Source organism: Carassius gibelio, chromosome A5, assembly GCF_023724105.1.
Source record: "Carassius gibelio isolate Cgi1373 ecotype wild population from Czech Republic chromosome A5, carGib1.2-hapl.c, whole genome shotgun sequence".
NCBI classification, from domain to species: domain Eukaryota; kingdom Metazoa; phylum Chordata; class Actinopteri; order Cypriniformes; family Cyprinidae; genus Carassius; species Carassius gibelio.
Window position 1 is genome coordinate 6,752,421 of NC_068375.1, and position 144,179 is coordinate 6,896,599.

General features: G+C 37.5%; 9 protein-coding genes and 1 long non-coding RNA gene across 13 annotated transcripts in view; 4 read left to right on the forward strand and 6 right to left on the reverse strand.

Moving 5' to 3' along the window:
- The first annotated feature begins 2,127 nt into the window (after positions 1-2,127).
- Positions 2,128-5,667, forward strand: LOC127990381 (RILP-like protein 2). 2 transcript variants are annotated; one of them, XM_052591495.1, is made up of 4 exons: positions 2,128-2,665; positions 3,610-3,758; positions 4,217-4,336; positions 4,921-5,667. In XM_052591495.1, exons 1-4 carry the CDS (start codon positions 2,375-2,377, stop codon positions 4,940-4,942), a joined length of 582 nt encoding a protein of 193 aa, XP_052447455.1. In that variant the 5' UTR covers positions 2,128-2,374; the 3' UTR covers positions 4,943-5,667. The 2 variants fall into 2 exon arrangements, with proteins under 2 accessions (XP_052447455.1, XP_052447454.1); XM_052591494.1 differs by having other exon boundaries at positions 2,138-2,665; positions 3,607-3,758.
- A 556-nt stretch (positions 5,668-6,223) lies between these two features.
- On the reverse strand, positions 6,224-10,782 carry LOC127990317 (N-lysine methyltransferase KMT5A-A). Its single transcript, XM_052591490.1, has 8 exons — positions 10,667-10,782; positions 10,350-10,426; positions 8,339-8,447; positions 8,116-8,251; positions 7,876-7,966; positions 7,584-7,643; positions 7,312-7,502; positions 6,224-7,119 (listed from the first exon to the last, which is right to left on the reverse strand). Exons 1-8 carry the CDS (start codon positions 10,674-10,676, stop codon positions 6,909-6,911), a joined length of 885 nt encoding a protein of 294 aa, XP_052447450.1. The 5' UTR covers positions 10,677-10,782; the 3' UTR covers positions 6,224-6,908.
- Positions 10,783-11,732: 950 nt separating this feature from the next.
- On the reverse strand, positions 11,733-18,124 carry LOC127988211 (ADP-ribosylation factor-like protein 6-interacting protein 4). Its single transcript, XM_052590844.1, has 4 exons — positions 16,983-18,124; positions 16,722-16,843; positions 14,702-14,823; positions 11,733-12,325 (listed from the first exon to the last, which is right to left on the reverse strand). Exons 1-4 carry the CDS (start codon positions 17,158-17,160, stop codon positions 12,166-12,168), a joined length of 582 nt encoding a protein of 193 aa, XP_052446804.1. The 5' UTR covers positions 17,161-18,124; the 3' UTR covers positions 11,733-12,165.
- Positions 18,125-20,800: 2,676 nt separating this feature from the next.
- Positions 20,801-27,651, reverse strand: LOC127990259 (bifunctional methylenetetrahydrofolate dehydrogenase/cyclohydrolase, mitochondrial). Its single transcript, XM_052591485.1, has 8 exons — positions 27,499-27,651; positions 25,884-26,068; positions 24,153-24,275; positions 23,754-23,906; positions 23,005-23,112; positions 22,801-22,893; positions 22,560-22,685; positions 20,801-21,519 (listed from the first exon to the last, which is right to left on the reverse strand). The coding sequence occupies exons 1-8, from the start codon at positions 27,576-27,578 to the stop codon at positions 21,371-21,373; spliced, it is 1,017 nt and encodes a 338-aa protein (XP_052447445.1). The 5' UTR covers positions 27,579-27,651; the 3' UTR covers positions 20,801-21,370.
- Positions 27,652-27,955: 304 nt separating this feature from the next.
- LOC127990349 (MOB kinase activator 1A) lies at positions 27,956-31,462 on the forward strand. The gene is made up of 6 exons (XM_052591492.1): positions 27,956-28,155; positions 28,515-28,681; positions 29,320-29,413; positions 29,916-30,049; positions 30,127-30,290; positions 30,398-31,462. The coding sequence occupies exons 1-6, from the start codon at positions 28,142-28,144 to the stop codon at positions 30,473-30,475; spliced, it is 651 nt and encodes a 216-aa protein (XP_052447452.1). The 5' UTR covers positions 27,956-28,141; the 3' UTR covers positions 30,476-31,462.
- On the reverse strand, positions 31,233-33,351 carry LOC127990435 (uncharacterized). The gene is made up of 3 exons (XR_008163538.1): positions 33,153-33,351; positions 32,750-32,852; positions 31,233-32,654 (listed from the first exon to the last, which is right to left on the reverse strand). It is a non-coding gene; the product is annotated as an uncharacterized LOC127990435 (long non-coding RNA).
- LOC127990291 (translation initiation factor eIF-2B subunit alpha) lies at positions 33,347-39,632 on the forward strand. 2 transcript variants are annotated; one of them, XM_052591488.1, is made up of 8 exons: positions 33,347-33,486; positions 34,221-34,459; positions 34,541-34,657; positions 34,743-34,855; positions 37,777-37,845; positions 38,317-38,392; positions 39,144-39,269; positions 39,343-39,632. In XM_052591488.1, the coding sequence occupies exons 1-8, from the start codon at positions 33,474-33,476 to the stop codon at positions 39,496-39,498; spliced, it is 909 nt and encodes a 302-aa protein (XP_052447448.1). In that variant the 5' UTR covers positions 33,347-33,473; the 3' UTR covers positions 39,499-39,632. The 2 variants fall into 2 exon arrangements, with proteins under 2 accessions (XP_052447448.1, XP_052447449.1); XM_052591489.1 differs by lacking the exon at positions 33,347-33,486 and adding an exon at positions 33,510-33,660.
- Positions 39,633-39,914: 282 nt separating this feature from the next.
- On the reverse strand, positions 39,915-95,783 carry LOC127988221 (uncharacterized). The gene is made up of 42 exons (XM_052590853.1): positions 95,643-95,783; positions 89,830-90,118; positions 89,646-89,745; positions 85,351-85,436; positions 84,979-85,063; positions 84,300-84,474; positions 84,055-84,219; positions 83,792-83,938; positions 83,626-83,688; positions 82,914-83,028; positions 81,944-82,080; positions 81,781-81,846; positions 81,557-81,692; positions 81,164-81,277; positions 80,581-80,753; positions 80,246-80,388; positions 80,023-80,132; positions 71,409-71,541; positions 71,073-71,189; positions 66,731-66,830; positions 65,793-65,939; positions 65,510-65,572; positions 64,755-64,876; positions 64,499-64,665; positions 63,168-63,255; positions 60,588-60,650; positions 59,673-60,325; positions 59,441-59,544; positions 57,701-57,844; positions 51,839-52,000; positions 51,660-51,752; positions 51,366-51,515; positions 50,955-51,088; positions 45,855-46,048; positions 44,631-44,875; positions 43,461-43,532; positions 43,083-43,354; positions 42,825-42,946; positions 41,335-41,561; positions 40,872-41,029; positions 40,516-40,619; positions 39,915-40,425 (listed from the first exon to the last, which is right to left on the reverse strand). The coding sequence occupies exons 1-42, from the start codon at positions 95,781-95,783 to the stop codon at positions 40,136-40,138; spliced, it is 6,369 nt and encodes a 2,122-aa protein (XP_052446813.1). The 3' UTR covers positions 39,915-40,135.
- Positions 95,784-96,995: 1,212 nt separating this feature from the next.
- LOC127989997 (vacuolar protein sorting-associated protein 33A) lies at positions 96,996-105,906 on the reverse strand. The gene is made up of 13 exons (XM_052591465.1): positions 105,753-105,906; positions 105,478-105,543; positions 105,120-105,247; positions 104,811-104,994; positions 102,797-102,913; positions 102,525-102,699; positions 102,232-102,425; positions 101,876-102,002; positions 100,800-100,867; positions 100,046-100,183; positions 99,760-99,897; positions 98,818-98,986; positions 96,996-98,084 (listed from the first exon to the last, which is right to left on the reverse strand). Exons 1-13 carry the CDS (start codon positions 105,852-105,854, stop codon positions 97,891-97,893), a joined length of 1,800 nt encoding a protein of 599 aa, XP_052447425.1. The 5' UTR covers positions 105,855-105,906; the 3' UTR covers positions 96,996-97,890.
- Positions 105,907-128,404: 22,498 nt separating this feature from the next.
- The window catches only part of LOC127990153 (MAP kinase-activated protein kinase 5), a 17,138-nt gene continuing 1,363 nt past the window's right edge, over positions 128,405-144,179 (forward strand). Inside the window, exons 1-11 of one of the 2 annotated variants that reach the window (XM_052591478.1) lie at positions 128,405-129,104; positions 134,353-134,426; positions 135,108-135,183; positions 137,510-137,601; positions 138,611-138,623; positions 140,659-140,748; positions 141,165-141,260; positions 141,680-141,760; positions 142,121-142,308; positions 142,743-142,863; positions 144,056-144,179. The exon at positions 144,056-144,179 is cut by the window's right edge and continues 7 nt beyond it. In XM_052591478.1, the coding sequence (XP_052447438.1) occupies positions 129,069-129,104; positions 134,353-134,426; positions 135,108-135,183; positions 137,510-137,601; positions 138,611-138,623; positions 140,659-140,748; positions 141,165-141,260; positions 141,680-141,760; positions 142,121-142,308; positions 142,743-142,863; positions 144,056-144,179 (991 nt within the window). In that variant the 5' untranslated portion in view covers positions 128,405-129,068. Of the gene's footprint in view, positions 129,105-134,352; positions 134,427-135,107; positions 135,184-137,279; positions 137,378-137,509; positions 137,619-138,610; positions 138,624-140,658; positions 140,749-141,164; positions 141,261-141,679; positions 141,761-142,120; positions 142,309-142,742; positions 142,864-144,055 lie in introns of both variants that reach the window. The other variant, XM_052591477.1, reaches the window with a different exon arrangement.

Consider the following 144,179-nt stretch of genomic DNA (forward strand, 5'->3'; position numbering starts at 1 on the left):
ATTTAGATGTATCTCAGAGGGGACGTGCATTTAAACTGCAGATACACTTGTATAAATAGACCTAATGTATATATATATATATATATTTTTTTTTTTTTTTTACATAAAACCTTGAATACTGATATTTGAAATAATTTAAAACATTAAGAAGAAAAAAAAGTCGAAATGTGAAATTAAAACCACCAGTAGGTGACAGTAAGTGAATGTTATTGATTGAGTCATTGAGATTCAACCGATTCATTCAAATGACTGATTCATTCAGAGACAAAGCACTTGACTGTGTTAATGAGTGAATCACTGAATCATTTATTCAGCCGATTCGTTCAAATAGCTGATCCATTTAATAAAGTAAACGCCATCCATTGCTCAGAGTGCAGTGCTGCGATCTGTTTAGAACTATTTTTGTTGCCAAAATTGAGCAAAAACAAGCAATATTAAGTAATCTATTACTCTGTGTGTGATTTTGCAATATAGCCAACTTATTAAAATCAGATTGCACATCATTACATTTACAACAACTCTTACTGTATTAACGCAGATGATGCTGCATGTATCGCACACCCCTGACTCTTGTTTGCACACGAGCAAAGATGTTTTTAGAAATCTAACTTGCAAATACTAGACCACTGATTCATCAAACCTTCATCGAAGTATTTTTGCTTTGTTACATAACACCACTGGGCACAGGTCATGATTTCAAAGACATTTACAGCAAGATCAAAGCATAAAGGATGAATTAGTCATCTAACCTTAAATTGAGAGAATGTGTCTGTGTCCCAAACATTGCTAAATGACTAATCAATATTCTGGAGACAAATAGCAAATGGATAAACAGTGCATCCTTTGGTGGATTTTTATATTATTATAAGCAGGCTGGAATTGTGCAATCTTTGTGAATGTGATGGATTCAAGTGCAATAGATGGTCACATAACTAGAGCCTAATGCATAATTTTTATGTAAAATTGGGCAGATATGGTTGCATGAAGCAGGACATCCACCTAGTAGCTACTGAACTACAATGTTCATCCATGTACAATGCTCAGCAATCAACAAACAACCACAGCAATCCAACAACAAGAATGAATAAACTATGCAATAGCACATGCAAAAAAAAAAGACAGCTAAGGATATTCTTACCAACAAATAATGTGATTGAATCAGATGAGAGCTGTCAGCTGACACCAGAGGAAATGAACATCTACTGCCACACAGTGGACTTACACAGGTGTGACACATCAAGAACTTTCTGAAATACTCTCTGAAATAATCTGAAAAATGTGGTCAATTCAGTTATTATCATATGTTAACATCTGTAATGTGGAACAGCTTATTCAGGACAGTACTAAATAAAACGAATGCAGCTTTTTATTTTATGACAAACAGATGTTTTGACATTAATTCTGTTAAATAATTCAGTTTTACATTCTATTTTATCATTTTCAGAAATATGAATAAAAGAAATATCATGTGTTTTTTATTCTTCAACCAGAGCTGGGTTGATTACTTACAAATTGTAGTCTGTTGCTGAATCCAAATTACATAACAAAAAATATAGTCAGTAATGTAATCCATTACATTACATTACACATATAATCAGAGTGTTTTTTTTTATTTATTTTAGAACTAACTCATTTATCACACAGATTTAAATTGGATTATCTTATATCATGTCGATATAAAAATGCAAAGAGTAAGAAAATATACTATTCCATGACAACATGAATTTCATTAAAAAATAACTTTATCAAGGTTTCCCAAACTGGGGTTCATGAAGGAACTATGGGTGGGTTTGTGAGTTTAATGAAGAGTTAATAATTAATTAAATCATAAAGATTAAAAAATAAAATCTATCAAAATAAAACCCTTTCTAACAAATGTAAGTTATTTGTCTACCTGCATGTCATGTGACCATTAACTGTGAACATGCAAATGTGACAATTAATCATAAAATATATATATATTTATTTTAAGATCTCAGGGGTACTTTAAATAAATATATTATGGCTGACAAAAAAAAAATTGTGAATCCCTGCATTATATTTGAATAAGACATAACGTGAATTTGTGCATTTTAATGTGTTTGAAAGACAAAAGCCTTTTAAAGAAAAGCAATACATGGTTAAATAGTAAACTGAGTGATCATTCTCGGTCTCGTGTGGTGAAAGGTGACACTTGACCATAATCTGTTCTCGCAGCTGCTCAGCCATTGGCTGCTTCACACGTCAATCAAAAGCTCAAAGTTGCAGTAAAGTAGAGGATCCAGTTTGGAGGAGGAAGTTGTCGGGTAATTTGTGAATGCATTGGGACAGGTGATCTTGGACAGATTCATCTTTTCTGTTTGTTATTTTGACAGTGAGTTCGTCTTGGTGCAGAATGGAGGGCCGACACGACAGTTCACCCATGCAGGCTTTCGAGAAGGACGTTTTGGAAATGACTTGTGAAGATGTTTATGACATTTCTTACGTGATCGGCAGAGATTTATTAAAAGTCAACACAGGGAGCCGGGAGTTCTCGGATTTACAGTTCAAAATCGTCCGCGTGCTGGAGATGTTTGAGACCATGGTGAACAAATACAACCTGTCCCTGGAGGAGCTGAGGATGGAGCTGGAGAACATGAAGCGACAAGCGGAGAGAGTTGTAGCAGAGGGTTCGAGCGGTAACACGGTGAGTGCCGGGGTCATGTGGAGTTCACCGTCTATACGTCACACTCGGTTCCATTCATTCCATTCAAAGGAATATTTCCGGTTAAACTCAGTCGACAGCATTTATAATGATGATTATCACCAAAAAAATATTTGTACTCATCCTTCCTTTAATTTAAAAAAGGAGGTTATAACGAGGCACCGACTTAAACTTAAAACAGTAGTTCACCCAAAAATGAAAATGTACTCCTTTGGTCATCCAAGATTAGGATGAGTTTGTTTCTTCATCAGTTCTGTAGAAATGTAGCATTGCTTCAGTGTCCCATCAATGGATGCTCTGCACTGCAGTGAAAGGGTGCCGTCAGAATGAGAGTCCAAACAGCTGATAAAAACACCACAATAATCTACAGCACTCCAGTCCGTCAGTTAACATCATTTTGGGGTGAACATCTCATTTAAAAGCTCAAATTTGAAACTTGAAAACACTTACAATAATTGGTATTTAATTCTGTATTACTTGAGCTGTAAAGCTGGTTTAAAAAAAATCATTTTTTGCAGTCGTTTATGGTTTATTATTGTGCCGTCTGTGACTGTACTACTGAAACGGAGTATTTTAAAGTTTAAGTATGGGCCTTATTTACTTCTTACACACTAAACTCGTCACTATAACTCATATATTTGCTTTTTATATGTAAAGAAAAGAAGGGGTGAGTGGTAATCATTATGTCACAAATGCTGTCAATATATTCCTTTGCCAAACTATGTATATTGCATAAGAGATGCATCAGTTAAAGTAGACACGCAAATCAAAATTGACGTACTGATGTATTAATGCATGTGAATGGTCTCTGGATATTTGACTTATTTAAAAGCTTGACAGCAAAAGGTTTCTTGCCATAAAGAGTCGCCGTCTATTTCCAGTTTGTGCACACACTTATATATACAAATTGTATTCTTTTATAGCAGACTGTTGGGCCAAATCAACTAGTGGTGGATTCAAAAGACCCAAACCGACCACGATTCACCATGCAGGAGTTAAAGGAGGTTCTGCAAGAGAGAAACAAACTCAAAGCCCAGCTGCTGGTGGCCCAAGAGGAGCTGCAGCTCTACAAGAGGTCAAACCGGCTTGCAGGGGGAACTTATGTCACCGCTGTGTTTCTGTGTTATTTCATTATACAGCACGCAGTGGGAAAATTGTGAATAACACCGAGGTCTACTCACTTTGTCAAACCTTTTAAAAGAGACACAAGAGAAGATATTTTGAAAATTGTGTCGGTGTCCAATGAGTCCAGTGATCTTCAGAATATCATTTTGTGTGTTCTGCAGAAGAAAACATGTTATGTATATGGCTAGGGTTTATTAGGTGAGCTATGCCTGTAATGCTACTGTCAACTAGCATGAACTAATTTACAGGGAAGTTATAAACAATACTTATAAACTATGCGTTACACATTTTTGACTTGTGTGCTGGTTTGCCCTGATCTCAAGCAAATAAGACAATATTGAGTGAAAAGACGTCATGCAGTGATGAAGTTGATATGCGTGGTCAGATTAGCGTCTGCTGTGTTTGCAGTGGGGTCCTGGGATCAGAGCAGAAGATGGTGGAAGTGAACCTGGAGACCCTTCCTCAGTCAGAAGCTGCACCGTCCAGCGGTACAGAGGAGAACCGAGAGAAGAGCACCATCCAGAAACTGTGAGTGCTTGCCACTGGTTCGGTCTTTGCCTGAGCTTTGTGCATTTCCACATCAGTCCTTATACTGGTGTTTATTCAGCCGTTTTAATTGTAATAATCTTAAAATCAACTAAGTTTCAGTTCAAATATTCAGTTATGATGTTTAGAAATTACATCATATTTAAGACTGCTATAATGTGTTTTAGCGTCCAGTGAGCAAGCTAAAAATGGCTGTGGTCAAGAAAATCTCCTCACCGAAGATGTAATAAAAGATATTTAGTTACTGGATTGAATTGAACTTTTTAAACTTGCTACAGTGTATTCCACTGGTATTAATAAATACGAGCAAAACAGACCACAGAAAATGGCATTTTCCTTTTGTGTTCCCTGTTCGTATCATCAATTGGTCATTCATTAGTAATAATTAGTATGTCATGCAGAGTTAAGCCACGCCACCTTTTTTTTTTTTTCCTACAAACGTGTTGCTCTGAAGAATGCTGTTTTAGGTTTTGTATAGCTCTTTGCGACACCGACCGTATTTTTGGACTCATTGTGTTTGCTGTCATCTTGCTGACAACCTCCAAACCCTTTCCTCTCTTTTTCAGATTCTCATTTCGACAAAAATAGTGGCCAGGGTTTGGCACAAACTACAACACATCTGAGACAAACAAAGCCCCTTCTGCCTGGCTGAGGAGAGATGGGAAGAAGGGATCTCACTATTTTTTTAACAATGCTGACCCACTTGTGGCTGGAAGTCGTCTTACTCAGTGTTTTTAAATTGTGTATTTTTTTTTAACGCTGTGGTTGTGTTTGTTACCGAATGTGAAGCCAAACATGAATGACTAGATGTCAGAAAGTCAAATGTCCCTCTGAACACGAGCTCTAGTAGCTAACATACGTTTGCCGACTATTTGAAGCATACTACATTGTCATTATTATTCTTCCATTATCACACTATCTTTTACTGAAATATTATATGACATTACTAGAATCAATTGTACATCAGTCATTTTTCTAATAGCACAAAGACACATTTAGCTATTTTGGTGACAGTACTAAACCTAATTAAATCTGCTGAAATGCATTGATTTTGCCGTATATATGCCATACCCGGCTATTTGGGTGCTAACTGAATAAGAAAACCTCTTCAGTCTGTATCTGTAGCAATGGCTGACAAGATTTTGGACAATACTATCTATCCATATGATTTTGCAACTTTTAGTTCTAATTTTAATAAACAAGGGAACATTAGGAGGGTCAAAATTGAGGAACTTCCACCAAAACACGAAAAAGTCTGCTGTACGAGGGAATGTCTAGTGCACTGAATCTAATGTGAAGTGATGGATTGTGGGTCATATGAAGGTTAAAAATTCACTTTATTGGCGCGCAGTATTAGCTGTAATGAAGTAGATGGACAAATCAGTACCAGGTATTAGGAAACGCTGTTCTGAGTACATGGGCCTAACTGGATTTAACAGAGTCGCATAACATAAAATGCATGAGATTGAATCGTTTAAATATTTGGCCCTCTTACACAAGTTATCTTTAATTTTTCTTGTTGGATCTGAAAATCTAAATCTTTCAGTCAATTATTGATTTTTGATATCTTGTATTACTTCTTCCTTGTTTGTTGAATTGTGTATATATAAAGGTTTTCTGAGACAGCGTTCTGATCTGGTGTGTTTATTTCCCCATATTGGTTTATATTGTATGTTTCCTATATAATGTTATGTTTGAAATGCAATAGAAGTCTTGTATAAGGTCCAGTAATATTAATTTGCTATATAAATGTTTACAGAACCCAGTTTTCTAGTATTTCCTTGTAGTATAAGTTGCTATATCTCTCACTTAGCCATAGGTTCTTCTGATTGGAATTAAAGGTGTTGTCCTGTTTTTGAGAAGTTAGGCTTTGAAGATCAATTAATTTCTTTATTTCCATTATAAATGTATTTGTGATTAAAAGAACCGGTCTAAAAACAACCATTATGCAAAGTTTTTTGCACTCCATTTTAAAAAATATATAAAGGCTTAACGTTTATATCATGTGCTTCTGTAAAGCTGCAAATCCTTATAAAATATAAAAAGGTTAAAAGACAAAAAGGATTTCAAAATGAACAATATCATAAAAACACTTATTTTTACATATACAAAAATGTACAGCAACTAAACTTGTAACTTGCTCACCTTTATGTTACTCCAAACACTTAAACTTTCTTTCTTGTGAAAGATATTTAACCATTTACTCCTTTCCACTGATTGAACAAAAACAGCTGAAACATACTTTAAAATATCTTCCGTTCTTCAGAGGAAAAGAGAGTCCTGAAGTTTGGAGTGTTATGAGGGTGAGAACATTTTCATTAAAATCAACATTTTACAATAGATTACACAATTAGCTCGAGGTTCATATCATTCAGCCTCAACCCAAGATGTAAAATACACTTAAAAACCAATAAGTTACAGCTACTGTGGGTCTTTCATTTCATGGTACCATCTGTAATACTGAACTACTTAGGCGACTCAACACATTGTACGTTAACATTATACCACTTCCCTTTAGATTCTATCAGCAGAAAACTACGAAACGGAGAGTGAATTAGTGCTTTAGCCAAGGGTGAGCAGCGATGGCTTCTTTACTGCGGTCACCGTAATCGTACAGCAGCTCCTCGTCTACTCGGATGTCTCTGGAAGCCAGGAAGATGAGGCGAGGAGTGCCATTCATCTCGTGCAGTTTGGTCCGGAGGTTGCCAGTCTTACTGTGGTTGATCAGCCGGCCCAGACGCTCGCTTTCTTTGGTAGCATCCACGCTAGAAAAGTAAAAACTTTATGTTTCGGTCTCTTATTTTCGCTCCATTCCAAATAGAGATTTAACAAACCCAACTGAAGAGTCCAGCTCGGTTCATGTGGATTACAGCGTTCACTTGATTAAAGCATATCAATGCCCAAAGTGAGATTCAAAAGCTTCACAACAGGAGATAAAAGCACACCAAAATACTCACCAGTAGGTTTTGTCGTGGTGGCGGAAATAGTACATGTAGCATCCAGTGGCTGGGTCTTGAGCATACAGCGTTTCTCTTGCCTTTGCATCAGCAATCTCCAACAAATCCCCATGATACTCCACCACAAACTGGTCTTTCTGAAACGCCCGGACTGCAAAAACACCTCTTCCTTTCCCTTCTATACTTCTCACCTGATTTTAAAAATAGCAGAAGCTTCAACTAAGGTATGAACGGTTAAGTTAAAATGTAGAGCGATTGCTTAAAAAGCTCACCTTGAGCCCCTCTTCAACATTGTTTTTGATGAGATCGTCAAAGTGCCGCTGCTTTTCACACTGTTTCAACACAACCGGTCCACATTTAGCTCTGGATTTATTAATGATTTGACAATGGTAGCATAAATGTATGTTAATTTATTCATCAACTGTAAATTGGTATCAGAAAATCTCTCACCAGAGACAAGTCAGACATTTTCTTACCAGAAGATCCACACAATAAACTCTAACCTGCATTTAGAAAATTACCATTTAAATAAAAAACCTTCAGATTCTGGAAAGGTTTACCAACCTTCAACTCATCTTTGCTTTTCCTGAAACTTCGTCTAACAGGAAAATAATCTGTGACCTTTCGATTGGTTTCAAACAGTTTATCTTTCAATCTGAAATTAGAGAAACACATGGTAAGACCGGTGAAAAGGATGCATATAAACCTTCCTTCACTTATAAAACAGCAAACACACCCATAACATCTCCCTTAAATCAGACCGTTAAACCATACCATTTCTTAGGCATTTTAAAGTTCACATACTTTCCACCATTGATCCTTTGCCCAGATTTTGTTTGAGTCCTTGTCCCAGACCCTTTCTGGGGCACAGCAGTGGTCCGCTCACCAGCTCCACAGATAGGGTGTCCTCCTTTGGGTGACTTCAGCTCTGCATCCTTGACTGACCAAAGAAAGAAGAGAACAGGAAGTAAAACCAATGAAACACAATGGTAAATGATTATTTGGTGAATAAGATCTGAACAGATACCTTCACTCCATGTGCTCGGGCCTGATACAGAATTGTCCTCTAAAGGTTTATTTTGGAGCGGCTTGCTGAGATTCAGAAAACTTTGTATAGTTGGCTGCCCTTCGCATGCCTGAGACACAAATAGAGATATTACATCAGTGCATTTATGAGAAAGACGACTACGTGCACTACATCGTTGAGGAATAACCAGAGGCTCAGCTCGGACCAGACAAATATAAACTCTTTCTGGGTCATTCCTGGTGTTACATTTTGGCTCCATAAGTGTGATTTTTATGTTTTTTGGCATTCTACCAAAATAGTGAAATGTTTAACTATTAAGAATGGATATTGGTCAAGTTCGGAGATGCAAAAAATAATAATTATGGGTAGATTGTTCAGAGACTGACCATGAAAATATTCCACCCTGTTAGGGACATATAGTTACCACAACATGTTAATAATGTAAACGTTAAACAATAATGTGATTTTCTTAGATAGTATATGTCCCTTATGCCATCTTATTTTTTTATTTTAAAAGCAATAAAACAATTATTGATGAATAGAATGTCTTCATTATTAAGAATAGGTACTTTGTGCCAATTTTTGCCAATAGGGTTGTAAATAATAATAAAAATTGCTCAAAAACATATATATATACTGTTAGTGCTCCTCGCCTCACAAAATAAGACAAAAGAATGCCAAACATTTAATGTTGCTATAAAAATTATTATTAAAAGTGACTTGTCTTACAGGGTGGAACACCAGTGTTAACGGGTTTGTTAATGGTGGACAAGCTTTCCGTCATTGTCCTGCATGGTTTCCCATCTTTAATGTGTGGAACTGCACCTATATAATATTGCTTCAAAACAATACCAAAAAAAAACCTAAAATAAATAATCCAGATTTCCTTTGGGGGAGGGACACAAAAAATAGCTATGTGGTTCCTTATCACAATCAATCATGGTGGCATAATGATTATCTGTTCAGATGGCTAGAGAAATAATTACAAATTAGAGGACAGATGTAATTAATTATTTTTATTTGATTAAAAATAAAGGTGTTATAAATCATTTGGATTAACTAGATTAAACAACCACAAAAACCATCACAAGAAGGAAGAGTAATGGACAGTGATGCCATTTTTTGTGTTTTTTATTATGATGATAATTATGATGGAAAAAATGGATACTGCTTTAATTGGATGAAATATTGTAATTTTCCATGCTCAGCCTAGTATGTGGTCTTTTTTTTTTCTTTTCAAGATAGAGTTCTGTACCTGTGACCTGGGAGTTTAAGGGTTCTTGTTATATTTGCTATATACACTAAATGCTATTTATTTTTTTTAAATTTCCACCCTGTTATGAAGTTAGCCATTGCTCATTGAGTGATCAAAATTTAGATAGCTAACCTTTTACAGATTAACAGAACTTTTATAACTAGGTCAGATTTGTTTAAAAAAAAAAAAAAAAAAAATAGGACAAACATTCTCCATAATATAGCCTAACAGAGTGGAACAAGCAGGTTTTTTTATTTAAAAAACTAAAAAAAAAAAAAAAAGTTAGGAGTGAGAGTTGGAGATTACCTCAGTTTGTACAGATGAATTCCAGTGGGGAATAAAAATTATGTCATTTCTATAAAATGGTCTCAGTGAAATTGCAGTCGGTTTCGAAAGGTAAGAAATTATGTAACAGGGTGGAAAGTGACTTCAGGGACTTATTTATTTTATATGATTTATATGTATGATTAGAGTCAGTTTAACCTAGTCTCTAACATAATTAAAACAAATTGAGTTTTTTTTTTTTTACGGTTTATATTTCTTGTGATAGTTGATTACTTTGCACATTAGGACATAATAAAATAGAATTTATATCAATGAAAAGGTGTGTAAATTACAAAATAGTATTTATAATTTCTATTATCCCCGTTTAAGTGATAAGGAATCTTTTAAAAACATGTGACTAATTTTATAGAAAATATGATTAAATAAATAACCGGGACATAAAAGTCACTGTAGGAATGGCTCTTCTCCTACCGTGGACTTTCCGTGCTGGTTCTCTTTGGCTTCTTCAACTTTCTCGTTTATCCTGCCGTCTCCAGGTCTTCGATTGCCTAATGGGAAGACGAAAAAGGTTTACTTCTCAAAATATGCGGTTGCATGCTGCAACATTCGACCTGCAAAATGTAAGTTATGCGCTGCATCCCTACTTGTTGCAGAAAACTCGAGTATATAACGATGCAGCATTTTGAAACTACATCTCAATCATATATATTTTTCCCGCAACCAAACAAGTTCGCCAAACTGGTGCACGTCTGTGAGTGAAACGCCAATTTGCAAGCTTATTCTTTTACCTTTTCCCATCTTGGTTCAGATTTGCCACTACAAACGAAGCGGGTTGTAAACACTACAGCATGCTGAGATAAATAACTGTTCGCTTGGGTTTTTAAAAATCATTCGCAGCGTTCATTGGTCAAGCTCTTGAAGAGCAGGATTGTGATTGGTTTACTGAACGCGGAACCAGGAACTACTTGTGACGTACTTTCGACATGACATATTCGCTGTTTGCTAGTTATGTAGTAAAATACTGTTTATATTCGTGTATGTATTCAAAGAGAAAAAAAGAGAGACTGTTTCATAAAAGAAATCACACTCTTTTAGTTTTACTGTTTTTATTATATTCATATTAATGTTTTAATGAATTACAAATAATATGATTAGTATGAAACATTTTTATAAGCATCTAGTGACTATGTTAATATTTCCCAATCATCCAGTTACAGTATTGACATTAAATTTGATGAAATCTGAATATTGATTAAAAGGAATTAATAGAGCATATTAAAAATGTGACTATAAGACATGCAACAACAGACTAACAACAACTGAATAAGAGAAACATCTAAAACTGTACATAAAACCTTTTTCTGTCTGTTCTCTAAACAGTTTAATTAACTTTAATTGTCTTAATTTATGTTCTGCGTCTATATTTAGCTCTTCTTTACTCCACAGACTGATCCTTCCTTCTTTTTCTGATTTGACATTTACTGAGCAACCAAAACTTATCTACTTTGAATGTCAATGCTATTTAGTGCAATAACATATTGGAGGCAATATTTATTGTGTAATGTATTTAAATCAGTTCCTGCTAATGCTCATGTTTCATATTTCCAGCAAATTATTAATTACATAGTAGGCATTTACATACATATACGTAACACTTACCCAGCGCAAACTGACAATATATATTACAGACGTAAACAATACATTTACAGATCCTTAAAATGAATCCTGCATGCTCCGACAGACACACTGCATTGGCTCAGTAATAAACGAATGCACTTATATATATTCAAAATTTACTGAATACAGTTTTGATGCAATCCTCTCCTATTTTGAAGAAAGTAAACCAACATAATGTGTAAGAAAGAGATTTTATTGATGTTGCAGCAGTCCTCTGTAATACCATCAGTGGATATTTAAGAGAAGCTGAGCTTCAGTGCTAATGAACACAATCAGATTACAAATGACCGTATTTACAAATAAATTAGCCATTTTCTACATTAATGAGATCAAACTCTTCCTGCTTTGACTAGGAAGAATGTAAAAACTGTGTTAAAGTGAATGGGGTTAATAAGCCACCAGGATGTACTCACTCCTGAGCAATATCTGAGAGCAAAAGGTTGTTCTGGAATCACATTTAGTCACCGGAGAGGAATGTAAAAAAAAAAAGCAAGAAGTTAAGAAATAGTTGCATTCTTGTAGAAATGTCTGCATTTAAGAAGTTGTCTAAAAATGCACACCTCGTTACCTATTGATGCCCACTCTCTTCTGGAAGGCATCGCCGTCTCCTTTAGTGAACTGCTGTGTGAGAAACAAGAAGAAAATGAGGACCACTTGAAATGCTTCTCCTATTCACAGAACGCTTCTGAAAGACTTGCACCTTGTTGATTTCCTTGTGTCGCTCCTTGCTGACAATTTCTTTCAAGATTTCCCCATCACCTCTTATAAGCCTGAATGAAAGTTCATCAGGTTAATGTTTGATTGTCTTGTGGATGAAGCAGGCTGATGGGAACGTACCAGGTTCGGCCCGTCTCTGGCGGATGAAGTTCTGCCTGGCCTTATAGTCTTCCTTCGTCATTGGATGACTACAGCGAGTCAGGAAGGACGTTTCATCTCCAGCCAGAGATGTATAGTAACGAAGTAGAACTACTTCACTACTGTTCTTAAGTACTAAAAGGCGGTATCTGTACTTTACTGGAGTATTATTTTTTCTCCTACTTCCACTTTTACTTCGGTACATATTTTCGCTGAGTTTAATACTTTTACTCCGATATTTTTTTTATGTGCTGCATCGTTACTCGTTACAATTATAATAATGTTACGAATCATTCCATTACAAACCACTGCCAGAACTGTAGATGGCAGATTTGATGAAGCTGGCACATCATTGAGCGAATCAAGCGAGACTGCGCGTGCTGACTGAACTGCTGTGAAGAGAGAGATGAACACCGAGCCGAGCCAGATAATGACTCGTTCACGAGTCAAGAACCGGTTGCATCCGTTTTCGGATGACCAGTAACGTTAGTTCTTTCTGACAGTTCGATTCAATAAACCAGTTAAAGAAAACAGTTCACCGATTCTTTTGCGCTCGATGCAATGGCGTCATTGGCGTTGACTGCACATGGGCTCATAACATTAACACAGAATCAGTTCAGAATCAATCACCAAAAGAATCAGTTCGGTTCCAGACGCTCTGTGTGTCGGTTTGCTTCACGCTAAATCACACATGCAAGCATCATCAGCTCCTCGGTTCACGAATCGGACGCGTCTGACAGAAACGGTTCTTGACTCGTGAACGAGTCATTATCTGGCTCAGCTCGATGTTCACCTTCAGTTCTCTCTTCACAGCAGTTCAGTCAGTGCACTGTTTGAGTCAATGAATAACTCCGGGATATTGGTTTGTTTAAACTCAGAGGGAGTGTCAGACACATTAAACAAGTTAACAGCTTAATTCATCTGTGGATTAATGCGTATTGGAGACGCGAACCGTTTAAAACGATTCAGTTTGATTTGGTGAACTCGTTCAAAAAGATCCGGTTAAATCGAATGATTCGTTCGCGAACCAGATATCACAAACTGCTTTGTTTTTAACTGTCTTACAACAGACACGGAAGAGAAGACAATGCTGAATAAAGTCGTAGTTTTTGCTATTTTTGGACCAAAATGTATTTTCGATGCTTCAAAAAATTCTAAATGACCCTCTGATGTCTTACAACATGAGGGTAAGTTATTAATGACATAATTTTGCAAATTGGGCTAACTAACCCTAGTAACCGTTTTTTTGTTTACAAGAAGTTACAGTCAAAGGAATTGTGATTGTCCTTTAGGTTAATCATTTGAAATAGTAAAAACAATATGTTCAAACTTTTGACTACTTTCTTTAATAGCTACATAACACAATACTTGTACTTTTACTTTCAGTACTTGAGTAGTAAATTTTAAAATAGACTACTTGCAATACTTAAGTACAAAAAATGTTGAATACTTTAGTACTTCTACTTAAGTGTGGTGCTTAAAGAGCACTTCTACTTCTACTCAAGTCACTTTTTTGATAGAGCACTTGTACTTTTACTCAAGTATGGGTCTCTAGTACTTTATACATCTCTGTCTCCAGCAAACCAATTCTGTTAGATATTAAATGTGGTGTTCAAAACCCTATAACACTTGTGGTGTTCTCGGTCAAAAATGACCGGCCCATAAAAAAAAGCTTATAAATCACTCATTATACCATATTTTCACCCAATCTTGGATTCAATCTTTTTGTCAACTTGTTCTCTTTCAATTAGGACTGGTTTTATATTTCTGTTTGCCTCTGATTAATCGTGGGCCTCATTTATCTGAGAGTAGGCATCTCATTTTTTGAGTAAATTTTTTTTATTTATGAGTAAATTTGGAAATATGAAAAAAAAAATATGAAAAAAATGGCTACTGTTGATCACACTAGTCTACTCTAATGTTTCACCAGGAATTTTGTTTTGAAACTTTTGTTTTGTAAAAAATATGGCACATAGTCACACTTGTGGTGTTCCCGGTCAAAAATGACCGGCCTATAAAAAATAGCTTATAAATCACTCATTATACCATATTTTCACCCAATCTTGGATTCAATCTTTTTGTCAACTTGTTCTCTTTCAATTAGGACTGGTTTTATATTTCTGTTTGCATCTGATTAATCGTGGGCCTCATTTATCTGAGAGAAGGCATGGTCAAAAATGGTCACAGTGGCCGACCATTGAAAGTGAATGGGAGAGACTGAAAATAACTGAACAATTTAGTTTTCAGGAGCATGTTCATTATTTTGGAATTATTTTCTATCACTGGAAGACAGCTCCTCATCAGTTGTTTCAAGCTCCGTAGCCAATTCAGTGGTGCCTTCCTCTTCAGAAACATCTTCACTGCATGATGCATCCTGCATTTCCTCCTCCTCACTAGTTTCTGAGTCAAAAATCTGATGAATAACATCATGTGCAGAGAGCTGCTTTGCCATTGTGCTGCCACAAATGAATGACAAGCAAGTGGCTGTGAGGCATTTATATATGCCTGTGCTATCGCATGATGTATATTTGTAAATATTGTCTAGTTCTGTGTGAGATCCTCACAGTTCCAAAACAAAATTTCATAATATTTTGTCTGGAAGCTGTGATGAAACAAGAACATGAAAGAAAGATTCTTTTGAAGCTGGGTCACTGCAGTCACGGCCAGTTCGTGTGTGTGTGTGTGTGTGTGTGTGTGTGTGTGTGTGTGTGTGTGTGTGTGGGTGGGTGGGTGTGTGTGTGTGGTAATGTCAGATGTATAAATGTATATTAGATGCAGGTTAGGGTAGGATCAAATTTCTCTCTGTGGAAAAGAATGTGTGTAATACTCAAAGTTTGTGTGTTTTAACGTGTGTGTCTGGGTAAAGTGTAGGGATGCACGATAATATCGGCACAATATCGGTATCGGCCGATAAAAGCTTAAAATGACCATTATCGGTATCGGCCGATATGAATATTTCTGCCGATGAGCCAAACCGATATTCTCCAAGTGAAATAATTGACCTGTTTTTCAGATGTGAATGTCTGTCTACATTTGTAAAATAATAAATTTATGGTAGAATCAGTACAGAAGAGATACATGGATTTCTCTTCAGTAAAATTAAAGTTTAAATATATCAGTATATATTTGTATATATATCGATATCGGTATCGGCATCGGCCAAAATTATTTTGAAAATATCGGCATATCGAATATCGGCCAAAATCCAATATCGTGCATCCCTAGTAAAGTGTGTATAAATGTATCGATACATGCACAGGTCCAAGGGCTCGATGTTTGCAAGCACAAATGCTCATATGTGTACATGAAAATAATGAACATGCTCCTGAAAACTAAATTGTTCAGTTATTTTCAGTCTCTCCCATTCACTTTCAATGGTCGGCCATTGTGACCATTTTTGACCATGCCTTCTCTCAGATAAATGAGGCCCACGATTAATCAGATGCAAACAGAAATATAAAACCAGTCCTAATTGAAAGAGAACAAGTTGACAAAAAGATTGAATCCAAGATTGGGTGAAAATATAGTATAATGAGTGATTTATAAGCTATTTTTTATAGGCCGGTCATTTTTGACCGGGAACACCACAAGTGTGACTATGTGCCATATTTTTTACAAAACAAAAGTTTCAAAACAAAATTCCTGGTGAAACATTAGAGTAGACTAGTGTGATCAACAGTAGCCATTTTTTTTTTTTCATATTTCCAAATTTACTCATAATTTTTTTTTTTTTACTCAAAAAATGAGGTGCCTACTCTCAGATAAATGAGGCCCACGATTAATCAGAGGCAAACAGAAATATAAAACCAGTCCTAATTGAAAGAGAACAAGTTGACAAAAAGATTGAATCCAAGATTGGGTGAAAATATGGTATAATGAGTGATTTATAAGCTTTTTTATATAGGCCGGTCATTTTTGACCGGGAACACCACAAGTGTAACAAGGTGACAAAATCCACACAAAAAAGTAAGAAAATTTCCAAAAAACATTTGAGATTTAGTTATACCCTTTGGGAACAAAGTCACTAAGTTTCAGTCCAAAGTGATAACATTAACTATTATTTTCGGAAAAAAGAAAATCTTCTCCGGGTCAAATTGACCCGAACACCACATGAGGGTTAAGCTAAATATTGAATGTATTCATGTGCAGTGCACACACCGGGGCCGTGTTCTTGAGCTTCTTCACACTGCCAGGTCTTCAGGTGCGTTGGAGGATTTTCATCAGCGGTTGAAACCGAAGCTGCTGCTCTTTCAGCTTTCAACACTAGCTTCTTTTGCCCTTTCTTTTCCCTTTTCTCTCATTTTTCTTTTAGCGCTTCAGTTTCTTTACTTCCTGCTGTTTCTTTTTCTTGGCGTTTTTTTCTCTGGATGGGGAAGCAGAGCTGAAAGACGATGAAGAGCTGGATGGGCTTCTCCTCTTCTTCTTTTTCCTCTCTAATGTCGGATCAGAAGTTGGGAGACTTCTATTATATGTACATTCTGTGCAGCACCAATACTGTATATCCTGCCATTTGTATATCTGTATAGACGATGCCTTCTGTGGTTTATTGAAGGTTCGTACTCTTTCTCTTACCAGAGGAATGTTCATGTCTCTTCTGAGGCCTCGGACTGGATCTCCTGGCGCTTGATGAAGACAAGCTTCTGGATTTGCTCTTAGATCTGCTCCCAGCATCACTTCCTCCCATGAGGAATAATCCACTTTGAGGAAGGTAGTTCTGATCATGTACCATTTTAAAACAGTATGACCTCATTTAATACACACATGCAATTATCAAAGTAACAAGTCTGGTTTTTACCGCTACTTAAAAAAAAGAAAACATTTCATCGCAACTTTTTCCACATAAGTCAGATTTTTTTCTTCATGCAGATAGAGTATGGATTCTTAGATAAAGTAACTTTTATTAAGCAGCTTTTATATTTGATCAAGAGAAAGTTTGGGATCAGAAGGATTTTTTATTTGTTTTAAAGAAGTCTCTTCTGCTCATCAAGGCATTTCTTTGACCAAAAATACAGAAAAAAAATTAATATTGTAAAATATTATTATAATTGAACCTTGTTTTCTGTTTGAATATATATTTAAATATAATTTATTCCTGTGATCAAAGTCTTCAGTGTCACATGATCCTTCAGAAATCATTCTAATATGCTGATTTAATATCAATGTGTTGCCTAATACTTCTTATTAAAACCTTTGATACGTTTTTCAAGATTTTTTTGATGAATTAAGTTAAAAAAGAACAGCATTTCTTTTATATAGAAATCTACTCTAACATTATAAGTCATGAGACACTGAAGACTGGAGTCATGATGCTAAAAATCCAGCTTTGAAGTATATTAAATTCAGCCTTGAGGAGAAAACACTTCATCATCAGTCGATAATGTACTCGTTCCTGAGATGTGGGGCGGAGCAAACCGTGTAACCACGCGTCTATCAGTAGACACGCCCCAAACGCATCTCCGCCCAGTTCTGTTCTAAGCTACCCTTCACATTATTAAATATACGATCATTCCTGCCAAAGGAAAATTAAAGCTCAGTGCCCGGTTGCATGAAACTCCTTAAGTGAGGGTTTCCCTGAGGGAGAAAATAATCCCTGAGGTAAGGGATTTCATTAAGAGCGTTGCAAGAAACCTCTTAACTGTCACCCTTACCTAAGTGTTTATACTAAGCGTTTCACAGCAGTTTCTGACAACATACGGCAAAGATCGCCGCGGTTGCTATAGTTACTACCTCTTAACAGTAAACAGAACATAGCGAACCACAAAGCCAAACCTTTGCTAAAATCACACTTGTATTAATGTATTTTTGCTATGGAGAGTACAAACATAACAGAAAACAAAAAAACTTAAACCAAACTGGACATAGGACGAAAAGGCAATTATTGTTTTTGTAAGTGGTTATAATAATAATAATAATAATAATACTTTTCAGCCTTTCATCAACCATTCATCGTCTCCAAGGGGATTATTACGATCATTAAAAACACGCCTTGGTATTTCCTCTTCGATTAACACTAAATCAGCCATCGTATTTTGAGTTTAAGTTGACTTAAGGGAGCTGTTTGGGTCCCTTCATTTATTAAGGTGAAATGGTCACTAAGGACTTTGTTGCAACGCTTAAGGGAACACTTAGATAATTAAGGGGAAAAACGTAATAACAGCCTTAAGTTCCTTATGGAAACCCTTAGGGTTTTTTCTTGCAACCCAAGTTTCACTAAGAGTACCCTTAACCTTATATCTAAGGGATTTCTTAGCTTAAGGAGTTTCATGCAACCGGGCACTGGGCTCGTATTCATAAAGATTCTAAGAATCCTCTCAGAAAACTCTTAATTTAGCTTAAAAACTTTTACGTAGGAGTCTTAGCTTAAGAGCGATTCGGGATCGTTCTGAGAGCAACTCTGAGTAAGGAGAAGACAAAAACTTTCATCTTAGTGAGGAGGCGGGGTTGACCCTGTTGCTATGTATGACACAATCTTTTGAAGACTGTGATTTATTGCTTGATTTTAAGTGAGTGATTTTAAGTATAGGTCTATTCTAATTCTCACTTTTAATTTACATGTGTAATTTTTTCTATTTGACCGTTCTCTATCTCACACACATACATTATATGTGTATATAAATCCTTTTTTTATTTACCATGCTTGTAATTTCAGATAAGGTATTTGATTGGCTTAGAATTATAAAAATTGTTCCACTCTTTCTAATTTCAGTGATTGCTGTCCTATTTAAGTGGCGGTTTGAAAATTGTTTTTAATGTATCAAACATGAAATCAAAACCAAGAAGGGCGAGAAAGCCCAACTGGACAGAGGAACAGTCTTAACCGTTAGCCCAGTTAGTGGATGAACACAAGGCCATTCTTAAAGGAAAATTTGGGCCGGGTGTCACAGCAAGGGACAAGAAGCAGACATGGGAGCGTATAGCACAAACTATTAACGGTTCATTCCCCCTGCTTGTGCGCACCTAAGCCTGCTATATTCATAAATTCTTTGAGCCTACAAGGTGGGAATGTCTAGTGGAAATGAAATGAACTGTGACACAATAAGATGTTCTGAAAGTGCTGTAATTGTTTGTGTGATCACTCTGCTTACAGAAGGTTGTGACAGACCCAAATCATCACTATTGCATTGTTGCATTTTCCCAGTTGCCAAATATCGTAATGTAGTGATTACTTTAATTTATATATTAAATGATAAATTATTATATAATCTATACCGTCTTATTAACTTACTGTCATCCATTGTCTGCAACACATTTCTTCTGCCTCTTCGTCTCTCTGCCATTTTCTCCTCTGCTAAAGAAACTCTTAAGCCTCTTAAAAGTCCTCGTCTGTGCTCCTAACAAGTTTGACCTTAAGACCTCTTTTAAAGGTTAAGATGCTTTCTGAATTACTTTTTTCTTTACTAGGATTTTTTCTTTCATTTTAAGAGTAAACGCCCACATTTCTAAGAATTTTCTTAAGATTGTGTCACTAGGAGCTACTTTTTGCATTAAGATTCTTTATGAATACGGGCCCAGTATTCTAAGACCTCGATTAACTGCTTCAGGTGTTTGATCAGAGTCCGAGCTGCAGGCGCGCGGAGTGCTACATCTCTTCCGAGTTTTCGCTTATCTGATATCAAATGACGCCAGCACATGCTTCATCGACTCATTGGATTAAAATTTAAAATTAAAATTTAAAATTTACTCGTTCACTAATCAAGAATGTTTTTTTTTCTGCTTTGTAAGTACTTTAAATCAGGAGAAAGCTGTACTTGTGAACTCTACAGCCACATGACAACAGCATGCCGGAAATCCGTTTTCACCGCTTTTCAAAATAAAAGACAATGTTAAATAAATACATACAAATATAAGTAAATATATAAACCGATGTTTTAAATAACTATATTATATATTGAGTGATATGCTTTACATTTACATGTATGCGAATGTGTTTGTTTATCCAAAGTGACATACAATGCATTCTCCTGGGAATCAAACCGGCTGCAAATACCATGCTCTACTATTTGAACTAAAGGAAAAATACCAATAAAATCCTTATTCATAAAATAAATAATAATTTGTGCTGTCAAACGAGTAATCGCATCCAAACTAAACGTTTTTAATAATTTATAAAGTGTGTGCGCGCTGTGTATATTTATTATGTATATATAAATGCACACACATGCATGTATACATTTCAGAAATTTTTCAAATATATTAAATAAATTTGTTATTTAAATTATCTAAATATAGACATGTAAATATTTTCTAAATACATACTGTAATGTATGTGTATTCATATATACATAAATACACAGAACACATTATGTAAAGAAAACTTTTTTTTTAATTTGATTAAATTCATGTAGAGATTTGAATATAAACAGACTCATAGGATTTAAATAAAACAGCTGTTCACATATGATCCATTTATTGTAGTGCTTGAAAGCCATTACGTTAGTTTGCAAAACAATTCTGACTTCAATACCGGTCACTGGAACATACAGCTACCAAAGCACCACATTGGCTAGATTTAGCCAAATTACCTCTCCTTTTCTAAGAGGCTCTGTATGTTCCCATCCGTTGCTCCTTTATCATCACTCTTTGCATCCTCAAAAGGCTGGATCAAGTTGGAATAATAATAACAATAAATTGACTGCATTTTATGTAGAGCATTGCTTAAGTGTTTTCTTGTTAATAAATATGCTTCAGAAATGTCTGGCAATCTCCTCTTATAATACTTATACAGAGAGCTCAAAATCAAAGCTGTAACAGTGTAAACAGAAGTGGAAGTGTTTAAAGCTTTGGCCGGGTAACTGCAAAACATACACTAAATAATATAGGTTTTGTTTAAGATCTGAATGAAAAGGCACATTCATTTTCTCAAACCTTTAAATATATTTAACTAGACTATAATGGGATGCAAAAATAGCCATTATAAATATAGATTTCAACCAGGAGCCCCTAAAAATGAAGTGGTGATGTTATGAGGACGCTGCCATCCGAATTTGCTGAGGGGGCGTTAAAACGATGTTTTTCGCCGCCTTAATGGTGTTTTTCATTAGCATGGCTACGGTCATAGGTCCGACGCCGCCTGGAACTGGAGTGATGTAGCTGGCCTTCTTCCGAACACCTGTCAAAAAACTTTGATGTTAGCTCAAAGCCTTGTCTGAAAAGCTGAAATCACTTTGAAAATCCTGAAGTTTGAACATTTCTCTGCGAAGAATATAGCAGATAGTTTTCGCGTGGTTCTTGCTAGCATGATTTTGAACATCTCTAATATGTTTCTAGCATGCACTGGCACATTACTAGCATGTTTAAACGTGTTGCTGACTTGATTTAACACATTGCTCACGTTGCTAGAATTTTTCTCGCATGTGATTAAATATTGTTAGTTTTTTAACATTAACACATTGCTAACATGATTTAGCACATTACTAGCATGTTGCTAACATTAGCTCATTGCCGTAATGTTGCTAACATGATGTAATATAGTATATAATATAATAGGTTTCTAAATTTGAGACATTAGTCTTACCATGTTTCTAACATTAGCTCATTGCTAACTTGTTTGTAGCATGGTTTAACACATTGCTAGCTGATTTCTAACATTAATTAGAACATTGCTAAAAGGTTTTAGCATATTGCTAGCATGTTTCTAGATTTAACAAGTTGTTAGCATGTTTCTTACATTAACACACTGTTAACAAGTTTATGGCACGACCTAACACATGAGCATGGGGCTAAAATTGATTAGCACATTGCTAGCATGTTTTAACACATTGCAATCATGTTTCTAACCAGATTTAACATGTTAATAATAATGTTAGTAATGTTAGCAACATGTTTCGGCACACGCTAACATGATTTTCAATGTTTCTAGCAGGTTTTAACACACAGCTAGAAGGTTTTAGCATGCAACACTCAACATAACTCGAAGGGAGATTTTAAAACAATGTTCTTAAAATTCCTTAATTTAAAGCTGAAGTAAACAGCTACTTAAAGACAGACTCTCATGACACTGTTCAGGCTGAACTAAAACCAGATTATCTTTAAAAATTATACACAATATTATAAACTATATAGGCTACAGTCAATAAAGTGCAAGTACACAGAAGATTTTCAGAAAGGTTTTAATTAAATGAATCACACTTTTAGTTCCTTCCTTCTCACCTTCAAAGTCCACGTCACCAACAAGTCTATTTTTCCCAGTCAAGGGGTCCAATATTCTGTTGATGCCAACATCTATAACAGCGGCACCCTCCTTTATCATGTCAGCAGTGATGAGGTTGGGAATACCTGAAGAGAGTTAATAGTGTTTGTGAATCTTGGTCCCTGTGAGCAGCACCCAATAATAATAATAACAACAACAGGCACAGCCGTAAACAAGCAATTAGCAAATAGAAATGTAAACCTGCAGCAGCAACGATAATGTCCGCGATCTGTGTGTGCTGACGGAGCTGTTCTTTGGGAGTGTAACGGTGGGAGATGGTCACCGTAGCATCACCTAAAGACGAAAGAGGCAGGATGCTTTACACTAATTGCTTTGTAGGACCAAAGCTCATCAGAAGTGCACACAAATACTTTCGCTGTGCCTCTCTTCTCCACACGGACTCACCTCCTGGCCTTTCATGTCTGCCGTCTGTGTGCAGCAGCATTGCAATGGGCATCCCAACATTTTTGGAGCGACCAGCCACCACCACATTCTTACCCAGGGTCTGTATGCCTACGAGAAAAGACTGGCTCGGTCAGCATCATCTGACATGAGATCAATACGAATACAACCAGATGGTTGTTGTCTGTGTTAGACTTGCCACCACTATGCCAGTGTGTTACTATGAAGTTGCTAAAGTGGTGTAGATCAGGGGTTCACAAACTTTTTTCAGCCAAACCTGTAAACGTAAACTATTCACTTGAAACACTCCCTGAGATTTCAAGGCAATAATTTTCATTAATAGAACATATTTGCATATTAACAGTTCTTTTATGTTGATTGATGAAGTAAATGTTCCCGTAAATGCTTGCTTTTTTAATTATATATATATATATATATATATATATATATACACACCACATTTCACACTTTGTTTTTTCGGTTATTCAAGTGCATCATCCATGCATTTAAAGTGTACTTTTTCTTTTCGGAATTTTCAGTGTGAATGCAATACTCAAAAAAAATAGAATAGTGGATAAGTATGCAATTTAGAATTTAGGATGCACCTCTCTTATTTTCATTGTTAGGTTTTAAATTAAATGACTCATGTAAAACATTTAAAAAAATAACTATTTTAAGCTACAAGTTACCAATATTGAGGTATTAAATTCTTCAGCTTGAGACATCATTAGTATTAATACAGGGTTTCTCACCGGTGCGTTTGATAATCTCCCAAACCCCCCATGGAGTGGCAGGCAGCATCGTTGACTGATCCAGACACATGCGGCCAACATTGACCACATGGAAACCATCAACATCTTTCCCTGGACACACGGCATTGCACACGCGTCGCTCATCGATGTGATCTGTGTACGAGAGGGAACAGCATCGTTTTGTTACCACTCAATATGTCCAAAGTCTTGTTCTCATTTCTCTGTTTTTCTTTTGTTTGGTTGTGGTCCCTTTAAGAATCACAAGTTTCAGTAAAGAAGTTATGCCCAATCCAATGCCTTTAAGCCTAATGCAATTAGCACTGACGATGTAAAATGTCCAATAAGCACCAACTAAAGGGACTCTAGATCAGCACAGCTATGGCTCTTCTGTTAACCCACCAGGAAGAGGGAGCTGTACCAAAAGACCGTCTACTCTGTGGTCAGAGTTGAGTTTCTCGATGAGGTCAAGCAGCTCCTCTTCACAGATACTAGAAGGTTTCAGGATGGTCTCGCTACTGATACCTACAGAGAATAAGAGAGAACTGTGAACCAACAGAATGTTGCATTAAAGGGCAAAACACTGAAGAAGAAAAAATTAATTTATACAAAGTATTTATGCCAATAGGCCCCAAAGAGTTGCTTGTGTGAGTGGAGTAGAGCCAGATTGTGAGATCCTGTATCAGATCCTGTATCCTGCATCATATGAACACCCAAAATAGATTTACATACTGTATACGGCCAACTGTGAACGGTGACACCCATCGCTTACATTACTACAGCAATACTGAGGATAACTAGACTCATGGCTGCTTTTCATTGACTATCCAGTCCAATTCATCCATGTCACAATTAAAAAAATTAAAATGTTAGTTTTGTAAAGAAATTAATATGTAAGCATAATGGCTACAAAAAAAAGCCTTAAAGGCGTAGTTCACCCACGAGGTATATGGTTTCATCATTTACTCACCCTCATGTTGTTTCAAAACCTGTAAGACTTGTCAAAACATGAATGAGGAATGTTATGGACGTTTTTAGTTTTGTTAATTTTCCATTGATTGCATTAATCTCATTTAGGTATCTTTTTAACATACAATGATCAAGGTAGTATTTACAGTCCATAGGGACACGGAGTTCTTTCTGTAACCTGTGCACGTAACTGCTTTAGGCTGAAAAACTACTTCTAAAGAGGATCCATGTACCAGGAACAATTAGTTCTGAGACAGTCTGTACCTGGGAGAGGTGCATGACATGTGCATGAGTTATGAGGTGATGTGCACTGAGCAACATGATTGGCTCAGAGGTCCTAACCTGTACTTCAATGCATCTTTTTATATACTATGAAAAGTTGACAAGTCAACAGAAGGACTGAAATCTCTACGGTTTCATAAAAAATATCAGCATTTTTGTTTTGAAGATGAACAAAAGTCTTTGATCATGAGTTTGCAAAGGCATGAGAATGAAGGAAAAAAAAAATGACCGAATTTTCCATTTTGGGTAAACAGACTCATTAATCCTTTACTAAAAAAAAAAAAAAAAAAAAAAAAAAAAAAAAAAAAAAAAAAAGTTAAAGGGGACAACGAATGTCTATTTTCCACAAGTTGGTAGTCTTTAGGGTGTTCATGAAATATATATAACACACTTTGGTTAAAATTATTCAATGGTCATGGAAAACACCCTTTTACCTTGTCAACAACAGCTCTGTTCACAGCGAGCAGTTTCGGTGCATGTCTCTTTAAATGATAATGAGCTACCTCTAACCCCGCCCCTCTCTTCTGTGGGGCGTGTCACAGTGAGCCATGAATTGATGTCTTGGACTCCATATATGGCTCAGAGTTGGTCTTATTTAAAGAGCGAGCCATCTATATAAAAACCGGCTGCAGATTGAAACCGCTTGCTAGAGGAGTTTCAGACTTAGACAGCCCATAACAAACTGGCTGTGTTTACTTTTCAGATTTTCTGAGCTGGAAGACACGCCAGAAACCTAACTTCAATGCAAAAAAAAAACAAAAAAAACAAGACCATTTCATCTGATGTCCCCATTCAGAATTCAGAAGCACAAAGGCTTTTCTGTCTAAACACTATTTTACAACAGATTTTAAATGGGATGACTCCCATCTGGTGCTGTCTTACCCACTTCTGCTGCTGCGCGGGTCTTATTGAGGACGTACGAGTGACTAGCTGGATTGTCCCCCACTAACAGCACACTCAGGTGAGGCCGCCGGTTTCCAGCAGAGACCCACTCCTCCACGTCCTCACGCGCCTCGTTGCGGATCTGCCGTGCCAGCTTCCTGCCGGAGATGATCACAGCCTCTGGTCTAAAAAATACAAACCTTGAGGATTAGAGGGCAAAAATTCAACTTCAAATGCTATGGCTAACTTTGACCCCTAATAAGTGTGGAAAACTAGGTTTCCTGTCAAAGAACCAAGATACCTAGAAGTGACAGTGGGAGTCATAGCTGCTGTCTGAAGATAAGCTCTGTGCTGGTGTGATAGACTACAGTCTAAATGAAGACATAACTACGATAACAGTAACAGACCACTTTGAGGAACGTCAGAGCATTCTCATTTTCACCCCTTATTTGGAAGAGGCTTTGGAGAAAATTGTTTTCTAAATTATTCATGTAAATGTAGGAATATAGGTCGTATGGCAACAAAAACATCCATTTTAAAGAGCATTGTCAGCTCAGACTTCTTACACAAGGATAATATAAGTCCATGCAAATTTAGTGTGAACATTTTTTACCATTAATTTACAAAGTGTTCATATGCCTCCCTTTACTGATGTGATCATTTTTTAGTTTAGTTATGATGATCACGTGTGTTTATTTTCAGATGCAAGGCTGTAAAAAGCATTACAAGTTGTGTCATTCTTATATATATATAATATTTCTACTACGAAGACAAGCAAAGGTTATGGGTTCGAATCCCGGAGAATGCATGAACTGATCAAATGCATGCAATCGATTGCATTGTCCATTGACACAAAAAGTTTGTTTCGCGTGGTTTATTTTTTCTTAATCTTGAGGTAACAAGACAACAAACATAAATACACACATACACATAAATGCATGCATGTATGTAAACTGAAAAAAGGAAAGAAACATATCAGTTTACATAGCCTAAATGCATGCATGTATATATGCATTACTATTATTATTATATATGCTTGTATGTAAACTAATGTTTCTTTCCTTTTTGAAACTTTATTTTACACCGAAAAAAAAACTTTTAATTAAATTCTGCTTAGTCTACGCGGTTTAATTGAAGACGTCTCGGTCATGTGCAGAAAATTTAGTCAGCACCGCTAAATGAATCTTACTAAACCATTTAGCACGCGGGGCATAAATGAAAACGAGCATGTACTAAATTTGAGCAATCACGCATCACGATCACCACAAATCATGAGAGAGGAACCCCAACCCCAGGAGCACCGAGTTCAGCAGAGAGAGCGAGCCGAGTCCGCTGTGCACGCGCTTGATCACATTACATCAGCCGCGCAGTGAACAGAGCGATCCAACCGGCGTTTATTACATAACTGAAACCCGAGAGAGGAAGTCACAGATACATGCAGTTATAACTCAGGCAACGCAGGCCAATAGTGAGACTACTGCAACAGTATTATCACAGTAAAGAGTCACTGTTCCGCCGTGTGTTAAATGACCTCCGGTTTACCGCGAGCGGATCAGAACGCGGTTACATTCGTAGCTCGCGCTCATTCTGTCACAAACGAGACTCGAAAACTTACCTTGAAGATGACAGATGAAAACTACACGCCTGATGGTGAGAATGCCGGATTAGTTTCCGCAGCGCCCGGAGTGTAGCCATGGGTGCGTGATATAAATAATACTAAATAAATAAAAATAATAATAATAATAAATTGAAACCGGTTAAATCGCACGTGTGGGACTCAAAACAGACCGGCTCGGGATAAGGCAGAAAGGTGTGCACACTATCGGTTTATAACCCCGTGCGCTCGTGCGTCACCGTATGATTCGCGAGCGGAAACTACCGCCCTCGACCGCGCGCGCATGCTCCGTGTAACTACGCGGTTTAAGCAGACAGGAGGCTATTTTTGACTCCTAGTTTCACTTAGAATTGTTTAGAAAGTACCGAACAACTGTAACAGTACTCGGTCCGTATAAACGAGGAGGTCTGCACGCGAGCACGCGGTTTATTTCTATGCTTGCACCGCGGCACCCGTTGGGAACCAATCGTAGACATTTCCTGAGTCTCTACTTCTACGCCTACTGATATCTTCGGTCTGTAAAACCTGGAACTGTGAACAGTGCTTTTAAATGTTGTGTAACTGCCTTTGGGAATCAACTTTATAGTACTAATCATCCGTGTTGCCTTCTAAAAGTTGTTTCCGAAGAAGAAAAGAACCGGATATGAGTTTCTTATTGTAAGTATTTTAGTCGATGCAACCGTTTATTAACCTTTTCTTCCTCGCCATTATCGCGTGTTACAGATCTATCAGCAAGCAGTTGTTTATTCCCAGAAGAATGAATCATATAGAAGCACATCCAGCTAGAAATAAAGAGAATAACATCGGCTCGCGCTAATAACACTCAACTTTCAGCATTTCCGGTTTACTGTCTCTGTTCCTGTATTGAGCATGAAAACTTCAACTCGGGGTGTTTTGCATTTGACATCTTTGTATTTATGTTATTTTTTAAGTTCTTCCCCTCTGTTGATATGTCTGTGGCCGGTCGGTTTAACCAGGTTTTTCCTGTAGACTGACACACTGTGTCTTGATTGCAGTGGAAGCCGTTCATCAAAGACATTCAAGCCCAAGAAGAACATCCCAGAAGGCTCTCATCAGTACGAGCTGCTGAAGCATGCAGAGGCCACGTTAGGAAGCGGAAACCTCCGAGCTGCCGTGATGCTGCCCGAGGGAGAAGACCTCAACGAATGGATCGCTGTCAATTGTCAGTTTTCTATTGAACACTTCCAATTTACAGTTATATGTGGAAACACAATACATGCATCTCCATGCAGGCATATATCTAGATGTGCATGTTTACGTGAATGCTTCGATTAAAATTAGGTGATTTGTGCATTAACAACACATTAAGAAAGTTTTATTCCACTTATGTTCATGTATATGACATTGACCCAGAATAATGATTATGTTGACCCTCTTTGACATTCCTGAGAGACCATCCAGATAAACCAAAACATGAACTGAATTAAGTGAGGCAAGTGTTTAACACGATGTGAAGAACCTGTGAGACCTGCAGTGGTGTCAGACCAGAAGAACTGAGCGCTTGATCGTTTCAGGCTCACAACCCACAAGAATCCGCTTCAGAACCAGACCTTTTCAGCACAATCTCAGGAGCTCGATAGACACCGTTAATAATGCTCTTTATTTTAGATGCAATCGGTTATTTAAAATAATTATCAGTGTTTTGGTGTCAGTAGCTTGAGCTTTTGATGGTACATTGAAATTAGAAAAAACAAGACAAATGAATCCGTTGTTACACATTTTATCTCTAATATACACTTCACTGTGTTTGGCTGTGGGAGTATTTATGATCGTTGATGAATTCTTATGCATTTATTTCAGCTGTGGACTTTTTCAACCAGATCAACATGCTGTACGGCACGATCACAGAGTTCTGCACAGAAACCAGCTGCTCTGTCATGTCTGCAGGGCCCAGGTGAAGTAAAACAGATCTACACTGCTTTAGGATTTTCCCTTACGCTTTGTGCTGTGCTAAAAATCCTTTACCCATTTTGGTGTTTCTAGTAAAAAATGACCCGCTATTTAAAAATGTCTCATGCTATATTATCATCAGATATTGGATTCAGTGCTAACTCGATTGTCTTTCAATATGCACGATTCATTTCTCTCTTTGGAAGTGATTGAGCATCTGCCTGATTGATCTGAGCTTATGCACCTTAGTTTTCGATTGATAAATTGCAGAAATGATCCAGAAATAATGCTTTTGATGGGTGCATAAACTTAGATGAATGAATTGGACAATCAGTCAATTCCAACAACAAAACAAAACAAAGCAAAAAGAAAAAAAGAAAATCTTCTCTAGATGATTTTTGAAACTGAAAAGCCTGAAAAAGTTGTTGCATACATGTTAATATACTGTTATTATAAAAGCTGGCTATTCTGTCAGAAAACAATCCGTTTTCTCCATAAATGAACAGATATGAATATCACTGGGCAGACGGCACCAACATCAAAAAACCGGTCAAGTGTTCAGCTCCCAAGTACATTGATTACCTGATGACCTGGGTCCAGGATCAGCTGGACGATGAGACGCTCTTCCCGTCTAAGATCGGTTCGTTTGATTCTGTTTGAGATCAATTATGATGCAGGGTCTGTTATTGAAATGAATGAACTTGTTTCTCCTTCCAGGTGTTCCTTTCCCGAAGAACTTCATGTCAGTGGCGAAGACTATCCTAAAGCGTCTGTTTAGGGTTTATGCTCATATTTATCATCAACATTTTGACTCGGTCATACATCTTCAGGAGGAAGCTCATCTGAACACCTCCTTCAAGCATTTTATCTTCTTTGTACAGGTCAGTGCATTAATAACACGCATGCATGGGTCATGAGGGACGCTTTCTAAAGAGTTTAAGCAGTGCTTTTCTTGAACTGATGGCAATTTTTGATTTTTTTTTTCTAGGAGTTCAATCTGATTGATCGCAGAGAGCTGGCGCCCCTGCAGGACCTCATCGAGAAGCTAGGCAGCAAGGATAGATAGAGACTGATATGAACACCATATTGGTCAGCCTTAATGCATTTTGTCGAGAGCCTTTCTTTGTTCCTGTCTGAATGTGCTGTTTGTGCACACTGATTGTCTTTCATCATCTCAGCTCGTAGAAGTCTGGAAACTCTTGATTTTCTCTCATGTTTCTTCTGTTGTCAGTATTACACTGTAGCCTTTATTTCACCCCTTTGTGACGGATTGGGATAGAAAGCAAATATCAGAGTGTTTATGGAAGTTAAAATAAAACCAGCAGTTTTAATCAGTGCTTTTAAAATGGAATAAGATGTGTTTGGGGAAGGGATCAATGTTACTTTTACTTTATTGTTGTTGTTTTGTACAAGTTTGAAGGCAAATGTTATTTGTGATTTTTTTTTTCTTTTCTTTTTTTCTGTGTGATTGCATATTCATCAGTGAAAATTATTGTTACGAGGCGTTTGTCAGTTGTAGGTAAACCCCAAGAGCTTTATATTCAGACTTTTAAGCAGTATTTCATGCCTTATCAAAGCATCTGGTTCATTTTATTTTTCCTTTTTTATTTCTAGTCACAATAATGACTTTTCTAGCATGTACACAATCATTTTCGTAAGCATTTCGTCTTGTTAATATTTAGTTTATAGCCAATCAATGTTTTTAAGTTGATGATTTATAAAGGGAAAAGGTGGAACTTTTATTTTGAAATTTAAACATTCCTCACCCGGAAGCTCGTTTTTTTTTTTTTTTTTTTTTTTTGCTGAGATTCTTGGTGAAAATAAAATAGTATAGATATAGATAAATAATGTAAATATAATTTTTTTAAGGATACATGGGGATGAATATGAGTAAAAGCAATGCAATAAAGAGAGTCTCGATCGAAGGAAACATTGGTATGTGTGGATTTTCTCTCTATTTTTACACATTATTCATGTTTATACTGGTTATAAAATGTTAATGTGATCTTCCTCATTTAAAGATTTCTATTTCTAATAAATGCTGTTGTTTGGAGTTTCTGTTCTTCAAATAATCCTGAAAAAAAAACTCAACTTCCACATAAATATGAAGCAGCCCAACACTAATAATAATCAGAAATGATTCTTGAGCAGTAACTCATCATATTAGAATGATTTCTGAAGATCATGTGATGTATTCTAACATATATTCACATAGAAAACAGCTATTTTCAATTGTAATAACATTGCACAGTATTACTGTATTTGTGCTCAAATAATTACAGCCTTAGCAGAACAGACTTCTTTGGAAAACAGTAAAAAAAAATTAACATTTCTCCAAATTGAAAAGCAAAAAAAGTTAGCTTGGAATAGACGTATAGCGCACTTAGGTGTCTGTTCTGGAAAACCATGATAAATGGTAGTTACACACTAAACACTGCATGTTTCACTGTTAAACCCCAAAAACTTCTTACCAAAATCCTTGATTTCACTTCCTGTTCGGCTAAAAGCGATAGCATAGATCTAAATAGTGAAAATACTGAGATCTTTTTTTAATCTAGATCATTAAAACAGCTGGGAAATCACAGAAATATCGCCTTATGCACAAGATATATATTGTGAAACACGATCCAGGAGAAAACATCTCCACAGCTTGCACATCCTTTGAGATTCGATGAATGTCTGAGCGTCAAAAATGAATGAACATTGGAGTCTGTGGAATAAATATCATACCTTATTAATAGATTTCTCTTTAGGTGTGAACTGAAATAGAAATCTGAGCTGCTGATCTGACTGCCACTGACCTCTGCTGTTAATAAAGAGAATAAAAACAGAGTGATCCTCTTGAGATTTCATTCATGAAAACACTGCAAAAAGTCAAGAATGCCATTAGGTTTTAAGCTAAATGCAAACAATAAAAAAAAGGCCTGCACAAGTAAACACGTGAAACCAAGACTGATCTTGAAATCCAGGACGTCTTGATGGATTTGTTTCATCTTTTGTCTTCTCCAGTTGTTAACTGATGGACTGGAGTGTTGTGGATTATTGTGATGTTATTATCAGCTGTTTGGACTCTCATTCTGACGGCACCCATTCACTGCAGAATATCCACTGATGAGACACTGATGCAATGCTACAACACCTGTGTAATAAAAATCTAATCTTTAAATTAGTTCTGTCTTCTGTCCATGATGTTCCTGAGAGGTTCAGATCTGCAGATGTTTCATCCCCTGATCTCCACTACTCACCTGGACACAGAAAGTGGCTTGAAAAGAGACATTGCAGTATAGTTTTAAAGAATGTTTGTTATAGATACAGTTATATGAGAATATTAACCCTTTACCTGTCTGGATACAGATTTGTAATGATGACTAGCTAGTTCTTGACCTCACTCGATGTGAATTCGCTAGGAACATCAAAGAGTCCAGGGATGTTGAAAGAGTGAACTGAAAGAACAAAACAGAAAAAAAGAAAACATTTTAATGAAGATAATCTTATAAATTAGTGTCAAACTACACTGCATAAAATTGAAGGTAGCTGAGGTTCCCGTTGGACTGACTTCTGCCACAATGACCAGAATATTAACCCCTTCGTCTGCTCTTTAGTGATCGTGGTTATAGGTTTTCACAGACATCTCATATTCACTTTCAGAACTCTCCATTCAAATACTTTTTTTTTTACACATAAGAAACAAGTCGAACAAAATTTGATACTTTTTTTTAATAAATTTTAAAAACATGGTCAACCTGATTTACAAACCAGAGGCCATAGTTGCTTTTCCTTTCCCTCATAATCGCTGTATAAATGATTTCCCTCTTTCTTCTGTGCTTTCACTGAAGTGCTTGCGAACCAACTAAACAAGTGCACACTTCCTGTCATTTAGCTATTTTGTATTTCATATATATCTATCTAATGCCTTTTTTTTTTACAGTTTCACATTATTAGTAGCTAAGGCTAATAAACCAAGAACTTCTCCATGCTATTGTGCTCTAGTCCCGCAGGTGGCGCTAAACACATCCTCGTCAATACTGACGAAGAAGAAGAAGAAGATCGCGCTGAGCAGCAGCATGGAAGAAACAGGTGAGTTTCCAGAAAGACACAACACAAAACAAACAGCTGTGCTCTTCTGATCATCCTCCAGATGAGGAGAATCATTAGGGCAGATCCTTCTACTTCGATCAGTTATATGACGGGCTGCACTGTGAGCACAGATGCATTATGGGAGCCCTTCAGAGAAACTAACTGATGTTTTCTGTAAGCTACATTTCCATCAGTTCAGTTATTAACGTTAATATATCCATTTTTCTTTTAATACTTGACCGTAGTAGTTAATTATTTAGTAATAGTTTTAATAACGACATAAAATGCGTTTAAATTATTAATTAAGCTCTAGATTATGAAACATTGGTCGCACTTTACAGTAAGCTCTCATTTCTTATCATTAGTGGATGCATTCGCTGATATAAACTAACAATGAGCAATATATAATGTATTTCAGTTCAGTTTTTACAGCTTCTGTTAATCGGAGTGAATAGAAATCTACTTGTTCGTCTTATTTCACACAATGTTAAAAGATACAACTTTTGATTTTAAGGATGGGTAAATGTTGAAATTAACGTGAGCTGCTATTTGTAACTGTGTAAACGACTGTAATAAACTTACGCGAACACATTTACAGAGAGAAAGGTATTTATTTGATGGGACTTGAATGTTGTTTACCTGCAGGCTCCTGGACGAGCACTAAATCTTTCTATGTGTTGATGTTTTCTGGGCGAGCACTAAATCTGTCTGTGTGTTGATGTTTTTGCTTTCAGAGCTGGTGGGATATTTCCGAGCGCAGATCAGAGACGACCCGGACGTGGCTTCAGCGGTGGCTGCTATCCGATCGCTGCTGGAGTTCCTCAAGAGGGACCCGAGTGAGACCATCCTCGGCCTGCGAGAGAACATGACACAGGCCATCCGGAGACTGGAGGAGACGGATTCATCGGTGGCCGTGTCGTCTGGAGGAGAGCTGTTCCTGCGCTTCATCAGTCTGACCTCGCTGGAGCACCCGGTCTGTCTCTGCTCTTCAATCACTGCTATCACTCTTATCTTCTGTTCTGCTGACGTCGCTCTGTCGCTCTCTCTTTCACAGGATCTCTCGCAGTGTAAGAATCTGATGATAGAGCGAGGTGAGCTCTTCTTGAAGAAAATATCGCTGTCCAGGGGCAAAGTGGGTAAGCTGTGCCACACCTTCATCAAAGATGGAGCAGTAAGTGCAGTGCCAGAGCCATCGGGGCATGTCCTTTTGTCATTACTTTGGAAACGCTCGACTAATGTCTTCCTTCCGTCTGCAGAAAATCCTCACACACTCATCGTCCCGAGTGGTTTTAAAGGTTCTGGAGAACGCAGCAGCTGATAACAAACGTTTCACAGTATACGTCACCGAATCGCAGCCGGACTCAGCGGGGTGAGTCTTCAGTGCACTGCTCCAGTGACTCTTCCGCCCTACAAAGACAACAAGCAGTAAAACGGCTTCATAGTGTTTGGATTAAATTATTATTTTTCGCTTTGCATACCTTTAAAAAAAAACAGGCATCATTGCAGTGCTACTCAGCCGAAGCACAATACACACTCAGTTATGACGAAATGCTCATTGAGTTCTTAGACAGTAAATTAGATCCATGCATTCGTTCTTAAAGGGACAGCAGCATAATAAACCGTTGAGATTTTTTTCATCAAGAGCTATTAAACACAAAACCCTAAAATGGAATTAAATCTATGCAACCCGAAATTTGATTCGAAATCAAGAATCAATTTATAATTGAATCGAATCACAAGGTACCAAAAGATTCCCACCCTAGTTGCCTAAGCTTGCTGTGAAAATATATGTGCAGTCGTACATTGTTTAAAGGTGCTGGTCTTATAATTGGAAAATCATCAAAAAGTTGATTTATTTCTCTAATGACATTCAAAAAGTAAAACTTGTATATTATGTTCATTCATTACACATAGACTGATATATTTCAAATGTTTATTTTAATTTTGATGATTATAACTGACAACTAAAGAAAATCTCAAATTCAGTATCTCAGAAAATTAGAATATTACTTAAAATACAAAGAAAGGATTTTTAGAAATCTTGGCCAACAGAAAAGTATCAAATACTTAGTTGGGCTCCTTTTATCTGAATGACTGCAGCAATGCGGCGTGGCATGGAGTGGATCAGTCTGTAACACTGCTCAGGTGTTATGAGAGACCAGGTTACTCTGATAGTGGCCTTCAGCTCTTCTGCATTGTTGGGTCGGGCATATCGCATCTTCCTCTTCACAATACCCCATAGTTAAGGTCAGGCAAGTTTGCTGGCCAATTAAGAACAGGGATACCATGGTCCTTAAACCAGGTACTGGAAGCTTTGCCACTGTGTGCAGGTGCCAAGTCCTGTTGGAAAATTAAATCTGCATCTCCATAATTGGTCAGCAGCAGGAAGCATGAAGTGCTCTAAAACTTCCTGGTATATGACTGTGTTGATCTGTGACCTCAGAAAACACAGTGGGCCAACACCAGCAGATGACATGGCACCCAAAACCATCACTGACTGTGAAAACTTTACACTGGATCTCAAGCAACGTGGACTGTGTGCCTCTCCTCTCTTCCTCCAGACTCTGGGACCCTGATTTCCAAAGGAAATGCTAAATTTACTTTAATCAGAGAACATAACTGTGGACCACTCAGCAGCAGTCCAGTACTTTTTGAAGCGAGACGCTTCTGACACTGTCTGTTATTCAAGAGTGGCTTGACACAAGGAATGCGAAGCTGAAACCCATGTCTTGCATACGTCTGTGTGTAGTGGTTCTTGAAGCACTGACTCCAGCTGCAGTCCACTCTTTGTGAATCTCCACCACATTTTTGAATGGGTTTTGTTTCACAATCCTCTCCAGGGTGCGGTTATATCCCTATTGCTTGTACACTTTTTTTTTTTCTACCACATCTTTTCCTTCCCTTCGCCTTAGGGGTGCACCGAAATTTCGGTCGTCGAAAATTTCAGCCGAAAATGGCATTATCGGTTTCGGGCCGAAATAAAAAATCCAGCCAAAAATGTCACCCGAAAATGAATGTCAACTGCGCCCCTCCCATCCGTGCGCTAGCGCTTGGGTTTGCAACTATACTAGACCCGCGCTTTAAAGAACATTATTTCGACGAAGAGAAAAAGCAGCGAGTGCCTGAAATGAAACAAAAAGAGCTGACGTAGATTGAAACATCTGGTGAAGGAAGAGACTCGACGGGGAGCACACCGCAAACGGTGCCCGAGAAACGGTCACGTACAAGTGAGGAGGTGTTCACTCCCTCACTTTCTGAGATGTTTGACAAAATTTTACAGGAAAGCACCCCAATTCATAGCAGTGTTGAAACAAGCAGCCGCACAGCAAATAGAGATGTATCTAGCTGAACAACCCATTGCCAGAAGCAACAATCCTCTGGACTACTGGCGCGCAAACAAAGACCGCTTTCCATTGCTTGCACAGATTGCACGCAGGTATTTATCTGCCCCAAGCACCAGCACAGACAGTGAGAGACTATTCAGTGCAGCATCTCATGTTCTTAATGAGAAGAGGAACCGTCTTTCTTGTCAAAAATATTATATTATTATATAATATTAATATTAGTTATGTAACTAAGTTTTAATAAAAGTTTGATGATTATTCTATTGGTTTGTGATTTTTCATTTCAGATCCATAAAAAATTAAGCAAAACGTTTTTAAAAGAAGCCATTTTCGGCTTCAGTTTCGGTTTTCGGCCAAGTGCATCATAAATTTTCGTTTTCGGCCCAGAATTTTCATTTCGGTGCATCACTACTTCGCCTCTCTGTTAATGTGCTTGGACACAGAGCTCTGTGAACAGCCAGCCTCTTTTGCAATGATCTTTTGTGTCTTGCCCTCCTTGTGCAAGGTGTCAATGGTCATCTTTTGGACAACTGTCAAGTCAGCAGTCTTCCCCATGATTGTGTAGCCTACAGAACTAGACTGAGAGACCATTTAAAGGCCTTTGCAGGTGTTTTGAGATAATTACCTGATTAGAGTGTGACACCAGGTGTCTTCAATATTGAACCTTTTCATAATATTCTAATTTTCTGAGATACTGAATTTGGGATTTTCCTTAGTTGTCAGTTATAATCATCAAAATTAAAATTAAATAAACATTTTAAATTTATCAGTCTGTGTGTGATGAATGAACATAATATACAAGTTTCACTTTTTGAATGGAATTGGTGAAATAAATCAACTTTTTGATGATATTCTAATTATATGACCAGCACCTGTGTATAGTACTTATTTTTTTATGTTACAGTCTTTAATTAATTAATGTTTTCTTTCCCCTTTTGCCTCTCAGTAAACTTATGGCTCAAAAGTTGCGCAAACTCAACATCCCCGTCATGGTGGTGCTTGATGCTGCAGTCGGGTGAGTGTTGTGTTTCGTTACATCACTAACCCTTTTAATTGCTTTAATTCTTGTCTTACTCAAATCAGTTTTCAGATTCAGTAGATGTTCGTTCCAAAACATTATTAATCAGAAATACCAGCGATATAAATATTTGGTTACACTTTAGAAAAGGGAACACATTCACTATTACCTAAGAGTTTTTCCTTAATAAACTCCTATTAGCTGCTTATTAATAGTTAGTAAGGAGTAAGGTGGATTAAGTGTTCATGCAGAATAAGGCATTATTATGTGCTTTAGAAGTAGTATATATGTTAGTAATATGCATGCAAATAAGTAACTAGTTAATAGTGTGGATTTATCCTTAAAATGATGAAGTGTTAGCACACATTTCTGTTCTCACGATGGACGACTTTATTAAGGTGAGCTTCGACCCCAAACATTAGATATGGTATTGAAGTGATTGAAGTGCTTCTGTTGTGTGATGTTCAGGTACATCATGGAGAAGGTCGACCTGGTGATTGTGGGCGCTGAGGGCGTTGTGGAAAGTGGAGGTGTTATAAACAAGGTCTGAAACACACACACTTTTGCATTCTTGATGTTTGCCGTTGTATCTAGTTGTAATAGCCACCATATTTTCAACAGCTGAAGAATCACAGTACACGAAGACATTTGTTTTGAATTAAACGTTTTCTGAAATGTTATGTTTGAATATGCAAATGAAGCAATTAAATGTTTTAATTATGATAATATGGTATCGTTTGCACACATTTCAAGAATCCAAATCCAAAAAGAAAGTTTTAAATAATCTTAGCGAGTTTTCATAAATCAGATTTTAATTTTCACTTTCATTTTGTTGACATAATAGTGTTTTTACAGAGATATTCCTTAAATTAGAAAACACTCCTGACCGCTGGGGAAAAAAGGAAATAAAATGTTTATAAATCAGGAGAAAGATATATAAACAAACCCCTCTGCAGAAAAAAACCTTTTAGATTATAGATTGGAATAAAACTGTGAAGTGCGTTATGTTTAAGTGTCAAGTAAAAAAACGAAAAAAAAAAAAACGAAAATGGCCTTTAAAGATATGAATTGTACTTGAAATCCACAGACAACTAGATAAAGTGTAATAAAATAAACACTCAGAATTTTGTTTCCACTAGTCTGAAAAGAAGACCAACATTTTTTTAATTGACCAGTGCCTAGAAAAAACCAATGGTGTTGCTTGCAGTGTCTTGCCTTAAAACAAAATGCATTTAGCTGTTACTATAGCATTTTTTTTATAAACTAGTGAAGTTATTGCACTTGTTTCCTTGTAGATTGGTACCTATCAGATGGCCGTGTGCTCCAAGGTGCACAACAAACCATTTTATGTGGTGGCAGAAAGTTTCAAGTTTGTGCGGCTCTACCCTCTGAACCAGCAAGACGTACCCGACAGATTCAAGGTAAGCTAGTTAAAACACTTTTCCACATATTCATAATAGATGCATATGATCGCTCTTGTTTCTTGTGTTTCAGTATACAGCAGATATCCTGAAGACAGTGAAGGATCTGAACCAAGAGCACCCCATGATCGACTACACCCCTCCGTCCCTCATCACGTTACTCTTCACGGACCTCGGGGTGCTGACGCCCTCTGCTGTCAGCGACGAGCTCATCAAACTCTACCTATGATCATCGTGATGATGACCGCTCTTCATAAAGCATTTCTATCATTGCCTAAGTGTATGCACCTGAGAGATCCTGTATTTGAAGAGTATGCCACAATCCTGAAGTTAAGATTAAATTATCTGTTTAGTGGACAATCATTTTCATGAGTCTGTCTTTAGACACACAAAAAAAGCATTTAAAGAATTGCTCATATTTACAAGTCAGTAATGAATACTGACTGTTCAGAAACGTATGAATATTAATAATATAGGCAGAGACCATTTTAAGCAGGTTAGGTTCAGTTTCAGAGGTATTCTGCACTAATGCGTTTACATTTCTCAGGCATTACAAAATATAACAATACTCCTAAACTTCATTGAGTAGATTCTTTATTCAGTTAGAAATGACAAATGATCAAAATACAGCTTTTATGAGCAGCATCAACCTGCAGTCACATTTAATAAGCTTTACAACATAACTATTTAACATCTCTACAAAAACTACAGTTTCACAGTGCATTAAATATCAACACTAAACTCCTAATAATTACTCCATTAGAACAAAATATCTTCCATCAGACTTGCAGTTACTCTTAACAAATCTAAGAAGCGTACCACAGCTCAATGACTATCGGTCACAATAAGGTGTGTTAATAATACTGCTACAGCTGTGGCATTTCAGAGGCTCTCTTGAGCAGTTTGCCAACAGATGGACATAAGAGAGCCACATCTTCCAAAGCATTTTTGGAGAGCATAGCGATATCCACGTAGTTTGTGGCTATGGCAGTGTCACGGTTTTTCTGTTGCACTAAAAAGTGGTCGCCAAAAGCTGCTCCAGCAGAGAGACGCTGAAAGACATTTCTTCCTCTCTTGTCCAGGCACAGATTAACCTTGCCAATTAATATCAGGTACATTCCAGTGGCAATGTCTCCTTTTCTGTAGATAAATTCTCCTAAAAAAATAACATCAAAACGTGATCAGAGTTCTTCAGTGAAGCTGGGCTGTGAGTTTGGACAGATCTCAGATGAAAACAAATGCTCACCAACAGGGAAACAGCGGAAGAGGATTCTGGTGGAAAGTTCCCTTACGACAGGTTCTCTTAGGTGCGAGAATAAATGATGCTTCTTTAAATGCTGCATGCAGATTCTAAATCAGAAACAAATGGCTTTTTCATGTTATATGTTGTGTCGGATAATATAGAGAGTCAATAATTATTTTTACTAGAGTGAAACATTTTAATAAAACTTTGAATAGAAAAGGACAATGTTATTTAAAATGGGAAGAAATGGCTGATACGGTACCATAGATGTATTGTGCACCCCTACTACATTCATCGTAATTATTAAAACAGACACAACTAAAAACATGCTGCCCAAAAACCTAGGTAGGCTTATTTACCTTGACACAATGTCCATTTTCAAACAGCGGGGGACACCTTTGAACAAAACCTCTGCGCATGTGCCTTTAGTGCGGTTCCACTGATAACTGTAGAACTGCATCACTCGATTTTGTAATATAGATGGGACTTTCTCATGCATCATGTGTTCCTGGATAGTCTGGAACAGATAACGAGGTTATTAAGAAATAAATCGTTCTAAAAAAATCTAAAACTCTTCAAAAACAGGGGTTCTCAACTCCTATAGAGTTTGGCTCTAACCATGAAAAACACGCCTGAACAAGCTCTTCAAGGACTTCAGGATTACTAGAACGTTACTGGCAGGTGAGCTTGATCAAAGTTGGAGATAAACTTTGAAGGAAAATGTCCTTCGAGAGCTAGAGTTGAGAACATCTTCTGTACAATATCATGCACTTATTAACACTGTAGCACTGTCGCTCTCAAAGATGCAGTGTTTACAGTTACCTGCAGTTTTTCCTCGAAAGCTTCCTGCAATGTCATCTTGTTTGTTTGTGCAGCGACGAGAAGTCCCATTTTATAAATCACTTGAATTTTAGACAGAATCATTATCGTGACACATGCGATCATTTCTCCAAAGTTTGATGCCGTTATATCACCATAGCCTGTTGTTGTGTAGATCTGTAATATCAAGTAGGTAGCGTATCTATACAATTCAGTGAAGTCATGGATCTCTGCAAAGGAAAAACAAAAAATAGTGCAGGCAGACTGTAAAACTTGGGCTACAATAACAACGAAACTAAATTCACTGCAGAAACTTGAGTCAGTTTGAAGCTTTTCTCACTGTTTATGCAATAATATATGAGAGACCATGAATATACCCTAAACTAAAAGGCACGTTCTCACTTTTCACACTCAAGGCATCCAAGAACTGCTGTTTGCACACACGTTATAAAGATGTCAAAAGTGTCCTGCAGCATCTTGTGGTATAATGAATAAGAGACACTGCCGGTAATATTGGAAGGCATCACTTTACAGACAATATACTTTTGGACAAGTTATAAATCATAAAGATATGAATACTTTAGCCAATAACAAGCTAGAAAACGTAACTCAAACATGTAATATTGTAACCTAATGTTAACTAGTTGATGCATGTAATAAATTCACTGATCAGCCACAATATTAAAACCACTGACAGATAATAACGGAAATCATTTCAATGGTGCTTGTCAAGAGGTGCAATATTTAAGACTATGAGGCAGCAAGTGAACAGTCAATTCTTGAATTTCATATGATGGAATCAGGAAATTTTGCCAAAAGGGGCAAATAGTGATATTTAGATGATTGGGGCAGGGCATCCTTAAAATGGCAAATCTTGTGAGGTGTTCCCACAATGCAGTGGTTAGCTGTCAAGCTCTGATAAGGGACACCGTGGAAAGACAGGGTTGGGTCAGTGTGTTGGAGGAGGACCTAGGGACCACAGAGGTGTGTGGAGCTGCCATCTTGGAACAGGCAATAGCGGGGGAACTATGTGCGGATACCGTCACTTCTGAAACCTTGTGAGCAGACACCGCTGCCTCTGGGGAACTGTGAGTGGACACCGCTGCTTCGGGAGCTTTGTAAGCGGACATCGTCACCTCGGGGAGCTGTGAGCTGACACAGCAACTTCTGGAGTTTCTTTAGATGGTGCTACACTTATTAAAGAAGGCTGTGTGGCCAACACAAGTCAGAAACACTACAGCACTACAGGCCAGTATACTGAATTAGTTCTTATATTTTTATTTACTTTTTTGACTGTCTACTTATATTAGTCAAGGTTTTTCCATGTCGTAATGTTGTTTTATAAGCATTTTCCACATTCAAATTCAGACTGAAATGATCAAGCTTATTAAAAAGAAATGGATATTTTGAGTTCAGCATGTTTTAAACTTTGATTCCTCATGACTCAACTCCTATGTTGTCAAACTGTCCTATTTCTTTTGTTTATTCCCTACCTGTTTCTGAAATCCATGACATTATTCCTTGACTCTCAACGAATGAAACGCAGAGTACTGCTGCACAGTGGATAAAGAGGAAGGTGTGGACGAAGTACTTGATCATCCTAATCAACAGAAGACTGAAAACACACACAAAAAAAGAAAGAAAGGGTGAATGTGAGTTTTACAAATTAAAAATTACTAAAAGGTAATTTTTTAAATACATATACATTAAGCTGATGGACAAAAATCATGAAAAAAAAAACTAAAACAAACTTGTTTGTTAATGATTGTTCTTCTTTCCACATAAACAGTAAGAGTGAAATAATGCGTGGCAAGTGAGCAATCCGGACATAAATAATCATAGGCAGGAATTTTGTCGGTTCCTCTTTCATCTTGTGAAAAATGATAAGGCCATACGGAAATGAAAAGACCATATCAAAGACAAATCCCACTTTCCTCTTCATGTAGTTACGGGATGTTGATCTGTATTCTGAAATAAAGGTTCCACTGTCATCATAATAACAAATTCGAAACTTCAGGAAGATCTGAAAGAAAGGTGGAAGAATTAAGTGTCATGAGGTCTGTTTGTGTTATGATAAGGGAATAATCTTGAGTTGAATGGACAGTAAATCAATGATTATTTTTACTCACCTCAATTATTTGAAGTAACTCAACAAACATTGTGAGCATGAATAAATAATAGTCAACATCAAACACAGTGGGCTGCAGGGAGAAAGAGGAAAGAGATGAGATGAGACCCTTTTTATATTTGGTGTTTGTGCCAGTACCTGATATTTAACTTCTTCTAAAGTACTGTAATGGATTTTAATACAGACTGTTTAATTGTCTTACAGTACTGTCCTAAAGTTTGAAGAGTTTCGTATAAGGGTTTCTCTTTTAGTGTAAAGGCCTGTTCATACCAAGAACTATAACTATATTAGCATCCACACCAGCAAACGAGATTGTCTGTTTATTCCAAATGAGCGCTTGTCTGATGACGCTCTCGAGCTGGTTATAGCAGGATTGATTCTGATTGGCTGTCAGTGCTTTTATCAATCATCAGCTGAAAAAAAGCTGTGGTATGGACTCTGCTATTCTTTAATATTGAGAATGATTTTTAGCACTATACCTTTATCATTATCTTTGTTATCGGTCTGAACATGTCTTTAGTCTATAGGATTTATTTGCCTGTTTCAGCCACCACCTGAAAATTTGCAGTTAAAAGGCCAATTCACACTACCACAACAAACTCTTAACAAAACATGGCAAATGATCAATGAACTATTATACTTCATACTTAGAGTAAAAGGTTTTTTCTTATCCCTAACCTTAAAGTCGTTCTTAAGGCCGGTTCACACCAAGAACAAAACCTATAAAATATATTACACCTTTAACATATGTTATATTAACATAATTGCAGTGCATGCTTTAAAGTAGGAATGATTTTGATTTTGTCAATGTTATCATTCATCAGCTAAAAAAAATTGTTCTGAAAGTGATCTAATTGAATGAACAATGAGATTGTTCCTCTGTGTCATCATTGTTTCAGCTGCTGTGGACGTTTTTCTTTTTTTTTACTTTATGTTCATAGTTATAGTTCTGTGTGAACAAGACTTAAGAATTAGTCGTAGTCGGCCTATTAGTGATGTGCAGCTCTTTTAAAATGGACAGGAAAAACACTGACTTGAATCACTGTCCATCAGATAGTGGCACCAAAAGGTATTTGGAAACTTTTGAACACTTGTGACACATTTTTACATATATTTCATTTGCGTTACCTCTAAGAAAACTGATAAAAAGCACAAGAGATACCATACACACCATGAATGTTATGGACCAGAAAAAAATGGTGATCAGCAGACAGGATGTGTATTGATAGATCACTCGAAAATTGCTCTCAGGATCAATGGTTTTGTTGTGAATTCTTCTCATGTTGTTGAAAATCTTCGAGAAGAATTGGATAAGCACTGATGAGATGAATGTACATAGTCTAGTGCCCAAAGAACGTGAACGGAGTTCAGCTCTGTGCTCTTCCTCAGCCATGTTTTCTCTATAAAGTTTTACAGCTGTAAGAGATAGAAACGTCATTTTACACATGTTCATCAGATTAAAATGCAGTCAAGAGAAAGGTGGCAGATGGATAAGAATTGCAGGTGTGTGAAGAACAACACACTATACAGTTTTTGGCCATGATTTTGCCACCTGAGACAAATTTACAGAAACCGCATACAGCCGCATATACAATAGACAGTTTGTCACATGCCTGTTTATCCTTTAAATATATATATATATTTTCCCCCTACTGGAATGTCACAGCATACTCAATTAAATTAAGTATATTTTTTCCCACTAAAATTTGTGAGTCAAGTCTGCAAGCAACACTCACTCGGCACCAAAATGTAATCATGGTCAAGTGGACACAATGCAACAGACAAAACTTAACACAGATACAAGCATGTTATATTGTCTATTAAGTGATGTTTCTGCTCCTTTTGCTTCTGGCTCTGGATGAACTGTTATAGTACATTGACTCAAGTGCCCATCTCCTAGAGATTTGTTTTATACACTGCCAGATTATTAGAGATTCTATGATAAACTGCCAAATGGGAAAGAGTGGTAACCAGCGTGTCATTTTTCCAGAGTTTACTCTACATAAAAGCAATATTTAGCCTAAAAAATATTTTTGAGCAAAGCATAAATAAAGAAAACTGTTATTAATTGATTTAATAATTCATTACAGAAATTTCTATGACTTTTCCAATCCTTCAGGTTTCGCAAAACAAATTTACTTTTCAAGTTAATCAAGATTATGATGCATTATATTAGATTCTTTGTTAACTTAATAAACAGTTTCTTTCTTATTTCACATCTAAGAGTTTTACTGTTGGTAGAAGTTATCTAAACCAGTTGGTATGATGAAAGACGAATACTGTGCTATTTAATGTGAGTAGTAAAGACATTTCTGGTAGACTGAATGTTATGTTATATATTGTTTGCCTGATCTTACATAAATTAAATGCATCAGTTCAACATCAAACAACTTACATCCAGTCCGAAGGAAAGTATCTCCTGCAGAGCCAGGTTTTTTAAATGTGTTTATCTGAAGATCTCCTTTGTGTAACTGGTATTTCATCTCATCAGCTGCACTTAGCATTTGCTTGAAAATGCTAGGGTAATACATCAGTGCGTCATCAAGGCTTTTCTTGGATAACACATACAATTCACAGTTTGTTGCAGCTCTGACAAAAAAACGGAAAAAACACATACAGGAAAAAACACGTACAGCATATGTTATTATGCATTATGAACTGCCTTGAACTGTCATTTTGCATTATTGACACACTGTTTTCCTATTGAATGTTGTTCAGTTGCTTTGACGCAATGTATTTAGTTTAAAGCGTTATATAAATAAAGGTGACTTGACATAAATAAATAAATAAATATTTCATGATACTTATAGTTTATGTTCATTGTTGGTTTAGCATCCTTAAGGCTAGCGTTTCATTAGCTGATTTTAATATAATAATACCTTTTATTTTATAAAGTGCCTTTAAAGCAGCTGGACACAAAATAAGCGGTACATTGCATGATAAATAAAATAATAAAATGAACATCAACAAGCAAATGTAAGGCATATATGCAGGTCATCGATTCATCGGTTAAATTCAGGCATATAACATGAAACCTTTTTACACTAAATGCTTGGCGCCAGACTGGCTGGACTTAAATGATGTACGATACCCGTGCGAGCCTCAAAGGAGACACGAAACCCCCAACATTCCACACACACAAAAAGAAACCTTTCTTGAAGTTCCTTACCTTCGTCATTTTATTAATAATATGTATTTTGGAATATGTTTGTGCGTATAATGGTTAATCCTTGTTATGCGAGGATTATAATTTTACTATCTTATAAATTGGAAATGTTTCTCCTCATTTTAAGGTTCTCAAATAGTCTTGTTTCTGTAACCCCACTCCTGACCAGGTCGTAAAACCTTATGATCCCACTGGGAAACAGGACAGGAAAGCTAACTCTTACAAAAGAAAGGTAAAATGTACTCAAATGTAGTCTAAATGTATATAGTATTGTTTTTCGGTGCATTAGATGTTTCCCATATAAATTGGGACTACCTGCAGTTTTATCATGTGTTAATCAAATCGTTAAATGTGTGTAATTCTGCATTTGAATGTAACTTCGTGTTTCTATCAGTTATATATGAACTGTTTGGTGTTTTTGGAATTGTCATGTTGTGACCCAACTATCCACCAGTATAAAAGGTGTGTAAAAATTTATTAATCTTGAATTACGAACTTGCTAGAATATCACTGCTGAGATCTGACAAGCCTAAGTTATTAGGGTGGGTGTTTCCACAGAGACAAAGGAACTTTTTCCCGCTTCAGATCGCGGACGTTCATTGGTGGTTCACGCGAAAAGAGGCGTGAACCATTTCAAGCCATAAGAGGCCCCCCCGGAAGGTCCAGCTCTCTCTCTTACGTTCTCTTCCCTCTGCTAACCTCCCGCTTGTCCCTCTGCGCAGCCTTGGGCCGCGCTCCTATCGCCGTCCCCCTCAGCACAGGGGCTGAGAGGACAGCCATTCTCATGGCTCCTTCGGAAGCTTTCGTTTTCGTTGTTTTCTTTTCTTTACTAAGTTTATTCGCCTATTCGCCTCTCCACGCGAGGAAGATAAATTCTGAAACACTGCCTTGTTAAACCTTTCAAATACCGCGCGATTCCGCAGCAACCCGGAAGATGAACGAACACTCCTTGGCACAAAGGACCACGCTGCTCCAGCTCACACCAAGCTCCAGCGCAGCTCACACGCGCGTCGCCGGTCTGGCGTCACACAGAGAGACTCTGCAAGTATCATTTTCTATGGAGATTTAAATGCTGCTTAAAGTGTTTCTATGATTTGAGTCGTTGTTGGCTTCCAAAAGTTCACTGTCTGTGAGTTTGCATGACTGAGCTCATTCTGTGACCATGCTCTATCTCACCTCTCTTTCATCACTTATCTCTCATTCATTCTCTCTCTCTCTCTCTCTCTCTCTCTCTCTTTCTCTCCCTTATTTGGATTCCGTTATGTCTTGTACAAAGTTTACTGTCTGTATTGTCGTACGCATATTTAATCTGTGTGATTTGTAGTTTGATGTATTATTAGTTCAATTATTAAAAACCCATACATTCATGATTGCCTCCAAACCGCTCACATTACGAGTCAATGAAGTGTCTGATTTTTAGCTACAAGCTTTACTTTGAGACTAAATTTATCATAATGATAGGATAATGTTTTCATGGCCAGAGAATATTTTTCCTTGAATTATAAGAAGTGATAACTTTATTGAAAATTGATAAGTTAATCTTACGGCCGTTTGCTGGACAAACCACTGTTTGATTTGCAGTAATTTACAGTAAGAGATATCACAATAATTGATATGAAGAATGGAATATTGACATATTAATGAGTAAATTACCGTGCCCTGTAATGAGTTCTTGATAAATGCAATTGAGCTATTTTTCATAATCAATAATATTAATGTAACTGTCATATGAGATATATATTAATCACATTCCTGATTAATTATTCAATTTCCCTATATATCATTTGAGTTAATTATTATGTACAACCCAGTGCGGCTACACAAATACCAACTTGGGAAAAAAATATCTACAGTTGTGCTTTACAAATGTCACAGATCTGAGCTACCCTAAAGCCTGTGTTTTACTTTCTGTGTGCGTGAGGGTCTGTGTGATGTAAAAATCATCATCGTAGGGTTTATGCGAGGCTTTTTGCGAACATCCAAGTGAACCCCCCCCCCCACCACCTTTTTTAATAACGTAGGCTACAAAAGCACCAACTGTGTATGCATTCAAGCCAACCACTAAAAATATAATTACAGTACTTATGTATTTTTGGGGATTATCTGTACTTTACTTGAGTTTTTATATTTCAGGCAACTTTTACTTTGACCTTTTACTCTACATTTCCTAATTAAAATGTGTACTTTTACTCCAAGACATTTCCCTTAAGTATATTCGTTACTTACTAGAAAATATTCAGAAGAACAGACTGCAGGAAAGCAGGTTTGATGAATCAGTGGTCTAGCATTTGCAAGTAAGACTCATAAAAACACCTTTGCTCATGTGCAAACAACCGCAGATGATTTCATTTCTACTCAAGTCGAGTCAGGAGGGTGCGATAAACATAGTCTGCGTTAATACAGTAAGTGTTGTTGGAATGATGTGCAATCTGATGATACCAAGTGATGTTATCAAAATTCCAGGCATTCTAAATTGTAGACAGCAAAAATTATTCTGTATGCTTTTTTAAATTTATATAATTTAATTTAAGGCCTAGTTAACTTAATCTATATCACAAATAGATTAAGACACGTTCAGTAAGACACACACGTTCAGTAAAGCAATAAGTGACTTACATTTTAGTTGCTAAATTTTTCCGACAAAAGTAGTGTTTTGCATCTCTGAACAATGGACGGTGTTATTGAATGAATCAGATTTTTTGAATGAATCGGTTGAATAAATGATTCAGTGATTCACTCATTAACACAGTCAAGTGCTTTGTTTCTGAATAAATCAGTCATTTGAATGAATCGGTTGAATCTCAATGACTCACTCATTAACATTCACTTACTGTCACCTACTGGCGGTTTTAATTTCACATTTAGACTATTTTTGTTTTCATGTTTTAAATTATTTCAAGTATCAGTATTCAACATTTTATGCTAAAAACAAAACATTAAGGCTATTTATGCATATGTAACTGCATGTTAAATTCATCCATGTCCTTGCTGAAATACATTAAACTGTAGGCTAAATGCTATTTCAGATGCATATTCCAGAAATGTTTTCTTATGTTGGAATGAAAGACACTAAGTACCGGATGAAGTGCTTCTTATTCTTACCCAATAATACAAAAGGGAAGGAATAGTTAAAACTAAACACAATCTTGCTAATCAAGCTGTGTGTATGTACATTGTTATATACAGGTGCTTCTCAATAAATTTGAATGTCGAGGAAAAGTTCATTTCAGTAATTAAACTCAAATTGTCAAACTCATATAGTATTAATTAAATTCAATGCACACAGACTGAAGTAGTTTAAGTCTTTGGTTCTTTTAATTGTGATGATTTTGGCTCACATTTAACAAAAACCCACCAATTCACAAAATCTCAACAAATTAGAATATGATGACATGCCAATCAGCTCATCAACTCAAAACACCTGCAAAGGTTTCCTGAGCTTTCAAAATGGTCTCTGACAATCATTGACACCTTTCACAAGGAGTATAAGTCACAAAAATGAATTGCCAATAAGCTGGCTGTTTACAGAGTGCTGTATCCAAGCATATTAACAGAAAGTTGAGTGGAACGAAAAAAAAGTGAGGAAACAAAACAAAAAGCAAAACCAACCGAGAGAACCACAGCCTTATGAGGACTGTCAAGCAAACTGGATTCTAGAATTCTAGAAAACTTCACAAGTAATGGACTGAGGCTGGGGTCAAAGCATCAAGAGCCACCACACTCAGACCAGACCTGAACGCCAGAGAGAATCTATGGGCTACTGTCAAGAAGAAAATGATAATGATGAAATTATTATTGAAAATGATGACACAAAATTATCACCTTCATGCCACACAGAATTGAGGCAGTAATTAAAGCAAAAGGAGCCCCTACCAAGTATTGAGTACATGAACAGTTAATGAACATACACCCAGAAGGCCAACAATCAACTAAATTATTATTTTTTATTGGTTTTAATTCGTATTCTAATTTGGTGAGATTCCAAATAAGGGAGGTTTTTGTTAAACATGAGCCAAATTAAAAGTACCAAAGGCTTAGACTACTTCAGTCTGTGTGCACTGAATTTATTTAATACACGTGTTTCACAATTTGAGTTGAATTACTGAAATAAATTAACTTTTCCCCGACTTTCTAATTTATTGAGAAGCACCTGTATTCTCTTGCAGTTGTTGATGGACCCCTGTGGCTTTTCGAGTGACTTATTCTTAAATTGTTAAACCATTGTCCTGCTTACATCATATAAAACTTTTTCTCTCAGGAAATGCAAAGGCATGTAAAAAAAAAAAAAAAAAAAAAAAAAAAAAAAAATACTAATAAAGAAATACTAACCTTACTGTGGCAGCTCTTGGCTCTCCCAACAGCAAACTTTTCTCACCAAAATACTGTCCAGCTTTTAGTTTGAAAAGAACTGCCGTATTATCCTTTGATAAAACCTCCACTTCTCCCTTGTGGATAAAATACATCTAGGAAAAAAAAAGAGTAATTTTGAAATATAATCATAGTCTGAAGCCCCTAAAGAGAAGTCAAAACATGACTTCTATAGCTCTGACTGATTCTAAATTGTATAACTGCATGGGTGGAGCAAGATCATAATGTAAGTGTCTGTGTAATTCACTACCTGAACATAAACATTAAAATGCTGTTACCCTTTTAGGCTTAAAAAGGGACATACAAAATTTCAAATATAAATTGAAAGTTTTCTGATGCACAATATCTTTCCAATGTTCTTGTAATAATAACCTCTGATCCATAGTCATTTTTCTTATATATGAAATCATTGGCTCTGAACAGGGATTGGGAAATTCTTCTGGCTAATAAGCGAATGAAGCATCCATCGGTTTTTAACTCCTGCAGACACTCCTTTGTTAACATCGTCTCAAACAATGGTCCCTGCAAACAATGCCATGTAAGACATTAACATATTCAGCAATTTCAACATGCATTTAAATCCATAAAATAAAATTAAAATAGCAGCATGTGACTTTTGTCTACTGTGCAAGATCAAGCAAATGAAGTTGTCATTCATGTTATTACACTGAGTTTCCCTGCTTTGGTGATTGCCACAGGAGACAAAGGATGTGTCTCAGACTCTAGTGATTTCTTGATCTGGATATTAAGACCAAACACCTAGGAAAAGAGATGACAAATTGACTTAATTAAGGTGCCATTCTACAGTCATGTTTACAATAGTAATAGTAAAGAGTATTTTTTACCTTTCCTATGAAATCAGCATAAAGAACTGTTGATATATCACCAACTAGTGAAGATGGCAAATACTCATTCAGTTTATCCTGGTCAAATCCTTTTGTGAGTTTCCATCGGAATACATAAAATCTTACTACACTGTCATATAAAGCCCCAGATATTTTGTGGCTCTAAAAAAAGAAAGATAAGAAAATAGCAAATAGTTTCATAAACTGAACACAAATTTGTGATCGCCTCAGTCCCTTTTAAATTTCATATGAAAATGTTGGAAGACTTCGATCGGCTCCTCATCTTTCAGCACATTCTTTTTCAAACCACAGATGAGAAACGGAACATGAGTGTGTTTATCGATAGATTGTTAAAATTAGATTATAATATTTTTTGTCATAAATCCACTTTACAAAATATCATGGGGGAGCAATAATCGGTTCTCCATCTACTTCAGCTAAAGTTTTCACTGTGTTCACCCCTCATAACACCACAACTGTTTACTCCAGTGAAAATGAAGCACATATGAACACATACTTTATAAACGGATGATGATGCCATTTTCATTTGAAAATTTAGCTTTCAATATAATACATATTCCAGTTAGGGATGTGCAACAGTGATCGAGTACTCGACCGTGTCAGCGATGAGAACACAAACTGTGCAACGCCAAGCTATCAGAAAAAATCTACAAGTGCAATATGCTAGTATCTAACATTTGTATATTAAATGTCTGGCGATAACAGAGCGGCAACTCAGACGAGCATTGCATCATTTGCCATAAGACCTAAATGCAACGCAGGCAGAACCGAGATGACACAGCTAATCGCTGAAACGGTGGTGAAAGATTTGCTTCCCATTAGTTTCGTCGATGGAGAAGGATTTAAAGTTTTCCTTTACTGTCGTGGAAGGTAAATGAGAATCAGTTTACAAAGCTAAGCATACTTGTCCAGTGGTACCTGGCTGAAACATCTGTTCCAGCAGAGCTAATTGTTTTCTACCGCCGGCCTAGTTGTGCAGACTCCGCACTCGGATCTCACCTGAGCACGTAGACTGACTCATCTTTTTGAAATTATTATTTTTTTGATGTCTGTTTGAATGTTTTAAGTTTCACTGCTCGTGATGAATTTGATATATATTTTTTTTCATTAATATTATTATTTTAGTTTTGAGCTTTAGCAACCATAGTTAAAATATCTAGGCAATTTGGTCTCCTATGTTATACCTTATCGCAGTTGTTTGGTTATACTTTGTTGAACTTTTTAATTTATCTTTTAAAAGTTTTTATTTTTTGTTATATCAAATGCAACGCTGGATTAAAATATGCTGCTAAAGTTATACTGGAAGACAATGTTTTGTAAAAAAATTAAAAAATAAAATGCAGTCAATAAAGTATAAAAGAAAAATTATCTTTGTGTGTTCATTTTTAAATCACAGACAAATAATGATATAGTCTTTATAAAATAAAAATACATTGGATATATTTGTAGCTTAATTAGACTATAGGCTATTTCAGAAACATATCCATAGAGACAATAAAAATATATTTTTTTTTTTCATAGTTTTTATCTTAAATATATTTAAAATTGTATTCAGTTATTTAGCAATAATCATCAGTGATTTTTATGCTGTTAAATTATGCTTTTTTTATCAGAAAGTGCAAATTGAATACAAAATATTGCTGAAATATTAGAAGAAATTAAAAAAAAAATAACAGTGACACTAACGTAGTATAAGAATGTGAATGTATTGTACTTTCATGTTTTTAAAGCACAATCGGAGTTACACTTTCAGTCAAGTTCAAATCTGCATTGCCAATTTCTTTTTTCAGATGAAAGTTGTAATAGCTAGCCTACATCTGATTAATTAACATTGACATTTATTACACGCTGAAAGCACTGAGTAAAATCTGTCCTTGCCCATCTTTCAGCACGCTGTCATGAAAACACATCGGCGGGAGCTCGCGCCCTCTCTCTCTTTCTCTGTGTAATGCATAACTTGGAATCCTGTAATCCTGCAGATACAAGTTGTAATGTTACATCTGCTATGTTTCTCAGTTATCTGAATTATCATAGGATGTCGTAGAATTAGCTTCAGGTTTTCATGTCATATTTTGAACATTAATTTTCATAATCTTGAGATTTTTCAATTATATCCATTATGTCCATGCCCCTGCACAAGTACCACCCCCAATTAATAATTTTTTACACTTATCGATGCTCAAAATGAGAAATTTCCCAAAATGCCCATCCCTAATTCCAGTGCATGTGACAAAGAGGTTTGCATACTTGAGCTAAGGAAAGAGGGTTGTTCTAGAAATGCAAACAGTACAATTTTGTGTTTGTACAGTAAACAGGTTGTGTGTTTGAGATCATGAAGACCTGAATTTGGCTTATTCAGTGCTCAAATGTTTTATCTATCTATGCAATACAGTGGAATATTGCAATATATTTAGTATACAACCCCTATTAATCAGACATTTTTTATCTTATATATAGGCCTTTTTTTTATTAGATGGATTTCTTAAAGATTTTATAACACAAGGTGTTCTAAGTATATTGGTGTAATGGTTGCTGAAAAATTAGGCTTTGCCATATGAAGGAGAAAAACAACAACAGGTTCAACAGGTGGATCGTCACTGTAATTCGTCACCAAAATCAACATTAGTGGGACAGGATTGTTTTGCTTCCCACCTGTGTCATGTAGAACTACCATCTCTGGCAGAGACCCTTACACCATGTGCATCATGTGTATAGGTCCAAAGCACGCTTAAATGTCTTGACTTATTTGCTTGTAAACAATAAGATGCATTTCTGTAGCCCTGACTGATTTTGGCAATCCCTGAAATGGGCCATACTTATATTAACTGAGAAGTTGAAGAATAGGCTATAGTGCTCATTCAAGAACATGCATTTAATGTTTGGACAAAGCAAGAACACTTATGCATATGCAGATTCAGTCTGAATTTACTAAGTAAACTATTTGCTAAAATAACCACAACATTAAGTTTGTTCACCCAAAAATGAAAAATATGTCATTATTAACTCACCCTCACATCGTTCCAAACCAGTAAAACCTCCATTTATCTTCGGAACACAGTTTAAGATATTTTAGATTTAGTCCGAGAGCTTTCTGTCCCTCCATTGAAACTGTGTGTACGGTATACTGTCCATGTCCAGAAAGGTAAGAAAAACATCATCAAAGTAGTCCATGTGACATCAGAGGGTCAGTTAGAATTTTTTGAAGCATCGAAAATACATTTTGGTCCAAAAATAGCAAAAACTATGACTTTATTCAGCATTGTCTTCTCTTCTGTGTCTGTTGTGAGAGAGTTCAAAACAAAGCAGTTTGTGATAATATATATATTATCAGTTTCCACTGTCTTCATCTGTAAGTCGCTTTGGATAAAAGCGTCTGCTAAATGAATCAATGTAAATGTAAATGTAATATCTGGTTCGCGAACGCGTCATTCAATGTAAACTAATCTTCTTGAACCAGTTCACCAAATTGAACTGAATCGTTTTCAACGGTTCGCATCTGCAATAAGCATTAATCCACAAATGTGGCTGACACTCCCTCTGAGTTCAAACAAACCAATATCCCGGAGTAATTCATTTTCTCAAACAGTACACTGACTGAACTGCTGTGAAGAGAGAACTGAAGATGAACACCGAGCCGAGCCAGATAACGAATGAAAGATTGACTCGTTCTCGAGTCAAGAACCGTTTCTGTCAGATGTGTCCGATTCAAGAACCGAGGAGCTGATGATACTGTGCATGTATGATTCAGCGTGAAACAGGGCATCTGAACCGAACTGGTTCTTTTGGTGATTGATTCTGAACTGATTCTGTGCTAATGTTATGAGCGCGGGTAAACCGAAGGCTTGAATCAAGGGCAATCATCGCCAAAGACGTCATTACGTCGATCGCAAAAGAACCAGCGAACCGTTTTCTTCAACCGGTTTATTGAATCGAACTGTCCGAAAGAACTACTGGTCATCCGAAAACTGATGCAACCGGATCTTGACTCGTGAACGAGTCAGTCTGTTGTTCGTTATCTGGCTCGGCTCGGTGTTCATCTTCAGTTCTCTCTTCACAGCAGTTCAGTCAGTGTACTGTTTGAGTTAATGAATTACTCCGGGATATTGGTTTGTTTGAACTCAGAGGGAGTGTTAGCCACATTAAAAAAGTTAACAGCTTCAGTCATTTATGGATTAATGCGTATTGGAGACGCAGACCGATTAAAATGATTCAGTTCGATTTGGTGAACTGGTTCAAAAAGATCCGGTTACATCGAATGATTTGTTCGCGAACCAGATATGAACTGCTTTGTTTTGAACTCTCTCACAACAGACACGGAAGAGAAGACAATGCTGCCTAAAGTCGTAGTTTTTGCTATTTTTTTACCAAAATGTATTTTCGATGCTTCAAAATATTTTAACTGACCCTCTGATGTCACATGGACTACTTTGAAGATGTTTTTCTTACCTTTCTGGACATGAACAGAAAATCGCTTATTATATACAAAATGTATATAATAAGCGAGTACACCATGAATCCATTTTCCAAACCGTGTTTTTAGCCTGTCCTGAATCACTAGGGTGCACCTATAATAAGTGTTTATATTCTGATTATTTTAGATTGCTTCGGGGGTACCGCGGCGGAGTAACCCAGTACTTTTGTGATTCTTCATAGACATAAAACAGAGAGAAGTAGTTCCGGCTACGATGTTTTTCCGCAAGACGCAAGCAGTTCTGTTAATTAACCGCTAGAGCGTCAAAAGTTACCGACTGCAGCTTTAAGGAATTCAAGGGGAGGGGCTTACCGATAGGTACATTCATTCTGAGCCTTCAGGCCACTACAGGGAGACAGCAACAGACACGACTGTTCTGAGTCTCCTCTTCAGAGACAGTAACAGATATGACACGTTCTGAGGAAACAGATACCATATTTTCCGGACTATAAGTCACAGTTCTTTTCATAGTTTGGCTGGTCCTGGGACTTATAGTCAGGTGCGACTTATTTATTAAAATTAATTTGACATGAACCAAGAGAAAACATTATTATCTACAGCCATAAGAGGGCATCCTATGATGCTCATTGCTCATTGTAGCCCGCAATGAGCAGCATAGACGGTAATGTATTCTCTTGGTTCTTGGTTCTAAATAAATGCGACTTATAGTCTAGTGTGACTTATATATGTTTTTTTCCTCATCATGATGTATTTTTGGACTGATGCAACTTATACTTAGGTGCGACTTATAGTCCAAAAAACATATGGTACTCTACATTCAGAATTTTTTTCCAGCGAGATAACAACAAATGCACTCTGAATGGAACATATATGTTCGCTTCAAACTAGAATCATGGCGTTATATACTGTGATGTCCACTTCACAGGGTACGTACGTTTTTGAATAGAACAAATGTATGAAGTGATAAAAGAAACATACAAAATGTGCATAGCAGGAAGGCGTGAGGACTGGAATTTAGAAGCACTAATTTATGGTATTCATTCAGTAGTTGTTAACTACTCTTGTCTATCTTTTGTTAATTAAATGTATTTTATTATACTTGTGTCTTCCTTGTGTTGATACAGTAAGAGGTTCTACAAGTTAGATATCCCACCAATTTTTCTTATCTGATGTACTCATAAGTTCACCTAAATTGACATGTGATCCAAAAATGGGTATCCATCACTTCAACATTTCACCTCAAAAAGGGCCAAAGTGATTCTCATAGTGAAACACCCTAAACTATTATCAAAGAACCCAGTTCTACGTTAAATAACTCATCGATATAAGTAAGATGCATTTCTTTTAAGTATTTCAAAATGTGTTTAATGTTTATCTCTAATAAACAGATTCTGTGTGAAAATAACTACCTTCAAGAACAGTTTGATGCTCTCAGTTTTCTCTGTGTAAGCAGCTTTCATGGCATCTCTGTTCGCCAGCATAGCAGTAACGGTGCCTGATAACCAGCCAGTAAACAACATCGCAGCAATCATGATGAAAGTCATTCCAATTTTCTGAAAATGTGGTTTACACACAAATAAAAGTTAGTGCCGAGATGCATAACGCAAGCAAATAGTCTCTATACATGCATAGGACATAAAATGTGTAATTTATGGGAAAATAGGGTTTGTTTTGTAAGTTAAAAAGAAATTACATAAAACTATATATCTCAATTTACTGTAAGTTACAGGTGAATCTCAATAAATTTGAATTTTGTGGAAAAGTTCAGTAATTCAACTCAAATTGTGAAACTGAGACTGAAGTCTTTGGTTCTTTTAATTTTGATTTTGGCTCACAATAAACAAAAAAACACCAATTCAACAAATTAGAATACTTCATAAGACCAAAAAAAGGTTTTTGGTGAATTGTTGGCCTTCTGGAAAGTATGTTCATTTAATGTACATGTCCTCAATACTTGGTAGGGGCTCCTTTTGCTTTAATTACTGCCTCAATTCGGCATGGCATGGAGGTGATCAGTTTGTGGCACTGCTGAGGTGGTCTGGAAGCCAAGGTTTCTTTGACAGTGGTCTTCAGCTCATCTGCATTGTTTGGTCTCTTGTTTCTCATCTTCCTCTTGACAATAGCCCATAGATTCTCTCTGGGTTTCAGGTCTGGTGAGTTTGCTGTACAGTCAAGCACACCAACACCATATTTAACCAACATTTGGTACCTTTGGCAGTGTGGGCAGGTGCCAAATCCTGCTGGAAAATGAAATCAGCATCTTCAAAAAGTTGGTCAGAAGAAGGAAGCATGAAGTGCTCCAACATTTTTTGGTAAACGGGTGCAGTGACTTTGGTTTTTAAAAAAGCACAATAGACCAACACCAACAGATGACATTGCACCCCAAATCATTGCAGACTGTGGAGACTTAAAACTGGACTTCAAGCAACTTGGGCTATGAGCTTCTCCACCCTTCCTACAGACTCTAGGACAGGCCTATTCAAATTTTGCCCTGGAGGGCCAATGCGGTTCAGAGTTTTGCTCCAACCCTAGTCAAACACACCTGAGCATGCTAATCAATGTTTTTGGGATCATTAGAAAATCACAGACAGGTGACTTTGATCAGGGTTGGAGCCAAACTCCAAATAAAATTCAAAACTTGCTCTCATCTGAAAAGAGGACTCTCGACCATTGGGCAACAGTCCAGTTATTCTTCTCCTTAGCCCAGGTACCAGGTAAACTTTTTCCTTCCACTCAACTTTCTGTTAACATGCTTTGATACAGCACTCTGTGAACAGCCAGCTTCTTTGGCAATGAATGTCTGTGGCATATTCTAATTTGTTGAGATTGGGTTTTGTTAAATGTGAGCCAAAATCATCACAATTAAAAGAACCAAAGACTTCAGTCTGTGCGCATTGAATTTATTTAATACACGAATTTCACAATGTGAGTTGAATTACTGAAATAAATGAACTTTTCCATGACATTCTAATATATTGAGATGCACCTGTAGAATATTGCAAATCCTATCAAGAAAATGTCATGGCCCAATTTCATCAGAAAACCGAAGGAAAAAAATAGAAAAAGTATAAATTATTTTCACCATCCCCTATTCTAATTATAATAAAGAAAAAGCATAAACAAGATTTATATAAATTAATCTAAAATACCATTGCCATAAGAGACGGATAGATGTCCCCAAATCCAACAGCACATATTGTTGTGGTTGCAAAGTACATGCTGATTAAATACAACTGCTGGAAAGTAACAGTGGCTGAAAAAAAACAAAATCTATTATTTTTTTTTTTAATCACATATAAAGGTTTATTTTTAATCTATTAGATATATGAAAATAAGGATAAAACATATTCAGTGGTCAAAGCTCTGAAGAATAATACGTACCAAAATCGACATCAAAGGATTTGTCCACATGTACAACCCAGGACAATGGTGTACAATTGTGCTTTGTCAACGGTAGAAAATAATCACTGGCATTTCCATGAAGGTCTGCTACAGGGCATGCACTTGCAAAGGTAATACAAGTGGCAAAGTGCACAGAAAAAGCGGAATACAGCAACAACATCAAAACAGTAATGCTGTTCCTTTCAGCGTCAATGCCAGCTTGCAAGAATTTAAATACAAAGGGAATGCGATATAACTGAAAAATATGTGGAATCCTTAAGTATGCATAAAGATGTAATGTTTCGTTATTGGCATAAAATCCATTCTCACTGAATGGTGAAATCACAATCCATCCCACAAGTTCCCAAGGAAAGCAAGTTATGAAATCCACAAGGAACCCGGTTTTGACATAATGATGTGCTGTTTCCAAGGTGTCAACTTTGAGATCATTATCTTCATAGAAAGCAACATGCATGCGAAGATAAATGTCCATCCAACAAAACAATCCAAGTATGTAACAAACAATCCACAGCTCCATTCTGAAGTGTAAAAATGCAATAAGAAATGAGGTAATGATGCTGACAGCAACTGCTAACATGCTCCGGAAAAATTCCCATCTCACATAAAATGCACTGCTGGGCAAAACGGCATTCCTGCAAAAAAAAAAAAAAATGTAAAAAAATAAGTAAACAAATCACATTTTCCAATGGGGAATCACTGTGTTCTGGGACACGTAAAAAATTGGGGTGGTCAATTAATTTATAATTCAATATGCTAAAGCTTCCAATTATTGAAACTACTGTATTACATTTTATTTGGTTTTTTCATTTCGTATGTGAGGTCATTATTTTCAGAGAGACATCTTTAACAGTATCAGTAGAATTAAAAAAACACTGTCAGTAGCACTGCATTTACCTCATTAAGAAAGTTGATGGGCATGATGATGAGAAGAAATATGTTATTCGACCCATTAAAGTCCTATGGAAACAATAACAAGAATGCACACTGAAATGTTCATTCACATTACTTATTAAAGGGTAAGTCCACCTAATAATCAAAATTATGTCATTAATAACTTACCCTCATGTCGTTCTAAACCCGTGAGACCTCCGTTCATCTTCAGAACACAGTTTAAGATATTTTAGATTTAGTCCGAGAGCTCTCAGTCCATCCATTGAAACTGTGTGCACGGTATACTGTACATGTCCAGAAAGGAAAAAAAAAATATCATCAAAGTAGTCCATGTGACATCAGAGCGTCAGTTAGAATTTTTTGAAGCATTGAAAATACATTTTGGTCCAAAAATAGAAAAAACGACGACTTTATTCAGCATTGTCTTCTCTTCTGGGTCTGTTGTGAGATTTCAAAACACTGCAGTTTAATGATATCCGGTTCGCGAACGAATCACTCTATGTAACCAGATCTTCTTGAAACAGTTCACCAAATCAACCTTAATCGTTTGAAATGGTTTGCATCTCCAATTAGCATTAATCCACAAATGACTTAAGCTGTTAACTTTTTTAACATGGTTGACACTACCTCTGAGTTAGAACAAACCAATATCCCGGAGTAATTCATGCACTCAAACAGTGCACTGACTGAACTGCTGTGAAGAGAGAACTGAAGATGAACACCGAGCCGAGCCAGATAACGAATGAAAGATTGACTCGTTCTCGAGTCAAGAACCAGTTGCAGCAGTTTTCGGATCAACAGTAGTGATGGTAAGTTCGATTCTTTTCCGCGAACCAGTTCTTTCGGACAGTTCGATTCAATAAACTGGTTGAAGACAACGGTTCACCGGTTCTTTTGCGCATGACGTAATGAGGTCATTTGCGATGACTGCCCTTGATTCAAGCCTTCGGTTTACCCGCGCTCATAACATTAGCACAGAATCAGTTCAGAATCAATCACCAAAAGAACCAGTTCGTTTAAGACGCTCTGTGTGTCATTCTGCTTCACGCTGAATCACACATGCGCAGTATCATCAGCTACTTGGTTCTCGAATCAGACTCGTCTGACAGAAACGGTTCTTGACTCGAAAACGAATCAGTCTTTTGTTCATTATCTGGCTCGGCTCGGTGTTCATCTTCAGTTCTCTCTTCACAGCAGTTCAGTCAGTGTACTGTTTGAGTAAATGAATTACTCCGTGATATTGGTTTGTTTGAACTCAGAGGGAGTGTTAGCCACATTAAAAAAGAGAACCACTGCTTAAGTCATTTGTGGATTAATGCGTATTGGAGACGCGAACCGTTGAAAACGATTCAGTCCGATTTGGTGAACTGGTTCAAGAAGATCCAGTTACATCAAATGATTCGTTCTCGAACCGGATATCACAAACTGCTTTGTTTTGAACTCTCTTACAACAGACATAGAAAAGAAGACAATGCTGAATAAAGTCGTAGTTTTTGCTATTTTTGGACCAAAATGTATTTTCGATGCTTCAAAATATTCTAACTGACCCTATGATGTCAAATGGACTACTTTGATGATGTTTTTCTTACCTTTCTGGACATGGACAGTATACCATAGACACAGTTTCAATGGAGGGACTAAGAGCTCTCGGACTAAATCTAAAATATCTTAAACTGTGTTCCATAGATGAACGGAGGTCTCATGGGTTTGGAACGACATTAGGGTGAGTTATTAATGACATAATTTTGATCATTGGGTGAACTAACCCTTTAGCTCTCATTTTTGTATGAGCTATTACCTTAGTTTATCAGTTCAATGCAAAAAAAACTGCACATTTCTTTTTTTTTTTCTTTTTTATGGCGCGCTGTGTTTATCAGGCCAATAAGAGATTATTAATTGTAATTCTTTCTTTTTATTATACAAATGTTTCATTAAAAACGTATAACACTGATCTGAGATCAGGTTCATGGGTTCTCAAGAGATCACCCTCTAGCAGAGAAATTTCACAAAGTTATGATATAACAAAGAGGGGTGTAACAGTACATGTATTCATCCCAAACCGTCACAGTACCGTTTAGATGATTCTAAATTTTGTGGAATTTCTATGAAGTATAGACTAGAGGAGAAAATACTATACCAGGCAGATCAAGCTAACTGTTCACAATGCTCGAAATATTGGAAGACAAATATATGGAGGTTTATATGAGTGCAACTCTGAGAGGAATAGACCATCTACAGAAATGCTTCGATGGCATTGTCTTTTTCTCTTACCTCCATATAATGCATATTAAAATCTCAACACTCTGCAACAACTCTAATGTAAGACGAGCATTTGTCGTTAAAAAGAATAAAAATAAACAAAAGTTTTTTTGAAAATGATCAATTGTATCGCTAAATAAAACCTTTATTCCTCGCCTGGGATCATGTAGAGGCCTTTGAAGCTACAATTAAACTGTATTTGGGACCTTCATTTGGGATGAACTATTAAAGGCAAATGGTGCTTAAAACACCTTAATAAACATATATTACCTATTAAACAACCCCTGTACATGTAATTTCAGATGAAAACAACTCTCTGCTTACTTTGGACTCTGTCGTTTGAATCGTCTCATTGGAACGGTTTCTTCCTCTGATCCAGCATACATTGGAATGTTTCCAAAGTCCTCCACATCTAGAAAGATATTTATATTTAATTTATAGGTAGTTAAAATAAGTTTGGCACAATCCTTACAGCCTACATACACCAAAACCAGGGGTGGATTTCCCAAAAGCATCGTTAGCCAACTATGGTCGCAAGTTCCGTCTTTACCAACATAGTTTGACGATTCGGTGTTTCCTTAAAACATAGTTAAAATGAACATTTGCAAACAACGTTGCAAACTTGTGGTTGGAACTATAGCTCTTGAGCTGTAGTTAGAAGCATAGTTACTTGTTAGCAAGGGATATATGCTTAAATAAGTAGGCTCTCGGGGACAATAAGCAAGCTAACATGTAGTGCAATACATATTTTACATTATATCTTAAGATAAATACATTTTAATCAATGTATGTTTGCGCGTCAATTAAAAATGCTGTTTTTTAAAGAGTTTGCAAGTGCACAAATACCGAAGGAAACCCCGGAATATGATGTAAAAGGTAACCCGCGATGAATCAAACATCAAATAAAGAAAAATGACAGGGAACAAAACATGGTAAATTAGTCATCAGGTGCCATGTTCAATACAGCAACATCTTATAAGATGTCTAATTGGTTAAATAGCAGAAGTTAATCCTCCACCACATGCGTGTGACGTCATTAACAATGGCCCTATGTTTTTGAACTAATTTGGTTCCAACGACGGAGATGCGACTGTGTTTGGGAAACAGTGGTAACTAGCTAGTTCGTTTCAACAATAATGCATCATACTATGGTGATTAATCAATGAGTTATGTCGTTGTACGGTAAACGCACCCCAGAATGGATATTCACCAGGATATAAAAAAAAAAAAATCTTAACAGGGGACAGGAAGAAGATAGTGAAAAATCCTTGCAAGAAAAACAATAGTTGTAGAAAAAGTACAAGGTAATGTTAGAGTCTTTTTATGTTTTGGCAAAGGGCTTCCCAACAGAGATGTACTAAATAAAAATTAGGGGAAATTATATTCCTTAAATTTTTTTCTATAAATTATTATTATTTTAGAAGTAGGCTACATTATAGTACTATCGTAATTTGCTCTTTTCTTTGAGAAAATTTGTTTTGACGGGTTGTAGTGAAGAACAGTTAACCGGGAAGTTGTTGCCTAAATTCAGGTGAGATTCTGCGTCTTTTATTTTCTCCTAATAATGTAGAAAGCAAATGTACATGGTATGATAATCGTACTTGTTTATATTGCGATATATCTTCATACGGAGTAATGTTTCTCAAAATACTCACAGCATTTTGTCTTCTTTGAAAACCTACGGCCCTGAAATGCCAACGTGACTTTTTGTCTCTGTGCATTGTCAGATTCTTGGGCATGGGATTGCCTTTTCAATAATTTCTCTGCAGTCTCCACCAGTGTTTTGTAGCATTTGGGCTCTGATTGGTATTCTTTAATTTGCCTAGAGGATTGAGAGTTTACTCATAAAATTTTCATTAACTTTACAGAGATTTTACTCATGTAATTTGTTTCTTAGTTCATAAAACATACCTTTTAAACAGGGGATATTTCTCAAGAAGTACTCCGATTTTGTCAAAATCAATAACTACAATTTCACAGCATGTCACAGCACGTACTGTCAATGTGGCTTGTTTTCCAAACAAAAAACCTGCCTGCAGAAAAAAAAAAAAGATAAGCTGATTTATTTAAGGCATGTACACAAACCTATGGTATCTGGATTAATATCAAGACACTATGGGAACTCCACTTAGGAGCTCTGAAGCACCCTTAAACAATGATATTTAAAACATTTTATATTGATGTTAAAGGGATAGTTCACCCAAAAATGAAAATGTTGTCATCATTTACTCACCCTCATACATGTAATAATTTCTTCTGTTGAATAAAAAAACTGTATTTTGAACGTTTGTTTAACCAAACAGTTGAAAGTAGCCATTGACTTCCATATAATTCGTTTTCCATACTAAATCAATGGGGACCAGCAACAGTTTGGTTATCAACATTCTTCAAAATCTCTTCATACAGGTTTGGAACAACATGACAGAATTTTCTTTTTTAGTTTTTTTAAATAGGAAAGACTGTGGGTTTTTGGACAGGCCCTAAAATCTGACAAATTGGGACACCTATATACATATTGAGAAACGCACGTTAAAGTGCAGGGCCTAAGAGCCATTTGCCAATAAACAGCCATGATTTTCTCCAGGTTTCAGAGCTCCCATAGCATCAGCAACAGATGCAGTGTCAAAGTGATTGATATTACAGGAAACAATATATTTCAATTTCACCTCTCCAAAATGCATTCCCTTCTGATAATGTCCAACAACATCTGAAAGAGTATCATTCAAAATCTAAAAAATAAATACACATAAATAATGAAATATTTCAATATTTAAACAATGATTAAAATAATCAAGTTAAAGGTGTGCACAAATGCTTACAAGTGCGTTTTGAACTACATACGTAACTTGGCAAACCCAGGTTTAGTTTGTGCTTATGCTTTCATTTTAAAACCTACATGCATACACTTGAGATCAAACATTTATGAAGAAATAGACTTTTTATGCTGACCTCACATGCTCCCCTCCGAATACAAAAGAGCTCTCTTGTGATAGTTTTACTGTACTGGATAATTTCCCCTTTAGGAAAAAAGTACATAACTGAAGTTAAAGTAAGGTCCCGTATAAATGACTGCCCAGCTTCTGCAAAGAAAGGAATCTGTATAGAGGGGGAAAAAAATGAAACAATTTAGTTAATTTTGAACCAGCCCTCGTCGGTTGAACTACTGACAATATGCAAATTAAAGAACACACCATAAATTTGTCAAGCACAAAATGTGTTAAGGCAAAATGCTTTTTTTGTGAGCTAATGGTGCAAATCCCACTAAACTGACAACTGCAAACCTTAGTAAAACAGACTATATGATTTATTCGTTACTAATAATCTCCTCCCATAAATTTCCCATAAACTCCTCTCCTTGCTAATCTCGTCTTCAGTAAACCCTCACAGTATTTTTTTTTTATGTCAAAAGAGGGTTTATGCTGGCATAAATCTGGCCCTATGCATTTAAACTAGAGTATCACTGTTATAACTAAATAAACACAAATGCCAATTTTCAAGTTTCATCATCCACACTCCTCCCAGGAGTGATGAACCCAGTTGGAATCAGGTTTTAAGCATTAATCTTAAACCCCACCGGATCTTTCTAAATGTGAATAATCCTGCTGGTTGAGATTTTCAGCCTTCATGGTTGCACATGACCCAGTGAATTGGAAGTTTCCTGGCAATTCAGGAGATGATTTAAGACACATTAACCAGCATACTGATGTGGCCCTTTTTAAACCTCAGAGGTCGTCAATGCTGGGTGGAGTTCACACTGCATCAGTTGCTAATGCAGCATCTTGGTCCAGATAACCAAAACAGTTTTTTTTCTCTCCATTTAGTGGTTTTAAGACAAAAAAAGAGGTGACTTGTTTAAGATTAAAACAAAAAACAAAAAAACCACTGGCCTGTGACAGAAGCTCCCCTCTCTCTGCCATGAGGACATTCCGTTTCAGTTCAACTGGCAAGTCATGCATTAAAAAGGGTCCTCCTGGAAAAGCTTCACCTCTGAAAAAAACAAACAATAAAATCAATAAATAAAGCTTTTTAAATTTCGTCTCGGTTACGTATGTAACCCTCGTTCCCTGAAAGAGGGAACGGAGATGTTACGTCAGTGACTGATGAAATTGGAATCTCGCTAGAGAGACAAATCGCCTTAGAGTGTTAATAAAACAAGCCAATGAATATTGGCGTGCTAGATTGGCATCGCGCACCCCGCCCCGCAGCGCGGGTATAAAATGAGATTGCGTGCAGTCGCACATTCAGTTTTTCGCTGATGAGCCAAGACAATGTGACCTGGCCGCACAGTGGTGGTACACCACCATTCCCTCCTTCAGGAAACAAGGGTCACATACGTAACCAAGACATTACCTTTCAGACGGTCACGTTCAACGTTACGTCATTGACTGACGAAACTGGGATGCATATGGAAAATGTCACTATTGCTGACGCCCTTCAGTGCCCTGCGCAAGCTGGCAAGTCCTCCCCACACCAGTTGGGCCTAGGCAGAGGAACCCGCACTGCAGTTCTGTACAGTGAAAATTGGATAACACTGGGAAAGCGTACCCAAGTAGGGAAACACTACGGAACCACATCCTGCACATAGGAAGTAACATGTGGAAATTACACATATGGACTTGCCATAGGGCAGTGCTACATATGGAAGTCCCTGCGGTAGACTCAGCCCACCTGGTGTGAGATCACTACACAGCAGAGATGGCAGAGAGATCTCTGCCAGGGAAAGACACGGGCTCACTGTGAGGGAAGCCGTACTATGGAGAATACACATGTAGGATCAACCCGAAGGGGGGATCACTACACACAGGCACCTAGCTCAGCACAAGGGTTGACCTTGGGCATACACACGATTGCTGGACCTGGTGTCTGGCGCTCCACCACGCCTGACTACCGAGGGTGCAGGAGGAACTTCAACAGGGTTTGCCAAGAGGGAAACTGAACTGAGAAGCACTTAAGTGCACGTATCCGGTCCGTAGAGGGGAATGGCACAGCAAGCATGATTGACACCGAGCTAGTCTAGCATTACAGACCATCTGAGGTGAGTATGCGAGAGGACACAGGCTTTTACCAGGAGATTATAGAATCTCGCACACGTGTTAGGTGTCCCCCAATAGGCAGCTCTACAGATGTTTGCTACTGAGGCGCCCCGTGCCAAAGCCCAGGAGGAAGCCACAGCTCTTGTAGAGTGTGCTCTCACTCCAAGGGGGCACGGTAAGCGATGGACCTGATATGCTAAGACTATAGCCTCCACTCTCCAGTGGGCAAATCTTTGTTTGGAGACAAACTTTGTCTTCTGCTGTAAAGAGCAGACAAAGAGCTGGTCTGAGGTTCTGAAGCTCCGCGTGCAGTCCACGTAAATGCGCAAGGCGTAAACGGGACAGAGCAAAGCGATGGCTCGGTCTGACTCCTCCCAGGGCAGCGCTTTCAAGTTCACCACCTGGTCCCTGAAAGGCATCCTGGGAACTTTGGGCAGGTACTCAGGCAGGGGTCTTAGGACAACGTGAGAGTCGGCCGGCCCGAATTCAAAGCATGTATCGTCAACCGAAAATGCCTGCAGGTCTCCGACCCTCTTGACTGAAGCCAATGCAGTGAGGAGCGCTGTCTTCAGCGACAGAAACTTAAGCTCTACTGGCTGCAGAGGCTCGAAGGGCTCCTGCTTTAAGGCCGTCAGGACCAAGGGGAGATCCCAAGAGGGTACCATGTGAGGGCCTGGAGTGTTCAGCCTCCTTGCCCCCCTAAGGAACCTGATGACCAGGTCGTGCTTCCCAATGGACTTGCCGTCTACTGCATTGTGATGTGCGGCAATAGCGGCAACATAAACTTTGATAGTGGAGGGAGACAGCCTTCGCTCTAGCCCATCTTGCAGAAAGGAGGAGGAATATGCTAAGGAGCATACTTGCGTAGACCCCTAGGCCAGCTGTGTTCCAGTGCGTCCGTGCCGAGGGTCCCCTCGGACAGGGAGTAGAACAGCTGGCAGTGGGACGTGTCCGGGGAGGCAAAAGGTCTACCAGAGTGTCCCAGAAGTGTCTCCAGATCATCTGGATGGTCTCGTGGTGGAGTAACCATTCTACTGGAAGGGCGGGCTGTCGTGAGAGCTCATCGGCTGCACGATTGAGCTCGCCTGGGATGTGAATGGCATGAAGAACCTCAGATGCTTCTGACTCCAAAGGAGTCAGTCAGGCGGGCGAGTTGCGACATGCGACTGGAGCGTAGACCCCCTAGTGGTTGACGGTCGCAGTGCTTTCCATATGGACCAGTACGTGCTTGTCGCATAGCCTTGATGTGAAGTGGTGCAGAGCAAGCCATACTGCCAGCAACTTGAAGGCAACTGATATGCCACTGCAGCAGATGCCATATGCCCCAGGAGCCTCTGAAACGGTTTCAGTGGACACCCCTTCCTGCCCCGAAATGACTGAGTGCGCTTTGTCGAGAGATGCCCCGTCAGGTCGACCGAGTCCAACTCAACACAGAAAAAAAGAGATCCTCTGCACAGGGGAGAGTTTGCTCGGGACTTGGCCAATATGAGCCAGTTGTCGAGGTAGTTGACGAGGTAGTGCGGCACCCCCAAGAACCAATCATTCAGCCTTGAATGTTCGGGAGATGGAGGCGCCTTTCAAGACAACCCGACGCTCTAGCTTAGGAGTCAACTCTGGATGCCACTCTCCCAGGAGGCAACACAGCCGAATCCTCATCTTCAGAGCCTAGCTCATCCCCTGATACATTGATCGACATCAGGTCATCTGCTGGTGAGCCGATGAAGTGCTGAGTCCTGTCCTGTCTGAGGCATCCGCCTCACGTTACACCAGGGGCACGATGTGCTGGAGGAGTGAGGGGCCCGTGGAGACTCGCTCTGTGGGGATCTGTAATCTGTAATCCTCAAATCACCCTGGCCATGAGCCGAAGTAGCCCTCCTCTTGAAGGAGGAGCTAGAATGGGGCATGGGGAGGGAGACTCGTTTGATAAAGAGGAGCCTTGAATGCAACATCGCGATTGTCATATTCCCACAAGGAGAACATGACTCATCCACAAATGCTGCCTCAGCATGCTCTAGGCCCAGGCATGGGATGCAGCGATTGTGACCATCAGATGGAGCCAGGAAGTGACCACATCCAGAAACGCACGAGTGGAAAGACATCTCTAAAAAGACGCCACGTCACTCATAGTGCTCTTTTAGAATTTGATCTTTTAGTTTTGAAAAATACACAGAAGTGTTGAAGCACCTAGGAGGAGTTGCAGCGTGACTGCAGAATGGGAACCTGCAGCATGCTGAGAAAAAGCAGAAGCACTGGCAACCCCCCCTGACGCGCCGTAACGCCAACACTCGACAAAACACTCGGCAGGCTGTCTTGACGACACTCTGCTCAGAAACCTGAAGGCTCAAAATACTAAATAAAATATTTAAGTATCAAAAGTAAAATACTGATGAATTCAGTTTTTTTTTTAATCTGATGGCTCAAAATACAAGTCAAAGGATAGCCTAACATGCTAGACACACAAACAAGATTTGAACAGCTGTGAGCTCAGTAGAACACTATTATGAATTATAATAAATCATTAGCTAGTACAGAACAAGTACAGAACTTTTAAAATGTACTGAAGTAGAGCAAACTAAGTAAAAAATACTTTGATTAAAGGTGTACAGTCTAGTGCATTAATTCTTCTGATATACAATAAAGAGATTTAAATGACTGCAGAATACTAAAGAAACTATCAGTGGCTGTCTTCTTTTTAATTGTTAAGTCTGGCTTGCATGACAGATTGAGGCCATAACCAAGCGGCCATAGTTACTGGTTACAAACTACAGAATTTAGCTAAGAGCCTATTTCTTCATTTATTTCTGAAAATACATGCATACATAATTCCTTAAAAGTATATATGTACTGTATGCATGTTAATATAATATTATAGTAAATTTTTTGCCAGTGCTGGATTGTTTTGGCTCTCAAAAGCATGAAATAATCGTTTTTTTTCCCGTCTGCTGCCTTTAATGTCACAGCTTAAAATAAATAATGGTATACAAATGCTGAGGAGCCATCAGTCACTTTCTCTTTTAATGACGTAATCAGTGATAGACTGATTTTCCAGAGTCATTAGACACCATCTGAGCAACTGCCACTGGGTTTAATTGGAATGCTATGAGAAAACCGTATTTCTAACCTTCATGACAATAACCAAAGCTGCACATGCTTACAAATATTGCATGGGAAAATGACAAAATAAGATAAAACATACTGATATTTGGACCACATGAGATTCATATAATTCATGACTCTGTTCTGTAGGAAAACTGTCAGATCATGTTGCTTCATGAAGTGATGCATTTCTGAAAAAAGATTCTGGAAAGCCACCCTATGCAGAAAAAAAACAGGAAAATATGTGCAAAAATTCAGCTGAAATACAGAATCTACTAAGAAAAATGCTTTTAAAGTTTTTTGATTGATTAAATCAGTTTTTACAGCAGGGCGGGCTGTTTTTTATGCTTTTATATGACAGTATATAAACATAAAATAAGAATACATGGTCATCTATAATAAGATTAAATTTAGTGTCTGAAAATTAAAAACATACCTCTTAGCATGTTCACCAGATAATGTGGCAGAAAGCTGGCTGATAATATAGTTAAAAACCAGCAAGGCAATAACACCAACAACTGCTACCATACATTGTTCTACCAAAGAGCCAGGTACAATGTCTCCATATCCTGAAAAAAGAATTTTGTGTCATAATACTTTAGTTTAATTTTAGTTTCATCTTCATATTTTACTACTGATGTAACATTTGTCTTAGTGACAAAAACATATTACTAAGAATAGTAATAATAATGCTATGAATATCTTATCTACTTAAGCTCAAACATTAAATGAAATTATACCAAGCTAAATACAAACCTGATTCCAAAAATGTTGGAATACTGTACAAATTGTGAATAAAAACAGAATGCAATTTTATGGAAGTTTCAAATTTCAATATTTTATTCAGAATACAATATAGATGACATATCAAATGTTTAAACTGAGAAAATGTAAATAAGTTGATTTTAAATTTCATGGCATGAACACATCTCAAAAGTTGGGACAAGGCCATGTTTACCACTGTGTGCCATCCCCTCTTCTTTTTATAACAGTCTGCAAACGTCTTGGGACTGAGGAGACAAGTTGCTCAAGTTTAGGAATAGGAATGTTGTCACATTCTTGTCTAATACAGGCTTTCTAGTTGCTCAACTGTCTTAGGTCTTCTTTGTCGCATCTTCCTCTTTGTGATGCACCAAATGTTTTCTATGGGTGAAAGATCTGGACTGCAGGCTGGCCATTTCAGGACCCGAATCCTTCTTCTACGCAGCCACGATATTGTAATTGATGCAGTATGTGGTCTGGCATTGTGTTGTTGCAAAATGCAAGGTCTTCCCTGAAAGAGATGACGTCTGGGTGCGAGCATACGTTGTTCTAGAATTTGGATATACCTTTCAGCATTGATGGTGCCTTTCCAGATGTGTAAGCTGCCCATGCCAGATGCACTTGTGCAACCCCATACCATCAGAGATGCAGGTTTCTGAACTGAGTGATAACCGATAACAACTCGGGTTGTCCTTGTCCTCTTTAGTCCGGATGACATGGCGTCCCAGTTTTCAAAGAACTTCGTAGCATTCCTGTATGTGATGCAGTGCCATCTAAGGGCCCAAAGTTTTCCGGCCTTGACCCTTACGCACAAAGATTATTCCATATTCTCTTAATCCTTGGATGATATTATGCACTGTAGATGATGATAACTTCAAACTCTTTGCAATTTTTCTCTGAGAAACTCCTTTCTGATATTGCTCCACTATTTTTTTGCAGCAGCATTGGGGGGATTGGTGATCCTCTGCCCATCTTGACTTCTGAAAGACACTGCCACTCTGACAATCAGGTTGCTAGTTACCTTAAGTTGTAAATTGTTTCTCCAGCTGTTCCTTATATGTACATTTAACTGGCACCGCCTACTTTATTATATCCATAAAATGGTTCACTTTATGATCCAAGTGCAAACAACAAATCCAAAGATGCGTGCAATAAGTGTTGCTTGCAATAAGTAGACATGGCAACCGTGATGAGTGGGATGGGGCTGAGAGCCGTGGGAATGGAGTGAAGCCGGTGGAGTAATTGAAAATGAGCGAAACTTGCATCACTCATCGGTCTCGAGTCCCACGGAGGAGCTCCGGAAGGATAAAAGGAGAAGTAATGACAGTGAAGGATGGGAGAGGACCAGGCTTCAATTTTATTTTGTGTTTTGGTTCTGTTTGTGCACGACAGTCGTCCGTACAGAGCCTCGCACATGGCATGCAGTTTCGGCCATGGGAGGCGGTATGCGGGCAACATAACCACCAGCCAACCTGCAATACACTAATAACTCGAACGGCTTGTGGGCGTGTACTTGAACCTGATGCCAATCATGTGGAAATTACAGCCCAGTACTTCATTTCAGTTCAGGGAAGAGAGAGAAAGGATGGCCCTCAAGCCCTTGGCAAGAGACCACCACCCGCTACAGGGAAACACAAATCAAATCCGATAAGAAAAGGAGCCGAACCAGAGTAAACATCGGCACTGCTTTTAATCTCTGGAGACAACTGATGGACCTGAAAGAAATGAGGTTCGACTCCGAACTTGCAACATTTCTTTTGGATTGGTAAGTTAGATGCTGTTAGTATTTCGCTAGAAGTTTTTTTTATACGTTTGTGTATTTGTTTTCGGGAAGTTATAACATAGAAATGTATTGAAGGCTGTTCGATAAACGTGCTAATGTTAGCGATGGCTAACCGTAGCTGCGTTTGATAATTAGCTAGCTATAACTTAACGTTACCCATTATATTATATCATAACTAACCTGCTCTGTCTAGTCTGTTGGTCTCCTTGTCCTCTTTGCTTTGTGGTTTTTCTGTGCGTGAAAAAATTGATGTGTGGCGTGAAAGCGTGTGAAAAGAGTCAATTGCGTGTGTCTCACGGTGAATGCTTGAGAGTTGGCACATTAGTTCCCAAGCAGAATAAAGGACAGGTTGATTATTGCTGTTTAGCGTTTGTATTAATCTATGATGTGTCCCTGTTTGCGTACAGGGACATTAAAAAAAAATTAAAAGTGATACGTGGACCAAGGTGTCTGAGATTGTTCATTTTTAGTAAAGGATCCTAATATTTCGTCCACAACAATATTTACCTCATTTAACCTTTACCTTAATTTAACTTATAACTCCTTGTGCTTAGTCTGCTCGAGATCAACAAGCTTGTTTGCTTTGCGGCCGCTTTAAATACAAAATAAGCATTTGATCTACGTTAGAGCGTCTGAGCGCTCACAAATCTTTCTGCAGTGTCGTGAGCAGAGCGGCAAGAGCGATTTTTGACGCTCTAGACGCCGGCGGTGTGAACGCACAGTTAGGATTCGGCTATGGCTGTAGTGTTGTTGTGAAAGTAGGGGCGGAGCATAGAGACTATGCCATTTCTCGTTTGTTACTCTAGAGTAGACCAATTCACTTTATTGAGGCATAATGCCCCCATCTTGTATGGAATGTGGAGTATGACTTGATTTTTTTTGCCAAACATTACAGATGGCACCTTTAAGATACTTTTCTTACATTTTTTTTTTAGGAGTCATATAATGAGATTTCTATTTTTCCTTTCTCTTTAGGGTGTTAAAAGCTTTTATTTTCGCTGTGGAGATGTTGTGGAGATGCTGTGATTCGTGAAAGCGAAGCTACTTTGTTTGGCCTTCCAAATGAGGACATAACTAGAAATCAGTGGTTAAGATGTATTTACAACACTGAATTCAACCCAAATATAAATTTATGGAGGATGAGGACTGTTTCCTGTGAGAGTAGCCAACAATGCACCTGTTTCAATGTGCCTGTTTCTATAAAGTGAGGCACTTACAACTTTGCAAGGAAAGTCTGGAACTTCTTACTCAAAGTCTGTCAGTACGAAGTACATTTAAATATTTAAAGAATTTGCAATTGATAATTTGTGAGTTAAGCAGTGTAGAGTATCATTTGTTGTTTGTTGCTTCTTTGATTCCTTCCCCAGTTTTAGTCAAATCCTGCTTCTCCTCTCTACTTACCCTTATATCTGCTATCATCCACTCCTCACTCACTACTGGAATTGTTCCCCTACATTTCAAAACTGCAGTTGTCACCCCAAAAACCCAGTCTAGATCCCAACAATTTTAATAACCTCCGCCCCATCTCTAATCTACCCTTCATTTCCAACATTCTCAAAAAAGTAGTTGCCACTCAACTTCACTTACATCTATCTATAAATAACCTTTACGAACAATTCCAATCTGGCTTCCGCCCCCACCATAGGACAGAAACTGCTCACCAATGATCTACTTATGGCCACCGACACTGGTTTGATCACCATCCTTATTCTCCTTGATTTGAGTGCAGCCTTAGATACTATCTCTCACTCTATGCTTCTCAACAGATCATCTTCCATTAGCATCACTCACACCCCACCTTAGATGGTTTCACTCATATCTCTCAGGCTGCAGTCAATTTATTCAGCTCAAAACTTTCAGATCTCAGTCCTCCACAGTCACCACAGTTGTTCCCCAGAGCTCTGTCCCCCTCTCCAATCTTATCAACTGTTTATCTGAAATTAAATCCTGGTTCACTTTAAACTTCTTAAAACTTAATTGTGATAAAACAGAAATTTTTCTTGTTGGCACCAAATCTACACTTTCCAAAGCTAATAGTTTTTCTTTCATAATTGAGGACTCCTCAGATTCCCTCTCCCCTCAGGTTAAGAGTTTGAGTGTCATTCTCGACAGTTTATTATCATTTCAAGCACATATTAATAGTATAACACAGTCTGCTTATTTCCATCTTTGTAACATTACTTGTCTCCGCCCCTTTCTCACTTCCCATTCCACCTCAATCCTTGTATACAGTCTGATCACTTCCCACCTTGATTACTGTAATTCTCTTCTCTATGGCCTCCCTCACAAATCCACCCATAAGCTTCAACTGGTCCAGAATTCTGCCGCTTACATCATCACCAATATCCCCTTCTTTCACCACATTACTCCAGTTTTACATGATCTACACTGGCTTCCGATAAAATCCAGAGTTGATTATAAAATTCTCCTTTGTGCAAGGAGAATTAGATCTTCGCTCTCTTAGATCTTCCAGCTCCATCTGCCTCACTGTGCCCCTCGCCCGCATGAGCACCATTGGTGTCAGAGCTTTCAGTTGCTCTGCTCCCAAACTCTGGAATTCTCTTCCATCAGACATCTGTAATATTGACTCTCTTTCTGTTTAAATGCAGACTCAAAACTCACCTGTTTAAAATAGACAATTCTTTGTTAATGCACTGCTCTACTTGTATTGTTGACTTTAGTCTTTCATTATTTCAAACTTGCTGTAAAGTTGACCTTGAGTTTTGTGAAAGGCGCTTCCCATAAAATGTGTTATTATTTATTATTATAAATGCAGACATGGTTTTATGTTTATGCAGCAACAATACACAACGCAACTTGTGAAAACAGTGTGCGTCATTATAATCAGTAATTACATTCACTGGATGCCACGTGCACTGGATGCAACAAATGGTTCAATTGTAATGGGTTTTATTTTTGTCTTGTCACACTGGGAAATGACATTACAGTATGGTAAGGCAGCGTTTCCCAGTCCCAGTCCTCTTATCATGTACAACATTTGTTCTATTCGACCGTAAGTGCCCTGATATTCCACCATGATTCCAGTTCAAAACGAGTGTATATGTTACATTCAAAGGGCATTAAAGAGTGCAAGTGAGTTGAAATTGTATATATCACGTGTCACGTGTATGAAGATGTTGCAAAGTGCAAATCTGTGAATGACTATTCGGAAGTGAAGTAAACTTCAACGGATTTCCCCTGCTCAGGGAGTAGGGAACCATGCAGGGACCATGCCAATGAGAACAGTTCATGCACGGAGCTCTCTTCTAACAAGCTAATTGTGGGAATCAGGTGTGTTAACTAAGACACATGCAAAATATGCATGGGGGGGGGGGGGTCGCAAGGACTGGGATTGGAAACTGCAGTGGTAAGAGGCGTAAAATTACTGTCACACATTTGAGTTGCCAGCTAATCACATTGCACTGGATAGCTGGTCAATCCCAGAACACATCGCTTTTCAGAACGATGAGCTTTGTAAAAATCAACGAGTTTCAGAAAGGTGGGGCACTGAGGAGAAACAATAACATACAGTATGTAGAAAATGTGTTTGTTTTTTTAACCTTAAACTGCATAAACGCACTGCATTAAACCAAATACACAAAATAATGTTATTTTGAGCAATTTCATATGACCCCTTTAAACCATGAAAAGACCTTCCACCATTCAGTGCCATTATGTGTACAAAAACAAAAACTTTTGTGTGTATGTGTGTGTTCGGAAAAAGAAATAAGATATACTAACACATACACACATCTTTAGAACCATTACTATGTATTTATCTTAAAATATTATATAGAGTTAATCAGGGCTTGAAAACGAAAAAAAAATTCAATAGGTTCACTTCGAGCAGAATCGATATTTTAACATTTCTGATATTATTACCGTTCCGAAACCAGTTCGGGTGGAAGAAATACCGGTTAATAATGTTATTTTTTAAAAACAATATTCTATAATTTGCATAATAATAATAATAATAATAATAATAATAATAATAATATAATAATAAAGTACAGCATTTCCTTTACTCAAAAAGAAAAGAAAAAAATAGAAATCTAACGTTAGCCAATAACCCACTGCGCTTAGTCACAGCCAATACAGCATCATCTTTTCTAGATTTTGGCCAAATGTAAGCTACTAAAAAAAAAAAAAAATATATATATATATATATATATATATATATATATATATATATATATATATATATCTGTCAACACTTTAAAGGCGCAATATGTAATTTTTCTGCTTTAAAAATAGCAGAAATCACTATATCTGTTCTTTGGCGTGACTGAGCAGGAGTAAGTATTCTGATTAATTATTTTGTATAGTATTTTAAAATGTAACGCCAGTACGCCATATTAAGTTAATTACCTGCAAGCTTCTCCTCCTGTCTGTACGGTAATGTGACAGAAAGTCGAGTGGTTTATTTATATCTTTATTTCCGTTTTGTCGCCCGTCTATGGGGTCATATAAACTTTGACCCCTCTAGTTTATCAAACTTCCTGCGGAACTGCCAAATACAAAGGTGAACAGAAACAAAGACGAGACGAAGAAGAAAAAGTAGTAGCCTTGATCGAGACTATTATATTTTATATTTATATTGTTTATATTCGTATTTAAGCCTCAATCAATAACTTAGTTATGGATCATGATTATGCTTTGCCTGCACGTTCTGTGAAGCGCAAACGCACGGGTGAAATAAATGACCCGAGATGGTTTTGGGACAAGAGAAGCAACAAGACACGGGTAAATATTGGAGTTGCATTTCCAAGATAGAGAGAGCTTCGTGACAAGCTGAAACTACAGAGAGATGCTGAACTCATATAAATCTACATTTGTTCTATATCTAGCTGAATAAAGTAGCTTCAAATGCAGTTCTCTAACTTGTTCGATATCATAGTTTAACGTAATTATAATTATTAACGAAAGGCGACCGTGTTTTTTAACATATATTACTACTAGCTAGATGGAATATTGATTTGATAGGGGTCTCATAATTCATATAGACGGTTTCATCGGGCGCACGCGCCTGGACCTAAGTTAACTTCCGGTCTGTGTTGTGTATATCGGTCTGGCTGCGGTGCCTTCTACAAACGCAGTTAAAGGCAAGGTTATGAGTAGACTGAAGTTGGGCTCAGGTGGTTGTGCTGTGGGATGTGTTTCCCATACATTTATTTATTTTTACTTGCCACAATTTTAAAACTGATCTTTTTTCAAAAAGGCTTCATTGAATAAACATGAGTAACGTTACTTACTACACGTTTAATAATAATAATTCCTTACATTTATATGTTTAAATATCAAAACGAGGCACAGGTGTTTTTATATCGCTGTATTTCTAAAGGAAGACTTGCATGTTATATGCCTGATAGCAGCGTATGAGCGTACCAGCTCTGCTTCGTTTACAGCTGTTACTGGGGAAACCTCTATTTCTCGCGCTTTATTTCTATGCTTTAAAACATCTCCTGTTGACAAATAATTAATTTGCATTTTCATTAAGTCCGCCTGATCCACACAGCAAACATTTTGTTTGTTATCAAAAAATATCTACTCTAGAGGGACTTGGCTGTTGTTATTGATTCTATTTGGAAGTCTACCTGAAGTTAAGTTAGGTCCACAAAAGCGTTCATGCGCAGTAACGTTTGTTTATGTTGTCTTTATGTTGAGTGAGGAATGATAGGGAGCGACAGAGCGCGTGTTCCAATGAACAACAACTCCCATGAGCCTTACGCTCTTTCCCGACGTCATCAAAGTACGTCTTATGTTATTATTTTGATTGAGGGACCCCTGGTGGCCAAAAATTCCATATTGTACGTTTAAAGACTCATACAGACTTATACAGAAGCAAGGCATTTTTCAATGCTGTCAAGCTTTTGCCAAATAATTAAAACTGTAAAGCTTTTGCAAAATAAAGAAAACTAGCTACTTTCTGCTGTCACAATGAACCGTAATTAAAAAAAAAAATTTCATTTGTTTTCGTTAATCTGTCAATATGTTTCAAGTGAAATATTTAGTGTATACGCCTATATTACTTTTTATGTAAGCCTATAGTTTTTCTGTTTTCTCCATTCACAAAAGCGTTGTATTTGCGTATGATCTGTTGAATTCATCTCACACTATCCTCAGATAAATTCTAAGGGCGGTGCATTGCGATTGTGACTTGCCTATGATGAGTTCACAGCTGAGTGGACATTTCACTCTTTGGCTTCAGCGTCACATTTGCATAGCCATACAACTGGAATTCATCATTGGCTGACAGCAAATTTCAAATATTAAATGGAACGATAAAATAACATTATTAACTGGTTAATGGCCATTTCTAATTTTCGATTCTGTTTGGAACATTTGATTTAGTTTCTGTTTCTGTTCCTGTCAAAATTTCATTCATTTCCAGTTTTCTTTTTCATTCCTTGAACCAGTTCAGAGCCCTGGAGTTAATATAAAATACTGAATTTGGTAGAATGGCCTATATATACACACAGTCATAAACATAAAATATGATACCTACCAACACTTGTCATAGTCGTAACTGTCAAATATACTGCAAATACATAGTGTTCAAAATTGGACTGAGTTGATTTAAGTCCAGCATTCCATGCCCATGATTCCTCCTGACATCTTATAAATAAAAGTAAATAAAAGACTTAATTAAAAGTGAATGTCTATAAAATTCTAATAATATTGGTATTGTCTTTGAATTATAGACTAACCCTCTAATAAGGTACACTTACCTTTCTTGATGACAGGCTGACAGGTACAATAAGCCAGCACAAAAATGCACTGTGAAAATCAAGAAGAAGAGGCATTTTGTTGTCCTTTCTTCAAATAGGTTCTTATATATGTCACTTTGTTTTTGGCAGAAATACTGATAAATCTGAAATAACAAAACAATTGCTGTGGTCAAGCATCAGGATCAAATACTTAAAAAACTACTAATCCATACACTTGTTCTACTATCCTAACCACAAGAATAAAGTCAAGGTTCTGAATTTTTTTTTAAATATTAGTATTACAACATATTAACGAAAAGAAAGAAAAATTCTGAATAGAAAAATATCTATCATACCCTGCGTATCCAAATGACTCTATTCAGCCTGACTAAGCCTGAAATTGCCCAATGTTCTGCACTTCCGTATGCAAAAACAATCAAATCCAACGGTAAAATTGCCAGGACATCATAATACAAGTTCCAAGAACTGCGATACACTTGAAATATTGCTGCTAAATCTGTTACATCTCCTGGAGAACAACGAGAAAGATAAAGTTTTAGGCATCGAACAATAACATTTCAACTAATTAGTATGGTATGGTTAAGTTTTCATATTTAATTTTCCTGTATAATAGTGATTATAAAATTACAAAATGTCCATTTACAGAAAACAACCCACTATTGTGAAGCACTGTCGAGTGCAACTCACGCTACAGGGAACATTGATTATGTTCAATACCTGTCCAGCAATGTGTGTTTATGCTGAAATGTATTTAAACAGAAGTTTGTCTTTTCAAATCTTCTATCGCATCATGATATTTGAGTTGGCTCATGCAATTTATGTTTTGCACTCCCAGCCCTTAAAACCGCAAAAACTAAGCTATATTGACATTTTTGTTTTGTTAAAAAAAATGAACGTGTACATTAAATATTGACCTACCATCTTCCATAAGCACTCCAGTGCGAAGATTCATTAGGATATCAAATGCAGCAACAATGTATATAAGAACATTCACTGCGAGGTAAATGGTACCCCAGCCTTCACTGAAAAGCTCTTAACAGGCAACAGGAAAAAAATTACTCATGTTTATACAAAACATTAAAAAGCTTAAACACAAGCATTTCTGCATTTAATGCAACAATGATTAAATGAACTAGAGTATTTATTAAAATATTTGGATTTTACCATCTATAATAAGGCTTGTTCTACATCTCTACATTTCTACTTTCTACTCTATGTTTTGTTAATTTATTTTCAAGTCAAACATGAGCACGTGTAATGCTGTTAACCTCTCAATCAAAAATCAATGTTGTAAATCATACAGAAACTTACTCTTTGATTCTGCATTGCTGGTGAAAAAAAACACCCACATCTCCAGGAAAACTGAAACAGTGATGCACCAGAAGAAAAAAAACCTCCAGGCCTTTACATAAGCACTTTCAGGGTGGAAAGTTCTCTTCCAAAAAGACTAAAGAAACAGACATAGCAAGTAAATATTAAACACAATAACAATTCAAATACACATACAGTACAGACCATGCATTCACAATACTCACGTCAAATTGGTGGGGTCGGTTTAAAACGTATTCCAAGGATGCTCCGAAAATCCTCTGATCCTTTGTCTACAACAAAAGCTTTGTATTCATAGTACATCTGTACAACTATTAAAAACCCCACTGGGCTCTATTTCAAAAACAGACAAATCACTCAGTCACTTACTTCAAGATTGATGCTCTGGTCCTTTTCAAATACAGCATTTTGTGGGACAGAGGCAACGCCATATGCACAAGCTTCTCGTAGCGGAAGCCTGAAATTTTGAAGCCGTTTCTTGGCCGCTTTGACAATCTCAACAGCAGCTTTAGAAAAAGATACAAGTTCTCACTTTATATTAGATGGCCTTAACTATGTACTTACATTTAAACTAATAATTTGAAAGTCGTGACATTTGTCATGTATGGTAACCCATACTTGGAATTGGTGCTCTGCATTTAACCCATCCAAGTGCACACACACAGCAGTGAGAAGTGAACCCACACCCGGAGCAGTGAACACACATACACACACACACACACGCACACACAGCAGTGAGGAGTGAACACACACCCGGAGCAGTGGGCAGCTATAGATCCAGCGCCCGGGGAGCAACTGGGGGTTCAGTGCCTTGCTCAAGGGCACTTCAGTCATGGATACTGAGAGTGGAAGAGAGTGCTGTTCATTCACTCCTTCCCACCTACAACTCCTCCCAGCACCGAGACTCAAACCTGCAACCTTCGGGTTACAAGTCAAACTCTCGAACCATTAGGCCACAGCTGCCCCCATTTGATATAATACACTTATTGTGCACATACACCATTTTTGCATATGTACTTATATTTAAAAATACCGAATTAATTTCTGTAATAATATTTATAATTACACAGTTGACATATCCCTTACATTTTAACCCAACCTTAAACCTACCCATACCACCAAACCTGTCCCTAACCTTACCTGTATCCCAACTCATTAGCAGTTTTTCAATACAATATGGAACACAGTAAGTAAATTGTACTTATTTTTTATGTTATTACATGGTAGTTAAGGCCAACTAATATGAAGTGGAACCAGATATTAAACTCCATTAGTGTGCTGTAACTGATGATTCTTATAAACATCATAAATCTCAAAGCATAATTTATTTTTTTTTTACCTTCAGGGTAGTCAGCAAAGAGTAAAAGCAAATCCTTGCGTTCCAAAATGACAATTTCACATTTTGTTAATGCACATATTGTAACATTTCTAGGGATTTCATACAGCAAATGGACCTAAAAATAAACAACAAAATGAAAAAAAAAATGCATTAAATCAAAACAAAACCAACAGTACAGTACTGCCTATTAGAAGAACCCCCAAAATACTTTTTACATTAATGAAATTTGTTTTGTCATCACTTAACAAAAAGACTTATTTATTGTTATTGGTTATTGTCCAAATTATATATTTTCAGTTTGAAAACAAGTATTTCGGACTAAAATATGTTTTAGTATATAATTATTTAGTATATTTTTGTATATTTGATTTATTATATTTGAGTAAATAACATACAAGGGTTGGACAAAATAATGTCAACACACATTATTTTGGGGTTTAATATTATCTGTGTAGGCTACGGTACATTCATTTTTCGTTTCATTCATTTTTTGTAATTTATATTCTCTCATTTCAACAGCAAAGACAATATGTGATAAAAAAAAACTGAAAGTGAAGGATAGGGACCATCGAACACTAAATAGAATAGTGTAATAAAGGCAAAAAGTGCTTAATTCTAAATAAAAACTGCCTATTTCCCAGGTATTTCCCCATTATTTTATTCAATCCCTGTAGATGTGTAACACTTTGAACATTGGGTCTGAGTGTCATACCTCTCCAAACAATAAGCCAGGTAGCAGTTTTGCAATCTCATCCCCAGGATTCTTACCAAGAACCTGAAAAATAGAGCAAATTATGTTAAAAAAAACCCTTGAACTCAAACTAAACTAAAAGCTAAAATTATGGTCCTCAGTTGACTCTGAATATATTTAGGCATACCTGTACCAGTCCTTGCTTAATGTAATACATATTCTGATGAATTTCTCCAGTTTTAACCAGAATTTGTCCAGGGCTGTATGTGCAGGTTTTTAATTTCAGCGACAAAGCCCTTTTAAAACCATCTTCTGTTTTTTTGAACAACTTAGCCTAGAATGATATAAATCCATTACATCAAAAGTCTTTCTAATCTCATACAGTAAACACATTCATATTATTGTGATTATTATGCGTTATAGCCTCAGTTCATTCATTAGATGCCTCACATTTTCAATCACAGTTTTGTAACAACAACTTGAAACATCTGAATGCAGGACAAACGGAAGATCATCCATATATCCTGCAATGTTTCGCCCCTTCTGGTGGAACCAAAGATTGTAATAGTGTTTGTGCACCCACTCCTGGATATCCTCTGATAATCCCATTTGTCTCTTTGATTAAAAGGGGAAATAAGAATAAAATTACTAGCAGAAACAGACAGATGGATTAATTAAATCTTCATATTACAAACCATGTAATGAAGAATAGCATCCACTCTATGGTAGAATTTTCCTCTTTGTGCAACCATGTTTGCTATAACTGAGCTCATGTTAGACATGCTGATTCCAAAGGAAAGCAATCCAAGCACCATCACAAATGATGCAACTGTGGCCTCTTCCACATTTGTGGCATGTATATCTCCATAGCTGTTCAATATATTATACAATATAATAAAAATAATATCTTATGATGAGCAAAGAATATATAAAGTCCAATATTTAATTGTGCACTTTGCCATTGCAATAAAACAGTGAATGATCCATTAAAATTCTTACATACAGCACCTTTTATCAACACTCTATTTTAACACTCAGTATGGGTAAAGGGGCAGCTTTGGCTAAAATATAACATCTGTCCACTATACCTGTCATTCTGAAATTGACAAAGAAATGGAAGTAGCGTCATATTTTTTCTTCCTCATGTAAATTACATCATAATTACTGATTACTGTAAAAGATGTAAGGCAGGGAATTGGTTCTGTCCACTGCTTTTTGTTTGTATTTTGAAATGTGGGCACTAAAACAGACCATTATTGGAGAACTTGCATATAATTATGTCATTGATTTTTTATAGTTTATAAAGATATGATTTGCAACTGGTAAGCAGACATGTAGCACTGTGCATAGCTATATGGCATTACCAGTACTCACCCTATGGAGCACAGTGTGATAGTTGACCAGTAAAGTGATGTAGCATAGAACTCAATGTCTGTAACTCCTGTTGAATTGGTTGATACTGTAGAAATAAATATGCTATATAATTAACATTATACAAAAACATATCACAATGAGATTTATGCTGCGTCCCAATTTGCCCACTTATACTACGCACTAAAAGTATGCACTCTTTTTGTGAAGAAAAAGTACATACGTTTCAAAATCGAATAACCAGCTGTAGAATTATTAATAATGAAATTTTAACCAACACAATATTTTATAGTGCAGCTATAATTTAACAGTTTGATAATCTCTCAAATAATATTTTTTTGTTATTGGGAATTAAACCATGGGTGGGGGACTTACATTCTGGCAGTAGCTGCAACCAGTTCTCCGCTTTAGGACAATACCTTACATGACCAGTATAGGCTCCATAACAAACCTCATGAAACCTGAAGGGACAACACAACATCATTACTTTTTAACTATGCAATGTTTTCTTTATGAAATATCTTGCCATTAAAGGAGCTGTATGTAAGAAATATATTTCAATTAATCATAAAATGGCCCTGATGTGTCACTAGACATTAAGAAATCATGTTCATTTCAAATACTTATATCACTGACAACAGTAGTCCGGCCAGGATATTTTCATTTAAAAAGTGGACTTGCAGCGCTCATCTGATGTTGTTGTTGTCATTTTGTGTTTTGGCCTAACACATTTCCCTCCACCTATCTACCAATCACGAAGTCAGTAGTGTTTCGGGATCCATGTTGCCAGCTTTGCTGTAACCTACCCTAACTCCAGTCGGATAAAAATGTCTAATGTTACTAAATCAAAAAGACTTCGTCATAATTCAGAAATTTGTTGTGACAAAGTCCGAAATAAAACCAGAATTTGTATTGTAGATGCTTTTGAAAGATGGAGACGGCTGAAAATGGAGAAGAATTTGAACACAGACGCTACGTTGCTAATTTTCTCCTAGACAGGTAAGATTCATCTATGCTTGGCTAACTTGTACTTGATGTCAATGGACATTTCATATATTCATGACAGTCGAACAAAGTTATGCATGTTTGTGCAAAGTAACATAGCGTTAGCTCACATGGACGTATGCTAACATTAGCAATGCATTACAGGAGTCCATTTCTCTGTCATTATGCTGAGACGCTGAGGAAAACAACATTAGCACGCCCATTATGGCAATTTGAAACGTAATTAAGACAGTAGCCTAATCTTACCTCAGTAAAAATGATTTGATTATACTGTCACATACGAGCATAAATCTTTACGATTATATTTAACTAATGACAATTAGTAGATTTTTTAAATACCTAATTACTTATCAAAATATCTCTCATGAATCATAAACATAATGAATGTTTTATTGTCAATTGTCAGACCTGTCAGGTCTGTGGTCATGAACTCATTTGAGAGACTGGTGTTGGCCTATCTGAAGGACATCACTGGAGCCTTGCTGGATCCTCTTCAGGTTGCGTACAGAGCAAACAAAAACAAAAAAACGACTGTTGCCATGGTCACGCTATTTGTTAATGCAAAAATTTGTGTACGTTTCCCCAGAAATCAATATAACATGTATAATAAGAACAAATACATTAAATGTGAATAAATATATATTTAAATTCAAAGAGACAAGACAGTCTATGCATGACATTATATTCGTATCCAAAACGATGTGAACATTAAATCACTAAACTCTCATGCAGTGTGTGTTTCATTCATACTCGAAGCCGGAGGGCGCTCTCGCGCTGAAAGTAAGAAATCTTATAACCTGAATAAAAAGCAGAAACATAAACACAATAAACTAAGGATTGCAACAATATATGATTTATGTGTGTTTTTAAAGTCTCCAGGTAATATGTAGGAGAATACAGGAATAAAATATTATGGAATATAAATTTGCTCTTGAGTGAGATGCACTGAAGTTTGAGCTAATAATGTGCTGTATGTAGTTTCATTATTTTTTATAAGTAAATAAATGCGTAAATTAAAATCTGTTTAACATATAAAGCAGCCAATCATGACTTGTTGGAGACTTTTGTGTAATGCTTAAGGCGACATTTTCCAACCCTTATGTTATCCTTAGGAAAAAGACAGTTTAGGGGCTTTATGCAACAGTAACTGGTTTTGAAGGGATACTTAAGAGAAATTCTAAGGGTTTACGATGTTTCACCTAAAGAAAGTTTTAAGCAGGGTGCGATTTGCCGTGGGGGATGCGTGGGATTTCCCCCTTTCTGGTCAATGTATCCCTGCCTCTGCTTAATTATTTTTATCCCCTGTGGAGATAAAGAGTAACAGAGTCGCGTGACAGACACAGTGATGAAGCTAGTATGTGTTTGCAGTACACAAGCCACTGACTCCACTGTGTGACCCTGTCTCTCTCTCTCTCTCTCTCTTTCTCACACACACATATACAGACACACACACACAAACACGCAACATGCAAAACTCTGCATTTGAACATTCAATACAAATCCTTAAAACTAATAACAAGACATACTTACAGTAGCTGATTCAGAAGCACCAGATTGTCGTAGCAAAGTCAGAATTATTATAGTAATATTAAAGATTCCTAAATGCATCTACTCTCAGAAGGCCAAATAAGGCAATTTTGCTTTCGCCTAGATATACACAGCTTCTCCCTGACATGACTGTTTCAACACTAAAGGTCATTGCACACTGAATCCGAAATCTTTGCATTCGTTTTTTTGTATTCGTGATCCAAAAAATTAGTCATACACAGAGACCTTGCACACTGAGTTCGATGCGTATTAATGAATGCGTTATGGGAAAAAAAACGAAAAACAATACAAAAAACATCATCTTCAAGTAGTGAGGATGATTTTTTGTCCTCTCTCTTCTTAAAAAGAGAAAAAGAAAGAGGAAATATTTGGTCCATCCACTCCTGCGATCGCGTAGGGAGGAAGGAAAGTTACACCTCCTTATCAAGGAGCTGCGGGATTATCCAGACCGATTCAAAGTTTACTTTAGAATGTCAGTGGCTCAGTTTGATGTTTTGCTAGTGATATTGGAGCCACATATTAAAAATAAGACCACCAATTTCCGTGAATGAATTGATACTGGACAGACACTGGCAGTATGTCTAAGAGTTGGCTCAGAGTTGTCTCAAAATGCATTTTTTATACAGTCTATGGTTTTTACGGATGCAAAAAAACGCACTAATTTTTTTTTACGTACGAAAATATCGGAGGCAGTGTGCAAGCGTGATTGACATAACGTGAGGTCGAATTAATTTTTTGACGGCCTTAACTGCGGATGCTGGAACCACTTCTTCTTCTTTGCGTGAACATTTGGGCAGAGTTACCATAGGCTAGGGCTGCACGATGTGTCGTTTAAGTATCATATCGCAATGTACGAATCCACGATAGTCAGATCGCAGGATGTGCGATGTAGGCTGTTGTAGTTGATCCGTTATTCATTAACTGTACGGGCCAGCTGCTCCCCCACCCTTGACGAATGTGATTTGCGGATTAATTGCACAGCTTGCCATCATAGTTAAAGTTTATCATTTGCATGTGTTTTTAAGTCCTCTTAGTTTAACAGGGCAGACAGAGATAGCAGAGAGAGAGAGAGAGAGAGAGAGAGAGAGAGCCCTGGCCTCACGCTCACCGTCTTCAAACAACACGAGCGCTGTCTTGCTCTCTCTCCCTCGCGCATATTAATCAATTGACACGATGGTGTCTATGTTTAAATAATTTAAAATGAGAATGTAAGTGTGCTCACCCCATTTTTGTTTGTAAGAAAAAATTAGATTAGATTTCATATCGCAATATATATCGCAGAAAAAAAAATATTGCAATGTCATTTTTTCCCAATATCGAGCAGCCCTACCATAGACTGTATAAAAACATGGACGTAGTGTACGTGACGTCACTCGTAGACTCCTGAAGAGTGCTTTTGAAGCTCAAAGTGTGCAGAGCGGGCCATAGTCATCTTGACAGCGCTTCACCGCGTGACTTTCCCGGACAATCGAAAATGGGCAAAAAGGTGGGAGCTGGCTGCTGAAGCCAAGGCCACAGAGCTCGACGGTATAGACCAAAATAAATTTTAGAACCAGGCTGTAAACATGTTTTTTCTACTGTACAGTTGGGCATTTTAACATGGGGAGTCCATGGGAATGACTCCCCTTTTGCAGCCAGCCTTAATCTACCAAATCAGACATCAAGACAATTCACAGACCACTAGAACAGCCAGGAACAAGAACAATAATTTCCCAGTTTATACATAGCATATAAAAACTCTACATTTGTATATAACATAAACTGTACACTTGTAAATAACAGCTGTACATTAATTAAAACAATTATGTTTTTTTATATTTCTACTCCTGTATTATACTGCATTATTTAACTTTTTTTCTCATATTAGTGTTATATTTTATTTCTACTGTGTAATTCATATTTTTGTCTGAAATATTATGTACTGTATGTTTGCACTATGTCTGAATGTCTACACTGGAAGCTCCTGTCACCAAGACAAAATCCTTGTGTGTCTAAACATACTTGACAATAAAGCTCTTTCTTACTTCTGACTTCTAAATACGGAATATTTTCAGATAACCCGAGTGACAATGAACAGGACCCATTGAGTAGAATACTTGTAAAATATTCGGGCTTACCAAAGGCATGCTGAGGCTTGTATACACAGGATCATGATGGAAAACACTTTGAAAGCTGTAAGATGAAGTTTGTTGGTGTCTGGTTCCTTACTGAACATGGCTAGAATCACACAAAAACCATTAGCAGGTGTGTACATCTGAATTACATCATGAATTATTTAAAGTATTTAAATAAATAACTTACATATTATACCAAACAATCGGAACACTCTCAGACATCTATTGGCATATGCAAAACGCACAATTTTCAACTTAGAGAAAGCCACTGTTATTGTTTCAAGGGGTAAAACTGACAAGAGATCCAGTAAAAACCATGTCCTAAGATATTTTTTCCGGACTTTTTTAGGGTCTGTTATAACCACTCCATGTGTTTCATATCCAATGTAAAAGCGTGAAATGATGTTAAAGGTGAAGATCAGATCAAGGGAGTATCTCGTGAAGATGATTCCTGTGACAGTAGAGTTGAAAAACAGCTGGAAAAAAAATTAAATTAATGATTAGTTATATTATTTGATATATGAACATCAAGAATTCTTGAAGTAAAAAGATTCTGTGCATTGTACTCAAAAGCTTGTGTCATCAAGCCATTGAGACTACGGATGCAACGATAAATTTTTTTCAGAACTGATCCAATCCCATACCAGCACAGTTTTTTTTCTTTCTTTTTTTTAAATCAATGTACAATTTCTATACTTCTCTGTGTTGACCTGATCACCACTCTTTTGTGTTAATCAAAATCTACTACATACAGTATACACAACTCCATTTTAATGAAAAATAACAAATGAAACAATATATAATCATAATCTATATAAAAATAATATAAAATACTATTATAAACTAAGTTAGTGGATAATTCAGCAGCAAAAGATACTCTAGATTCTAGAAAAATCAAAGGTGCACAATAATTGTATAAAATCTAGTAAAATATTGTATTTACAGATTAAAGGGAATAAGTCTAAAATCTGGTAAAATGTTACACATTGCTCTTTGCATTGTTGTAAATTACATTCATGTAAACAGAAGTATATACATTTATAAAGAAATATAAAAGAGGTTTCTTTTAAATGTATAGCACAGTAATAAAGTCAGCAACATGTGATCAATAGGACAGAACAAGAAAGACTATTTAATCTTTGATTGCACAGAAAAGTATTATAATACTAAAGGCGCCAGAGCGGCAGAGAGCACTTATGCATATCCCGCGCTCAAAATGATGAGCTTGAAACAACACAGAGTCACAGTGTGCAGCTGCACAGTCCTCCGAATCATCTTCAGTTCTCTCTTCACAGCAGTTCAGTCAGTGTACTATTTGAGTAAATGAATTACTCCGGGATATTGGTTTGTTTGAACTCAGAGGGAGTGTCAGCCACATTAAAAAAGTTAACAGTTTAAGTAATTTGTGGATTAATGTGTATTGGAGACGCGAACCGTTTAAAACGGTTCAGTTCGATTTGGTGAACTGGTTCAACCAGTGTTGCCAACTAATTTCCAGGGGCAGTTGCTAAAGGCAGATTGATTTGTTGCTAAAAGTTGCTAAATTGCTTTGGGATGTCATTAGCCTCTTTCACACAGTAATACCAGTAAATTGCCGTAAAATTACCAGAACGACTTTAACGGTAAATTAAAAAAAGGCGCTGTTCACAAAGTCAACAACATTCTGTCTTTTTTCCGGAAAAGCACCATTCACACATCTATTCACATCTATACGTGATCAGTATTTCTGTTGATGGTTTCATTTTTGTTTCAAACTTTAGTATTCATCTAACTGCTTTTGTTACCGAGACATCGTAATAGATGACTGGTTTAAATAATTATACTCACCATTAATAAAACACCTGATGCTGTCGAGAGCTGACCAATTTAGTGAAATTCGTCTTGAAAGGAGTAATAGCACAATGAAGTTGCGATTGTAAATTGCAGTCTGTAAGACGCACGACATTGCACAAAAGGTGCGTTCACAAATATAGCTGATCCAAATTCATATCAAATAGTCTGTGCTGTCAGCGCAGCTGAATAGTTCTGCGTTCAAAATTAGTTCAAAAGATGGCGCAAAGCACCAGAAAAATTATAAGTAATTACCATGAATGTGACAGAGGGAAATAGTACAAATATATTTGAATTATTTACTAATAAACTAGTGTTTTCTGAGTCTGTCCTCATTAGACGCGCCTTCTATACGGATTATGAAAGATTATGAAAGAGTTTTTTTTGTTTGTTTGTTTGTTTTTATTTAAGTAGTAATTTAAAGCTTTCTATAGATGTATTTATCATGTCTGTTAGGCATGTATTCACTGAGTTTCGGATTATTTTTGTAAGCGCTCCTGTTCAAGACGACACGGCAGAAAGCATGTTTATTTTCTTTATTTTATATTTCTTTTTTATATATTATGATCGCGCTGGCACCTATATGTCCCAAAAAAGTGTGCTTTGTCTTGCACTCTCCTCACACAATATTCAATATAGTGCACATGGGTTTAACGTTACAACATCGTTACATGCTTGTACTGTTTTATATCTTTAGATTTTATTTTAGACAATTCGTGATGATTTGAGAAGGCCAAACTGATCAAACATAGGCTATGATCAACTCTCTCTCGCTCTGTGCTGGCCGCTTGTTACTTTAAAAACAAAACTAATAGGGCTGTTTAACGATCAAAATCTGCTCCAAACATTCAAAACTGAACCATTTTAATAGCTGAAACAGTATAAGCTGTTTTGGGACAATAGGGAAAAAAGACGGGCTGAACATCTTCAAGTGAGTAGCGGGGCAAACCGAAAGTTGATGCCGAATGTCCAGCACTCTTCTTCAATGCTCCGACTTCTCGTTTGTACCCTATGTGTTTTTCCCTATGTAAAAACTAAAATAAGTTGTAAAACTTAAAGTTTTTTTATTTATTTATTTATTTTTATTATTAATTGTGTTCGGCATTGTGGGCCGCATGTGATTTCATGACGTGCCGTGGGTTGAGATCCACTGGTTTAGAGCTCCAGAATTTGTGGAGTAGCAGGATCCCCAAATAGATTGACAAAAGTAAATAATAATAAAAAAAGTAATAAAAGTCATAATAGGAACAAGAAATACTTCCACTACTACTTCGTTTGTGATGGTCGTTTATTTTTTAGATATTAAGATGCAATGTTTTTAGTTTATTGATTACCCGACTTTGTCCTGTGAATGCATTGCTCTCGGAGACAGTTAACAGTTAGTTATTTATTTTATCATATGTTACTGCATCACTAACAGTTTCTCTCAGATGACGACAAATTTCTTCATTCGCACGGATAAGGAGAAGCGTTTTAATTTCACTGTTGCTTCAGTTGGATGACATTTATTTTATTTTATTAAACAGTGCGTGAATGCGTCACATTGTTATGATTGGCCTGGAGTAGACGTCTTACGTCACCGCGTTCTGAACTCGTACGTGCTCATACTGGTAATTTTCCTTCTGCGTTCACACACAGCAGAATTCAGGCAATTTACTGGTAATGTTACAACTTCTCATACCGGTAAATTGCCGGAACGAATTTACCGGTATTTTTGAAAAGATCCTGTTCACACATGATCTCTTTACGGCAATTTACTGGTAATTTTCCCAAAAAATCTGTATGTGTGAAAGGGCTTATTGCGTGATGATGTCATTACCTAACCTTGACACAAAACAGCGTTTTTACGTAGAATACAAAATGAGATTACTCGAATTTCAGTGAAAAATATATATTTTTGAATGTTATTTGTTCCTAAAAATATTATAAACAAAAAAAAAAAATATTGTAAAAGTAACATAAGTAACATCTTTATGATCCGATTATTTTGTAAAATTGTAATTCTAGTCTAGTAAAACTGCATATTCTGACAAATTATAGTTTTGAGCAGTGTACTGGTAGTTAGTTAGTGCGCTACCAAATAAAAATAGTCTGTAAAATATAGGGATGGGAACCGAAAACCGGTTCTTATTCAGAGCTGGTTTTGTTTTTTGAAAAGAACCGGAACCGTGAGCAATTTGTAAGTTTCAGTTTTGAAAACGGTTCTTGTGCAACACGTGACCAAGCTCTGTGAGCAGCTTTGCGCCGCTGTTCTGAGTATTCTGCGTTTCCCGCAAAGGATGTCACGAACCGAGTAACAGACACACCTCCCTGCCCCTTTAATAACTGAGCACATTGATTCCAATAACACGCATTCCACAGACTCGTTGCGCTGTCGCGTCTTTAATTGCCGAACACATTGTTTCCCACGACTGTATGTGCATTCGCGCCTTTGATAACTGTGCACATCGTTTTGTCTGGGGCCGGCGACACACTGGATGGTTGGCGCAAGCGTCTCAGCTGCGTTGCGTGTCCGTTTTGAATTCGGCTCCCATGTAACATTTAAGAGCTTGCAGACTGCCTGCGTTAGACTGGCGTCAAACGTGTGCATGCTAGAAATAGAACCGACGCCTATTTTTCACGCGACACGCAAGCATGTTGGAAGCGTTTTCAGGCTAAATATAATAGGAAAATATGTTTATATGTCATCTTGTACACAAATATATATATATTAATTCATGAAATTTTGATGTTTGAAAGTCTATAGGTTGACATAAATTCAGATATAAATGTAAGTTAAAAAATAAATAAATAATTATAGATTTTCAAATATTGCACCTGTCAAACATAGTCTATAGGCTATTGTTACGCAAGTATGAGGGTTAGATTATTTAGTGTACATGTCATTTCAAGAGTGATAAACAAAGTGATAGAAAATATTTATTTTAATGCATTTTAAATGTTTAAAAATGTGGAAACCACTCATTGCATCACACCATCTCCTGACTGCATTATTATTTGTAAAATAGGGACTTTATGGAGAGTGTGTATACATGTTTATAAGTTTAACCGTTTATATTTCATTAATTAAGGGAAATTAACAAGTGTCTCAGCCCTCAGGAACTATTTAGCAGCTTATTTCTGCTTGAAAAGCAAAACGTTATTGATAGTGTAAAAAAAATCAACTTTGAAACACATGCTGATTGATGGATTAGCATTACTCAACATTACTTACTACCTACTTACTTTTACTAAGGTAAAATAGTAAAAAAAAAACACATAATAATAGTTCATTTAAATGGAACCAGAAGCCGAACCAGAAAATTTCTAAAAATACCCAACCCTACTTATGAAGATCTTTACACTGTAATATATGTTGAATTTTGACATTACCAACCTTTAAATTAAGTTGACAGTAAGTAATAAACAGTATTGAGCTTTTTTCCTTACCACTATTTCTTATTCATTGTTTAATGATTTTAATGGAACCGAAATCAGAACCGGAACCGTTAGGTGGAACCGGAACCGGAACCAGAAAATTTCTAACGATTCCCAGCCCTAGTAAAATAGTACATAGTGTACTGTTAAAAAATGAAAGAACAATTCTAATTTATTTTTTCGCATGTGATTTATCTGTGTTTTTATTCCACACTGCATTTTGTGTTTTAAGGTTAACGTACAGGGTTACAACTTAATGGATAACATCCCGGCAGAAATTGACTAAAGTTAGTACCTTTTCAGTTTTTAACTGAACAACAGTTATACAATCTAATAACATGCTGTATCATAAATATGCATTTATTATTGACCAACTGGAACTAGCAACTTAATACACATTTGATGTTTGTTCTGTTCACATTTGATGCATCTTTCTCCAGCTCTCTCCGGGTTGTTGAGCTGCTTGGCTGGCTAGCTGTTCAATGGTTTTCTCTTTTCATGTAATTTAAATGTGTGCCTTTTTATCATTTGAGTCACTTAAATTTGTTGCTAGGTGCTTTTTGAAAAAAAAAAAAAAAAAGATGTTAGGGTAGTCTGAAAAGTTGCTAAATCTAGCAAGAAGATTGGTAAATTGGAAACACAGTGGGTTCCACCGGTTCACTAAGAACATCACTAACGTTACTTCACGAAAGAGAGCGGGAGGTTGAGGCTTAATTGACACGAACAAAGACACATGAGAATACTTAACGTTACCTCATACAGAGACAGTGTAACCGAAGCCAGGCAGATGATAGAAATGAACGCGTTCCACAGACGGACATTCCGCTGCTTCGGAGAATGAACAGACAGCTCATCCTCCAGCTCCCTGGTCTCATGCGGGTCTTCAACTGTCATCTGTAATAAAATCTTAGTTATTATCTCTGGAACACCATAAGAATAGCTACACTAATGTAGATGTAATTTTACAGCCGTAAGAAGAAATAGATAACTTAGACAGAAAAAAAATACGGAAATATTAACGTTATATAATTTAAATCCACTGTCCGTTTTCTTACACCAAACTCAGAGAGCAAATGAGTTTAAATCCTTTCCGAATTAATTAAACACAATGTATTTATTTATGTACCTACCGTTGTTATGATAGTTTTTTATTTATTTCACTAACTGCACTTAGCTTTTAGGCTTGAAAATCCTAATTTCTTCACATTTCGATGGGCAGTGACCGTTAAATCAGTTGGAAGTTTTGATTTGAATAACGTCACCGCCGATGTCACAAGCGTAAAGGTGTCATTTGTACTTCAGTGCAGTTCTGTTTGTTTTCTGGCAATAAAAGGAAAATAAATAAATAAATAAAAAAGTTTCGTGCTTGTGACGATGACCTAAGTCTGCACATAATTATATGATGTTATACATTTTCTACGTGGCCATTTCTGAACTTGTCTCATTGACAAAACCACGTGCCTAAAGAATGTTTAAAAACATTTAAAATAAAATAATACAAATGTATTTTGTAATTTGTCATCGTAATTTCTGCAATATATTAATATTCAAAATAATTATTTAGAATTAAAATGTATTTGTGCATCATGTTGCACAATAAATATTGGCTTAAAAGCAACATTTTGGATCAAGTTTTCTCCTGAAATTTTCCTGTGGAGCTAGCACTCCTCTGGGACCCCTGTGAGATCCAAACAAATTGTAATTTGATAAATGTTGTTAAATATTAATTAGAGGTATTTCGAAATATATATTTATATGGAACCCAAACAGATTCCCATAAGTCATTATCTAGCCATTATACATTTTCTATCACATAATGCATCCCTGTGTGTGTGTGTGTGTGTGTGTCCTGTCTGCATGCTTTAGATTATCCAATTAGGACATAAGGATAAAGGGCTCAAAAATGTATATACAAATTTTAATATACTGTTTTATCATCACTGCAAAAGCCAGAGATCTGCCATTATGTTGTTGAGAATTCCCTTCTGTTGCTGTAGGCCTTAAAGTGCGAACCAAACATAAAATTAAAATGTGAAAACACATGTTTTTTGTGTTGTGTTCACCAAGGAGACATCAATGATGTGTCAGAAAATAATCAGTCACCTGTAAACAAATTATTATTTTATTTTTTTATTGCTGTGCATCATTCTCAATTAAGCTGTTATTTTATCAAATTATGCAAAAGAGAGAATATATGATCTAATACTGTGTTCTTAAGCATTTTTTTCAGAGATTACAGAACCATATTATCACACTTTCTGGTTCTAGTAAGGACTCTTACCTGCTGCATTGGACCAGCTGGAGTTTATCAAGAGCGCAGCGCAACCACCTGATAATTAACCTTGAGATCATGAACGCATGAATGTGCATTTCTGCCACATAGCAATAAACATGCCTCTTTTCTATTAGTAGTAGTAGTATCTATTTTTTACTGATCCCCAAGCACTTTATAACAATAAATTGACTGTTAGTGTTAGATATTCTCCTTGGTATGAACAGGACTTTCTAGGTTTGAGGGTGAGTGAACGATAACATATTGTTCATTTTTGGGTGAACCATTTAATGTCCAGACCCCATTTAGTGACAGTTATGAACAGTTGTAAAGGAGTTACAGCCTTTATATCCATTTATTAATTATATGAACCCTTGTTAAAGCCAACATAGCTCTCTTTATGAAGACCTGGAATGCATTTTTGAAATAATAGCCACTTGCTAAAATAATATATGGTGGCTTCTGGGAAAACATGCAGTCTGACAAAGCAGGTTATACACAACATCAGTCCATTTATACACTGCATTAGCGGTTAGCCGTTTTCACAAATGTCTTCTCATAAATAAATTAGTATCGCAACAGGTAACAGCGATTTCACCCCCTTTGTAATCATTAAAAATGATCATACAAAACAGCATTTGATATAACTCATATTCTAAACGCAGACAAAACATTAACGTTTAGGTTCATGACGGGCAGATAACAGGATCTGTGAGGCTCTACAGAAGTTTAGGCTAAGTTTTCCTCAGGACTGTCCATGAGAGACTTTATCCAGCTGGTGCCATTGATGAGTTTGGTGGTTGCAATAATGTACTCAGTCCCACCATCTTCCATATTAGACAGGAACCGCAGAGCAGCGATTTCAGCATACGTCACACCACCAAGAAAGAAGACAAGGGTGGTCCTGTTTTCTCCAGGCTGACCTGCAAATTCAAGAGACGGAGAATGAACTATCAATCAGTTATCGACATACAGAAAAAGGTTACAACCATGTGCACAAAGTGTTTTATTTAAACATGGTTTATATAGCACTTCTAACACTACACATCATTTTAAAGCAGCTTTCCATAATTAATGTCTAATAATGTCTTCATATCCTCATACTGATAATCACATTTAGCAGATTACAGCTAGATGATAATATAGTATGCATTTTCGATGATACAAGCAAACAGGTAAGATTTGCCATGTAGTATATAATGTAGCTATATATAACATATATCTAACTTTATATTATCAACTATATTATCATTAGCTCTCTGTATACTTACAGTATAAAGTGTCCAAATAATATGGTTATAGTAATTAATGTATGTGTGTATATGTATATATATATATATATATATATATATATGTATACACCGCCAAGAAAGAAGATATAATAATATATCTAATGCATTTCAATATCAAATCTCAAAGCATTTAAGGCACACACAACTTTATAGGAAGTATGGAAATAATTATATATATATAAAAAAGTAAGAACAATTTATTTAGTGCATCACAAATCAAATTGTCCCGTTCATGCACACCAGGTTGAAGCACTTTCAAGCTAACTTCACAAGCTAGCTCAAGTTTATCACTAAGATGGTTAAGACGATGAAGGGTTAACTGATCTAGAAGGACCATCTTTCCTCAAAGCAAATCTTCACTTACGCTTCTTGTGGAGGCCTGTGGGAACCTGCTGTCTCTCTTCAAAGTGTGGACCAGGCAGCATCTTCAGCACCTCCTCTATGCTCCTCCAGCCAGGACGAGCGAGCACTTGTGTCAGGCGAACACTCAGCGGCGCATAGCCACTGTACACATACGAGATGTCGTTGGGGTTCTGAAGGAAAGTTAACAAGCATCGGTCATTCCCAAAACCATGAATAACAAACACATAGTCCTATGTAGAGACATACCTATACACTGGATTCAAATATACAGTATATATATCTCCAAACAAATGATGCAAGACAACTGTTTTTTCAAAATCTGCAATTTTCTGAGGCATTTTTACAATCACTTTTAACTAACTGATCCCAAGATTATTTAATGAACATGTCATCAAATTCACACATGTGGCCTAGAAGAATAACAAAAACTGTAATTCACTAAATTAGCCCCTCTAAGTGTCCCACATTTTTTAGAACGGGACATACTTACATACTTTTGTTTGAAATGTGTGCATGCACTAAGTATCTGCTGTTGGTTTTGATATGCTGTTGTCTAAAGTATTGAAATTAATACATTATACACACTAAATTAAAGTAAGTGTTCCACACATAGTGGCCAAGGACATCCTTCTCCATTCTGACCAACATTACCCATCTCTCAATATTTACTTCCTCTTTTGAAAAGTCATAGTCAAAGTCATTCTCTTCTGCCATTGGAGCAAACAGGAACACAAAAATAATATTTAGTTTTTTTTTTTCATTCATCACTATAATACAAGTTTACCCGACTATGAAAACTTCTGCTTCTAGATCCCGGGACAAGTGTAAAGCGTCCATTATTTCAAAGCACTGGAGTGAGTTTGGGTGGGGATTATTTGACCGGTGGTGGCCATTTTCAGTTTTAAAACACAGATCCGTACTAAAGATGAATGCCAGGACAAACCTGTTCATTGGCATCCTCCATCCACAGTTTGAGGGTTTTCCTGATCGTGGGGTAGTTGTTTCTCATGGTGCTTTGAGTTTTGAGTAACCCAACCTTTTCCAAGTTCTTCAGAGTTAGAATGTGCTTGTATCCATACGTCTAAACCAACAAAACACACACAACTGTAAATGTTTAAGGCACTTTTAAATCACCTCTATCGTCTCCGCAAACAGTGACTGAGTGTTGCACAAAAATACTGTGATTCAATTTCACCATTATGCATTCAAAGAAATTCCCTCTGTCCTACCTGAAGGATCTCTTTCTTATAGTAGTCCAGGACCTTCTGTTTGAGGCCGTTGTTGCAGACCGACTGCATGCAGACCAGTCGCAGGATCTTTATCAGCGGGTCTTTTTGTGCTACACAGTCTTCTATATATGTGCTGACCTGAGAGTAAAGTCACAATAAAAACACATTGAACAAAGACATTACTCAACCCTAAAATATAATCCGTCTCCAGAGAATTTACCATGGGAAAAATGTGTTTCTTTTCTCATATTTCTAAAATACTTAGGGGGATTTGTTTATTAAATGTCATTATTTTCTGTTTGAACAATAATCGCTGCAAAGAAGTCCATTGCATTTACACCTAGAATATCTTCAGCATCACATTAGTTGCTCCCCAATGGATCCAGTGCAGTGAATGGGTGCCGTCAGATAAATTTGTTTCTTACAAACACACAGCTTTTGGCTTCTCCAGATGTTAACTGATGGTCTGGAGTGCTGTGGATTATTGTTATGTTTTTATCAACTGTTTGGACTCTCATTCTGACGGCACCCATTCACTGCAGAGCATCCATTGATGAGACACTGATGCAATGGTACAATTCTCCAAATCTTGGATGGCCTGAGGGTGAGCACATTTTAATTTTAGGACAATTATTTTTCACAAAAGAACAGGCTGTTTCTTTTAAGATTATACAAAACATAAGAAAATGTAATTTCTTAAATTATTCTTGATTTATAATGAACGAATGGTGAAATCATAAACAAAACAAGGCACCTTGTCTGTGTCTACTCCCGTCATAAACTCTTGCTCAACGGTCAGACTGTCAAAGAAGTCTTCTGAGGCTGAAACGCAGGAAAGCAAGGCAGTTTGAGACAGAAAAATAAGGTAAGAAATAAAAAGCAAAATGAATGTGAACTCATGTCAGGTCTCATAATATTATCATCTAATTTACCACAGTTTGTTAAAATGACTAAAAAAGACATTTACACTACAATGGAAGCAAGCAGACACCATCATGAATATTCAAATGTGCATTCTCATCATATTATATAATGTCAAATATGACCACGAGCCAAGCTCATAAATCACATTTAGCTGAATTCCAAAAAACAAAAGATCTAAATAAATGATCTATATATTTATGGTCAAGTGCAATTCATATTAGCATTTAACCACAGGATATGAATGCAGAATTGTTTTCACTAAATTATATCAGCAGAATGACTTCTAAAAATAGAGTCCTTTGTAGAATTAGCAATTGCACTCAACTGAATAACTTAATTCTGATTAAATCTTCAGTTGATGAAGTTCATTGCATGAGAGGAGAGTAAAAAAACAACAAAAGCATTTGTAACCATGCCAGATTTATAAATACCTGCAATTCTGTTTTCATTAGTTATAAAAGCTAATATTAATTGGTCACTCAACATAACTATTCAGAATTCTTTTTTTTTTTCTTTTGACAAAAACTAGTTTGAAACAAATGTATAATGTGCTAGAAATAAACCTAAGATCTGCTAGATCTGATTCATTACTATGCTTTCATTTCTAAGAGGCTTTTTTTTGGAATCACCTCTGAGGAATTAATTACTAGAAAGCTGCTACTGCTTTTGAGAGCCAATCATCACAGATTTTTTGTTTTGTTTTTTACTTCTCTATTGAGAATGCAGTTCTATCCATTCGATAGAAAATCTGGTGTAAATACAGAGATCAAAATATCATCAGAATTCACCAGCCTGTCATTGTAAAAACAAATCTTGAGGGATGAGTAACAGTTGTTGCCTATGACAGCGTTCCACAGATAACACCCAGAAATATTTCTTTCATTTCTGTCTGCTTGAATGACTCACTTGTTATGTCCTTTATGAGTTCAGCGATGGAGGTGTGATTGGCCAGGGAGCTCCGGGCCGCCTGCATGTGAGGCAACTGTGAAACAAACTGCTTAATCTCTCCAACAGTTTTTGCATTGTGTCGCTCCTGGAACCGAGACAGGAAAACCAGCTCATTAAAGGCAAACACTAGCAGATCAGCATATCTGAATGATTTCTGAAGATCGTGTGTCACTGAGGACTGGAGTCATGATGCTGAAAATACAGCTGCACATCTCAGAAATAAATAGCATTTTAAAATATATTTATTAGATTTCCCAATGTTTCCACTTTTACTGTACTCTTGCTGTTGCCAGACTCACGAAAGCAGCACGAACCTCAAACGCAGCTGATATAACCTTGGCTTTCTTGCTGAGAGCCGCTCCAACAGCATTGAAGTTCTTGTCCCGTATTTCAGCATAAAGCTCCTCGGCGGAGTTGAGCTGCAGTTTTTTCGGCTCAGTGGGGAGATCCTTCCCACCTTCTCCCTGTTTCTTCTGTGCAAACTTCTCGGGCGGGAGCTTCACGTAACCTGTCGAAGCAACCGATGCATGACGAGACAGACTACTGGGGAAAACGAGAGCTTGTTTCTGAAGTATTTCATGTCTGCATGAATTTGAAACTCATGTACCATTGGTGATGCCATAGATCTCATCGATAAGACCCTCATAGGTGAGTTGAGTGGCTAATGGCGTGAGCAAGTCCACGTTGCGATCCAACAGGAGGAGGGTATCGAACACGGGCAGGATTTGAGTATGACTCCCCGCAAACTCTCTCTTCATCCGCAGCATCATGTTGGCCACATGCTGAGAAAGACACAGCCCCATACCATCATGCACCCAAATTAAAAGAAAAAAATCAATGAGAGAAATGAAATGTTGACACAAACAGTTTTCTACTCACCCTTGCACACTCGCCTTTGCCAAAGATTTGCGGTATTGTTCCATAAAGTGCTTGCAAAGTCATGAGGCCCTTGGCAGCGTGATACAGGCTCGTCTGATCATTCTCTAAATAACATTCCTTCACCAAAGAAAACAAAGTAATGTGAACATCCCACAGCAACTGCTAATACATATGTCAGCTTTTTATTTCATAGAAAACAATCGTTTCCAATGATCAATCAAAAGGTGCTTTACCAGAGCCAAAAACAGCTTTTACAAATGTTTGATGTTAGGAAATCACAGACTCTTTGAATGAGACACTTTTGCCGCTATATTTACACACTACAACCAACATTCCTGGGTCCTATTATGCTTTAGCACTTTTTCAAAAGTTTGAGCATTAAAAGCATTAAAATTAATCTGCAAGGTTACAAAGCTCAAAGTCCACTCTAAAAGGAGATCAGAAAATACAAACAGCTGGCTATTTTAATTAATGAAATGACAGTTCTAATACTAATAACAACTAAAACGTTATTTAAGGAAGATTTACCAGAGAAATTATTTACCAGAATGCATTTAATAAATAAATAAAATTGTTATATATATATATATATATATATATATATATATTATTAAAATCGAATGAAACCATTAAAATGAAATCCAGAAAATATATGGAAAACAGAGTTTGGTCAAAATAAAACAGAATCTGAAAAAAATAATAAAAATAATAATAATAAAAAACTAAAATAATAATAATAATAATAATATTTAATTTATTTTATTTTTTTCCATAGGGAATAAAAATGTACCTTTTGTTCTAACTTTTAATAAATTGCTGTTAAATTGTTTAAGTTTCATTATTTCAATTAATTAGGCATGCTTTATGATTCATTTTTAAAAAAGAATTCAGAAATATTAAAACTGAAAAAAGAAAACAAAATTGGAAAAAATACAAGAGATTTCATAGGACCCTAAAATGTTGAGGAAGGGTTATTTGTTCATCTCTCAATCATCATTGTATTGCACTGCTTTATATGTTTGGAACCTACAGAGCTATGATCAATAAACTAAGCATTTAAAATATCATCCCAAAGCATTATTGTGAGATAGAGAATGACACCTAATATATATGCAAGCAAGCAAATATCTGATTTTAGGGCTGTTCGATTCCGATTCCAATTCCTGGTCCTGGAATCGATTCCAAGAATCGATTCCTCACTATTGTTTTCGATTCTTTTACAATCCTTTTTATTTATTTATTTTTAGATTAAAAGGAACCTAATCTCACCATGATGACTGCAGGATAGGTCGTATAATGTATCCTTCCTATAATATGAAGCTGAAAAAATAAAATAAAATGACGATATATATATATATATATATATATATATATATATATAAAATTTTAAATAATCTTTTCTCTCACAACTGTTGGCTTAGGTGAATTGTGGTCCTAGAATTCAAATGATCAGTGCCGGCTTGTTTTCTTTCTGTTTATTTTCGTGAATTTAAATGTGTGCAGCCTTTGTCAGATGTAGTCTTCCGTTAGAGAGACTCCCATAGATAAGCTTTGTTGAACTGAAAAATACTCTGAATGAGGAGTCGATTCCCCTTAATGGACCAACCTTTGGAATCGACTCTCAATTCCCAACGACTCGGAATCGAGGACTCAATTCTTTTTGGAATCGATTCCCAGCCCTATCTGATTTACATTAAAAGCTTTCAAAATGTCATCTTACTTTGTGGCCATATAAATATCAGCAACTACCCCAAATTACATATTTTTGCTCAGTTTGCGTAACATTTGTTTGAATTCCATATTCTTACTATATCATACTACATGATCCATAACAACCTAATGTATCAAATATAAAACTCAAAAAACACATATGGCTCAACTCCTACTACTACTTAAACATTAATAAAGCAGAAGAGGGATATTTCTAGTCAAGGTCTGCCTAAAGCTGAATCAGAAATCCTTCAGAAAATGAATAGAAATCTGTAATATTCTTGCTATTTGAACATGATCTTACTCTGAAGGAACTCTCCGACTCCATGGAAAGAAGATCTCCATCATAAGGGATAAGGTCCAGAATGTACTCATCGATGTTTGTGAACGAGTTGAGAACCCCTTTCTCTTTCAGCCGCTGTTCACACAGGAGACTCCGGCGGGGCACAAACAGGATGTGGAAATCTCGTGGATGTAACTTATTCTCACTGAAACACAAATATTAAGAGTGTAATCTCATCAGAAGCACTGTTCAGATTCAGACTGGTTCTGGGACATTTGTTTGTCTGTGTCTGTCTTTAGTGATGGACAGTCCTTTTTTTGTTTAACTTACCTTGCAACATTTTCTGCAATGATGTCCATCAATTCCAACCTCGGTCGCACAAAAAAGACAATATTCTTGACAGCAGCGGATGGTATTCGACCCCCTTTGAGGGTGAACATTTTCTCAACCTCATGTTCCTTTTAAAAACAAAATTGCAGTTAGCTTTGTTGTTGTTTTTTTTTTTTTGTTGTTTTTTGTAAAGGAATAAAATATTAATTAGAGTCATCAGTATTTTTGAAATAGGAAAATATATTTTCTTGTTTTCCCTTCGCGCTCACTCCAGTAATTTACATGTGTTTGTTTGTTTTTGTTGTTGGTGTTTTTTTTTTTGTTTTTTTTGGTGGGGTTGGTATAATTTGTCACTCACCTTCAAAAGGGAATATTGAGCAATTAACCCGAAAGGTCCAGTAAGATACTCGTCCCAAACAATGGCCTTGAATAAAACATAAATAATGAAAATCCACGAATTAGAGGATGATGAAGCTATTAACATGACACGTCAACTGACAGCATCACTGAACAATACTTGCAGTAATAATTAATCGCATAAAATGCAGCTGACAATCGGATCAGATCCGGAGTATGTGGCAGCAGAAGGACAGACTGAATTAAATTAATATTAAATCAAAGAGCTTTACGTACTTTGCTTCCCGAACATTTATCTAAAAATTCGCGCAGGTCTTTTCGTGCAGCCTCTCTCAAAATATTTAGGTTTACTTTGCCGCAAAACAAATGTGAAGCCATATTTCTGTTGAACCATAATCATATGACTCTTTGAAGACGTCACGTGATTCGTCTTTCAAAATAAAAACCAGCAGAAATCAATTTTACCACTGTGTTTATATTTAATACTTTAATATAAAGTACTTTTATAACTTAAATTTTTATATTTTAATTTAATGTAATGTCAGTATTTGTGGAATACTTATATGCAATTAGCTTTGATTCGTGAAAATAATTTTGGATTAATCACGACTTTTACATTCGCGTTATCAGTGTTTGTTGCCAAGTCCATATATTTTCGTTGTTTGACATTCTGAGTGATTTATAATAAACGCATAGTAAACTTATATAAATCGGATGAAGGGGAATGCACAGCAATTGTGAATAATTGTAGTGTGTAACATAAAAATAAAATCTTTATTATTATTATTTAAATGCAGTCATATTACAACCAATGAACATACAATTAACATATAATGGCATAAGATCAAATTAGAAAAATATTTAATATAAACTACAATATGTAGAATGTGTAATTACCAGTTTTTTATGACTGAGGTTTCCTCTGGAAACATCTGTGCTGAAGTCCGAGCTCATTGACACAGCACAGTCCCAGAGCTAAAGGTGAGATATGGGGTTAGAATTGTTGCATTATTCCAAATAAATAGATTATGATCCACAAATAATTCACAAAAATATATCAAATTCACAAATAAATGTAAAGAGTTTCACAAAAAAATATAAACCTCACAAATAAATGAAATGAGATTTGCAAATAAAAAAATATATATTTACAAATGTGTTTAATGTCACAAACACAACTCTACCTGGCATTTATTTGTGAACCGCTGTCTGTGCATTTGTAAATCACTGCACGCATTTGTGGATCAGTTCCTGTGCATTTGTGGATTTGAAACACTTCTAGCGTCAACGTGCAGATAAATCCACAAATAAGTGGACTCCACCCACCGTTTACTCAAGCCAATCAAATGATGGCCACGTTGAGCTGACCAATCGTAGCACATTATGGCTTCTACCAATCACGTTTTGGCGTACAGCCACGGAGAATGGCGGGAACAGACACCGAACTTGAGACCAACAGACTTAAACATGGCCGATCAGGAGGCAAGACAGGTGAGTGATGCTAATCACAGCATCATTGTAATAATACCCGAAAGAAAAATTACAACGTTATGTGTGTGCGCGCGTGCTTGTGTGTTTGTGTGAGAGAGACATTTACACTCTCTCTCTCGCTCTCATGTCATGATGTAGCATGCTACGTTTTAAAATATTTTTGGTATATAATTAGCCATCTACTGTTCACTTAGTTTTTTCAAAATCTAAGAATATAAATTCTATACTGTGCAGTATTCACCAATCATTAGACTAATATTTCATTATGAACAAGGTTTATTGCATTGACCAAATGTTTTGTTTATGTGGTAATGCATTATAGAACACAGTGAGGCAACAAGTCCTTCATAGACTACTTTCCAGGGTGACTTATGCTCTGGAACACCCTCCTCTGGACATTGAATACTTGCAATTTATTTGCCGTCAAGAAATGACTTTGATTACTGCCATATCAGCAAACATTGGAATCTCACAGGACTTGGTCAGAGGTTTAATGGACTTGGATTCATTTATTCAGCAGCACAAGGAAGGTCAGCAGGTGGAAACTTTAGTGGAGATTGAAAGATCATAAGGATGTGGACGTCCTAGAATCCATTTTTCAAGAGAAAGACTAATCCACTTTCTGAAGCTTGGTTTACCCCAGGAAACCAGCAGTAAAATTGTAGGTGTCTCTCGTAGAACCATCTATCGTCGGATGAGAGAATGTGATTTGTCAGTCACTTCCCTCTACAGCAGCTGCACAGATGAAGAACTTGATTCATTGGTGTCTGAAATCTAAAGCACAATGCCAAACATAGGGTACAGGGTTGTCAGAGGACCGCTCATTGCCAAAGGACATAGAGTACAGTGGGACAGAATTTGTGCATCTCTGCATCGTGTTGATGGTCTCGGTGTTCTCTCACGGATGTCCCAGCTTTGTTGTGTTGCTCGGCGAACCTATTCTGTACCATACCCCAAGTATCTTGTACATATAGATACAAACCATAAGCTCATAAGGTAATGTAAATATTTTTTTTAAGAATGTATATTTTCTATGGGCAAGACAGGTGAGTGATGCTAAATTACCACAATAAATTAACTGAGGTTAAGCAAGGTTCCTGTAATGTCAATATTGGTCATAAATACTCAATATTTATTTTGCATTTAGAATTAGCTTATAAATAAACTTTTACGTTACGTTTTACAAGATTGATTGTAGATGGTTTTGCCAGCCAATTCTGAAGAAATGTGTGGAGTTGTGTGACGATTTTGACTGGGCCTGACAATTTTTAGTAAGGCTGCCAACTTCCACATATTATACAGTCATCCCGTGTGTAACATTGGTTAGACGGTCAGGTCATAATGTTTTACACTGCATGTGAGACGCGTTTTTCCCCCCGCAATGAATAAGGAAAAATGCAAGTCGTTATTTGTAATGCAATGTGAGTTATTAAATGACGTGCTGCAGCCCAATTCGCCTAAAAGTTACTTCTACTAACGTTACGCCTTAAAAGTATGTAACTGTTACAGTTTTTATGAAGAAAAAATATATAATTTTGAGTGTGTAGCAAAAGAGTAGGTTGTGTGGGGAATATTTGCCTTAAAGCTGCAGTAGGTAACTTTTGTAAAAAATATATTTTTTACATATTTGTTAAACCTGTCATTATGTCCTGACAGTAGAATATGAGACAGATAATCTGTGAAAGAATCAAGCTCCTCTGGCTCCTCCCAGTGTCCTATTGTCATTTGCAGAAATTAATCCGCTCCCAGTAAAAAACAACCAATCAGAGCTGTGGTCTGTAACTTTGTTTGTGTTCAAAATGTAGAACAATGTATATAATAAGCGAGTACACCATGAATCCATTTTCCAAACCGTGTTTTTAGTTTGTCCTGAATCACTAGGGTACACCTATAATAAGTGTTTATAATCGGACTATTTTAGATTGCTTCGGGGGTACCGCGGCGGAGTAACCCAGTACCTTTGTGGTTCTTCATAGACATAAACAGAGAGAAGTAGTTCCGGCTACGATGTTCTTCCGCAAGCCGCAAGCAGTTCTGTTTATTAACCGCTAGAGCGTCAAAAGTTACCTACCGCAGCTTTAAGTGTGCACAGATCCACACGTAAATCTACCAGAAATAGTATACCATCCGGGGACTTTTGACATAGTTCTTTCAATATACTATGCTTTGGGGCACACTTATTCTATTCTTGCATATTATTTTAGGATGGATTGTATGGACATTGGAACTTTTAATGCATGGATGAGCCTTGAAATGAATGAACTGTCAGAAAAAAACGGTTCTCGGAAAAGAATATGAATTCCCATTACTAGTGAAAAGTTGGCAGCCCTAATTATTATTATTCCTTGTATTCAAATAGAATGTTTACTCGATTCAACATTTACCTACAGTTTTTCCAGTTAAATATTAGGCTATAGGTGTAGTTTGTGTTAAAAATGACTGTTTGTGCAGGGCCTTTCTGCACAAGTTGAGAGCGCTGCTCGGGCATTAGTGCAGATTATCGCCAGGGATCTGTCACCAGGGCCTGGCCACTCCACATCAAACCCCCCACAGACACGCATCCCCTTTCCCTCTGTATCTTTGCCCTCACCCTCCCTCCCTTCTGATGCTAGAGTGTCCCAGGCTCTGAAAAGGTTTGGCTTATATGAGAGCATTTTTGTTCTGTTTGATCTTGAAATGTACTTAAGTTTTCCACCTAAACCCAGCTTTCGTTGATGATTTCATTTGACAAACCATTTCATAACTTACTAATTCCTGTTTTGGCTTATGCATTTAGGCAATTTCCTGCAATGTTTAGTTCCCAAGCTGACCAAGCCAGAGGAAAAAAGCGCTTTGTGGCACATCCAAGGCAAACAATTTCATCAATTAAAACAACTGAGCTCCAAATATATGTTTTATCTGAACCTGCTGCTCCGAACACACCAAAGCTCACTCCGAGCAGTTCAGAAGAGCTTATTTTAGCTCATGCAGGTCTTGGCAAAAGACTTATCACTTTCAATGAGATTTCCAAACATGATGAGGTAAGATGATTGTGTCTTTTAGAAATAAACATAAGATGCGCACATTTTTTATTTTGAATGTATAAGAATACAAAATTAGCTTAAATATTTTAGAATTAGCCCTTGTGTGTTGTGCCCAATCTTATTTACACCCTATTGTATTTGTGACCCGTGCTGGAAAAATGAGTTGCAATTAGCAAATTTTCTAAAATGAGTTCTTGTTCACATTCTGTACTCAATAAAACCTTCAAAATAATGTATGATTTGTTGGAATCAGACAAAAAAAACGATTGAGCTACAGTTTTCTGAAAGTTCCAAAATCACAGAGCAACCATACCTTAAAGTCCTTTGTAATAAAACCAAATATCTATTGGAAAAGTATATATTCAACTTTTTTCCCGATGACACCACAATTGTTTGAGTTACATTAATGAAACAGACAGCCTATATAAGGCAAGGCAAGGCAAGTTTATTTATATAGCACATTTCGTACACAATGGTAATTCAAAGTGCTTTACATAAAAGAAAGTAAAATAATAATGAAGAAAAATAATAACAAGAATAAAACAAGCAATTTTAAAACTTTTAAAATTATAAAAAATGAATTTGAATTTAAAACAGAACATGATTTTACATAAAATAAAAAAACAGTGAATATATAGTGCAATCAGTTCGGACATTGCACAATGCACAGCTAAACAGATGAGTTTTAAGTCTATAGATTTAAATGTGACTAGTGTTTTAGCACATCTGATCTCTTCTGGAAGCTGATTCCAGCTGTGGCAGCATAGTAACTAAAGGAGGACTCCCCTTGTTTTGTGTGAACCCTTGGTATTTCTAACTGACTCGATCCTAATGGTCTGAGTGGTCTGTTAGGTTTATATTCAGTGAACATCTGCTATGTATTTCAGTCCTAGGTCATTTAGTGAATCAATCCTAAATGTAACTGGAAGCCAGTATAACGACCTTAGGACTGGTGTGATACGCTCAGATTTTCTGGTTCTAGTCAGAATCCTGGCAGCAGCGTTCTGGATGAGCTGCAGCTGTCTAATGGTCTTTTTGGGAAGGCCGGTGAGGAGCCCATTACAATAGTCCACCCTGCTGGTGATAAAGGCATGAACAAGTTTCTCCAAGTCTTGACTGGAAACAAAACATCTAATTCTTGCAATGTTTTTTAAATGATAGTATGCTGATTTAGTTACTGCTTTGACATGACTACTGAAACTAAGGTCTGTCTCCAGAATCACACCAAGATTCCTGACTTGATTTTTAGTTGTTTGACCCCTAGATTCAAGGTATGCATTCACCTTGAACACTTCATCTTTGTTTCCAAATGCAATGACTTCAGTTTTTTCCTTGTTTAACTGAAGAAAGTTCTGGCACATCCAACTATTCATTTCATCAATACATTGGCAGAGGGAGTCAATGGGGCTGTAGTCATTTGGAGATAAGGCTAGGTAAATCTGGGTATCATCAGCATAGCTGTGATAGGCAATTTGGTTATTTCTCCTTATTTGACTTAGTGGAAGCATATACAGGCTAAACAAGAGCGGTGCAAGAATTGAGCCTTGTGGGACTCCGCATGTCATGGACGTCCACTTAGATTTATGCTCTCCTAGACTCACATAATAGCCTCTCCCTTCTAAGTATGACCTGAACCATCTAAGTACCATCCCAGAAAGCCTGACCCAGTTTTCCAGTCTCTCTAGTAGTATGTTATGATCAACAGTGTCAAATGCAGCACTGAGATCTAGCAATACCAGCACCGATATAAAAACTACTGTACTGCACAGATCTATTATAGGCCTAATGTTACACATCAGATGATTTTCCCCAACAGTTAACCAAACATTCACTTTAGACATAACAGATAGGCCTAATGTTTGTATGAATACTGGCCAGAATACATATTTTGAAATACTGTAATTCTATGTATATATCTATAGAATCTTTGTGCACACACTTTTTCGGATGCGACAGTCAGCGCGAATAAGATCGTTTTGTTTGTTTACATCAGCATGAGTTTGAAAATCACATTTTATTGGTTCAGACTCATGCCATCAAGAATTCACTATGAACATTCACAAAGTTGTAACACTGCGCTTTAAAAAATACCAAACTTGTATTGAGTTCTGAGAGGAAGCGCCAGTCGTCCAGAAGCGAGTAGAGAAAACTAGGTGCTCCTCTCAGAAAAGACACAAACAAAGATACTTTTAGATGTTTATTTGCTATTTGGAGCACTGGAATCGCTAGATGAGGGCTTAATGAACTCACGCTTTTTGTGAAAACCCAAAATTGACAATTTCAGTTGTTTTACCTCATTGTAGCTTGTAATAAGCCTGTGTGCATTCCCACTCATTTTGTCAGCACGTGTCACATATACTGATATGACTAACCGTATGTTCTTTCGGAAAACGAATCTGTATTCTTGACTAGTAGTGTTGGTAGCTTAGTTGGGTGGGGGATATGAGATATGAGACTCTGTGAAGACATCAGTTCACCATACCACATGAGGGATATTTGTGAACAGATTCCATTGAAATTAGAGGACTTGTCTTTGGATACAATTGGCTATCACCAATAATTCACGTAAGGTCGTAAGAAAATGTTTTGTTGTATTTTTATAGTAAGACTGTTGATAAATAAGGGCTAAATGCAAAGAGAGACTGAAGTGAGATCGCTGCTTTGTTGCTTTGTAAAGCCTGAAAAACCACAATCAAGGCTAATAAAGGTGGAATAAAAACAAAAGAATAATGATAGAAGAATAATTCTGATAATGTGTCATACCTGGCGGAGGTGTGAAAGACTCGTTTGGTGAGAACAATAGAATCATGAATGGGGAGTTTTCAACAGTGAAACATACACAAAGAGCACAGGAATGTTTACATGTGAGATCTTATAGAGATGACAAGTGCCATAAATCAATCTGATTAACCTTCTCTAAAAACACACATGACATGGCCTTAGAAAATATTTCATAAAATTCACAGTTTTACAGATTTGATTATGACATTTTTTATGAAGTTTTGGAAGACTTATGGCCTTAGCTACACTGTGTTTTCAAACTCATTTCCTACATCAACATTTTTTTAAATACATTTAAAACATATGTTTTTTATATTTTTATTTTTGTTTTTATGTTTGAGCTTATATATCTCTATTATCATAACAGTCTGAGTGATTCTGATTCCTGAACAGTAAACTTAAAAGTGTCAGCTTTGTGAACAAAGGTTGATTATGTATCTAGTCAGAAAGAATCATGAGCAGAAACCTTTTTATTTTGGGTATGTAATTTCGGTCTCCATGCCAAAAAAGGGGGGTTACTAGTAAGGGGTTAATGTTGTTTGCTGTTTGAAAAAGTTAAATGTTAGTGTGTACAACCTTACAAAAAGTGTTGAGTTGTTTGTATGTATCTTGTGTTTTTTTTTTTTTTTGTCCACACAGCTACCACAGACCAGCTGCAAAAGCTCTTGACATTTTGGACTGGATGGGAGGTGCCATCCAAGTGCAGGTTAAAGTTTGGAGAGGGAGGTTTTTCAAGGCTTCCACCTGCAGCAGGACCCTAATGCTTCCTGCTGACATACTTACAATGGGTGATTTCACTTCTACTTTGCATGCTTGTGTAAACACAGCATCGACTGATTTGGACTTGTTTAAGTCAAGAAACTTTCAGAATATGTGGTTTGTATTCATTAATTCACATATCTAGTTCTTGTATACAACTGTTGCTTCCTTGTAGATATGGGATTTATCAACCAACTTGTTTAATTTAGGTTTTTGCTGTCTACACAGTTTGCAATTTAAAATCCTGTGCAAATACAGCATATACTGGATTTGTAAGTCTAGACACACATTCTTACGCACTTCATTTATTACATATCTAGTTCTTTTTGTAGGCACCTGTTAGAAATGTTGCCTTGCACATGGAGAAGTAGTTAATTGGACTCATTTACATTTGAGATTTTCATTGTCTACCATTAGTTATTTTAAATAAACTACCTCAAGAAATTGTACAATAAATCCCGTTATTCCAAAGTCTTTGTCTTTATTTTACGTATCAAAATTCTTTACATCAGTAAGTCTTTGGATACATTGTATTTTATATCCAACTACATATACATTTACAAATGTATTAAAATACAATGGGGTGTCTAGACCGTTTACAACCTTGCTGTCATCTGGTAAATCTATCCTCTGGCCAAAGGACTCAAAGACACCGCTTTTACATTCATGATGACAACAAAAATTACAACTGCAGAAAAAGACCCTTCAAATGACCCTTTCTTCATTCAATGTCTGTACATATGTGAGAGTCTGGAGGTATATGTCAACTCCAAATGACTCGGACTCCTGCAGTGGATCAATTTGTGACACAAGCTGCTCAAGTTGCTCATTTGTAAGTTGAGGCCTCTGAATTGCAGGCACATTGACCCCAAAGTGAATTTCTTCAGTGTCTCCTCCACTCTCTTGTTTAACTGCAGCAGAATCAGAATACTGCATCTAAAGGTAAACAGAAAAATCATCACTGTGGTTCTGGGCCCGGTTTCCCGATAACGCTCACTCTTAGCGTGCTAAGAAGACCTCAAAAGATATATCTTACCAAAGTTGTTTATGTTCCTAAGTGTGTTCCCCGAAGTGTCCCTTAGGAAGCTCTTAGCACGCTGCCTCTTACGTCCGACGTTACAAGAGCGCTGTCCAAAGTGAGGGTGCTGAATTAGTTGGCATCGATTGCTCTTGAATCGATTTTCCACTTCACGCGATGGTGCAATACAGCGTTAAGAAAGACAACACGTTCAATGCAAATGAAATCCCGTTGTTGTGCCACACTTTATTTTCAATAAAAAGCAACCTATCTACAATGAACAGAGAGAGACAGAGTTAGATACAAAATATGCTGGGGAAGCAACGTAAAAAGGGGCACCAAGCCTTTCGTCAGAGGAACTTGAAGTTTTGCTGGACATTGCCACCAGATCTGAGATCACATCCATATGGTCCACTATAACCTGCACGTTTATGGCCATGTCTCCCTTTCGCGATATGTACGCCTGATCAATCACTGATGAATTGGCGATTGGGATGAGTGTGCCATCCACCAGGAGGTCTTGCATAGACTGTAGCCCTCTCCAGATCCAGACCAACCTTACGAAAGTATGACTTACAGAAGATATACTTAGCGTATGAATGTGTCTGGAATCATGCCATAAGGTTAAGAGAGAGGTTAAGGAATAGGTTAAGAACTACTTAGCGTTAAGAACGATTTGGGGAACCGGGCCCTGGTCATTTTAAACCAGGGGGGCACAATCTTGCAGTAACACACTTGTCTGGAACTGAATGTTCCTGAAGATATTTTTTAGCTGGTTCAGGTGTGTTTGATTAGGGATGGAACTTTGCAGGAAGGTAAATCTCCAGGAACAGGATTGGGCACCTTTGTTTTAAAGAAGAACTCTGCAACTCTAGCGAACTCTAGTCACTTCTTTGCTTTTTTTCCTTTTTGTTGTTGCATGTTTTCCCCACGAGCTCCCCCTACAGCTGTGAGGGGTGGGGGGCGTATATATCACAACATGGTCGTAAAAAACTCCTCCCCCTCACTGCCACTGCTCGTTAGGGATGGGCGATACCACATTTTTCACATGCGATACAATACTGATACTTTTTGTTACAATTTTAACGATACCAATACCGATACTGCTTATAATTGTAAAAGTGTATGTGATTTTTCAAAATAATCTTAATTTAATATATATATATATATATATATATATATATACACATACATATGTATATATATATATATATATACACATACATATGTATGTATACATTTATAAATACATTTGCAGTTACCATGGCTACAAGAACAATGATTTGTGGTGTTATTGTTAAAACTATGGGTAATTTTCGTAAGGGAACCTAAAAAAAAAAAAAAAAAAACTTTCACAGGATTGTGCCTGAAAGTGATAAACAGGCCTCATTTTCACCTGAATGTTTTATAATTTATTTTAATATATATTACAAATGTATAAGGTGTGCATTGTAGCTGACACCTGAATTAACACATTACAATTGTTTTATGACTGCAAGTCTTTCTCCTCAAATGCTATTGAGCTTCAAATTTGTGTTTGAGCCCATGTGAAAAAGTAGCACAGTTTACATATGATTTGCAGTTTATTTTAATAAATATCAAACATTCAATTCAATTGTGCATTATAGCTGACACCTACATGAACAATTACCGTTGTTTTTATGACTGTAAGTCATTCTCCTCAAATGCTACTGACGTTAGAAAAGTGTATACGAATATCGCATGTAACTTTAGAGAAGGTCCCTAAATTTGAGACTCTCGAGCGTCCAACGTCAAGCCAACTTTATTTTTCCATAGTTTTCTTTTCTCTGCGCCGGATTGGTGATGTCCTTTACCCAGGCATAGATGTCCATCCATCAATTATGAACATTCAGCCGCAAAAATCAGGTGCGAGCGGTCGCGAGCGCGGATGGGAGAATGGTGCAGGTTTTTTTTTTTTTTTTTTGTGCAACTGGGATGGTGCCCCCTCTGGGATTTGGTGCCCTACGCAGACTGCGTTTTCATATAATAATGAAAACACGTATTCTAAGAGTATAGCTCAGATATATTTAGAATTTTTGTAAGTGTAAGTCAAGTATACTTAAATGGTTTAAGTATATTTATTATATTTATTACTAATAGCCCACTTCAATAAACTTATTTTTCATAAGGGATATCATTAAGAGACTACTATCAATCGGTCTGTTAAAAACATGGTGCTTTAAAACACTGCACAGTATGATTTACTTAATGCTAGAATAAATCCAAAAGACTTCGATTGAACTCATATACCAAAGTGAACTAATAATATAAACAAATATTCTGTTGATTGACAGCTGGATTGAGAGCATTGGCTTGCCAGGAAGAATAAGCACATATTCTTTTAACTTCAGTTCTGGTGCCACCATCTCAGTATACTGTACAATGGGACAAACCTTTGCAGAGCTTTAAGTGTGGAAGCCTAGATATGCAATTGAAAGTAATACAAAAACACTAAAAATTTACTAATAACTATAATAAAGTTTGTTAATAAAAATGTGAAGGATGCGCCGCACGGCTGATTAACAGAACTGAGGATATATAGAAATAAACTGGGTCCTTGACTCTTCAAAGGAAAACTCAGGATACAGCCGGAGGTCCGGACGACTCCTTGGGCATCGAGACCAGGAACACAGGTGAGAAGCGCAGATTTCTGCAACCCTCTACGAATCCTGCTGGGCACAGCACAGAGAAGGTAAACACAACCACAACACTTAGGCTCTACAAGAAACACTTAATTAGACGAAGCAGGACTAGACTTTAGAAAAGACAAACAACAACAATAACGCTCAGCTCCGTGCATCTAGCTTTAACAATAATCCAACAACACAGATACGAAAAAGAGAGCTAGATATAGCGAAGGCAAAGGGGCAGATAGCGAACAGGTGTGATTGATAAGAGAATGGGATTCAGCTGGTGGTAATGAGGGGTAAGAGTGAGAGTAGACCGAAAAATAACCAGCAGAGGGAGGAAAGGAAAAAAAGGAGGAAAGCCAGGATCATGACAGTACCCCCTCCTCAAGGTGCACCTCCAGACGCACTAGAAGATGGGGACTGACGGGAGCGGTAAAAATCGTCGATAAGCGAGTGGTCCAGGATTTCCCGGAAGGGGATCCAGCATCTCTCCTCAGGACCCTCCCAATCTACCAGAAATTGATGGCCCCTCCCCCTGGGGCGAACATCGAGCAACCTACGAACTTTGTAGACGGGGGAGCCCTCAACACGAACCGGGGGATGAACACGTCGGAAATTGGCCGGCAACCGGAGCATGACAGAGACCGGGCTAAGAATCTTAATGATGCGAAAAGGCCCAATGAATTTAGGAGCCAGTTTACGCGATGGGAACTGAAGGGGAAGGTTAGTAGTAGCAAGCCAAACTCTCTGTCCACGAATATAACGGATAGCGGAGTGGCACATAACAGAGCGTGATCTACAAAGGGCGGATCGGACCGATCTCCAAGTTCGTTTGCAACGTTGAATGAACATTTGTATGGAAGGCACCTTGGATTTGGTGTTAGAGGGAAAGAGGGGGGGGGGGGGGGGGGGGCTGGTAACTCAAACAACCCTGGAGTGGCGACAGACCGGTACCAGACGCGGGGGCAGAATTGTATGCATACTCAGCCCAAGGAAGCTGTTCTACCCAAGACGCGGGGTTAGGAAATGCGAGAGTGCGCAACAGCTGACCAATAGTTTGATTAGCGCGTTGGCCTGACCGTTCGTCTGTGGGTGAAACCCGGAGGAGAGACTAGCTGAGGCACCGATGAGGCGACAGAACTCCTTCCAAAAGAGGGAGGAGAATTGTGGCCCTCTGTCAGACACAACGTTCTCTGGGAGACCATGGATTCTAAAAACGTGTTCTACGACCGTCAGAGTGGTCTCCCTGGCTGAGGGGAGCTTAGGGAGGGGAATAAAGTGGGCGGCTTTGGAAAAGCGGTCTATAACGGTGAGGATAACCTGGTTACCTCTGGAGGGGGGGAGATCAGTGATGAAATCAAGGGCGATCTGCGCCCACAGGCGAGACGGCAAGGGCAAGAGTCTTAGGTACCCAGCAGGAGGTCTATTACCGACCTTCGTCTGGGCACAGACCGAACAGGACGTGATAAAGTGGCGGATGTCTCGTTCACGGGAGGGCCACCAAAACCTCTGGCAAATGGTGCCAATGGTGCCTCTGACCCCCGTGTGAGCGAATAATTTAGTTGAGTGTCACTACTGAAGGACAGTGCGACGAGCGGACGGAGGGACAAACAAAAGCCCCCTAGGGCAGAGTCTAGGCGTGCGAGTGCAAGACAAGGCGCGTTTAACCAGGTGTTCAATACCCCAGATGGCCGCGCCCACAATGACCCGCTGAGGAAGGATGCCCTCTTCAGATGGTACGGACTCAGGACAAGGAAACTGACGAGAGAGAGCGTCAGGCTTTAGATTCTTGCACCTCGGCCGGTAGGAGATCGTAAAATCAAAACGAGTAAAGAAAAGGGACCAACGAGCCTGACGGGCATTAAGTCTCTTGGCTGACCGAATGTATTCGAGATTCTTATGGTCAGTCCAGACTACGAACGGGACCGCAGCTCCCTCCAACCAGTGCCGCCACTGCCCTAACACGAGACGAATGGCCAACAGCTCTCGGTTACCTACGTCATAAGTCTGTTCAGAAGTAGTAAGACGATGCGGAAAAAAAGCGCAGGAATGAATCTGATCATCGGCTGAGGAGCGCTGAGAGAGGATGGCCCCAACACCCACCTCTGAAGCGGCGACCTCGACAATGAACTGTCTTTCTAAGTTTGGGGAGATAAGGATAGGAGCGGATGAAAAGAGTGATTTGAGATGTTCACACGCTGTCTGGGCGGCCTCCATCCACGAGAATTGAGTCTTGACCGAAGTTAGCGCAGTTAAGGGGGCTGCTACCTCACTAAAATTTTGGATAAAACGTTGGTAAAAATGAGCGAAACCCGGAAAGCATTGAAGAGTGACACGAGATTCTGGTCTGGACCAGTCAGTAACAGCGCGAACCTTGACAGGGTCCATACTAATACCCTGGGAAGAGATAACAGAACCGAGAAACGTGACCGATTGAGCGTGAAAAGTGCATTTTCCAGCCTTGACAAAAAGACGGTTCTCTAATAGTCGTTGGAGGACCTGTCTAACATGTTGCATGTGAACTTGGAGATTCAGAGAAAAAAATCAGAATATCTCAAGGTAAACGAACATGAACAGGTTTAACATGTCACTAAGGACATCCTTAACAAGAGCCTGAAACACGGACGGTGCGTTAACTAGCCCGAACGGGAGAACACGATATTCAAAGTGCCCAAGAGGTGTATTAAACGCTGTTTTCCACTCGTCACCCTCCCTGATATGTATAAGGTGATAGGCACTACGAAGGTCCAGTTTTGTGAAGTATTGTCCCCCCTGCAGGATCTAAAAAGCAGATGACATAAGGGGTAACGGGTACCAGTTCTTAACTGTTATGTCATTCAAGCCTCTGTAGTCTATGCAGGGGCGCAACATGCCATCCTTCTTCTTCACAAAAAAGAACCCAGCCCCTGCAGGAGAGGTAGAGGGAACGACAGTGTCCACGTCTAATGATCCTGAGAGAAATTTCTCAAGAGCCTTATGCTCAGGAATAGAAAGAGAATAGAGCCTCCCGCGAGGGGGAGTGGTACCAGGAAGCAGTTCTAAGCTGCAATCGTACGGCCGATGCGGAGGAAGAGATGTGGCCGGGAACGACCCGCAGATCGAAGTACTCCTCAGGAACCCCAGACAAATCACCTGGCTCCTCCTGAAAGACAGAAACAGAAGACACGGGAGAGGCAGCAGACACAAGACATCTGACAAGACATCTGACAAGACATGACAAACCCCAGGACATTATGGAATTCTGTTCAAATGGGATTATGTTCAGACAACCACAGATGGCCCAAAACTACAGGGGTCTCCGGGGAGTTAAAAACAAAAAAAGAAATTGTGTCTCTGTGGTTACCGGACACGGTGAGACTCAGCGGTGCTGTAGGACTGTAGGACCTGGGCAAGAATGCTAGAAGTGGAAGTGGAGTCCCGAAGATTAACAAGAGGAATACCCTGTTCCAATGCCCAACTCCTGTCTATAAAGTTCCCTTCCGCCCCAGAGTTTATTGAGGCTTGACAAGATGCAGCGGATTCGGCCCAGCGAAGACAGACAGGGAAGGTGGTCTGGATGCGCGGTTGAGGGTCCAAAGAAGAGGCGCTCACCAGTCTCCCTCTTACGATTGGTGAGCTCTGGCTTTTACTGGGCACGCCGCGGCAAAGTGCCCCTCCGCGCCGCAGTAGAGGCAGAGGTGGTTTGTGTTGCTTGTGTTGTCTCATTCCCTTGTTATTCTCTTTTGTCATTATTGCTTTACCTGTGTCACCTGTTATGTTATCACTAGTCTCCCTATTTGAATCCCCTTGTGTTCACTGTCTGGTGTGGTTCATTGTTACACTTTGTCAAACGTTGTTAGACCTGTGGATTGTATTTCTGTCGTGTGATTACCTGAGTGAAGAGTCTTTTTGTTTTACTGTTGTTTCTAGTCTAAGTCTTGTTAAGTAATTAGTCTATTCCCTAGTCGTTGTTTTCTCCCTCGTGGGTTTTATTTTCCCTGTATTGTCATTTAATAAACCTTGTGTGTTGTGCATTCTGTCTGCGCTTGAGTTCATCCCCGCCCCCTCGTGACATAGGTTATGATTTCCTGTTAAATCACTGTGCAATAAAACACAAATATGAAAATGCATGTATTGTTCAAATATGAAAATGCATGTATTGTCTTTGATTGAAATGGTGTAGATAAATGACATTTGAAGCTAACCAGAGGGAAGAAAATATCTCTTTACCATTTCAAATATTTCTTCTAGACAAATGCCACAATATTAGCTCAAACATTTCTTCCATGTATTATCAAATTAATCAGTTAATAAAGACATTTATGCAGTGCTCAGATTTTGCAATATTTAGCTAAATATATTTAGAATATGAAAAAGGGTCAGGAACAATAGATAAAAATGATACATGTAGAAAGCACTGTAAAAATACATTGAAATATCTAAAAAAACTAACAAACAGTAGAATACCTCATAAAACAGTAATAGCCCTTTATTGTCACTAGTCACAAGTATATTAGCTACCAGCCTATCGATACATACACATATACACTACATACATATAATACGACAAGGAAGACAGGGAATTGAGGAAGAAATACAGCATAACATTAGGGAAGCAAGGAGAGAAAAAAACAACACCTCCTTTGGGAGCACAGTGTAAGAACAGGAAAAAAAACCTCAGCAACAAAAACACATAATCAATACACCATAAAAACACGACTCTGCAACTGGGGACGGAAATTGTGGGGGGTGGGGGGGTAAGCCTCTCAGGATGTAAGACGGAAACGGTAAAGCTGTGTTGCCAGGAGGCTCTCACCGGCATCCGATGGGAGCTCAATACTCAAGGCATTGGACGGGTAAGCCTCGCTGACTGTAGGAGGAAAAGGTAAGGGTGTGTGGCCTGGAGGCGCACGCCAGCATCCCGTGGGAGCTCAATACTGACGGCATCTTATGGGTAAGCCTTTTTGACCAAAGGATGAAAAAAGTTGTCTAGCCATGAGACTTTTACCAACATCCGACGGGAGCTCAATACTCACGGCGTCGAATGGGTAAGCCTCGCCGACTGTAGAAAGGAAAAAGTAATGTGGTCTAGACGGGAGACTCTCACCGACGTCTGATGGGAGGTAAATACTCACGACATCAAACGGGAAAGCCTCTCCGAACGTAAGACAGAAAGGTAAAGTTGTATGGCCAGTATTTGGCCAGACAGCAAAGTTTTTTTTTTTTTTTTTTTTACGGAAAAGGCAAAGGTTGGATCAAGCCGGGAGCACTCTTGCAGTGCCTGACAGGGGTTCAATACTAAGAACAATTTGGTTGTCTAAAGGCTAGATGCTATGAGGATCACTGCATAATTGTTTAACGAATCCAATGAGCTGCTTCTGATATGAAGTCAGAAAATCTTGGTGCAGTCATTGTATTTGAAAAATGAAGTGTACAAAAAATAAATAGAATTTCCTGTGCCAGTGTACCCCAGATGAGTGCCATTAATCAGCGATATGGTCATTGTCAATCGTCATCTTGTCAGTGCATGAGATCGACGATATGTATACGTATGTAATCGTGCTTGGGTGGAGGAAGAGAGAGACTCTGTTCTTGTCATGGCATGACTTTTTGCTGTTTTAAACCATGCAGGTGAAAGAAAGCGAGCCTATGGAATCACCGATAGTCTAAAAGAATATATACTTTCACTGATAAACTGATGTTAAATATTATATGTAAAACTGCTAGTTCATGTAATCGGGTACCACTGTCATCTCGCTTGTCTTGTGAAAAATTTGCGCATCTGCACACGGAAGTTATCTATCTAAATGATCTGGAATCGGTCAATGGTGAAACAATAGAGGATTTCATTTAAAGTTCAACAATTAAACCCTAATATGGACGTAAACGAAAATGTTAAATATAGTATTCAAAACAGGTAAATATATTTGGAGTAAGGTTTAGTTGAAACTGATGCATTGGTCGTACACGCTCCGGACCACGCACCTCATGATGAGACCGACACAACACCACAGAAACAAAAGAATGAGATACATTCTAACATAACTGTGGCATTAAACTTAGTTAGTGAGGCTGGTTTAGAATATTGCGCATACCAGATTACTTGTTAAAGTGCAATGAAATACCTTGTATCTGCAGACGATGTACGTCTGTTTGTGGATTGAGACTTCCAAACCGCCTACAGGCTCGAATCATCCTTGCAAGCACGGGCAAGCGTGAAATGGAATAACGGAGCAGTTTGGTAGCTGAATTATAGTAGGCCGCCTAATAATGATAATAATATACAATAATAGGAGAATGAGTCTAATATCGTCTTGACTATAATCGATACGTAATACTATCACCACCACCTAGGAATAGGCATAACTTTGAAGCAGAGGTGATGTCGACTTTTGCCAGAGGAGAACCACGACCCATTGAATGATGAATTTTTTTTATTTTTTATTTTTTTTGTGAGGACAGAAAAGGCTCCTGCGGGAGCAGACACTGCTGCGGCAGTGGGGAGATACGGAAAAAGGCTCCTGCGGGAGCAGACACTGCTCCGGCCGTGAGGAAATACGGAAAAAGGCTCCTGCGGGACCAGACACTGCTGCGGCAGTAAGGAGATACAGAAAAGGCTCCTGCGGGAGCAGACACTGCTGAGGCAGTGAGGAGATACGGAAAGCAGATAAGTAAAGGGGAGCATGAGAAGAAGAGGAGAGATAGCTGCTTTGGTCGCCTGCGGAGCTTGCTTCGACTGCTGTAGTTGTTGAAAGTGAAAAAAAAATGAAAGTGACATGACACTGAGCCAAGTATGGTGACCCACACTCATAACTCGTGCTCTGCATTTAACCCATCCAAAGTGCACACACACAGCAGTGAACACACACACACCATGAACACACCCCCGGAGCAGTGGGCAACAATTTATGCTGCAGCGCCCGGGGAGCAGTTGGGGGTTCGGTGCCTTGCTCAAGGACACCACGGTCATGGTATTGCCAGCCCGAGATTAGAACCCACAACCCTAGGGTTAGGGGTCAAACTCTCTAACCACTAGGCCCATCTTCCCCCTCCTTGGCTGTGTGAAGAGTAGACAGGTTATTAACATTTGATGGGGCAACCTAAAAAATTAATGCGTAGCCTACTGTGTTGCCAGCGTAGCGATTGGTTGCCTAATTTGATAATTCCTTAAGCCTTTGTCCACATTAGTACGTTCCTGTTGGAAAAGCATCATTCCTCTTGTTTTGGCCTTCCGGCCTTTTTAAACGGCCTCCAAAACGGATACATTTGGAACACTGGTTTCACATTGTAGTATAGACTGTGGAAACAGAGGCTTCTGAAAACAATGAATATAATTTAGTCTTGTAAAACATACCAATAGACATGATTATGGCAATAACATTAATTGCAGTTATGTGCTATTTACTTTCAAGCAGTTTCTAAGGATATTTACTTTCATGCTTTTCATATTATAGTCCTAGACAGACAACAGAATTTTTACTCACACTTGATGTCCTGCGGCAAAACGAGGGTAGTGGTGTATTAGATAAATTCTAACCGATCATGCCAGTAAATGGTGAAATATGTCCCTAAATAAATTGCTCCTGCCAGAATAATTGCATGAAACTTATGTCTGTGTGAGGTTTAAACATGCACGGTAAGGCAGATAATATCTTTGGACATTTCAGTGTGGATGACGACTCTGGAAAAAATGCCTTGGCTTCATGGTAAAAAAAATGGCATCGTCATCCAACAGAACTACGTCATAACCGCATTTAACAAACTTTAAGCCACCTTCCATGGCACACGACATTTGGACAGGATTGTCACATTTCTCCCTCTAGGTAGTCGTGCAGAACTTTCAAACTGGTCGTGCAGCAACTGTTACCTTGGCATGTTCACCATGGTAAAATTTATAATTTTAATGAATATAATGTATGAATACATCGTCACAAATCAGATGACCCCCAAAATAAAAAATGTTTTATGGGGCTAATCAAGTAAATAATGGTTTAATAATTATTTCTCCCATAATTATTATAAACCACCATTTTACATAAATAGTGTTTGAAGAATAATGTTAAAGTTAACAAAATATTGGTAATTCTGACCTCGCACCGATAGATTTGATTAGAATACTTCACATCTGGTTGGGCATTCATATACGGTCTAGTCGCAGAAGTTCAAATATTTGAACACATCCGAGGCTCAAATCGGATCTGAAATTTCCGTATACGTATGTGATCGGAACTCCACGCAGCTCCCGCACTACTTTCTAGCCGCGAACCTGTATTTAGCGTCTTCACCTGAAATTGTATTGGTTACGATGCGCGGTCTGGGCCGCTAGAGGAGGCAGCCTCAAACTGCACCTAGGCCGGAAAAGCCGCGGTGACAGGCTGAGCCGCGGTGGGTAAGAACTGAGGTGTGATTCCAGCACTCGAGGACAGTCCGGTCTTGATCGGATCAATCGTGGTGTCGAGCTCGGGCTTTGCACGGTCTATTGGCCAAGATGTGTGGCTTGGCGAGAAGACCAGCTGTCGCGATGATGTTTGATGGTGCTCAGCGGCCGTGTTTAATGATCATGGATATCAGCAAAAGTAGCAGATCTGAACATTCCCTGGTGTAGATCTCCTCGGTGGAAGGAAAATTGGGTCTGTGATAAGATGGCAGACAGAGCGAACCAGGATGCTGATAAACCGTCAATGGAGACAGCTGTATTTATACCCTAAGGTTGATTATCTTAAGTGGCTCCACCTGTGCTAATTAGGCTAAGTATCTGACGTGCTCCTCCCGAACCTTGTTGTGAAACTACATATTGCGTAGGTTCTGAAATTTCTAACCGTTACTGACACCAGTGGCCATTAGAGGAACTGCAGCCAGTCTCATGCTTGTTCTCAGTGCACCGGTTGCTCTCTCTTTTTGCCACACTAGATATGTTTTTTTTTGTTTTTTTTTACTTATGAGGAGTGTCCGTGGGTGTCTGAATTGTGCTGCTGGAGGCTGGTCACTTCTTTCCATCCACAGAGTCCATCCGAAAACACTATTGCCGCTGCTTACTATAATGGCTGGCGTGCCGTACGGTTGTAAGGCCAAGTAGACATGAACGCGCATGACGTCACATTTTGTGAATTTTCGCACCAATTCGGGCCCGACTCCTCCACACACAATTGAGCCTACAGGCTGATAGAGGCAACCATGGTGGACATTCGAGTTGTCATTCTTTTTTTTACATCTTGGTTGGCTCATACATGTACAAATGAAAACTCTATCTTAAAATTTTTTTAAGTAAAAACCTCCACATAGCTCCTTTAAAGGGACATGACAACTAACCAAAAACAGATGTCAGTCACATTAATGGTTGTAATAATATAATAGTAATAATTAATTCAGGACATTTACCGTATACTGTGTAAATTTGTTCAGCTCTTTCTTTGTTATTTACACTAAAATAAAATATCTGGGGGTCCTAGTGTGTGTGTGTGTGTGTGTGTGTGTGTGTGTGTGTTGTGGCCAATCACATTTGACCACACTGATAGGTTGAAAGCCATATTTTGGCCAATAATTCATCCGTCGTGACTAGGGGTGCTCCGATCACGATCGGCCGATCGTTATGCGCATCTCGTCAGTAAAGCCGGTTTTCTAATCAGCAGTTAATTCCATCAGGTGCTTGATTTCTCATAGAGCAAGATGATTAGAAAACCAGCTTTACTGACGAGATGCGCATTAACGATCGGCCGATCGTGATCGGAGCACCCCTAGTCGTGACCTGACGGTTAGCAGCAGCTATGAAAACACTCTCACACAGGTTAGTGTGTGTATCAGGGTGGTAAGGAAGCATCTTTGTTGTTCAGCTTCCTCACATGAAGAAGGAGCAATCCCCGGACCTCTGAAGACCTCTAGTACGGTAGATTAAGGTCCCTCAGAAAAGCTGTGACTTGAGAGTAATTAAAATAAGAGTCATTAAAAATTAACATTATTTTGATTCTCATCCATCAATACAAGTAATTTAAACTGAAAAATAATGTGTTTATTACAAATTATCTTCTGTAAAAGTTAAGTTCTATCTGTGATGATTAGTTAGTCACATATAGTTGATTTTACAGAAGTTATTGCTGTGATTATCCACCAGACAAAAGGAGAGAAGATGTGTATTGGGTTGACTTTATTCTGTTTAATTCAAGCATTATATAGACAGCATCGTCATACATAATGACTATAATTATTTGCATGTATGCACTGATTTGTGTAATAAATGCTTCAGATATGTTTTATTAATTTATTCATTTTTCTTAACACATTTTTAATGTGCATAAATATTTGTCATTTTCTGATTAAATTTTTGTAATTACATGCAGATCAAAATAGATATTACATGTGTTGTTCATGATTCTGCTGCATTTATTGTTAGATATGATTGGCCACCTTAGGAAGAAAATTTTATATTGATTGTTATAATGCACATGTATATTTCTCAGTTTTTCTGATTTTAATTTTATAGTGGCTTACATAAAGCAGCAATTGTGTGTGGTTTGTAAACCATAAATATCAGCCTATCTGTGACAAGAACTATCATCCCAACTAATTTTTCTGGGTGGATCCTGTGTATAGGATAGAAGGATAAGAAGAGCTTGGTCCAAAAATGTCTTCTCTTCCGGCTCTGTTGAGAGCGTGACTGCTGTGACGGTTGACATAAGACGCTGCTGACGCGTTATCTGGTGCGCCCAATAACAAAGATAACACGTCAGCAGCGTCTTATGTCAACCGTCACAGCAGTCGAGCTCTCAACAGAGCCGGAAGAGAAGACATTTTTGGACCAAAATGTATTTTTGATGCTTCAACAAATTCTAACTGACCCTCTGATGTCACATGGACTACTTTATATTTTTATTACCTTTCTGGACATGGACAGTATACCGTACATAGGTTTTTAATGGAGGGACAGAGAGCACTCGGACTAAATCTAAAATATCTTAAACTGTGTTCCGAAGATGAACGGAGGGCTTACAGGTTTGGAATGACATGAGGGGGAGTCATTAATAACATAGTTCTAATTTTGGGGTGAACTAACCCTTTAATCTTATTATTCTCTTATTCAGAATAAGCTAAATAATTAGATTACTGACGTCCATGTAAACATAATCATTATGTCACCTCATAGCTTAGCCTTAGTAAAGGCACGAATTACACCTCATAGTGCTGAGTTGAGCTCCTCTCCATTAGGTGGCGGAATGCGCTCGGATCGCTGCTCGCGCAATGTGGCGTGTAACAACGAAGAACAATCTTCCCCAGCTTTGGATCAAAGGTAGCACTAGCACCTTAGCAAACAAGCCTAGGATAGTATCAGGTCTCTATGGTGCTTTTCAAGACACTCTTAACCGCTGAGAGCTGGGTAACGCTAGGCGAGCGTAAATCGCAGGATCAAGGTGGTCGTGGCGCTCATAGAGTTAGCGTCTGCTGTGAACGCGAGCTTCGGAGCTAACAGCTGCACTACGTTACCGAGAACAGGCAGCCGACGAGGAATTTCGCTTTTATTGTCCTTCACCGGTTTCGTTGCTCACTTGTTAGGGACAGCGTGGAGCAGCTGGCAAACAGTGGCTAGATGTACGGCAACCTCCGCGGTGGCTAGTCTGTGGAATGCACGTGTAAGATGCTAGCCAAGCACGTCTAGCTCAGAAAGTCGCGTCTTTTATTGCTTTTAACTGTCTAGTGGTCTGTCACTCAGTGCATTGCATTTAATGCCAGTTAACGTTACGCAACGGCGCAAAGTTCATTGGACAGCATGGGAAGTGTTCATAAGAAGGCATCTTAGCACTTAGATCTCGTGCAACGTCCAGATTTAGGGAAGATCGCACCTGTAAGAGCCTGTTGAAGACAAAAAGAGGGAATATCTGCGGGTGTCACAGTTATCATCATGTCTGAGGACCCCAGCGTGGACCGATTCATCAAGGTACGTTAAGTCGACTAACTAATCAACAAAAGCGGCCGAGTTATGTCTTTACATTCTGTAACTTCTTACACCGTAATTTCTGACACGTGTCTTTTCCTGCTGTCTGTGCATTATCCTGCTTGGCATATGGCTGCTAGCCCCAAAAATGTCAAATAAAATATCAATGTGAGTTGAAAATAGTACACAATATTATCTTAAAGCGTCCACTAAGAAAAAAAGTTAGAGTTAACAAAGCAATCCGCCCAGTAATAAGACGACCACTGTGTTATTACAGAATATTACAGTATTTTTATGAATAATGAAGGCGTCCGAGGTCACGCGCGGTGGCGCCATTTGTTTTTGAATAAGTCACAAGACTTCCATTCAAGGAGTCAGTCAGTTTCTTGATCTGGACAGAATAAACTTTTTTTGTGTGTGTGCAGTCGCAACCACAGCCTCCCAGACACTGTTCAGAGAGGTGTACAGTTTACCTTCACTGTAAATTTATTGCTTAAGAAGGGCCCAAAAGTTCTCAGTAGGGTTTAAGTCAGGTGAAGAAGGGAGTCCCTTTTCATCTTTAAGGCCTTTACTGGCCAGCCACGCAGTGGAGTACTTTGATGCATGTGACAGAGCGTTGTCTTGCAGAAAAATTAAAGTCTTCTTGAAAGATGCAGACTTTTCCTGCACCACTGCTTGAAGAAATTGTCTTCTAAAAATTGGCAGTAGGTATGAGAACTGATTTTTTGAGTCAAATTTCAGTCCGAAAAAGGTCCAACTAGCTCATCTTTAATAATATCTGCTCATACCAGTATCCCACCTCCACCTTGCTGGCGTCTGAGTCGAAGTGTAGCTCTGTGTCCGTTACTGATCCAACCACAGGCCCATCCATCTGATCCGTCAAGAGTCACTCTCATCTCATCAGTCCACAAAATCTTTGTAAAATCTGTCTTCAGATATTTCTTGGCCCATTCTTGACGTTTCAACATATGGCTCTTGTTCAGAGGTGGCCGGGTTTCAGTCTTTTTTACCTTCAGTTACCTTCAGTTCTGAGAACTGAACACCTCGTACTTCTTGACACTCCAGGTAGGTTGCAGTTGTGGAATATGGCAGCACTGGAGGATAATCGTTTTTTTTGTAGCTTCATGTTTGATTCTTCTCAAATCTTTGGCTGTTAATTTGCGTCTTCTCGACACGTTTCTTGTGACCCTGTTGAGTATTTGCTACAAAAGTTTGATGGTTCTGTGATCACACCACAATATCTTAGATATTTCAAGAGTGCTGCATCCCTGTGAAAGACTTTTTACAATTTTTCACTTTTCAGAGTCGGTTAAATCTCTTTTTTTGGCCCATTTTGGCCTAATAATTATGCACACCTTGATATAGGATGTTGATCTCCTTAGGCCACATCCTCCCTCGTTACACAAATACACATCACCTGATATGCATTAAATCCAATAAGCATTCAAGTTTATACTGCTTGGACTTCGAAATTATGGATATAATATGGTCAAAATAATCACTTGCCTAATAATTGTGCACACAGTGAATAGAGTAATAATTTAAAAAAATGCATGTTGCTTGAAATTATACATAATTTTTTTGTTGTTACTATAGATAATACATGAAACACACATGTAACAAGTGTTACAGAAAACAATCATGTCCCTGTCCATATTACAAGTAAAAAAAGGATTACAAGATTATCATCCATTATGAATAGACAACTGTTCCTACTCGTCCTGTAGCAATGTCTAAAGGCTGTAAACAGTGAGAGATGCGGCAGGCGAAGAGAAGAATAAATATAATGATGATTATAATAATACATTTGCAGAGCCTGTGTTACAAAATAACAACAATACTATTTCTTCTATGATATCAGTTAGGTTATTGAAACGGGTAAAACTCGATCCAACACCAGACTGAATAGGAGCATCTAAAAATAGGTGAAACGCTGATTCAGAACCACACAAATGACATTATGATGGAGTTTCTAAGAATTTAGAGAACAGCAAACTACATAGTTTACTCTGGTTTGTTGAATTTTGTTAATTGCAGAATTAAATCAATACCTACAGAAAATACTATTATACAGGTCATGGTCATATAATTAGAATATCATCAAAAGTTGATTTCACTAATTCCATAAAAAAAGTGAAATATATTTCAAATGTTTTTTTTTTTTTTTCATTTAATTTTGATGATTATAATTGACAACTAAGTAAAACCCAAAATTCAGTATTACAGGAAATTTAGAATATTATGAAAAAGTTAAATATTGAAGACACCAGGGGCTCGTTCTTCGTACGTCGCTAACTCAGTGGATTTGAAATATTTTCAAATATTACTCACTGAAATATTTATGTGTCATGAAATTATTACTTCATAACTGTATTAGAGTCTTTTTGAGTGATGACTGCTATTATAAGAGTGGCTTGATGGAGCGCAGGAGATGCAGATAACATGATATTGACCCTTAAGAAACTTTCATTAATGCTGTCACGTAACAAATCTGTCCTAATATAAAATGAAATGAATAGATAATTTCTACATTGAAATAAAAATGTAAAGACTGCACAACTATTATAAATTGCGAATCTAAATAATTGGGAATCATGAAAAAAAATCTAATAAAATAAAAACATGTATCTATTATCTGTCTCATGTATCTATTATCACATTTATGTAGTTTTGTTTGCTTGGCTGTTTCCTTATAAAAGTCCAGAAATTTGTGAAGTTTTTCGTCAGGTCTCGTTTTAAATTATATGATGTCATTACGTTGCCGTCTTGCCACCAGCCAATCCCTGCGCTGCTGATCATGGTTTCGAGTATCGATACATATCCCCTTTTAAGACAACACATGAACGCGCAATTATCTCACATAACTCAATCCAGCGATACTAATCATACACAACAGGTGTGTTCGAAGAACCCAATTAGCTGGATCAGGATTAGCATGATGATATCATCTTGGATGTGTCATTTGATCTCGGATGTAATAAGCGATGTACGAAGAACAGGCCCCTGGTGCCACACTCTAATCAGCTAATTAACTCAAAACACCTGCAAAGGCCTTTAAATGGTCTCTCAGTCTAGACACCTTGCACAAGGAGGGCAAGACACAAAAGGTCATTAGAAAAGAGGCTGGCTGTTCACAGAGCTCTGTGTCCAAGCACATTAATAGAGAGGCGAAGGGAGGAAAAGATGTGGTAGAAAAGAAGTATACAAGCAATAGGGATAACCGTACCCTGGAGAAGATTGTGAAACAAAACCCATTCAAAAATGTGGGGGAGATTCACAAAGAGTGGACTGCAGCTGGAGTCAGTGCTTCAAGAACCACTACACTCAAGCTAGGGGCTGCACGATATTGGTAAAAAATGACATTGCGATATTTTATTTTTCTGTGAAATATATTACGATATGAAATCTAATAAACAAAAATGGGGTGAGCACACTTACATTCTCATTTTAAATGATTTAAACATCAACACCATCGTGTCAAGTGATTAATATGCGCAAGAGAGCAAGACCGCGCTCTTGTTGTTTGAAGACGGTGAGCGTGAGGCCGGGGCGTGCGCGCTCTCTCTCTCTCTCTCTCTCTCGCGCACGCTCTCTGTCTCGCGCACGCTCTCTCTCTCTCTGCCCTGTTAAACTGACAGGACTTAAAAACTATGATGGTTAAGCTGTGCAATTAATCCGCAAATCACATCCGTCAAGGGCCGGGGAGCAGCTGGCCAATACAGTTAATGAATAACGGATCAACTACGACAGCCCACGTCGCACATCCTGCGATGTGACTAGCGTGGATTCCTACATCGCGATATCGATGCTTAAACGACACATCGTGCAGCCCTAACACAGACGTATGCAAGGCATGGGTTTCAGCTTCGCAATCCTTGTGTCAAGCCACTCTTGAACAACAGACAGCGTCAGAAGCGTCTCGCTTCAAAAAGGACTGGACTGCTGCTGAGTGGTCCAAAGTTATGTTCTCTGATGAAAGTAAATTGAGCATTTCCTTTGGAAATCAGGGTCCCAGAGTCTGGAGGAAGAGAGGAAAGGCACACAATCCACCGTGCTTGAGGTCCAGTGTAAAGTTTCCACAGTCAGTGATGGTTTGGGGTGCCATGTCATTTCTAATTCAAATTTCCTGAGATACTGAATTTGGGATTTTCCTTAGTTGTCAGTTATAATCATCAATATTAAAAGAAATGAACGTAAATCTATCAATATATCAGTCAGTCTGTGTGTAATGAATGAATATAATATACACGTTTCACTTTTTGAATGAAATTAGTGAAATAAACTTTTTGATGAAATTCTAATTATATGACCAGCATCTGAATAACATTGCGGTAATTATAACTCAAGGCAAGCTACTACAAATCTCATCGTACATTCTCCAAAACAGTTGCTTTGTATTACAAGCATGTTTTAAAATATTAGGTTTAAATATGAAAATAAGTCATTATCTAATTAAATTAACACATTTCCATACTTTTCCAGGACAGAAATCTAAACACTTGATAAAGCCAGATTCAACATTTTTTTTTCATTTTGTTGACATATTGGAGCTATGGGTTTTTTATCACTCCATGAATCAGAAAATATTTTCAACAATCCCCAAAAATGTAACCGTTATATAAACCAGCGTGAATGATAGGTAATTTAAATCTACAGACACAAATAGATAAATTGTAATAAAATTAACCCTTAAAATATGTATTTTGGATGTTTTATTTACACTAGTCTGAAAGACGACATGGAAGCAAAATTCACTGTATTGCTTTGCCTATTATTAGTACTGTTTGCAAGGACTTTTATTTACAGTGTGGTATTACTGTACTCAGAATTTTTTTTACATTAAAATGTGTACCTTCATTTTAACATGCATTCTAAACATTCAAAATAGCAACAGGATCTTTGAAAGCTGAATTCAGTACAGCAGCAGTACATGATTTGACTACACAATAATAAAATGTTGAGTCTGACATTTCCTGTTAAATACATGTTATTACTACTGAACGTTGTGCCAGTGACTTGTTGCATCATAACTCTTTAAAAACCACTAGCCATGGATTCTTCTCTGACTCTATCCTTTAAATATGCTTTTAAGCCCTTTCAGTTTTATGCGTCTTGTGATACGCAATGCAGAAATCAACTATTTGAAAACAATGGCAAAGTAATCAGTTTTTAAGTCAGGTCAGTCAGTGTGGATTAGTTTATGAAGTGAACAATGAACTGTTCCCAAACACTCAGTATGCTCTTGTTACAGGAGACCTCCATCCTGGAAGAGTACAACATTAATTGGACCCAGAAGCTGGGAGCTGGGATCAGTGGTCCTGTGAGGTACAGTATGCTGTTAGTTTGAAGGGGATTTTAAATGGTAATTTCTGCATTAAATAAGTTTTAAATAAAAATGACATTCAGCTGTTAACACTATAAAGCTCCTCCAGCAGAAGTAGTTATTTCCCACTTTATGAACGCATTTTTGTTTCATTAAATATTTTCTGTTTCGTTGCTGGAACACAAATCAGCCACCATCCTGGGGGAAAAGTATTCATGAGTTATTTTGGATTAATCTTTTCAGCACTATTATTTCTCAATGATTGTACTGCACTGCATTATGTTTTGAAACTTCATAGCGTTCAGCATTAAACTAAGCATTTAAATACCATCTTACTAAGACACTATTGAGAAATATAGAGTGACAACTGATTTAAACTCATAATGTTATAAAATCTCATTGATTTCCATTACAATCTATCGGAATTGCATCTTAATTTTTGGCCACATAGATATAATCATCTTCATCAAATTGCATATTTTTTTGCTTCAGTTTGGTTCATATTCTCACTTTACCATTCTATATGAGCCATAAAATCCTGATGGATCAAATATGATTCTCAACAAAAACACATAATGAACGTTTCAATAAACCGTTCCATTTAAAAACGGTAGATTTTTGGGCTATATTTGGTTTTACAGAGTTAAGATGTTAACTAATGTATTGCTGTTTTTTTTCACCAGGGTTTGTGTAAAGAAGTCGACACAAGAACGGTTCGCCCTAAAGATCTTGATTGACAGACCCAAAGCCCGCAATGAGGTAGTGTGTGCTGTGTGGATGCTTTGGTTTTTTTATTTAAAGAACATCTAAATTATTTGGTGTTCTAGATTAAAGGCCCCATTATACTTCAGGTGCAATCGAAGAATGAACTGGTGTGACATCATTTCAAACAAAGTCAGTTCATTTCAGGAGTTCAAAACAGCTTGCCAAATCAAACTTTCCAAAAAACGTTCATTCCTGCTGGTTAACACCTTTGACCTGCCATTGGTCCGTGGAGATGATGTCATAGGTGTGGTCTGGAGCTCCGCCCTCTTTGATATGGAAATCTCTGGTTCATTTATTCTGTTGAGTCTGATGTCTGAGTAAAAGCTGCTTTATATTAGAAACTGGAGTGTTAATTGTAAACAAAAGCAAAACTGACACTGCTTTTTCATGTTTAAAGGCACAATAAATAAGAATTTCATAATAAATATCCAAAAACCATATGCACAGTGTGATATATTTCATGAAATTGTATACTTGCGTTATCCCAAAACTTTCCAAGGACTTGTAATCCTGGTAAATTCCAAATTTAAATAATGGCTTGTCCCGGTTCATTGTCACCTATCAATTACGCAATATCCACACTATCAGTTTCCGCTATCATCATAAACACAGCCATTTTTGTCTTACATGAATGTAAACAGATGAGAAAGAAAACACACGTGTACAGTATTTTTGCTTCAAGAAACAAAATCTGCCTAATAAACGCACTGCTTGTCATTAATGTTAATCAAAAAACAAAAGAAAATCATTCTCTAATCTTGACTGAATATATTTAATATCTTCAATTGATTAATCTTTATTTTATTTATAAAATAAAAAACTATGCAGTGTTTTTAAACTTTTAATTAGTTTCTGTACCTGAAATTTTGTTTAAAGGGATAGTTCACCCAAAAATTTAAATAGTAATTTATGACTCACCCTCATGCTGTTCCAAACCCGTGAGACCTCCGTTCATCTTCAGAACACAGTTTAAGATATTTTAGATTTAGTCCGAGAGCTCTCTGTCCCTCCATTGAAACTGTGTGTACGGTCTACTGTCCATGTCCAGAAAGGTAAGAAAAACATCATCAAAGTGACATCAGAGGGTCTGTTAGAATTTTTTGAATCATCGAAAATACATTTTGGTCCAAAAATAGCAAAAACTAGTCTTAGTTTTAATATTTTTTTATTTTAATATTTGGGTGAACTAACCCTTTAATTGTAATTTATGATATTGCTAATTGATTTGTTTGTTCCTATCTTATTACTGACTGTTTTGTTTTTTTAAGCACAGGCAAAATTCCTATTGCAGTGTTTTGTAGACTGCTGATTTTTGCTCATGTTCTTCAGCTGCAACAGAATGCTTTGTTAAAAGACAAACATGTTTGACATCTAAATGTTTGACTTAATCTTTTTTTATATTGGATTTTTTATCTTATTGGAATTGAAACTAGGAATCGATAAGAATCGGAATCTATAAAATTCAAACGATACCCAACCCTAATTTTAACCAATTACACGCGAGTCTGTTGTTATAGTTTAGTTTATAAATGCAGAGGCATTCAGGTAATTCATCGCTGAAATAAAAAAAAGTAGAAGATTAATTCATTAAACCGTGTATAGACAACTTTTCTGATTTATAAGAGGAATTTTTTAAGAGTGCTTAAACTCAAGCTAGACTGAAGTAAGTCATATACTGTTCCTTGACCATGTAAATGTTCTTTGATCGCTTTCTCTGTATAATTTATTTGCTGTTTGAATAGCTTTGGAAGGTACAGGTAATAAAAAAAAAAAAATTCATTACATCCATGACCATGATTTGGACATCTCTGGATTGTGAAAACCAAATCTCCCATCATTCCTCTGCAGTGAAAACTTACATATTTAAGACTGTACAGTGGTTTGGTTTAAGGCAATCGGTTGTATAAAGTGCTATTTAAATAAAAATGACGTGACTTTACTTGATTGGAGTGCTGGATTTTCTGACTTCTTTTTACCCCCAAGCGAAGAACGAAAAAGAACTTCGCTTGAAGTATATCAGGGCTTTAATAAATTTTAATTTAGATTTTACAGAACGTTTTAATTCTCTGCTGTTTTTTTTTTTTTCGCAGGTTAGGCTTCATATGATGTGTGCCTCTCACCCCAACATTGTGAAAATAATGGAGGTGTATGCCAACAGCGTACAGTTTCCTCATGAATCCAGTCCGAGGTAATGGAGTTCAGCAGCATTCGTGCACACAACATAGCACTTACTACACGTACAGTACAAAGAAAAGGTTTCTAATGCTCTTACTACCTCAAATGTAAGTAATCTGCTGTTTTCTGTGCTTCTCTCTGATAGGGCAAGGTTACTGAATGTCATGGAAATGATGGAAGGTGGCGAGTTGTTCCACAGAATCAGCCAGCACAAGCACTTTACAGAGAAGATGGCCAGTCAGGTCACTAAACAGGTACAGGCTTCACAGTTAAAGGCCTTGCTTGTTGAGTTAGGCTCTGGTCTGAAGAAGTAATACAAGTTATATTATTCTTGGGGATGGAAATTATTGCTCTTTTCCTACAGTTAATTTGGGTAATGTAGCAGCTCAATTGATGGTGAAAAATTAATTTAGAGGCCAACAAGAAAGCTATAATGCAAAACTGTCTTCAGTCCAAGCTTTCACCAAAGCCTGCTTGGTCTAGGGCTGGGTGAAAAACAATATCATATTGAAATTGATCAAATTTACAATAAACTCTGGACATTTTTTACTCAGTATGGATTAATCTAACAGTCTATCACATAGCCGAGACATAAGTAATAAGTCACACAGTGTAATAAGACACAGTTTCGTCTAGGGCTGTGTATTGCCAAGAATATCAAGATACAGGGGTTGCTATACAATGTTGCGATACTGTAAGCAAGGCGATATATAGGGATATTTGTTGTTTTAGGAGTAGTATATATTGTAAGGAAAGCTGTCATTAAAGGGTAAGTTCACCCAGTAATAAAAATTATGTCATTAATAACTCGCCCTCATGTCGTTCCAAAGCCGTAAGTAAGAGAGTTCAAAACACTGCAGTTTAAGGGATATCCGGTTTGCGAACGAATCATTCGATGTAACCGGATCTTTTTGAACCAGTTCACCAAATCGGACTGAATCGTTTGAAACGGTTCGCGTCTCCAATACGCATTAATCCACAAATGACTTAAGCTGTTAACTTGTTTAATGTGGCTGACACTCCCTCAGAGTTAAAACAAGCCAATATCCCGGAGTAATTCATTTACTCAAACAGTACACTGACTGAACTGCTGTGAAGAGAGAAGTGAAGATGAACACCGAGCCGAGCCAGATAACGAACAACAGAATGACTTGTTCTCGAGTCAAGAACCGTTTCTGTCAGACGCGTCCGATTCGAGAACCGAGGAGCTGATGATACTGTGCATGTGTGATTCAGCGTGAAGCAGACCGACACACAGAGCGCCTGAACTGAACTGATTCTTTTGGTGATTGATTCTGAACTGATTCTGTGCTAGTGTTATGAGCCCAGGTAAACCGAAGTCATAGGCGAATGTTTGTAAACAATAACATTACCATAGTAAACATGATAAATGCAACCACTTGGAGAAATCAGATGTCACAATCATGAATTTTTTTAGTAACATATTTTATCTGTCATAAATCTCGTCTCAAGAGTTTAGCTCCACGTAGCCTATCATAAAAATATAATAATGTTTTTTGTTATAGAGCTTTTATAAAAACAGAGATATTATCATTCATTCTTAATGTGATGTATAGACTACAAATAACAGACTCGACTGAATAAGCAAGCTATTTTCATAAATATAAAAAAAAATATTTTCATAAAAATAAAATAGAACGAAATTTATTTCTGTGTGACTAATTTTGAGTCCTGATAAATTAATTCATTATGATCAATGTATCACGTATTCTATAGTAAAACATCGATGCTTTTGAATTTAAATATTTAACAAAGCATGCTAACAAACAGCCACTTTTATCATATTCGTTTTGTGATCGCGCTAGTTCCAGTGACTTATTTCTTAATTTTCTGATAACTTCTCTTTGTTGCTGAAATTATGTTGTTTCGCGACGTTGTTCCTGAGAGGCTTGTAAAGCACGTGTTTTAGTGAAGCGCAGCGGAGCTTCAGGACAGACAGTGGAAACGCTGCGCTATTCTGGCCTCGGTGCTACTGGCCCGAGACTATTAGCCCCGTCTGGCCCATTTTAAGCCCTGGCTCGCACTGGCCATGACAGTGGAAACACGGCTATTGCAAAAGAGGCTGGCTGCTTACAGAGCTGTCTGGCCAAGCACATGAATAGAGAGGCGAAGGGAAGGAAAAGATGTGTTAGAAAAAAGTCCAACCGCACCCTGGAGAGGATTGTGAAACAAAAACCCATTCAAAAATGTGGGGGAGATTCACAAAGAGTGGACTGCAGCTGGAGTCATTGCTTCAAGAACCACTACACACAGACGTATGCAAGACATGGGTTTCAGCTTTGCATTCCTTGTGTCAAACCACTCTTGAACAACAGACAGTGTCAGAAGCGTCTCGCTTCAAAAAGGACTGGACTGCTGCTGAGTGGTCCAAAGTTATGTTCTCTGATGAAAGTAAATTGAGCATTTCCTTTGGAAATCAGGGTCCCAGAGTCTGGAGGAAGAGAGGAGAGGCACACAATCCACGTTGCTTGAGATCCAGTGTAAAGTTTCCACAGTCACTGATGGTTTGGGGTGCCATGTCATCTGCTGGTGTTGGTTCACTGTGTTTTCTGAGGTCCAAGGTCAACACAGTCATATACCAGGAAGTTTTAGAGCACTTCATGCTTCTTGCTGCTGACCAACTTTATGGAGATGCAGATTTAATTTTCCAACAGGACTTGGCACCTGCACACAGTGGCAAAGCTACCAGTACCTGGTTTAAGGACCATGGTATCCCTGTTCTTAATTGGCCAGCAAACTTGCCTGACCTTAACCCCATAGAAAATCTATGGGGTATTGTGAAGAGGAAGATGTGATATGCCAGACCCAATAATGCAGAAGATCTGAAGGCCACTATCAGAGTAACCTGGTCTCTCATAACACCTGAGCAGTGCCACAGACTGATAGACTCCATGCCACGCCGCATTGCTGCAGTAATTCAGGCAAAAGGAGCCCAACTAAGTATTGAGTGCTGTACATGCTCAAACTTTTCATGTTCATACTTTTCAGTTGGTCAAGATTTCTAAAAATCATTTATTTGTATTTTATGCAATATTGTAATTTTCTGAGATTCTGAATTTGGGATTTTCCTTAGTTGTCAATTATAATCATCAAAATTAAAAGAAATAAACATTTGAAATATCAGTCTGTGTAATGAATGAATATAATATACAAGTTTTACTTTTTGAATAGAAATAGTGAAATAAATCAACTTTTTGATGATATTCCAATTATATGACCACCACCTGTATATTTATAACCAGCAGTTTGACTAAATTTCCATTATTTTTACAGATAAGCCTTGCATTACAACACTGTCATTCATTAAATATTGCACATCGAGACCTGAAGCCAGAGAACCTGCTCTTCAAGGACAATTCACTGGTGAGATCTGAGACCTGAATAATAATTTATTGCATTAATTTATTTGATTTCATTGATTACAGTGCAAATAAAGTGATTGATCAGGGTCTTGGTCAGTTGTGGTCCTGATCTCCCACGCACAGGGGCAAAAGTGACTTTACAGTTAAAATGCTGACTATTATTATTTGGATTTAATGCATATGATTTAATATGAAGTGTTCGTAACCCATTATTATTATTATTATTGCTGTTCACAGTAATGATGCATCATACAATCTTGTATTTTGTCAGTCATACCCACAATGCATGTATTGTTTTAGAAATCCTAATCTCTTAAATTGCTTAGAATTGAGCAAATGTTATTTCAATAATCAGGAAGGACATTTTTCCATTATTAGATTCTGAATCACGTTTCTTGTGTCTAACTGCTCCATTAGGACGCTCCGGTGAAACTGTGTGATTTTGGTTTTGCCAAAATCGACCAAGGTGATTTAATGACCCCACAGTTCACTCCATACTATGTAGCACCGCAGGTAAGACCTCAGTGACTTATTATATATAGATGATCGCTCTCAATTCCTACTGTCAAATCATGAAAAATCGCATTTCACTGGTCCTTTATCCATATTTACTTTTCTTGATGATAATGGGTCAAAACAACGAAACAAAACTTTTAATCAATTTATTTAATAGATGTCTTATACTGAATAGTGCAAGGAAAAGACAACAAGTTTCTATGGTCATGAAGTTTCATGGATTATTGTAATTCTAGTAAATAATGATAAAATGATTATGACCATGATAACAAAGTAAGCGTGTCCAAACCTTTGACTGGTATTATGGTGTGGCCCCTTTAAAACATTAGTTGGTCATTTTTACTGTGTTTTTCTGATCTTGGCAGCTACACATGAACTCTTTGATCAGTCTTATGTGAACTAACTTTCTTCAATAGGTGCTGGAGGCACAAAGACGCCACCAGAAAGAAAAGTCTGGAATTATACCTACCTCACCCACACCTTACACATACAACAAGGTAAACTTTCTTTCTCAGTGTTTGAACCCTTTGGAAATATTTGGATTTTGTCATTCGTTACTCAAACATTTTGGTCTATATGCATGAGTGACTTTATTTTCCTTTTCAGTCTGTGCAATAATTAATCCTTAATACTTTTGGACAGACAAAACATATACATTTTCATCATTGAATTATTATTATACATTTTTCTTGAATGTATTGGGGCCGTTTTTTTTTTTGTTGTTGTTTTTTTGCATGCAGTTTTACGCTTTTTTCACTTTAAGTCTAGTCGCAAGACGTACAAACTGGCGGTGATTCGCTCGCTAGTAGTAAAGACAGTGCATTCATTCTTTCTTGCTTTTCTCGTCCGCTCTTCAGAGCTGTGATCTGTGGTCCTTGGGGGTGATCGTCTATGTAATGCTCTGCGGATATCCTCCGTTCTACTCCAAACACCACAGCCGCACCATCCCTAAAGACATGCGCAAAAAAATCATGACGGGCACCTTTGAGTTCCCAGAGGAGGAGTGGAGTCAAATATCTGAAATGGCCAAGGACATTGTCCGCAAGTGAGTGACTTTCCATTCACTTTTCTATTTGATCAAAACATGCTTTCCTCCTTATTCGAGGCCAAGCACAGAACGTATGTAGGCATGTACTGATTCTGTTACTCGAGTCTCGAGTCCGTGCCAGCCTCGTCTAGATCTTTGGTAAAAAATTGTGAAATTTGGCACTGGTTTAAAATCTTAGTTCTTTATTGTGATGTCAGTTCCTCAAATACTCTGGTGCCACTAGGAGTCTAGGATTGTACATTTATGCATTTAGCAGACGCTGCTTTTATCCAAAGCAGCTAAGATTGGTTACTATTAACCAACGTTGGTTTAACTTTAAAAAATAATAATAATGAAGCAACTATGTATGATTAGTTAATCTTTTACTCAATTTTACCCGCTTTTGTCTCACGTAAACATAAGTCACATCTGACATATTTTGTTGCATCAAGGCTACTTAAAGTCAAGCCGGAGGAGAGACTAAACATAGAGGAAGTTTTAGCCCATCCTTGGCTCAACTGCACTGAGGCGCTGGACAATGTGCTTCCCTCTGCTCAAATGATGATGGACAAGGTGAGCTCCGACCAATCTGCCAATCTTTAATGCACTCGATGCAGACACAGTCCCTGGAGCAACATTGTCATTGATTTTAAACGCTTTCTGCAGTACATTTCAGATGTGGGAGGGAAAATGTATCGTTTAGTTGAACTTTAGTATCTTAACTTAAGCTTTGATTTAAGTTGAAGCTACACTATGAAACTTTGGGCAAGCATCTGCGACTCTGAAAGACAAAGAAGAAACATCATATACCGGGTAAACAAAAAATGCCCACCATTGTCTTGTAAAGTTGTATTGCCGCTGCTTGTGTGTAATGACTATTAGCTAAGAGAAACATGCTCTCTGACTTCTATTATGATTTCAGCATTGCTTTGACTACTTTGTGAAAGCAATTTGTGATGTTGCCACCCAGTGGATGTGTCAGTTACTGCAAAGAATGCCAGACACATGCACAGATGATGCATTCAGACGCACAGATGTCTGTGCATCCAGAAGAGTTTGACTGCACACAGACTCTTGATGACAAAACGCATGCACTTTGCATGAGATGCATCATCAGTCACAGACATTAAATCACTAGATTAGCCATTGTTTAGCTGTTGTTTGCATTGCACAAGACACAAACGGTCACTCGTCGGTGATCGAGTGTGCACATTTATAACATTTAATTCTGTTGCAATGGACGCCCAGGTTACTGTAAAGCGTAGGTATTTCAGGCTCACGTAACTGCTGCTAAGCTAGATAGCACTGAAATCCATTCCAGTAAAGCCTGTGATTGCTCAGGTAATTTGCTTTGCCTATTCAGAATTTTGTGGAATCTTTGATATTCGCTTTATAGTGTGTGTGTGTGTGTGTGTGTGTGCAGAAACCCGAGCTGGATGCTGTGAAGGGGGTGGAATTGTATAGTTTGTGCATGTTACTGGTATTTCTGAAATATTTGAACTTGTGCAAGGATTTCAGATTTATGTAGTGCTTTATACGAAGTAGCTTCATGGAAATAAAGAGGAAAATACTAGTGTTAATAAGACGCGCCCCACCATACAGCAAGTGTTCAAATTCAATCAATTCTGAATTTTTTCGGGAACAGATTAAGTACAAAAGAAGCGCAGTGCATCCAAGAACTGATTGCTGCATCTCTGTACACATAGTGCACTACACATGTGCATAATAAATATAGAAGTTATGTGTTGTTATATTGTTGGTCCAGGCAGTTGTGGCTGGAATCCAGCAGGCCCATGCTGAGCAACTGGCCACCATGAGGATACAGGACCTCAATCTCAGTCTAAAGCCACTTAACTCCGTCAACAACCCCATTTTGAGAAAGAGAAAGC

Coding starts and splice junctions, on each gene's coding strand:
- LOC127990381 (XM_052591494.1), top strand. CDS start 2,375: ATGGAGGGCCGACACGACAGTTCACCCATGCAGGCTTTCGAGAAGGAC. Junction 2,666..3,606: donor AGGGTTCGAGCGGTAACACG/GTGAGTGCCGGG, acceptor ATTCTTTTATAG/CAGACTGTTGGGCCAAATCA. Junction 4,337..4,920: donor AAGAGCACCATCCAGAAACT/GTGAGTGCTTGC, acceptor TCTCTTTTTCAG/ATTCTCATTTCGACAAAAAT.
- LOC127990291 (XM_052591488.1), top strand. Junction 34,856..37,776: donor TCGCAGCCGGACTCAGCGGG/GTGAGTCTTCAG, acceptor TTTGCCTCTCAG/TAAACTTATGGCTCAAAAGT. Junction 37,846..38,316: donor GTGCTTGATGCTGCAGTCGG/GTGAGTGTTGTG, acceptor TGTGATGTTCAG/GTACATCATGGAGAAGGTCG.
- LOC127990259 (XM_052591485.1), bottom strand. CDS start 27,578: ATGGCTACACTCCGGGCGCTGCGGAAACTAATCCGGCATTCTCACCAT. Junction 23,907..24,152: donor GGTACAGCTCCCTCTTCCTG/GTGGGTTAACAG, acceptor TCTCGTACACAG/ATCACATCGATGAGCGACGC. Junction 22,894..23,004: donor CAGACATGAAAGGCCAGGAG/GTGAGTCCGTGT, acceptor TTTCGTCTTTAG/GTGATGCTACGGTGACCATC.
- LOC127988221 (XM_052590853.1), bottom strand. CDS start 95,783: ATGACAGTTGAAGACCCGCATGAGACCAGGGAGCTGGAGGATGAGCTG. Junction 82,081..82,913: donor CTTTGCTGACTACCCTGAAG/GTAAAAAAAAAA, acceptor CTTTTTCTAAAG/CTGCTGTTGAGATTGTCAAA. Junction 44,876..45,854: donor TACTTTCCTTCGGACTGGAT/GTAAGTTGTTTG, acceptor TATCTCTTACAG/CTGTAAAACTTTATAGAGAA.
- LOC127988211 (XM_052590844.1), bottom strand. CDS start 17,160: ATGAGGTCATACTGTTTTAAAATGGTACATGATCAGAACTACCTTCCT. Junction 14,824..16,721: donor AAGTAAAGAAACTGAAGCGC/TAAAAGAAAAAT, acceptor GTTATTCATCAG/ATTTTTGACTCAGAAACTAG. Junction 12,326..14,701: donor GAAACAACTGATGAGGAGCT/GTCTTCCAGTGA, acceptor ACTTTCATTCAG/GCTTATAAGAGGTGATGGGG.
- LOC127990349 (XM_052591492.1), top strand. Junction 29,414..29,915: donor GTCATGTCTGCAGGGCCCAG/GTGAAGTAAAAC, acceptor ATAAATGAACAG/ATATGAATATCACTGGGCAG. Junction 30,050..30,126: donor GCTCTTCCCGTCTAAGATCG/GTTCGTTTGATT, acceptor TTCTCCTTCCAG/GTGTTCCTTTCCCGAAGAAC.
- LOC127989997 (XM_052591465.1), bottom strand. CDS start 105,854: ATGGCTTCACATTTGTTTTGCGGCAAAGTAAACCTAAATATTTTGAGA. Junction 105,248..105,477: donor CTCAATATTCCCTTTTGAAG/GTGAGTGACAAA, acceptor TGTTTTTAAAAG/GAACATGAGGTTGAGAAAAT. Junction 102,700..102,796: donor GCAAAGGCGAGTGTGCAAGG/GTGAGTAGAAAA, acceptor TGTCTTTCTCAG/CATGTGGCCAACATGATGCT.
- LOC127990317 (XM_052591490.1), bottom strand. Junction 8,448..10,349: donor ACCAGCACGGAAAGTCCACG/GTAGGAGAAGAG, acceptor TTTGTGTCTCAG/GCATGCGAAGGGCAGCCAAC. Junction 7,644..7,875: donor AAAGCAAAGATGAGTTGAAG/GTTGGTAAACCT, acceptor GTGTTGAAACAG/TGTGAAAAGCAGCGGCACTT.